We start from the raw sequence: 116,220 nt of genomic DNA on the forward strand, positions 1-116,220 counted from the left end.
ATTCCATTTGAGTATAAAGTCAAAATAGGGATTTGTGGTTTACATTACCACCCCAGCGATCCCTTCTTGTTTCGTGGCTTTTTTCAGCGATCCCTATTTCTTATCTTAAATTTTTAATATGTCTAGTAACAGTAAGTTTTCAGTTGTCTAAATACTTCTTTTTTATTTATTCTTACCACCTTTAAAAGATTGTATTGACAGTGACCCCTACAAGAAGGTCTTGGATGTCAAGGATATTTAACAGCTGAACAAACTTTTGGAACTGTACAACTACCTATTTGTTCAAAACAATCTCCTATTTTAAAAATGGCACAGCATTTAGGACAACACACATACTGCTCAATGTTTTCCTGCTCTAAATTTATGAACTTTCTGGCTTTGGCAATTGTGTCCGGAAAAAAAATGATTGCTTGTATGAAGTTACCTGAAGATGTAATAGTGGCAATATGATGTAGAATCAAATACAAACCCCGCAGCAACATTTCTGTTGCTATGTTTGAAATTTGGAACGTCACCTTCCACATGAAGAGAAATAATACCAATAGTAATACTGTTGTTTTATAGGTATTTAGGTGAACTTGTAAAGGTTCTTCATCTTGTAAAGGTCCATCTTCATCATCAGAATCGCTCCATATCTCTGGTCCAGAAGAAGCATTTGATAAATGGTCCTATATGCAATTCACACATTTAAACAATCATGCACTCATGCTCACAATAGCAGTTTACCATTACTTAGACCCTTTTGGTCGTGAATTTGGTGGATTTTGGAGGTGTCTAAGTTACTTAGACCCTTTTCATGTTTACTTAGACCCCTTCATGTTTACTTAGCCCCTTTTCATGTTTATTACGCGCACCCGGACTGGTAGCGTTGGCAACGCATCGCCACTACATAAAGGGTCTAAATAACTTAGACTTCAGACCACAGGGGTCTAAGTAATTTAGTAACCCCCAGGCCCTGTAGTAGCGCCTTCGCTTCGCTCAGGTGCCACGACACGGGCCATCGGGTTACTAAATTACTTAGACCCCTTGGTCTGAAGTCTAACTATTACATGGAGTTTTACTGACTTACTGAAAATTTTATATGGCATCACCAATATCAGATTTTATGCTAATGGAATATCAGCTCTTACAATTTAATAAACAGCATGAAAATTAATGACCCCATATGTACTTCTCATAATAATAGATCAATACAAAATCATAAACTGTATACCACCGTACGGCTCCAAATTTTCGTAGTTTAATTTTTTTTGATCCATTTTGGGTTCATCAAAATTTTCGTAAGATAAACTCATATTTTTTTGTGAAACACATGCACAGAATGATGGTTTCATCATACATAGACATGAGATGCAAAACACATGGAAGCACAATGCAGTGATGGCAACTACTGGAAGAGCCCTTGAGGCAAACCTTGACTTGTGTGTGAGACACTAAAGTCTGGTGGCGCCCACCCCTTCATATAAAGAGGAAGGATCTGGTCAGCATAACATTCAAAATTTGTAGCATGTTACAGAAAACACGTAACACCAATCAAACTGCACTATTAGCAATTAAAAATGTTTTATGACGTTTCTTTTGAAGATATTTCAAATTTATTTATTTATTTAATATACACACATAAATTTGCAACACAATTCAGCCAGACAGAGGGAGATAGATACTATAGAATTATGTAATTTTTGTGTCACAAAGTTTTGTGAAGATACGTTATGATTGAGGCTGCTTGTAATTGCCTGTTCTTAAAAGAACAAAAGATAAAAGTAGTAAAGGGTCATGTAGATGTGCACTACACTAGTGCTGCTACCTAATTGATATGAAAAGTATCTTTGGTTGTGTTAGTAGCTGTTTGTTGACTTATTTCAAGAACTTACTTAGTGTGGTTGCTAGACATGCCATTCTTGCTGCCATTATTGTGACATCATTGCTTAATAACATTCCATTGTTACAACTCTGTAATGCTAGAGTAACCAAATACTTCTTCTTTATGTAAAGGGGTGGGTGCTGCCATACTGTGTGAGAGGTTTCCATGCGCACACCAAGACGAACAGATGCTGGTGCGAGGTGAAATATTCCCTTGTACTCGTGAGCTCCTAAATGCTCACAATATTTTTGCTGTGAAGGTGACAAAGCTGGCAAACTCTTCATTTTGTCTTAAGCATTGCCTCGTACACAATACCAAATTATTCAGTGCTTATCAAATTTTTGTAGGATTGCTGTAGTTACGAAAGCTACAAAAAGTTTAAACTACAAAACTTTGAAGCCATATGGTATAGTATAATTTAATTTTAGTTTTGATTGTTTTGTCGTAATGAAAAGCATTGCACACATAAATGTACAGTCATAATAATGAGGATGTTGACAACAAATGTGCAGTACTATGTCTAGCTTTAGCAAAGCACAACTATAAAGTATGTTTGAAAAGGTACAGTAAGGAGAACTATTAGAATGTCTCTATCTTTTCAGACATGTGGGCCCAGGCCTGTACGCTACTGGCTTGATGGACACATGCAGATAATAGACTCATTCAACAAAGGTCACAAAGCAAAACTAAATACAAAAGAAAACAAATAAATAAATGCAACAAAAGCTTTATACCATGTAGCTATGCAGTAATTCAGTAGTCTAATCAAATATATATGTAATGAATGATATAACTTTATCCTTTGTTCGTTGTACCAAACTATTTGAGGACTTCAATGGCAACTGATTGTACAAGAACTCTGAAGACTCTTCATACTTTTCGTCTTCTTGGATCCATTGCTGAAATGAGAAAATTTATAGCTACACAGCATTGTTAACCAGTGTTCTCCAAATTATATAATTCAAATAATACGTAAGTGGGCCTTAATAAAATGTCTAAATAGCCTTTAAATTTTCATATTGTTAGAGGATTCATGATAAATGCTCCAAAGAGTCCAGTGTTACATTTTAGCTCTACACAAGTATAAACCAACCTCTAAGTAGACTTCATACAACTGTTTATGAATGTCTCCTTTTGTACGCCTCTTCCTACCTTCAAACAGCAGTGATACAGCAAGCTATGTATTACAAAAACATCATATGACCAGCACTCAAAGCACTTTTTAAATGGCACTATTACATAGGAATTATGCCTGCCCAATAGAGAAGCCTGCTATACATGCTTGTGTGACTAAATATTCTAACGTAAATAAATAATTCACAGTTACAATTACATTATTGGTGTTATGGTGCTTATATTGTATACTGTAGTGGGAAATTTTCAAAAGGTAAAATTTTCGAAAAATTCATGTGTTTTTGAAAATAGTTTTATTGCAAAAGCTAGCTATAGCTACAAGGTCCAATATTACACCTTAGAAGTGATAATCAAGGAAAGTATTAACAAAGTTGAAGTGTTTGATAGCTGTAGACCTCAGTATACATAGCTAGGCACTGGCTACTGGAGGGCAAACATGCATCACAAGTGTCCTGAACCGTAAGAGTAAATTGTTATGCTAGCCTGAGTGAAATATCTGGAAGAGCTAGCAAAGCCAACTATCATGGTTCAATCTACAGGCCATTTGAATTAAGACCTTGATGATTCAAGCTATGAAGGAGGAAGGGGTAGCTATCTAGATGCGATTCTACCAAAGCCAAATGGGTGTTTATCAATATTAATGCTTAACTGAATAATCAAAGCAACATATTCTCTTGTACGTGATCAACATAGCCATTTGTTAGCTTCCTCCAATTAACTAGTGCACGTGAACCCTTCTAGTAAATTATCTAATGTGTATGCATATGTGGGGTGGTAAAGAGGATCTGTTTCAAAAATATTTTGAATTTACAATCAAACACTCTCTTTCAAAACATTTCAAAAATTTCCTGCTATACAGTGCACTTACAGTAACTCCTCTCCTAGCAGCATGGGGTAATTCCCATGCCCAGTATGGTCTGTGAAACTCTTTCTCTATCATGTCTACTTCTTCACGACTAACTGCTACTTCAATCCTCTCCACAAATTTTTCATCAGTGTACTGGTCTGACACTATGTAGAATAAATTTTAGTCAAACAGTACAGTAATACAGTAGTACTGTTTCTAATATTATTCCATAAAAGTGATTTTCATTGTTTAAGATTTCTCTAGGATGATTTTTAAAGGCAATATTTTAGGCAGCACGCATCACTTTCAAAGTACCAATTATGAATCCAACAAAATGATGCTCGGATGCCTACAATATTACCTTTAAAAATTATCCTAAAGACATTTTATGTGACGAAAATCACCTTTACAGAATAATAGTGGTCCATCTAACATCAAATACAGCATTAAAAACAAGAAAATACTTACAGGGGGCCGGATATAGAATTTAAAAAAAAAACTGCCAACACTTGAATTTTTGTCCGCCAGCATGCCTGCCTGCAGTCATGCTGGCAGCTTCAAAGTACAGCCTGCCTGCAGTTGTACTTTGAAAGTGATGTGTGCCACCTAAATATTGCCTTCAAATTGTGTTAATAACTCCATACATTTTATTACATATGAGAAGTACACCAACTTCCCGAAGTGCTATTTTTCAGTACTACTGCCATGCTAGTAGGTTTTAGTAGTCTTACTTGTGTCATAATGCATTTTATATCATGTTGGAAGACAAATTTTACTGGTAACTCATGGTCAAAACTTTGTATGCCAATGTGCACGTGGATTTGACAAAATGTGTACAATGATTATATTTATTCCTTTATTTATTGCTTTATGTTGTAAACACACCAAAGGTCTGATGGTAACATGTACCAACAGCTGTTATGTACATTACATTACAATACTATACTTATTCATTCATTTATGTATACAGTTTCTATAGATTTGAGGTGGGTGGACGTGACTGATAGCATCTTTAACCAGGGCACAGATGGTGCAATGTGCAATTGTTATTATCATCAAAATTAGTTAGAAAATGATCCCAGAGAAATGTTTTCAGTTTTGATTTTAGTAGATAAAATGATAAGTCCAAATTTAGGATGGGCATGGCATTCCAGATAGTTGGTAATCTATGAAAATAAGAAAGTCTAGACACATTATTTAAATGGCGAGAGATAATCAGTTTGTTGCTGGTGCCAGATCTGGTGTTAGCGGAACTATAAAGTTGATGTAATTATGAATACTGAACTGTTTAGTTTGTGTTTTGATTGCTTAGATTGCAAATAATACTAGCTATTTCAAAAATTAAAAATTTCAAAAGGATGTAAGGGTTGATATAATATACATGTTACAAAAAGTAAGGAAACAAGCTAAAAAATGTTACCACTGAAATGAAGAATGATCCAGCAGTAAAAGTAAGGAAAAAAGATTAGACGACTACCTGCTAAAATGAGACACACTTTAATCCCTACCATTGGCTAGCATCTTGAAATGAGACCATCAAATTAACCATATATATTATACTCTTTTTGTTTTTCACATAGTATACATATCACTTGAAGCAACTATCTTTTACCTTCGTACGCAATAAGCACCTCTAAAAATAATTATCATCTTGTCTTTTATTAAGGCTTCAGCTACATCTCTAATGACCTAAATGTTGATGATTTTACAGTAATACATCGCTGGAGAGTCCACCATTATAAGAGTGGAAGCCTCTCTTTTAGAAGTCTGGATTCCATAGTGGATCTGCCCTCAAAGACATTATTAGTTAGCTACCTCACAATAAAGCTAAACTGGTAATTAAGACTATATAAAACGACTACCCAGCGTCAACAAATGATAGAGACAACTCCTTGGGTACTACACCCGTTCACCCTCATCTTACTCACATGTATTCACACTTTGTTAAAATCAGGTGTTTGAGTTGTGGCGCACGCAGCAAACTATTAAGCGCCGCAACTATTAATTATCTTTCGAGAAGAATAAAGAAGTGGCTGAATGATGAAAGCAAACAGCATGGTGCAGTGGACACAACATAATCGGAACAACAGATCCATGAATCCGCCGTCATTACCTTGACTGTCTGAAATTTCTGGAGCCGTACACCTAGCACTACCGGGTCTTACAGCAGTCAGGCTGGCAGACGAAATTTACGTGAATTTTGAAAATTTTAAAACTCACTGTACATCGAAACTTGACTTTTCACTTCATTTACCCAAGGTACAACATCATTACAACAGTATCAATGCATTCCAGGTGGTTTTTTCAGATAAAACTTATTGCAAGGCCGTTTTTCAATGTGCAAAAATCCATGAAACCACATGATTTCTTACCAACCCCTACTATACAGTACTATCGTACTGAATGATATACTAGTGTAAAAATAATTTTCAAAAATTAAAACATGGGAATAGGGATCGCTGAAAAAGTAAAGAAACAAGAGTCAAACAAGCCAGCATGTTAAACACACAGAGATCTCTATTTGGACTCAATGGATGCGGTATAGTTAGAGACTAAGGAAAATTATATAAATAGGGGCAGGTAAGTACTGAAAATAATCGTTTATTTGAGTCCAAATAGAGATCTCTGTATTTAACATGCTGGCTTGTTTGACTCTTGTTTCTTTACTTTTTTCAGCAATCTCTATTCCCATGTTTTAATTTTTGAAAATTATTTTTACACTAGTTTGTTTACTTTTTATAATCCATTTATGGATAGCTAACATGATAATAAGAGGTGCTGGTGGTGAGCTAGTGAAATGCAGAATACGGAATAATGGAATTGCGGAATAATGAAATAAGCAAAACTTATCTTTTGCAGATTGTACAAATGGTTACATGCTCTATAGCAATCATACTTTATTTACACCTTGCAACAGCTCTGCATGGCACGCCATGGTGATGGATAAACAGCAGCTGGGCGAGCATTAAATGGGACAAGCACACAACCAATCCAGAACAATTTACCTTTGCTAAACTTACTCATCTATACTCCTTAGTTGATATAGCTACAAAACGCCAATACCTAGTTCTATTCTTAGGTTAAACTAGCTTCCCTTCATGTGCATATACCAAAATTTATTAGAGTCATACTAGAATTCAGTAGGGAAGTCCGTGGTTGTGTGTCTTTAAATGGATTTCAAAGCTCTTCAGGTTTGAATCAAGAGTGTAGGTAAGTAAGTTTAGTGAAGGTAGATCATTCTAGGGTGATTGGTTGTGTGCTTGTCCCATTTAATGCTCGCCAGCTGCTGTTCTATCCATTGCCATGGTGTGCCATGCAGAGTTGTTACAAGGTAAATAAAGTATAATTACTATAGAGCATATAACTATTTGTACAATCTGCAAAAAATAAGTTTTGCTTATTTCGTTATTCCACAATTCCGTTATTCCATATTCCTCGTTTTACTAACTCCTGTGCTGATGGTGCTTGATATTACACAATACTAAACATGTATATCAAGTTAGTCATCATGTACAGTATATTAAGTAGTCAGTTAATATTATCAGAGTTAGCAAACATGTTTCCATACTACTGAATGTACTTTGTACTATACAGCTTTGACATGTATATCTAACTATAGGCAGTGATATGGCTTAAAATAGCAGATTTCAGTTCTTTAAAAAAGTACTTTTATCAAGTCCTTTTGACTTCATCTTTGCTGGTGGACCTAAACTTCTTCCAAATTAACTTCTACGACTTCTTTTGAGGTTGGAAAAGGCTTATAAGGTGGTGATTAGTTGAATGTTCTATTAGGATTTTGAAAAAACATAGGCGATCTCTATTATGAACCACTACTGTGGTTCATGATTGTAACTCAAACAAGCACATCAGGGGAAGGATCCTTAGTTTTATTAAACAGGTTTTGTAGCTACTGGTGTAGTCATTCAATAGATATTTGGTAGCACAATGCTGAATTTGTTCAATTGTCAGGATATCTTTCATCAGATATAGATTCCATACTTGAGTAAAATAGAGTAGTTGAGATCGAACCATTTTGATAGGAGGCCAAACGAAGCAGTGCACAGCCACCATTTTGCGCTAAAATAACAAACTCATCAATGGCATGTGCTTTTTGGGAATCCAATGAGTATTTGCCCTCTGCGACTTGTCTTTACTTCTCTCTTCAATCAGGTTGGTTCTTTATGCAATAAAACCATATTAAGGCATTCACTGATTGTGAATACCAATATTTTCCTTGAGTACCATATTTAGATACTACCAATTTATTCAAAGTGCTTATACTTGGAAGATTGCTACCTGTAACATCACGATTGGATCGCTACCTGTAACATCACGATTGGATCGAGACCATACCCATTAATGGACTAATAATGATCAAGCATGGAGCCTACTCATCTTAACAATCTATTTAAGTGATCACGATGGCCACACACCATTATTATTGGTCTAGCTGTGTTTATCAAGACACACGGTAGTGTGTCGTGCGGCCCAAGAAGCCAGCGTGCCACCCGTGAGTATATTAACAGAAAGAAAGAAAATGCAATTTTCACACCTATGTAGCTCTGTGATCCCTTATCCGATTGGAATCAAATTTGCTACAGACTTGTCGGCCAGCTAGGGGAGTCTACACACCAAATTTGAAGAAAATCGCTCCAGCCAATTCCGAGATACGAGTGAACAAAAGTTCGTTTTAATTTCTTCGTTTTCTTCTTCTTCTACTTCTTCATTTCGCACACTTCGCAAAATCCGCCATAAAACACGAATGCAAGCTCGGAGTGGGCTAAAATTTGGCACACTTAAAGGGCTCATTAAGGCGGATCTCCGTACCAACTTTGGTAGGAATCCGATGAACATTCACGGAGTTATGACCGATTATTTGCGTAAAATAAGGTCGAAGGTCTGTCATGCCTACATGGTAAACTCCTTTGAGGAATCAGTTGAAAATTGACATGTAGATGGAGCAACCATCGTAGGAGTGCCTTTTTGTGGTTTGAAAGGAATCGGGATAAAGACCATGGAGATATGACACAAAACCCAACCTGTGTCAAAATTACACGATCGATTTTTATGAATAAAAAAACTATTAGTTTTCGTGTCTACCAGGCAAACCGCTTAGAGCAACGAGCTGAAAATCAGTATGTAGCTGGAATAATCATCATAGAAAGTCCGCAGTAGTACAGAAGAATCGGATTACAAACCACTGAGTTATGATTCGAAAGACAACTACGTGTAACAAATGCGAGATCGAGATACTCTAATAGAACAGTCACCCTAATAAAGTATTCAGTTGCATTTATAATTTACTCAATTATATTACATTGCAAGTTATTCTGTAGGGAATTCAGCTACAAACAAGTCACCCTGTAGTCAGATCAGCCAGAAGAAGGTACCTAATAGAGAGTTCAGCTACAAAGAAACCATCATGTAGAGAGTTCAGCTCAAACAAATTGCCCTGTAGAGAGATCAGTTAGAAGAAGTTACCTTGTAGAGAGTTCAGTTACAAAGAAACAATCATGCTAAGAGTTCAGCTGCAAACAAATCACCCAGTAGAAAGTTCCGCTATGAACAGATCACACTGTAGAGAGTTCAGTTAGAAACAGGTCATCTTGTAGAGAGATCAGCTAGAAGAAGTCACATTGTAGAGAGTTCAGCTACAAAGAAACTACCATGTAGAGAGTTCAGCTGCAAACAAATCACCCTGTAGAGAACTCAGCTACTAACAAATATGCCCTGTGGAAAGATCAGCTAGAAGAAGTTACCTTGTAGGGAGTTCAGCTACGAACAGATCACCCTGTAGAGAGTTCAGCTACAAACAAATCACCCTGTAGAGAGTTCAGTTACAAAGAAATCACCATGTAGAGAGTTCAGCTACAAAAAAATCGATCACTCTGTAGAGAGTTCAGCTAGACGAAGTCACCTTGTAGAGAGTTCAGTTGCAATAAATCACCTTGTAGAGAATTCAGCTACAAACAAATCACCCTGTAGAAAGATCAGCTAGAAGAAGTTACCTTGTAGAGAGTTCAGCTACAAAGAAACTACCATGTAGAGAGTTCAGCTGCAAACACCTGTAGAGAGTTCAGCTAGAAACAAGTCACCCTGTAGAGAGATCAGCTAGAAACAAGTCACCCTGTAGAGAGTTCAGCTAGAAGAAGTCACATTGTAGAGAGTTCAGCTACAATGAAACTCCCATGTAGAGAGTTCAGCTGCAAACAAATCACCCTGTAGAGAACTCAGCTACAAACAAATATGCCCTGTAAAAATATCAGCTGGAAGAAGTTACCTTTTAGAGAGTTTAGCTACAAAGAAACCACCATGTAGAGAGTTCAGCTGCAAACAAATCACCTGTAGAGAGTTCAGCTAGAAACAAGTCACCCTGTAGAGAGATCAGCTAGAAACAAGTCACCCTGTAGAGAGTTCAGCTAGAAGAAGTCACATTGTAGAAAGTTCAGCTACAAAGAAACTACCATGTAGAGAGTTCAGCTGCAAACAAACCACCCTGTAGAAAGTTCAGCTATGACAGATCACCCTGTAGAGAGATCAGCTGGAAACAAGTCACCCTGTAGAGAGTTCAGCTAGAATAAGTTACCTTGTAGAGAGTTCAGTTACAAAGAAACCACCATGTAGAGAGTTCAGCTGCAAACAAATCACCCAGTAAAAAGTTCAGCTATGAACAGATCACCCTGTTGAGAGTTCAGCTACAAACAAGTCATCCTGTAGAGAGATCAATGCAGCTAGAAGAAGTTACCTTGTAGAGAGTTCAGCTACAAAGAAACCACCATGTAGAGAGTTCAGCTGCAAACACCTGTAGAGAGTTCAGCTAGAAACAAGTCACCCTGTAGAGAGATCAGCTAGAAACAAGTCACCCTGTAGAGAGTTCAGCTAGAAACAAGTCACCCTGTAGAGAGTTCAGCTAGAAGAAGTCACATTGTAGAGAGTTCAGCTACAATGAAACTCCCATGTAGAGAGTTCAGCTGCAAACAAATCACCCTGTATAGAACTCAGCTACAAACAAATATGCCCTGTAAAAATATCAGCTGGAAGAAGTTACATTGTAGAGAGTTCAGCTACAAAGAAACCACCATGTAGAGAGTTCAGCTGCAAACACCTGTAGAGAGTTCAGCTAGAAACAAGTCACCCTGTAGAGAGATCAGCTAGAAACAAGTCACCCTGTAGAGAGTTCAGCTAGAAGAAGTCACATTGTAGAGAGTTCAGCTACAAAGAAACTACCATGTAGAGAGTTCAGCTGCAAACAAATCACCCTGTAGAAAGTTCAGCTATGAACAGATCACCCTGTAGAAAGATCAGCTAGAAACAAGTCACCCTGTAGAGAGTTCAGCTAGAAGAAGTTACCTTGTAGAGAGTTCAGCTACAAAGAAACCACCATGTAGAGAGTTCAGCTGCAAACAAATCACCTGTAAAGAGTTCAGCTAGAAACAAGTCACCCTGTACAGAGATCAGCTAGAAACAAGTCACCCTGTAGAAAGTTCAGCTAGAAGAAGTCACATTGTAGAGAGTTCAGCTACAATGAAACTCCCATGTAGAGAGTTCAGCTGCAAACAAATCACTCTGTAGAGAACTCAGCTACAAACAAATATGCCCTGTAAAAATATCAGGGCATATTAGGCATCCTGTAGAGAGATCAATGCAGCTAGAAGAAGTTACCTTGTAGAGAGTTGAGTTACAAAGGAACCACCATGTAGAGAGTTCAGCTGCAAACAAATCACCCAGTAGAAAGTTCAGCTATGAACAGATCACCCTGTTGAGAGTTCAGTTAGAAACAAGTCATCCTGTAGAGAGATCACCTAGAAGTATCACCTTGTAGAGAGTTCAGCTACAAACAAATCACAATGTAGAGAGTTCAGCTACAAAGAAATCATCATGTAGAGAGTTCAGCTGCAAACAAATCACCCAGTAGAAAGTTCAGCTATGAACAGATCACCCTGTTGAGAGTTCAGTTAGAAACAAGTCATCCTGTAGAGAGATCACCTAGAAGTATCACCTTGTAGAGAGTTCAGCTACAAACAAATCACCTGTAGGGATTTCAGCTACAAACAAATCACCCTGTAGAGAGTTCAGCTACAAAGAAATCATCATGTAGAGAGTTCAGCTGCAAACAAATCATCCTGTAGAGAGTTCAGCTATGAAAAGATCACCCTGTAGAGAGTTCAGCTAGAAGAAGTCACCTTTTAGAGAGTTCAGCTACAAAGCAACCATGTAGAGAGTTCAGCTGCAAACAAATCACCCTGTTCAGCTATGAAAAGATCACCCTGTAGAGAGTTCAGCTAGAAGAAGTCACCTTTTAGAGAGTTCAACTACAAAGCAACCATGTAGAGAGTTCAGTTGCAAACAAATCACCCTGTAGAGAATTCAGCTACAAACAAATCTCCCTGTAGAGAGACCAGCTAGAAACAAGTCACCCTGTAGACAGATCAGCTAGAAGAAGTTACCTTGTAGAGAGTTCAGCTGCAAACAAATCACCCTGTAGAGAATTCAACTACAAACAGATAACCCTGCAGAGAGTTCAGCTACATTTCAAGTCACCCAGTAGAGAGATCAGCTGCAAATTATCCTGTGGGGATTAATTGACATGTAATAAATATATGCAAGAGTTCATAATATAATGAACTCTTGATATATGCATTATATATATAATTTGTACATTTACTGATAAAATCAGAATGAGTTAAAGTATTTATAAAATCTGCTTCATCTTTTTCTTTTTCCTGTGGTAAAGAAAAATATATAGGTTAAAAAGCCCCAAAACTGGCCATAGGCTGGCTTTGGGGTATACAAATACAAAAAGAAGTGAAATCTAATCAAAAACAGCCAAGCTGTAAAAAAAGGAGTGCGGTCTTTGAAAAGGCTATGGTGAAAAAGGATGTGAAATCCAAGGTGGCGGCCAAGAAATGGCTGTGATGGTAGGTTAATGGTAAAAATTTTAATAACGACAATTCAGGTGAATTTTGTGCCAATTGACCAAGCGGCACCAAATTCACCTGAATTGTCGTTATTAAAATTTTTACCATTAACCTACCATCACAGCCATTTCTTGGCCGCTACCTTGGATTTCACATCTTTTTTCACCATAGCCTTTTCAAGGGCCGCACTCCTTTTTTACAGCTTGGCTGTTTTTGATTAGATAATACTAGCATAGTTAAAATATGAAATAGTGACACACCCCTGGTAGTTGAAAAGCCGACTTGAGGTACTCTAATACAGCAGTCACCCTAACAGAACAGTCACACATGTATAATTGTGTACTGTGACAAAAAACAACAACAACCAAACAACTAGTATATTAAAAATTGTTGATTGAAGGGATCCAGGCAATAAAAGTAGTGAAACAATAGATGAATGATGATATTACAGCATAGCACAGTGAGAAAATCCCTACTTTGGCATTGAACAAATTAATTGTTGTAACATGCCTATGCAGAAATTTTCTGACAGGGCTATGCTGTAATATATACCATCATTCATCTCTTGTTTCAGTACTTTTTATTGTTTGGATCTATGCTTCATTTTTTAATAAATAATTACTAGTATAATATAGTAGCAAGCTAAATTACGCATTATGCAGAATAACTGTGTGGTAGAATAGAACTTGATATTTTCTATTGCAAAGACTTATAACTGTTTACCATCATAGCTTATATATAGCTACTAAGGACTTCGTTGAATGTGTGAAGTTACACCATATGAAGTATAGTGATAGACACAAACCATGGTATGTATCAAGCTTACAGTGTGGCGTGTTCAATCTTAACTACAGGCATGGTAATAAATTTTGGTCTACATTGTGTAATGTCCATTTGGTGATGCACCAATAAAAGATTTTCTTATATTGAAATACACATATGGCTGATACCGATAACCAATCCAATGGTTAAGAAAATTTCACATGTATTTTGTAAAATTGCTATTTTTAAAGTTTATCACGTTTCAATTGTTTATTGAACGCAATTAAATTGTGCACCTCACTTTTTAGCACATTTACAGTATATAGATTAACAACCTTTTCTAGATGTATATTCCTGACGAGCCAAATCAATCTTCAGGACAAATGCTTCAACAATGAATGCAATTGCCACTGTAAGCACAATCTATGAATCAGCAAACAACAACAAACAAACAATGAAATTTCTATACTGTGTAGTTCAGTAAAATAAAAACTGGTGTATATGTACACTGCTTAGGAACATAATATATTCATGTAGTGTAACACTCACATAGGTTGTAACATGAAACAGAATAAAAAATACACGGCTAGATTTGTTCCCTGTCCCTGCATGAAATCCTTCCATAATAATCCACCAATTGTTTATCACCATCAACTCAAACAATGTCACTAGTAAGAGAAAGATTTTAGCATTTGATATTGACACAGTTTCTTTATTGACACTTGATAGTAACAGCTAGGTGTATGTGCTGTAAGGCCATGCACAAGTTGAATTTGCACACAACTATTACAATTTGATTTTATTGCTAACCCAAACTTTTGTAGTTTTTAAGTTTAGCCTAGACTTATACAATACGGTTGTGGCCAAGAAACTACAATGATGTTGTTAATGCTAATTGATGTTAATAATGTGCAGCCTTTATTAAAATTAACACCATTGAAGCCATTTCCAGGTACCACCAATCCACCATTGTGTTCATGACTTTTCCACCCAGACTTTTGAAAGAATAACAACAAGAGTATATAATAGTAACCAAGAGTATTGAATGGGTGTATTATCCCATGATTAATGATTGTGTGAAGTAACACTGACATCTCAGTAATTGTTTGTTTATACTGCCATTAACCCTTTAAGGACCGCTGCCGTAATATTACGTCCAAAGTAGGTATTGCTCGAAAGACCAGCGCCGTAATATTACGTCCAAGGTTATTGGCAGTTAACAAAGAGCTATAACTCCGCAACAAATGAAGCTATTAGATCGAAACAGGGGCCATTGTATTCACCATTCATAGGTGATTCTTTTGATATATTAGGCCAACTTATCACGCAAAACTAAGCCTGTGTAAAATTCCTAACAAAGTACAAACATTTAATATTTACACAACAATAAAACTAACCTTGTAGAAATCGCTCCATAACTTTGGCTGTGTTCATCGTATTAACTTCAAATAAAGCTCAGAGTGCTCACTATTTAGAGGCGAATAATTTGATATACAAGATAACGTGATGCGGTTTTAAAAAACTATAATGGCGGACTGTTTTTATTGATTGTGTCACAAAGAAATCGATTGCGTGTAGGTGTTTGAAACTCACCTTAGTGCTTTTAAGACATTGGTTCTACACTTTGGTAAGTTAGATAATGTTGTTTATTATTGTCAGGCGAATCTTTTAGTATAATTTGTTATACAATTGAGCACTTGTAGGGGCTTTGTCAATGCTATAAACTTATTATATTTTTAAATAACACTAAATGCGCAATAATCATAAAATGAGTGGGCTTTCAGGGTAGACTATGCACACAATTTTTGGTCCTTAAAGGGTTAAAGGTTGCTGTATTTCGCCCAATTCAGCCACTAAACCAAGTGAGAACATGATAGTGTTAAAGGGAAATGGCTAATGTTAAAGTTCTGGCATTGCCAAGCAGATCTGCAACATGCTCATTTGTGCAACCATTGTTTTAGTGAGCTGGAATTATCTTGGGTCCTTACTACACTTTCCTTGCATAGTAACTGTTGGATACTTGGTTTAATACCATACCTGTTTCACTGCCCATACAAAAGTCTCAATAGTAGCAGTGAAATTTATCCCGTATTTCACTGACAGCAGTGAAAAAGTTGTAATTGCAATTTCATTGGCTAGAATTTATATTAACAATGTAGCGCCAATTAGTGTCGACGCTTGTTTAGTACATAGTGACAAATTGCGTACATGGCAACGCTAATGCACAGCATGCGTATATGCAGCGAGTATGGTATTAACTGGGAATAGCATGGGTAGCAGTGAAATTTGGGATAAATACCACTCTTGTTGTATTGGAAATGGTAAATTTCACTCGGCTTCGCCTCGTGAAATTTATCCCCATTTCCAATACAACACTCGTGATATTTATCCCAAATTTCACTGCTACCCATGCTATTACTAGTACGAATAGCATGAAAAACTGGCAAAGGGAATACCTGTTGCTACGTATGCATTTTCAAATAACCGTTTCGCATAAAAGAACAATTACCAAAATGTCCATGTTATTTTACACAATCATTAATCACGGGCTAATACACCATTCAACATTCTTGGTTTCTACTATGTACTCTTGATAACAAGCAATATCCTAGAATTACAACTTCCATCTTCAATAATCATCATTCTGTAAATAAGAAGAAACGTGGGTAAAAACAAACTGCAAAGCCAGTTGGCTTGAAAGTACAAAAAGAAATGAAATGTACACAAAAGCAGCCAATTGCAAGCTGTGAAACTAGTTGATGCTGTGTTAATTATAACACTGTCCCTTTATAGCTAAAAAGTAATTATTCAACCTTAGTGCTATGCTATTATTTAGCTAGATAATTAGTAAATATTGTAATTTGGTTCATTTCATAATTAATGAATTAATTTGTAATTCATGAATTATTTTGTAATTAAGTGATTATGTTGCTACTATGCATTGTCAAGGAAGCATAATTCAAACAATCCACAAATTATGCTGATGTATCTTCTCTAATGTTTATTGTCTATCATGTTTTCTTGTGCAAGTTGTTAACCCTTTAAGGACCGCTGCCGTAATATTATGTCCAAAGTAGGTATTGCTCGAAATACCAGTGCCGTAATATTACGTCCAAGATTATTGGCAGTAAACAAAGAGCTATAACTCCGCAACAAATGAAGCTATTAGATCGAAACAGGGGCCATTGTATTCGCCATTCATAGGCGATTCTTTTGACATATAAGGCCAACTTATCACACAGAACTAAGCCTGTGTAAAATTCCTAACAAAGTACAAACATTTAATATTTACACAACAATAAAACTAACCTTGTAGAAATCGCTCCATAACTTTGGCTGTGTTCATCGTATTAACTTCAAATAAAGCTCAGAGTGCTCACTATTTAGAGGCAAATAATTTGCTATACAAGATCACGTGATGCAGTTTTAAAAAACTATAATGGCGGACTGTTTTTATTGATTGTGTCACGAAGAAATCGATCGCATGTAGGTGTTTGAAACTCACCTTAGTGCTTTTAAGACATTGGTTCTACACTTTGGTAAGTTAGATAATGTTGTTTATTATTGTTAAGCGAGTCTTTTAATATAATTTGTTATACAATTGAGCACTTGTAGGGGCTTTGTCAATGCTATAAACTTATTGTATTTTTCAAAAACACTAAATGCTCAATAATCATAAAACGTGTGGGCTTTCAGGGTAGACTATGCACACAATTTTTGGTCCTTAAAGGGATAATAAGAGAAGACATTAGGCAGCCCTTCACTTCATTGCATAAGTATGGGGCATGCCCCCATTCACCTCGAGAAATTCTTGATTCCCATTAGCTTTCAAGGCTAGATACACTTTGTTTGGTTGTCATATAACCTATTGTGAAAGGCATTTACTGCATAATATCACAATCTACAGTAATTTAACTCTCACAAGTAACCTGCCATAGAGTAAGATCTTACATACAGTGTGTACATGGAAGGCTAATATTGGCCTTCATTACTCACATGCAGGCTGCTTTTAACACAAAACTTTTTTGCTCATGTGGGTGGAAGGACATACATATATATTTTTCCAAAACAGTCACAGTTCTAAAATAATATTTAGGGTAGAAAAGTTTTGCTGATTCTGAGATTTTGGAGGAGGTTAACATAGATGTCCATTTCAATACATTTTTGGATTGCTTGCAAATCCACGAAATATTTACATTGATCAATCTCACAAAGAAGTGGGCGTGGCCCACGAAATAATATCACCCAAAAACCAGCCTCAATTCTCCTGATGACGATGAAGCAGTATTGGTTAGGTCATAGATAACAGAGTACATAAAAGGGATAGGAAATGCAAGCGGTTTCGGTTTGATGTCCCTTACGCGTGACTTGAAAGGACAAGACAGTTTTGTGCTCAAGCATGGGAATTAGTGTTCTAAGCAGCGTAAATAGTATTTTAACAGATTACAGCAAGTATTGAGACCTTTGTGAGAGATTTTGGTGAGAGAATTTAAACCGTAGATTTGTAACAAAACGCATCGCATTAACCGTGATTGTTACACGCTGTCATACTTTGGCTCGTAGTACCTTCATGCCTTGTCCATACCGCAACTTTTAAAGCCGGTTCCACTTTTGAATCTTATGGTAAGCTAGACATGTCACAAACACAGTCTTCTGCAAGGTGGTTTAAACTTTTGGTAAAAATGGAAGATACTTAGTCGTTTCTTCGAGCAACAGTTCCTGTTTTGCTCTGGTATTCCCTCTGGTTCTCTCTGTTAAATGGTAAGGAATAGGCTTATCATAGTTAAAAGGATAGAACATATTTATGAAGAAATTAAAGTTATGTGGTTTAAAGTGCTTTTTGGGCCATTTTTTCACCTTCAATCTCCTGTAATTTTGCATATAATTTCCTTGAGGGTTGGTACCATCCTAGTTCTCTCGATTACTTACTTAAGTTCATTGTAGTGAAATTTCACATTCGTTGGTTACAAAACTCTGTTGTTACAACAATTCGTTTCTCTTGGATACAATCACAACAAGTGTAACGAGTATGTTCATGATGTAATACATGGAATTCCAACAGAAATGTGACATCCCGTTATTGCATTTCCTATCCCTTTTATGTACTCTATTATCTATGGTTTGGTAAAACTAAGTCCAAACAAGCTTTTCAGGTTGACCCGAAACGCTTTCAACAGGTTGCTACAGAATTTAAAAAAAAATTATTTAATGGAATTTTCTAGTGACTGACTGACTAACTGACTGATACCTTCAGACAAGCGTAACTTGACGGCTAAGGCTATGGGCTTGATTTTTCACTGTTCAATATCACTTTAATCCGACAGGTGCCTTTTGGCATACCACAGTACATACAATGCATTCTTCATGGATTTACCAGTGTCCTCCTTTGTGTCCCATTCATCTTTGTTTACAGCGAGAAGTGTTGATTCGGCGATAGCATGTGATGGCTTCCTTTTCGCGTAACGGAAATTGTATTTGTAATAGCGGCTATTTTAATAGCAGAGGTTCTTTTCAATGAGTTCTTGATTTGTACTGCTGTGTAACAGGTTGAACATAGCCGACAATGAAGTGTAATGGATACTTCACTTTTCAGGTGATAAATGATATAAAGGGGCTGTGCGGCACCATTTCTTTCAGAATGTGTGGATTGCAGAGGTGCTTTTCGAACAGTTCTTGAATCGAAATACTGCATAACAGGTTGAACATAGCCAACAACGAAGCATAATGGATACTTCACTTTTCAGATGATGATTGGGGCACGCGGTGCCATTTCAGATGTGGTATGCATGGGTTCATCAGTCATAGTAATTATTTACAAAAAAAAGTAACAAACAAGTACACAGAAAAATTTGGAATTTTCAACTAGAATAGGGACCATAGCACATCTCTGAAACAAGCTGGAGTGATGCACGATATTAAATCACAGTAAAACAATAAGAAGTGTTATATCCTAACTGTGCTCAAGATGCCATATTGGAAACACACAGTAGGGATATAACACTTCTTACTGTTTTACTGTGATTTAATATTGTGCACTACTCCAGGTTGTTTCAGAAATTTTAACGATGTGCTATGGTTCCTACTCTAGTTGAAAATTCCAAATTTCTGTGCATTAGTAATATTAAGCAAGAATTTTCATTTATCAAGACACACGGTAGTGTGTCGTGCGGCCCAAGAAGCCGGCGCGCAACCCCGTGAGTATATTGACAGGAAGAAAGAAAACGCAATTTTCGCACCTCCGTAGCTCTGTGCTGCCTTGATGAAACAAGACAAATTTTGCTGTGTACATTCCCTCCAACTTCAGTACTCCACATTCCAAATTTGAGCGAAATCGCTTCAGGCATTCCTGAGATATGCGACTTCAAAAATTGGCTTAGTTTCTTCGTTTTTTTTTTTCTTCTTATTTTTCTTCCTCTTTTCGCACACTTACAAAAACTGCTATAAAACGCGAACGCGTTATCCGATTGCCTTGAAATTTGGCACACAGAAGGGGGGTATAAAGGCGCATCTCTGTACCAACTTTGGCTGGAATACCATAAACAGGCAAAGAGTTATGAGCGATTATGCACGAAAAATAACACCAATATGTTGTCACGCCTACAGGGTAAACCGCGTATGGGAAGAAGCTGAAAATCGGTGGGTGAATAGGTTAACTATTGAACCTCAAACCTTTTGTGGTTTGAAAGAAATCGAGCTAAAAACCAGGAAGATACAGCGAAAAATCAACAGTGTGTAACAATTACACAATCGAGATTAATTTTTATTATTGTTATTATTATTATTATTATGCTTGCCACGCCTACCAGATAAACCACTTGGGGTAATGCTTTGAAAATCGCTGTACAGATGGAGTTATCATCTTAGAAAGGCTCTTCAATGGTGTAGAAGAATCAGACTTAAAGCCACGGAGTTATAACACGAAATTCAACTTGGTGTAGCAAGTGCGAGATCGAGATACTCTAATAGAGCAGTCATCCTAATAGAGCAGTCACCCTGAACAGAATTCAAGAGATCAGTTAGAAATAAGTAACCTGTATAGAGATCAGCTACAAACAAATCACCCTGTAGAGAGTTCAGCTACAAACAATTCACCCTGTTCAGACATCAGTTAGAAGAAGTTTTCTTGTAGAGAGTTCAGTTACAAACAAATCACCCTGTTGAAAGATCAGCTAGAAGATGTCAGATTATAGATAGTTCAGTTACAAAGAAACCACCATGTAGAGAATTCAGCTACAAACTAGTGACCCTGTAGATACATCAGCTAGAAGAAGTTACCTTGTAGAGAGTTCAGCTACAAAGAAACCATTCTGTAAAGTGCTCAGCTGCAAACAAATCACCTATACAGAATTCAGCTACAAAAAAATCACCCTGTAGAGAGATCAGCTAGAAGAAGTTATCTTGTAGATAGTTCAGTTACAAACAAATCATCCTGTAGAGAGATCAGCTAGAAGAAGTTACCTTGTAGATAGTTCAGCTACAAACAATTCACCCTGTACAGAGCTCAGTTAAAAGAGGTTTCCTTGTAGAGAGTTCAGCTACAGACAAATCACCCTGTAGAGAGATCAGTTAGAAGAAGTTACCTTGTAGATCGTTCAGCTACAAACAATTCACCCTGTAAAGAGATCAGCTAGAAGAAGTTACCTTGTAGAGAGTTCAGCTACAAAGAAACCATCATGTAGAGAATTCAGCCGCAAACAAATCATGTATAGAGAGTTCAGCTACAAACAAATCTCCCTGTAGAGAGATCAGCTAGAAGAAGTTTCCTTGTAGAGAGTTCTGCTACAAACAAATCACCCTGTAGAAAGATCAGCTAGAAGAAATCACCTTGTAGAGAGTTCAGCTTCAAAGAAACAATCATGTGAGAGTTCAGGTACAAACAAATTGTCCTGTAGAGAGATCAGCTAAAAGAAGTTACCTTGTAGAGAGTTCAGCTACAAAGAAACCATCATGTACATAGTTCAGGTACAAACAAATCACCCTGTAGAAAGATCAGCTATAGAAGAAATCACCTTGTAGAGAGTTCAGCTACAAAGAAACTATCATGTAGAGAGTTCAACTACAAACAAATCACCCTGTAGAAAGATCAGCTATAGAAGAAATCACCTTGTAGAGAGTTCAGTTACAAAGAAACCATCATGTAGAGAGTTCAGCTACAAACAAATCGGACTGTAGAGAGATCAGCTAGAAGAAATTACCTTGTAGAGAGTTCAGCTACAAAGAAATAAACCATGTAGAGAGTTCAGCTGCAAACAAATCACCTGTAGAGAGTTCAGCTAGAAACAAGTCACCCTGTAGAGAGATCAGCTAGAAACAAGTCACCTTGTAGAGAGTTCAGCTAGAAGAAGTCACATTGTAGAACTACAAAGAAACTACCATGTAGAGTTCAGCTGCAAACAAATCACCCTGTAGAGAACTCAGCTACAAACAAATCGCCCTGTAGAAAGATTAGCTAGAAGATGTTACCTTATAGGGAGTTCAGCTATGAACAGATCACCCTGTAGAGAGTTCAGCTACAAACAAATCACCCTGTAGAGAGTTCAGCTACAAACAAATCACCCTGTAGAGAGTTCAGTTACAAAGAAACCACCATGTAGAGAGTTCAGCTGCAAAAAAAATCAATCACTCTGTTGAGAGTTCAGCTAGAAGAAGTCACCTTGTAGAGAGTTAAGCTGCAAATAAATCACCCTGTAGAGAGTTCAGCTATGAAAAGATCACCATGTAGAGAGTTCAGCTAGAAGAGGTCACATTGTAGAGAGTTCAGCTACAATGAAACTCCCATGTATAGAGTTCAGCTGCAAACAAATCACCCTGTAGAGAACTCAGCTACAAACAAATATGCAGTGTAAAAAGATCAGCTAGAAGAAGTTACCTTGTAGAGAGTTCAGCTACAACAAAACCACCATGTAGAGAGTTCAGCTACAAACAAATCACCTGTAGAGAGTTCAGCTAGAAACAAGTCACCCTGTAGAGAGATCAGCTAGAAACAAGTCACCTTGTTGAGAGTTCAGCTAGAAGAAGTCACGTTGTAGAGAGTTCAGCTACAAAGAAACCACCATTTAGAGAGTTCAGCTGCAAACAAATCACCCAGTAGAAAGTTCAGCTATGAACAGATCACCCTGTTGAGAGTTCAGTTAGAAACAAGGAATCCTGTAGAGAGATCACCTAGAAGTATCGCCTTGTAGAGAGTTCAGCTACAAACAAATCACCTGTAGACAGTTCAGCTACAAACAAATCACCCTGTAGAGAGATCAGCTAGAAGAAGTCACCTTGTAGAGAGTTCAGCTATAAAGAAACCACCATGTAGAGAATTCAGCTGCAAACAAACACCCTGTAGAGAATTCAGCTACAAACAAATTGCCCTGTAGAAAGATCAGCTAGAAGAAGTTACCTTGTAGGGATTTCAGCTACAAACAAATCACCCTGTAGAGAGTTCAGCTACAAAGAAACCATTCTGTAAAGAGCTCAGCTGCAAACAAATCACTTGTACAGAATTCAGCTACAAACAAATCACCCTGTAGAGAGATCAGATAGAAGAAATTACCTTGTAGATAGTTCAGCTACAAACAAATCACCCTGTAGAAAGATCAGTTAGAAGAAGTTACCTTGGAGAAAGTTCAGCTACAAAGAAACCATTTTGTAAAGAGCTCAGCTGCAAACAAATCACCTGTACAGAATTCAACTACGAACAAATCACCCTGTAGAGAGATCAGCTATAAGAAGCTACCTTGTAGATAGTTCAGCTACAAACAAATCTCCCTGTAGAGAGATCAGCTAGAAGAAATTACCTTGTAGAGAGTTCAGCTACAAAGAAACCACCATTTAGAGAGTTCAGCTGCAAAGAAATCACCATGTAGAAAATTCTGCCAGAAACAAATTGCCCTGTAGAAAGATCAGTTAGAAGAAGTTACCTTTTAGAGAGTTCAGCTACAAAGAAACCATTCTGTAAAGAGCTCAGCTGCAAACAAATCACCTATACAGAATTCAGCTACAAACACATCACCCTGTAGAGAGATCAGCTAGAAGAAGTTACCTTGTAGATCGTTCAGCTACAAACAATTCACCCTGTAGAGAGAGCAATTAGAAGAAGTCACCTTGTAGAGTGTTCAGTTACAAAGAAACCACCATGGAGATTTCTGTAATCAATATAATATTATGTGACCGGAATTGCGAAAAGGGGTCTTCCACACACATCCAATTCCGTAAACGTTGGAGACCATAACTCAGTGTTCAAGTAACATATTAACCTGAAAATTTCACCATGTATTCAGCTATAGTGGTGCTCACCACTGTCCAAAATTCAAGGCAATAGCTCTTTCCAATCTGAAGTTATCAATTGTCAAAGTTGGCAAATTGGATGTGTGTGGAAGACCCCTTTTTGCAAATCCGGTCACATATGTATTATACAGTATATATAATTTGTACATTTACTGATAAAATATTTAAAGTACATCTACTTCATCTTTTCTTCTTCCTGTAGTAAAGAAAAAAACATAGGTTAAAAAGTCCCAAAGCTGGCCATAGGCCGGCTTTGGGGTATACAAATACAAAAAGATATGAAATCTAATCCAAAACAGCCAAGCTGTAAAAAAAGTGTGCGGCCCAACAAGCCGGCACGTAACACCCGTGAGTGTACTGACAGGAAGAAAGAAAACGCAATTTTCACACCTCCGTAGCTCTGTGCTGCCTTGATGAAACAAGACGATTTTTTGCTGTGGACACTTCCGCCACCTTCAGCACTCCACATTCCAAATTTGAGCGAAATCGCTTCAAGCGTTCCCGAGATATGCGATTTCAAAAATTGGCTTAGTTTCTTGGTTTTTTTTCTTCTTATTTTTCTTCCTCTTTTCGCACACTTACAAAAACTGCTATAAAGCACGAACAATATATCCGATTGCCTTGAAATTTGGCACACAGAAGGGGGGTATAAAGGCGGATCTCTGTACCAACTTTGGCTAGGATACGATACACAGGAAAAGAGTTATGATCGATTATTCACAAAATATAACACCAATATGTTGTCACACCTACAGGGTAAACCGCGTATGGGAAGAAGCTGAAAATCGGTGGGTGAATAGGTTAACTATTGAACCTCAAACCTTTTGTGGTTTGAGAGAAATCGAGCTAAAAACCAGGAAGATACAATGAAAAAACCAACAGTGTGTAACAATTACGCAATCGAGATTAGCTAATACAAAACGACTACTTGCCACGCCTACCAGATAAACCGCTACGGCGAATGCTTTGAAAATCGCTGTATAGAAGGAGTAATCATCTTAGAAAGGCTCTTCAATGGTGTAGAAGAATCAGACTTAAGAAGAATCAGACTTAAAGCCACGGAGTTATAGCACGAAATCCAACTTGGTGCAGCAAGTGTGAGATCGAGATACTCTAATAGAGCAGTCATCCTAATAGAGCAGTCACCCTGAAAAGAATTCAAGAGATCAGCTAAAAACAAGTAACCTGTATAGAGATCAGCTAGAAACAAGTCACCCTGCAGAGAGATCAGCTACAAACAATTCACCCTGTAGAGAGATCAGCTAGAAAAATTTACCTTGTAGGGACTTCATGCAACTATGGAAAGGGATAGTTCATGATCAGCTAGAAGAAATCACCTTTTTTTATTTTTATTTTTTTATTAATGCTTCACAGCACAAGTGCTGAAGGTCTGTAGGACACCTGGTCCTACAGCCTGCTCAAAGACTTTAGCTACAGAAGGTGTGTTTGAAAAGTTGGATAAAGGAGAAAAAATCCATGACTGTGGACCTAGGTAGCCTCGAACCTGCAGCCATCCGATTTATGCTCAAACGCTTACAGGGGTCTACCAGGTGGTCAGGATGTTTTCTCCTTGTTATTTTCATGTAATTATATCTATAGGAATTTTAGAGAGTAACTCATTATCTCTAAGTACCCCAAGTAGAACCAAATGGACACTAGTTTATTTACCTTGTAGAGTTCAGCTACAAAGAAACTACCATGTAGAGAGTTTAGCTGCAAACAAATCACCTGTAGAGAGTTCAACTACAAACAAACTGCTCTGTAGAGAGATCAATAAAAAAAGTTACCTTGTAGAGAGTTCAGCTACAAAGAAACCATCATGTAGAGAGTTTAGCTGCAAACAAATCACCTGTAGAGAGTTCAGCTACAAACAAATCTGCCTGTAGAGAGATCAGCCAGAAGAAATTTCCTTGTAGAGAGCTCAGCTACAAACAAATCACCCTGTAGAGAGATCAGCTAGAAGAAGTCACCTTGCAGAGAGTTCAGTTACAAAGAAACCATCATGTAGAAAGTTCAGCTACAAACTAGTGACCTTGTAGAGACATCAGCTAAAAGAAGTTACCTTATAGAGAGTTCAGCTACAGAGAAACTATCATGTAGAGAGTTCAGCTACAAGCAAATCTCCCTGTAGAGAGATCAGCTAGATGAAGTTTCCTTGTAGAGAGTTCAGCTACAAACAAATCACCCTCTAGAAAGATCAGCTAGAAGAAATTACCTTGTAGAGAGTTCAGCTACAAAGAAACCATCATGTAGAGAGTTCAGCTGCAAACAAAACACTTGTAGAGAGTTCAGCTACAAACAAATCTCTCTGTAGAGAGATCAGCTAGAAGAAGTTTCCTTGTAGAGAGTTCAGCTACAAACAAATCACCCTCTAGAAAGATCAGCTAGAAGATGTCACCTTGTAGATAGTTCAGTTACAAAGAAACCACCATGTAGAGAATTCAGCTACAAACTAGTGACCTTGTAGAGACATCAGCTAAAAGAAATTACCTTGTAGAGAGTTCAGCTACAAAGAACCATCATGTAGAAAGTTCAGCTGCAAAGAAATCACCTGTAGACAGTTTAGCTATAAACAATTCACCCTGTAGAGAGGGCAGCAAGAGGAAGTCACCTTGTAGAGTGTTCAGTTACAAAGAAAGCACCATGGAGAGTTCTGTAATAAATATCCCATCCAAAAACAGCTTATAGCTGTAAAAAAAAGTGCGAGTCCAAGTAAAGCAGAGTTAACTGTGACAAAAAGTAATGATATCATAATGCGGCCATGTGCGAGGTGTGCAAGTTGTAAAATTAATAGTAGCTAATCAGATAATACAATGTTATTGTTAAAGTGTTAATGAGAACTATGTGATGCTGCTAGTTTTTAAGTGTGTGAGCATCTTCATAAATGCCACATAAATTTAATTCTCAATAAAGCAATGTGTATAGATTCTCTGATAGTAATAAATAGTTTGAGTTTGGCCGCCTTTCCTGTATACAGCAATGCTACGAACAAAGGAAAGGTGGCCAAACTCAAACTATTTATTACTATCAGAGAATCTATACACATTGCTTTATTGAGAATTAAATTTATGTGGCATTTATGAAGATGCTCACACACTTTAAAACTAGCAGCATCACATAGTTCTCATTAACACTTTAACAATAACATTGTATTATCTGATTAGCTAATATTAATTTTACAACTTGCACACCTCGCACATGGCCGCATAATGATATCATTACTTTTTGTCGCAGTTAACTCTGCTTTACTTGGACGCGCACTTTTTTTACAGCTATAAGCTGTTTTTGGATGGGATTTCAATACTTTTTGTTAGAATAACCAATGCACTGTTGATAACAGTAGGTGAGTTTCCATGGTTTTGACAGAAACCCCAGATTACAGTGACAGAATATTAAAATATAACTGTAATTTTAGTGGCCAGGGCCGCCCACATTGGGGATAACTGGGGTATTTTGCCTCCTACCACAGCCCGAAAGGGGCCACTTGAATACCTGTTTAAAGAAAGATCGATATACTCTAATAGAGCAGTCAGGATCTAGACCCTTCCTTGCCCCTGGGCCCCTCTTTAACTCTTTTCCTTGGGCCCTCTAATTTCTCTGGACGGTCCTGTTAGTGGCATGCAACTGCAGTCAACTAACACCCATTATAACTAGTAAACCCTTAACAACACTTTGCCTTTCATCTTGTACTGCATTGAAACGATCAAGATACTCTATTAGAGCAGTCACAAAACAGCTGTAACACAGCAATCAATATTTAGCATAGTTACAACTTCTGCTTAGCATCGGATTGTATAGTTTAAATTACTAGCTACTTACAGACTTTACAATATAAAAGTATGGCACTTGTAGAAATATGACTGTTCTATTAGAGTATCTTGATCTACTTCAAGCATTGACTAATTCAAGTGAAGAAGCTACACCCCTGCCAAGAGATCTTGTGAAATGAAATGAGAATAGTAAAGAAAAGGCAAGTATGTACAGAGACAATAGAGGGGCGCGTAATTATGTCCCGTTGTAAATAAACGCCTTTAAAATTTATATTACTACTAAATAAATGCACCAGAATAGGCTTGTGTGGCTGTTGTCTCCAAGGTTGTCTCATTACTTGTCTTTTCGTGTTGAAGGGATTTAGTCGCAATTGGTGAGTTTAACTATACATGTATTTGTGTTGTAAAACTTAATTGTAAAAAGGCGATTAGCACATATCATGATAAACATGTATTTGTCACAGTAGAGTCTCTCACGACATCACGATTATTATGAGACATTGGACCAGGGTAAAAAATTTACTGCTATATTTAGAGGTTGTAGCGTTTGTATATCTTAGTATCTTAATAAATAATCCCCCGTGATCACTAATCACTAATAGTACAGTGAAAACTGGTCATTATTCAGGCCATAGGGACAAAATTTTCTGACCTTGCCTTTTAAAGAGGTGGCTGCATTATGCGGCCTTAAAAAAAGGTAAGAAGCATGCTGTTCTAACTGGCTATAGAGATGGATTTAGTGTATGACAGCGTATGAAACAGTGAGTGCTGGCAGCAAGGGGGCAGCCAATCTGTTAGAGCACCAAAAGCACTGCTTCAGACATAGGCAGTTGACTGTTAGCCCCAAGTGTTAAAAGTTTCACTATTGGTCCTTATAAGCTCCTGATGAAGAAAGTGATGAAGTCATTATCCATAGGATATATTTTTCAGAATATCCATTTCAGTTCTACAATATAGTAGCCAAGCATAAGATGAACACAACACAGCATTCCAGTAGTTTAGTGGTGACCACAACACTGCCTGAGTTAAACTGTGGTGAGATTTGAGACTACCAGAAGCCCTGGAATGTCTTCAACACATGAAATACCAAATATCTAATGCCTGGCTTTCATCCACAGTGGACCTGTCTTGGTGGCCACTTGTACAGAAGGGAAACAGCTGCCACACAGTCTTGAGAGCGAAACAGCTAGTTGCCACACCCCTTAATTATCAATTTGTAAAATCTTTAGCAAAATTGTGTGTGCGAGCAAGTGCGATGTGGCAGTGCCGTGTATATGGTTGCTGCCTAGCAGTGACACATCACGAGTATTGAAGTCACAATGTGTTACTGTATCATCCATCTAAATACAATCTCTGAATGTGTCATTTTGTGTAGAGAGCAATCTTCCACAAGAAGTGACCTGCAGGTTTCAGTGTATATTGTTAACCATTAATATTGTTCACAATATTGTGAACTATATATGTACAGTGAAACCTCACTTAGTGGCCACCTCTTTAATAAGACCACCTCATTATATTGGCCACCTCTAGTAGGTCCCAAATATAGCTAAGCATTACTTATGACCTCATTAATAAGGCCACCTTGTTATTCAGGCCAAATTTTTTGGTCCCACAGCCTGCCATATTGATGAGGTTTCATTGTACTTATGTGAATTTTTATTTTTCGTAACTTTTCTTCACGTTTACTGATGGGTACTATGAAGCATTGGTGACTGGTACGTGTATAATGTGGTGACTTGAAATGCTAAAACAGTACGTAGCATGTCTTGTATGTACATGTAATGTGTTGTAATGTGTCCACACATCCACACATCTTAGAAATAAATATAATTGTATTCTCTATAAATAATCAGTTCCATTGTGCCACTGGGTCATAAGTTGGTTGAGTATGGATCATCCAGGGCACTTGAGTCACATTTTGTCCTGGCCAAGTGGATCTTATCCACTGACAGAATATACAGGATCAGATCACGTGTATAAATTACGGTGGAACTTGTTTATTGCCACCTTCACTCATTCAGCAGGCAACAGTGTATAAATTCTCAATTGGAATTGGCTTTTCAAGAGTGGTTGTCTTTCTATACTAGTGGCCATTAAGACAGGTTGTACTGATAGAGTGTACATACTAGAGATGCAACAATATCCTCCACTTATTGTCGTTTGATAGTGATGCAATGGAGACTATGTATTATTGCATTTTAAATACTATATTATTATATTGCAACTCTAGCACGTATTTATAACAGGAATGTTTGTTAACTGTTTAGACATACTGGAGCCACACCCACTCATCTGGATTCTACAAATGGAGTCATACCAACTTGTTGTCATCATACTTACTCATTACTCCCATTGTGTTTGGATGAATATACATGCTGTCATGTGAGACTTGCTACCATGGCGGGCCACTGGAAAACATTTGCATAGCAGTTATATTACAGTCATTATTGTACAATTCTTACATTATTGTTGTGAAAAGTGTTTGGTATTCATGTGTCTCCTCTGTATGTTGTAATTACATGTGTAATTTTGTGTGGGGGTGCTATAAAATGCAATAATGCATGGTGACAATTGTGTTAGGCGATTTTGCACACTTCCTTTTAAGCTAGCTACATGTGCTAATTACTCACAGCTTGTGTCAACAACTGGTAACCGCAATTGTACTCTTGTGTCATTCTTTAAGCCGAGCCCTTAGAGGACAAATTATGTGGGGGCAACTAATTTCAAATCGAAGGATGGTATGCAACACCATAGATTATATCTATGGACTATAATCTATGGCAGCACACTTCTTGGTGGCTATATGTACTGATTAACTACATAGAGCGCCAGTTCATCAATACCCAGTGACCACAGTTGTGCTCTGCGTCATTCTTTAAATTCCGAGTAAAATTCTTAGAGAGCAAATGACATGGGGGCGACTAAATTCAAATTTCAAACTAGCCATTCTCGAAAACAAATGTTTCAATCTGAACGAAACTTTTAGAACAGTTTAAAGACACATTGCCCTACATGCCGAGCGAGTATTGCGGAAAACAACAATCTGGGATTTGTATTTGGCCTCTAGGTCGACTGAGTACCGAGCTGAGGACGACTGAAACTTCATTTGGTGCTGAAATCACGACTGTAGGGTAATCATGTATGGTGAAATCGATGATGTGAATCTTGAGGTGATTGAGTGAATACTGAAGCGATAACAGGGCGATCAATGTTCGGAATGCACAAAGGAATGCAAGGCATACACCTGCGGTTGCGTCTAACCGCATGTGATAAAAAAAATAAAAATGAAACTTCCCCTTTGATGTCGGCAACCTCGATCACGAAACAATTGGCATGGATTTGCTTCACTGCTTGTGTAGTAGTTACTAGTGACACGATGAGTTCAACTCCAGAGCTTCAGAGGGATAGCGTAAGTGACGGGTGGATTACAGGAAGGCCAAATTTGACAACGTTCGTTCTTGTAAAATCCTCACGTAGTGGTCGCGTCATTTATTGTCTGCGGTGCGCGTTTCTGCTTTACTGGCCGCGCGACTCACTACCGTGAGTCTTGATATGTATTATATATATAATTTGTACATTTACTGATAAAATCAGATATTTAAAGTACATCTGCTTCATCTTTTCTTCTTCCTGTGGTAAAGAAAAAAAAGACAGGTTTAAAAAGTCCCAAAGCCGGCCTATGGTATACAGGGGCGTAGCCAGAACCCGGGCCACCCGGGCCCAGCCCCGGGCATCAATAATTCGAGATACTCTAATAGAGCAGTCAGATCGAGATATTTTAATAAATCATTCACAGTATTCAGACTAAAAATCACATCAAATCTTACAGCCCTGGAGCTCTCCGGTTGTTACTTTGCACACTAATACTTCTCTGCACTATTCTTGAGGGTCGCATTGCATTAATACTGAACTATTGCAAATCATTGAGATCTACTGCATCATGTGATAAGTAGTGCACGTGATTCATGGTGGAAATAGCAAACTCGATAGCGAAGGACTGCCGATTGATTGAGGCAGACATACTACAAGGCAGAAGCTACGATAAACTCAACTGGTCGTGTTATACATGTGTCAGGTGAGCACAAACTGTGAACAGTTGATGTATATTTATCTGATGAATGGTTTGTTTGTCACATGTTGCGGGCACGTGATGTCTTGAATATATTGGAGTACAAGCCAAGTCTACTGACCATCAACAGGAGGACCGACCAAGAATCGTGTATACCTGGAAGAAAGTGTTGCCAACTAAGGGACTTGAGTGTGGAGGGTCCCCGTGATAGAAAAATTGAAGTTGGCTGTCTGGAAGTGAAGATTTAAGTTAGTATTAGCTAGCTACAATAGGTTTCTAGTTTCTATAAGCTGCATAAACAGCAGTGTGTAGGTTTTAGCTAGCTAGATGCACAAACAGCACCTGCCTAAGGGCACATTTTGTGTATGCATCATTTTTGTTCAGACGCGGTCTAGGGGAAGCACCTAGGTCTTCTACCCAAACATTCCACTTGAAATCTGACACCAAGAAAATCCTGGATACCCCCATAGAGATATTGTCAGTAGGTAGAAACTTTTCGGTCTTTAGGTTACAGCTAGGTCCTGGCATCACCAAAAGTCTGGCTATGCCCCTGATGGTATACAAATACAAAAAGAAATGAAATCTAATCCAAAACAGCCAAGCTGTAAAAAAACAGTGCGGCCTCAAAAAGGCTATGGTGAAAAAGATGTGAAATCCAAGGTGGCGGCCTAGAAATGGCTGTGATGGTAGGTTAATGGTAAAAATTTTAATAACGGCAATTTAGGTGATTTTTTTGCCAAGACCAAGCGGCACAAAAATTCACCTGAATTGTCGTTATTGAAATTTTTGCCATTAACCTACCATCACAGCCATTTCTTGGCCACCACCTTGGATTTCACATCTTTTTTCACCATAGCCTTTTTGAGGGCCACACTGTTTTTTTACAGCTTGGCTGTTTTGGATTAGAACATATCTATTATGTCATCACTTAGTATTGTATAAATATGTTGATTTGTCATTAAAATTTACCTTGAGAGAAAAGTTTAACGTAAGAAGCAGTTCATTCTTCGTTGCTTATCTTCTCCGCGACACAGCTTATTGGTGCAGTGAGCAGGGTATATCGCATTTCAGGCTACTGAGCGAAGATGTCTGAGCCAATTCGTAAGCTACTTGGACCCGCGAAGATTCGATTACAAGGATACTTGGAGGGTGTGGAGAAGTTTCTTGTATCGCCTATTAATGAAGAAGACGTGGAAGACGAGTAGGCGACTATAGAGGAGTATGTAAAACGTATTAATAATAATGTTACTATTCTAGAAAGATGTGATCACGAGTGGAGCATACTACTGAGCAAATTGAAAGCAGAGGAAAAGGTCACGGAGGAAAAGGAGCATGCACGAGTAGCAGAAGGTACAGAAGGGTACATTGAAACATTAATAATGCTGGTGAGAATATAGCTCGTTTTAAAGGAAGATCAAAACGCGTAAAGCGTAAATTCGAGCTGAGCCAGCAAACCATAATGCTTAACCCACCTGTCCTAAACCCTTCTCCGTTTGACCAGTCTAATGCCCACTCTAATCTCTCAAGTCAAAGTGTTTTAGATGGCAGCCTAAGTCAAGGCAATAGTGTTAGGGTAAATTTACCTAAAATACAGCTGCCTTGTTTTAATGGGAACATTCAGCAATGGACTGAATTTTGGGAAATGTTTACTACATCTGTGGATCAACAAAATTAGTCCAAGGTGTCAAAGTTTACTTATCTTAAGGGTGTTTTAAGAGGTGCTGGAGCAGCAGCCATTTCTGGTATAGCAATTTCAAATAATAATTGTGATTTAGCAATCACTCTGTTAAAGGAAAGGCTTGGAAGAGTGGATGTTATCATTGAATCCTTGTATATTAAGCTGCAAGGTCTTCCAAGGTCGGTTGATAAATTTACAGAAATCCATAAAACACAAGAGCAAATAGAAAAGATATTGAGGCAGTTAGAACTACAAGGGGAGGTTGTTAACAATTAAATAATGTTAATCCAACTAGCTTTGTCAAAATTTCCACTTGAAGTGGTTATCAAGTTTCAAGAATCTAAGCAACCCACTGAAAGGTGGAACATGGAGAATCTGAGAAAGGCAATTTACAGTACATAAGAGTACAAGAAAATATTTTTTGTTATACTTATAACACCAAGGGTCAGCTCCAAGTACAAGGTGACAACAATAAAGGTTGGGGTATAGGGCAAAGGTCTGTTTATTGTACCACTAACAAGGAGAAAGGTTATCAATCTCAGACCACCCCAGCAGAAGTGTTTGCTATGTTCAGTGGCAAAGGGAATAGCCAGAGAGTAATGCGACCTTGTATATTTTGTGATGGTGACCATTATAATGATCAGTGTGATAGGTACTCCACACATGTGGCTAGGAAAATGAAAAGAAGAATTGTTTTATCTGCCTGAAACCTGGTCATGTTTTGAAGAGCTGTCCTAATCTCCGTGAGCGATGTTGTGACCATTGCGGAAAAATAGTTTATTATAACTGCTGTTTATGTCCAGAAAAGTTCTCTGGTGATGATACTAATAATGATTCCTTTTGTGTCACACATTCTGATAATGTTACTAGTATAGGAGATGCTACCTTGACAGCTGCTGGCAAGGTGCCATTGCAGTCTACAAGTGCCACACAGTGTGTGGTCAGTCAGATACTCAGTTTACTCAAGCTTTGCTAGCGGCTGGTGAACAAGTATTGCTACAAACTGCAATTGTTCCAGTACAGAGCTCTGACAGAAGGATTTTTATTAATGCTAGAGTGTTATTAGACAGTGCTAGTCAAAGAACCTTTATGACTGTCAAACTGGTGCAAAAACTTAAGCTGTAGTGTGAGCATGAGGAACATCTATCTGTGTCCACATTTGGTGCTGAGAAAACAAGAGAGGTAGATACATATGTTGTAAACTTTGAAGTATAGACAAAGGATGGTTCATATTGTCACTTTCAGCCAATGTGCTGAAACAAATTACAGGTAGTCTACAAAGAAGTCCACTGTCTCAGAGAGATCTGGAGTTTTTAAAATTGATACCTAGTAACCAGTTAGCTGATAATATCCCTATTGAAGCAGAGTTATCAACAGTGGACATTCTGATTGGATCTGATTTTTTTCTGGGGCATTGTTGGCAGCAATAAGATGAATTTTCCCTCTGGTGTGTTCATGTTGTCATTCAAATTTGGATATATTGTCACAGGCAAATGTAGCAATAGTAATAATTATTGTTCTACACAAAACAATAGTGGTTATCATACCTTATTTGTGTCTGCTGGTGTTAAGCAAGATTTGTGTTGTTTGACGGATACCACAAGTTTTGTGAAAGTATTAAGTTTAATAAAAGGCGATACTATATTTCCTGGCCATGGAAGTAAAACGTGTGAAGTCACTTGTGAATCGTTTTCAACTTGATCCTGAGTTATTACAGAAATACATTGTTATATTACGCCATCAGTTAGAGAAAGGAATGATTGAAAGAGTTGATAATTCTACCTTGACTAACACAAGGAAATATTACCTACCTCACCATCCTGTGTTGACCCCTTCGAAGGCTACAACAAAGGTCCGTATAGTTTATGATGGTTCAGCAAAAATGTAGAGTGCTTCAAGTAGTTTGAATGACTGTCTACACCGTGGTCCTATAATCTTACCTGATTTGGTTGGACTTCTGATGAGATTTAGGCTTCCGTGGGTTGTTAATTTAGCAGACATAGAGAAAGCCTTTCTTCAAATTGCTATTCAAGATGATGAACGTGATGTTACCAGGTTTTTGTGGTTGAAAATGTGAATAAGCCTATTGTGAATGATGATAACATAGAAGTGTATCATTTCTGTAGAGTGCCGTTAGGACTGACTTGCAGTCCTTTTTTTATTGGGTGCCATATTGAAATACCATCTTCAAACGGAAGGGACACCGCTAGCCCTGAATATCATGGATAATATATATGTGGACAATGTCTTGCTTTGGGCCAAGTCTAGTAAACAAGATTTTGAAATTTATCAAGAGGCAAAAGCTATGTTCTGAAGAGCCTCAATGAACCTTTGTGAGTGGTACTCAAACTCGCTTGAATTCTTGAGACTACTTCCGGCTGACAAAGTATCCCTAGTTGAAGATGACAATGTTAAAGTGTTTGGATTGTCATGGGACAGAACTAAAGATGTGATTAACATTGCTGGTATGGATAAGGTACCAACTGATAATATTGTAACAAAAAGAAGTGTATTAAATATTGTAGCAAAATTTTTGACCCACTTGGTCTCATTACTCCGGTTACTTATATGGGAAAGTGATTTTACAGGGACTGTGGAAGATAGATAAACTGTCTTGGGATTGTCCTCTGCCTGAGAATTTTGCCTGAGAATTTTGTTTAAAAAATGGAAGTTAATTTGTGAAATGTTTTTAAATATTCCCTGTTTATATGTTCCACGTTTTGTGGGAATAAAGGATGGAAGAACCCATTAGTTGTTAGTGTTTTGTGATGCATCACTTGTGTGTTATGCTACAGCAGTTTATCTGAGAATCACTGATGGTAGTATTGTTTGTACAAATCTAGTGTTTTCGAAAACGCGACTAGTTCCTACTGGGAAGGGAAAATCTAGACAGTTTTAAAAAGCTTACAATACCTCGTTTAGAGTTGATGGCAGTTTTAATAGGAGTCAGAGCTGCTAATTTTGTACAACATGAGCTGAAAATTACCATATCTGAAAAAATACTGTGGACTGACTCACAGTGCGTGTTGCACTGGCTGAAGACTACAAAGCCATTATCAGTTTTTGTTGAGAATCATATAAAAGAAATAAAGATGAGCAGAGAATTTAAATTTCGATACGTCTAAATCCTGCTGATTTGGCTACTCGAGGTCTGTCAGTTATAGAGTTTAATCGTTGTTCATTGTGGTGGCATGGTCCGTCATGGTTAGAGAGTAATCGTATCATCTGACCAGTCTGGAATCTGCCTGAGATAACTCCAGAAAACTTGGAAGAAATCAGAAAATCTACTTCTTCAACTGAAGTTACTATTGTGGCTGGAGTTGATGGGAAATGTGATAGAGATATGTTTCTCTTTGGAATGGACAAGCTGGAATGGACAAGCCACATTATTCATCTCTGTGGAAATTGTTACGAGTTTCAGTTTACATTCTCAGATTTATTAAGATAAAGGTGTGGAACAAGTTACGAGAAGAAACTAGAAGAAAACATCAGAGGTTTCATTTATTGTCCACCGTATTCAGAGAGTTAGTGGATGCTGATCATATTACATTTCGTGAAATTAAGTTAGTATCACTTTTGTGGATTTACACTCTTCAACATTATCATTTTAAGGCAGTTTTTATTGCTATTAAACAGAAAAGATGCCACTGTTTACAGATACAGCTTGGTTTGCAATAGGATGAGTTTGAGATTTTACGATGCCATGGGAGGTATGCTTATGCTGATATCAATGAAGAAACAAAATGTTCAAAGTTGTTACCTCGTGGAAGTTGTTTTACAAGATTGTTAATTTTGAAGTACATGGACGTCTAGTTCATGGAGGAGTATCTCATACTCTTAATCAACTAAGACAGGAGTACTGGATCCCTCATGGAAGGGTAGGAGTTAAACGTATATTGTATCAAAGTGTGGTTTGTAGACATCATCATGGTGCATCCTTTCGTCTGCCTGACATGCCACCCTGGCCGAAGGAAAGGGTTTCAGTATCTGAACCCTTTAATTATGTTGGCTTGGATTATCTCGGTCCTTTACAGGTTAAAGAAGGCAATACAGTACAGAAAATGTGGATTTGTTTATTTACTTGCTTAGCAGTGTGAGCAGTTCATCTAAAATTGGTAAAAGGGTTATCAGCACAGCTTTTTCTTGACTGTTTACGGCGGTTCATTGCTAGGAGAGGCAAACCAACTACTATCATATCTGACAATGCTCCACAATTCCGTTTAGTAAAGACAGCGTTAGATTTACAATGGAGAAATGTACACAAAGATGAGGCAGTTTAGAGTTTCTTTTCACATGAAGCCATAGTGGAAGTTTACTACCGCACTGGTGCCGTGGCAAGGCGGATTTTATGAACGTCTAGTGGGGGTGGTGAAAAGAGCTTTACGGAAAGGGATGGATCGACAGGTATTATACTGGGACAAGCTGATGACACTGCATGCTCTCAGAGATGGAGGCTATTGTTAACACTCGTCTGCTGACCTATATTTGTGAAGATATTGAGTCAAGGTTCGTTCTTACCCCTTCACATTTCCTAGTGGGTAATTACAACAATGCTATTCCCTTTGGCATCGAGGATAGTTTTGAAGATACTGATTATGTTCCCAATTTGGATTCGACATAAAAGTTATTGCAGTACTGGAAAAAGAACTAAAAACAACTTCAACTGTTGTGGAATGAATGGTCCAAAGGCTATTTACTCAGTTTAAGAGAAATCTTACCACTAGTACATAAGGGTCCACAATCACAAGTACGTAGACAAACAGAAGTTAGTGAAATTGTAATTTTAAGAGATAATGGATTACCATGCAGGGCATGGAAATTAGCTAAGGTAGTGGAACTGATAAAAGGCAAGGATTCTCAGATTTGTTCAGTGAAGATAGAGTTGTTTATTAAAACAATATTGGAAAGAGCAGTAAACTATTTATATCCTCTAGAAATCAAGGAAGTGATTGTAAATGAGGATGAACCAGCAAAATCCAGTACCTCAAGTACCTCAACACATGAAGGAGTCAAGAAATTAAGTACAAGAAAGGCTGCCACAGAGACACTTAGCAGAAGAACTAACCAATTACAAGATGATCCTGTCTATATTTCCTTTTCCTTCCTCCGGAGAGTCAGGAACTGAACTGATTATTATACTTTAATCTAATTATGTAATCTTACATCATGTAACATTACGTATTATATCTATTATGTCATTACTTAGTATTGTATACATATGTTGATTTGTCATTAAAATTTACCTTGAGAGAAAAGTTTAATGTAAGAAGCGGTTCATTCTTCGCCGCTCACCTTCGCCGCTCATCTTCTCCGCGACAGATCCACGATGACAGTGGCTCAGTGGTTAAGGATTCGGGAGTTCAGAATGGGGGTCCCTGGTTCAAACTCTGGTTAAGTTTTTATTTCAACATTTTATGCACTTTTTATGCTCTAGAGTATCTTGACTTTGTGATGCTTGGTTTTTGCTTCGTAACTATGTAGCCAGTACTTAAAACCTTCAAAAGGCACTGCTAAAATGGCTAGTCTATTAGCTGAATACCCTGTAGCCATGACAAAGTTCTACCTTTTCTGCATGAATAAATGTCCTTATCACATTTAATCTCTAATTCAGTCATGGTTATAGACTGAAGTATACGTCCATTAATATATCTGCAGGCATATACAACTCTCATTTGACTTTTTAGCTATTCCCTGTTTCACTACTTTTTCTTTAATCCCTAATTCAACTTAAAATTTCTAATATTAATTTATACATCTGTGCATCTTATTTGTACAAAGCCCACATAAGTGTTTATTATGGATTGTTTTCACTACTGTGCAGATGACCAAGCACCACCTGATTGGATCTGCAAAACCCAGCACAATTGAGAATTCCTGTTTATTGAATATTTATAATCTACTTAGCCTAGTGTATGTTCTGGCAAAGTTTCAGTCTCCCTATACTTGTTATACAAATCAATCTTTCTGTTGTTGCTACATTTTAGGGCTGTAACTACAAAAGTTATTGGCACATGAGACCAAATTGCTGGTGCTTACTATCTGTAACTTATGAATAGAATTACATACAGAGTTGACATTTGCACCACCATGTTCATTTTGAATAGGGGAATCAATTACTGGGCCATAGAAAAACAGATAAAAATGAAACTTCAGCTGTGCACATCTCACAAATGGCAGGAGAGAATTCAGTCTAATTAACTGTGTGGACTACTCTACATGGTGGACAGCTATAATGAAATAATTGGTGTGCTATAGATCCTTGATGAAATTAAGTTTTATGTATTGTGCCATACTGCAATTTATACTTACTAGATTGTCTGCCAAATATGTGTTCAATTCCTACTTTAAACGTAGAAATCCAACTTTCAGAGGGAAAACCCTTAGATACCTGCCTCCCTACACCTCTGGTAGATAGTACTCTGAACAAATTGTAACAGGCTAAGTTCAGAAGCTATTGGTTATTAACCTACTCACATACCACTTAAACAATTATTTTGAACCCCCTTAAATCAAGTGTTCCAAATGTCAAGGCAATCACTTGGAGATTGTATCAGTGTTTATGGGTTTTATGAACGCAGAAAAGGACAAATCTTAGAGAGTTTGTATTTGTATTTTGTAAAGAGAATTCCAGGGACAATTTTGCTCAAATTTGGCATGTATATATATTACTAAAAATTGTGACTATTTCCACTGTAAAAGTAGTCTTGCTCAGACCATCCAACCAATATATGGTATATATACAGTCCATTAAGTTCGTGTCAGGAATATATTTTTATACATATATATATATATTGGCTTACCATAACTTTGGGATATGCTGTCAAAGTTGTTCAAATAGAATACATTACTTCCATTACCAGTGTAATAATTTTGAATATAAGCTGTGTCACTGCAATGGATATACATACATATAAAATGCAAACAAACTAGCACACATACAAGTGTATTAGTGTGTATATATACATATATATCACATACTGCACTGACTCAAAATGTTAACGAGATATATGCACTGCTACCAGTGCGTATATCTCGTTAAGGCAGTGCATATATCTCATTACACACTGACTTAACAAGATATATGCACTGCATATATCTTGTTAACTTGAGACATTGCACACCCAGAGGAGGGTGGAAACGTCACACGTGAGCCGTATCTTTTAATAGTAAAACTTAAGTAAAGAGTTTCAACGACAAAAAATAGTACCAATTGAGAGATTATTCAATACACAATGCATACATATGGTGATCCCTGTCGATCCCCATCTTCTATTGCATGTATAAATGAACTAAAGATAAGTGAGATCACGTGGGTCATGATGCATGGCGGCACAAGATTGCGCGAGATCTGTGGAGGCTGGGAGAAGTCCAAATCTGGAAGTTTCTTCTAGGTTGAAGTGTCCCCAAAGTTCTCCGATTTTGTGTACTCCCTAGAGAAGACAAACGTGTTCCTCTCCGAGAACTCGCTTGCCACTAGGTCTCATGCGTGCCCCAAATAGTAGTGCTGTTCAGCAAGTCAGCATCCGTCAGCCCGTCTTGTTCCACGACTGCGTCTTTGGTATAGTTTATTGTTTATTTAATATTATCATTTAGTAATGCTTGTTTGTCGGACATGTCGGAAGTTTGGTTGATGCATTCCAGAACAAATGGTCTGAAGAGGAGTTGAAAGCAATAACAGAATTTGTGCTATTCCACACACCAGGGGACAAGTGGCCATCTCACAAACAGTCTGACGTTTGGGAAAAAGCTAGTAAATTTATACAGCAAAGAGTAGGATCAAATGCTGTCTCCCGAAGTGGTGTGTGTTTTAATCTGTGTGTATGATTTTATACTTGTTCACTGTTGTTTTATTTTAGCAAATGCTTGTATAGTAAAGTTACCAGGTCGCTAGCTAAGAGGTAACATTGCATTGCCAATTTTATTACCAATTATTAAAGCCATTTGTAGGCATAAGACACCTAAGGAAGTAGAAGCTTGGTATAACAAGCATGAAATCCCTCCTCGTGATCAAGTCAGTGGTACAGCTACTACTGTATCAACAGAATCCTCTACTATGTAAGATGATACATTAACTACACCTATATTTGTGGAAATGCTCAATCAATTGCCTGCAGTTTCTCAATTGCCGGTACTGTCAGAGCTTTTCTCGGATTGTGTATCCACCTTGTTTAAGTTTGCAGTTCCTAAGGATTTTTTTGTGCCTTGCAGCAAGTGCTATGAACCAATTATCAATTGGTGGAAGGACAAATGTTTTATATAATCTTGCCAAAGGAATGGGAACGTTGAGACCTGAGTTGAAAAATTCTAGATTTCCAATCAATCGGATGCCTATGGGGCTTGTTGAATATGCAGCACAGTTCTTTGCTTTTGACAATCTACAGCAAGTAAAAAAGGAAGTGTGTCAATTCAATATTTTAATGTCCCCTATATAGGTGTCTTGTCCAATGGATTATCGTCTTTGGTTACAGACTATGTATTGCAACTTTGGAGAAAAATGGATGAAATTACATCGTGGGCCAATGTGGTGCTTTGCTGATTCAATGCAGCATGTTGAAGGTGCTTCTAGTACAACAGGACAACATCAGAAGACCATGGAAGTAAGTTACGTGTATTTATTCTTGTTAATGTGAATGGTTTCCACATATGCAGGCTTTGGTCAATATACCAGCAATTTCTGAAAGATCCATTAGAACTGATTTATCCAAGTGCAAAACTCATTAGATTCTCAAATACAGGTGAACAGTGCTTGCTTACAGGATGTGCTGTACACCATCCTACCATATGTACTGTAGGTGAGTGTTCTTGATGAAGCAGCTGCACATAATCCTGGGGCATGGTGGTGGCTAAAGGCTGACGGGTGTGATGTCAACAAAGGTTTGAAAGAGTCAGCTAAATTGGAGTGTAGTGGTGATGTGGATTTGTCAGATGGATCCCTTCAAGAACAGTATGACAGCTACAAACAGCGTCTTGAAAGGGTAGGAACAGTTGGTTTACACAAGGAAAGCATGGCACAGGATTTAACCCATGTTGTGAAAGAAATTAGCTAAGATTTAGAGTTCCTGCAATCAGGTGAGTGTGAGCAACACAAGTTACACAACATTTATGTTTATATTTTATTTTTGTAGAAATAGTCAAATTCAACAATGAATATTCAGAAAAGCTTCAATCGCATACACAAAAAGAGAAGAATTTAATCATTTTGGCCAGGAAGGTTAAAGAACTAACTGAGTTGAATGAAACTGGAAGGAAACTGTACAGAAACATTAATTGTTTGGCTAATAAAGTTATTGAAGATGTGCAGACACAAGAAAACATACCATCCCAGCTCACTGCAGTTCGTAAGGAGTTGTTTGCTTTTATTAAGGGAGTAACACGTCACCAGCAGACTCCAGCCACCCGTGTACTAGTTTTCATGATTAGTAGTGAAGACCGGATGAAGAAGTCTTATGCCCTCCTTGTTCAGTGTGTCCCATAAAAAGATTTGACCGATGCAAAAATTCGCCAGCTAGCCAATAACATCATTAGTGAAATGGTTAAGCAGAAAATGAATGTTGCAGGTACATAGAATGAAGTAGACGTAATAGGTATATGTAAAATTTTCAGGACTTACCACTGATGGGGAGTGGAACTCACTTCGCAGTAAAGGAAAACACCAGACTCACATCTGTCTTCCAAATTCGTGCTGATGCAAGAGCAAAATTTTCTCATGTTGGAATTAACAAGATGATTAACATGATTACTCTTACTCGTACATACATAACTAACTTTTATGTGTTTTATGCTGCAAACATAGATAGTGAAGACAGAAGTGTTGCTGCATATTTGCCAAACCCTGCCATCAACACTGAATTACTTAAGGAGATACAGCAGTGGTATGATCAAGGAGCTACAGTTGATGATGTAATTGACAGACTTAGGCTGAAGACTGTGCCTCCTGGATATGTGACCCACAGCTGGATAGAAGGTGCGGTAGTTAGAATTAACTGTATCTCGAATATGGTGTATTCTATCTCTAGGAAAAGATGAAACCAGACTTGAAAAGCTCCGCTCTATTATGGCACAGCTAGAATATCAATATAAAATAAACATCTATGAGCTCCAGGGTGTTCCTTTTAGACAGCATTTGTATGTTCATCCTGTGACACAAGTTGGATTTTGTGAGCGGGAAGATGAGGGCAATCTTTTGAAGGTATGTTTGGTGTGTTTTAAATGTCTAGCCTAACATACAATATTTGATTTCTTTAGCAAATTGGAAATAGTCTTAGACAAGGTGGACCACCAAAAATTCATTTGGAGAGGTTTGAAGAGGCACTGCACCACCCAACATCAGGGCTCACTTACCCTGCACTCTCTGGTATCCATAAGCAAAGTGTTGAGGATGTTGAACATTTGTTTGGACAACCACTGATAGACTGGATGGTGGATAAAGGGTATTGAAATGAGGCAGAGTACCTCCAACACATACATAACTGGAGACGTGCTTGTGATGAGAAGGACTTGACTGATGATCAAAGAAGCCAGTTTAATACAGAGCTGTTAAACTATATACTAGATGATCTAATGCCATGGTATAATAGATGATGGATTGAGAGATTTTAGTTTACTAGAAGTTAACCGGTATGTTAGTTAATTGTACGTACAGCTGGGTAACTATTGTTCAAATAAAATCCATTACTCAATGCAATATACAACCATAGGAGCATTGGAGGAGTCAGGGGTTTCACAAGGGAAACCTTGATAGCACTTGTTGCTGACATTGAATCGAGAGAGTGGAGGAGGAAGTTTAATCAGGACCACAACATTGCAGCCGAACATCCTCGAGCCAGCACCACAGATGATGTGGAATATTTTTTCAGTGTCCTGCGTGACACTGTAGGAGCAGATTTTACTTTGAAGGAGGTGTGTATATGATTTAACTATCATTGGTTATCATATGCCTCAAATAGATACACTATGGCTGGAGGAAAGTGACAGAGGAATTTAAGAAGCGAATGGACCCTGAATTGCCATTCTACTACCACAACTCCAAACATAGTCGTTTCTATGAAGGGCTGATGACAGATTTTAGTGTCAAGCCAAACAAGACTAGGTGCAAAAAATTTCCTAGGTACAGGCTGCTGGGATCAAACAACAGAATTTCATTTTCTGTACGAGGTGACTCCTCTATTCGAGCAAAGTTTCACAATGTACCCATTGACCTCCCACCCCCACCTGGTTCATGCAACCCTTGTTCACTTGACCATTGTTATGCTTCATCTCACACATTACCATGATTCATTACAACTTTAAAATAATTAATAATTGTCAAAAGGTATTATAATTAGCAACTAGACAGTGGAGAACATTTGATGACCATTTACCTCTCCTTGCAATACGTATTCCATCATACCAGCCTGGTTTACTGAAAAGTGCAGAGTAATTGATATAGTCAAATAACACACTGATTATTTCCCTCCGGAGATTGCTTCATGAAGCTCATCTAACACTTCCGTTACTGCATATCCAATCCTTTTCCAAGCCGAGTCAACAATCTGGCAGATAAAAGCAATTGTCTTGGAATCAACTGGATTGTCTGGCTCAGGATAAAACTTAACTGGTACCCTTTTTCCATCATCAAGCTTTTTGCTTGCTTCAGACAGTACATCTTGATACCGCCTTTCCTTGTGTACACCTATACACTTGAAAATCACTGCATGTATGATAGCTGGAATGGAATCATCATCAGACTCTGAGGATGTGATATCATCAGGAGAATTGAGAGGGGATGGTGAATTGCTCATTGAATGATGTTGACTGTCAGGTGTCGAAGCCCTGGAATCTTCCAACCAAACCCATCTCCATAATACAAAAACCTGGTTTCCTTCATACAGATTGTAACCATCTATATCAACAGATCTGCTGAATTCACTGCCCTATATAACATCAAACTCCATAGAATAGCTCTGATGTTTATATCAATGCAATACAAATAAAGTGTAGAATAATAAATCACAATATTTATTGAGTAGCTCTAACACTAATGAACCTCAATCATAAAAGCACTGTTGTAATTATTGGAGATGTATAATGAGGCAGGAAGAGGGTGGTCCAATGCCTCACAGTGATGAGCAAAGCCATCAAACATCATCAGTTCTTCGTCACTTTCATACTGAAGTTTCACCTCAGTTAACCTTTACGGGAAAATTTGGAACGATGTATTCCACTGTGTCACCCTTAGCTAGAGCCGTTATTGTCGTTAAACCTCAACATCATCGAAACACTCGTGCACCACACTTTCCACCATTTTGATACAATCATATGAAAAGTATTTAAAATATGCAATTAAAGCTTATTAATTTTGCAAGCGCTTATATCGCTTCCACCCTCCTCTGTTGCACACCTAATAGGATTGCACACTATATCCAGAAATGTGATTTGATTTAATACTGTTATCCTATTCTCTTATATAGGGAATTAAGCAAGCTGTGATTGTGGGATTGAATTCTGCCAAACAACCTGTGATTGTGGGATTCAATTTTAATACATCAACAGTAGTTTGTTTTTTACTTTTGTAAATGTAGCAATTAAAGTAACATAATTAATATATTAACAAAAATAAAACTAAACTACTGTTTGATGTATTAAAATCGAATCCCACAATCACAGTTTGTTTGGTAAAATTCATTACAGCTTACTTGGTTCCCTATATAAGAGAAGGGTATAGCAACTAAATATTTTGTTTATTAGGTGGGTCTACATGCTAAAGTAGAACATATTTGTTATACCACGGGCACTCGCGTTTTGCCTGTATATATGCACTTGCACTCGGGCCTGCGGCCATTGTGCTTGTGTGTATATATCAGGTAAAGCACTTGTGCCCGTCGTGTAACTAATACATAAACGATTGAGGGAAGTTTAGTGACGGATTTCTATCTTGCTATGCCTAAAAACCCAGGACGTAAAACAACCCGTCAAAAGGCTTGTAATAAAGAAAAACATTACCCAAGCAGCTAGTGAGTCCTAGAATCCGTTTTATTCTATGTCATGCTTGCAATTGCACTACAACAACGAAATTTCCCAACTAAAAGAACAAGTAGCCACACTATCCTCAAAAATCCTTGGAGGAGACAGCAATCAACAGTCTACCCAAACCTCAACATCTGGTTCTGGCAGCAACACAATTACTCAATCCTCAAGTACAGCCCTGCCTAATAATGTAACCAACTCATCTCATAAAATGGCCAGCACTGAGTCTACCTCAGCAAGAGAATTCAACTCCAAAGTCACTAAAAAGTATGAATGTGATCATACAGACTTAAATATAGCCACTGCCATCCTAGCTAACTGAAGTAGATAACTCCGTGCAGCCTTTTTCTATCAGAGACACTGTGAGGCTGAGGAAACGCAATCCCACAGGTCGTCCTAGACTGGTCTTGGTTACACTTAACAGGTCCTCAGATGTGGCATCTTTGCTTTCCAAAAAGGCTCAAGTGAAATCACCTTTTGTTATAAAACCCAACCTTTCACGTGAAGCCAGAACTATTGAATCTCATTTACTCAAAGCTTGATGGTCTCTGCTTCAAGCTAAGACTCCAAAATCTGACATTAAGATCCGAGGCGATATACTGTATGTGAAGGGAAGGCCATTTGGCCAAGCTGATACTACAGGCTTCACACCTAGCTCAGGTGTATCCAATGCTGCTACCATGGATACTACCACTAAAACTTCCTCTTCTTGACTCCCTTCTGGTGTACAAGTCTGTGTGCAGAACTGTAGGAACTTGAAAAAAATTTTATATGTGACCGGATCTGCGAAAAAGGGACATAATCACACAAGCCTAAATTTACAGTATAAAGCATTGAATACATTGGGTGAAATACTTGCGTATCATTGAAAAAATTCCATAATTTTTTAACCCCTCTTTCGTAGTGAAGGAAGGGACTAACAATAAATACCTGGATATCATCTTATTCGCCTACTCAAGAGGAGTTGGAAAATCTTTGTTTCGTTGCAGTAGACTGAAGGATATGGGTGTTAAGAGTGTATACATCACATTGAAGCGATTGCACGCGATCGATTTTTCTTCACAAATTTTGCGTTTGTATGCAGTGAAGAAGGGCGAGTAAAGGAAAAACCTATCCAGTAATTGATTCCCCTGTTCATGGTGAACACGATGGTGACATTTTAGCACCGTACCTCAATCCATTGGTAAGTTACCGCGGTTTTTGTAAGTTCCTGTAATTTACTTTCCCTATACTTGCTGCACATATCAATTTTTCTGTTGTTGCTACTTTGTAAAGCTGTAACTCCCATAGTTATTGGCAAATGAAGTTGAAACTTTGCCAGTGGGTACACTTGGCTCAGTAGATTATAAATATTAATAAACAGGAATTTGAAAAATGCGATTATGTCCTGTTTTCGCAGATCTGGTCACATATATGCCTCAAATTTCATAATAATTGGCCTGTCTGAAACATGGCTATAAAATGCTGTGCTTGATTCTGAAATTTTGCCACATGGGTATACAATTTATAGAACATATAGAGGTTCCCGTGGTGGTAGGGTGATGATTGCTGTTAGTCATGAGTTTCCAAATGAACAGCTTCCAAGCCCTCCTAATTTGGAGGTTGTTACTGTTTCTACACCATTGGTACCAGCTATAATCTGTTGTATGGTGTATGTACCTCCCAATGCCAGAGTGGAATATCATACTGAACTTATTAACTATTTACAGTCCTTACCCAGTCATTAATAATATTTGGTGACTTAATATGCCTGATATCGATTGGTCCACTCTTGCTGGAAGCTCAACAAGTTCTAACAATTTTTGTTAGTTCATATTCTAATCTAACCTTGAACAACTAGTCACTTCTCCAACTCATAAACATGGTAATGTCCTTGATTTAATTTTGACTGATAGTGCCGATAACATAGTTGACTTAACTGTTCACCCTCTGGAGTACCAGTGCATTTTATCTGACCATCACTTGATTACCTTTGCCATCTGCTGCAAGAATATCACACCAAGGGCTGTGATTAGGGAGACATTCAATTATGCCAAAGTTGGCCTTAATGAATACCTATTGAATTGTAACTTTGGTGTAATTTACAACTTAACAGATGTAGAAGAAATCTGGAGCATACTAAAGAATCACGTCCCGTCCGGTATGAACCTTTTCATTCCTAAAGTGAAAATAAGAGTGCGTCAATTTCCTGCATGGTTCACCGCTCACCTATGTCATCTTAATAAGTGTTTATGGAAACACTTCAGCGTAAATACACTGAACAACCTACTACTAACAATTTTGAAAAGTTAGCCAGAGCCCAGTGCTCTTTCCAAGATGCAAGCAAGGCGACTAAGTCCAATTATGAGTGAAACCTTGTCCAAAACTTTGCAGAACATATAAATATATAAAACATTTTACTAAATCTCGTACTCTACCTCCACAGTTACATTTCAGTTCTAATGTAGCCAACACCGATCATCATAAAGCCAAGCTTTTCAATCAGTACTTTTTCTCTGTTTTTACTAGAGTACTTCCCTAGAACCAAATCCTGATGAACTAACAGTTCCAGCCAACTCCCTCGATGCAATAAATTTTACAGAGTCTAATGTGTGTAATGCTTTCGTTAATCTTAATCCACACAAAGCAACTGGAATTGACTACATTGCTCCTATATAGCATCTTGAAAAATTGTGCAACCTCTCCTGTGGCACCACTGTTTCACCTATTTACCACCAACTTAAACACCAGTGTAATTCTAACTGAAATGGAAGTCACATTAGATCATTCCAATTTACAAACCTGGTGACAAAACGTCCGTCAAAAATTACCGACCTATTTCCTTGTTATGCAATGTTTCAAAAGTATTAGAAGACTTGATATACATTAAGATGATTGGTACTGTGGCCAAGTGCATTACCCCTTGTCAATTTGGTTTCCAGAGTAACTTGTCAACCCTACACAATTACTTTTATATCACCACCAGTTGATAACTTCAAAGGATGAAGTGGACGTTGTTCACATAGACTTTCGAAAGGATTTTGACAGTGTGCTGCACAATCAACTATTGGTGAAACTCTGGAACATTGGGATCACTGGCACTCTTTGGAAGTAGTTTAAATCATACTTATACAATAGGTAAAATACATTTCTATCAACAACTGTTTGTCTAATTACTTACCCGTATTGTCAGGTGTACCTCAGGGGAGTATTCTTGGCCCCTTACTTTTTCTAATTTACATTAATTCTGACATTTTAAGGTATAAGAACCATTACCTCCCAGTCTGTCTCACATATACATCACTTGCTGTGGTATGGTGAATGACTGATCAACACTGCCACATATGTCTTAAACCAGTCCATATATAAGCCTTTTCCATAATGACATCATGCTAAATTCTATTCGGGGTACTCTTGCATTTTTGAGTACTGTTTCCTATGATGTGAATGTTTATGATTCAATATTACTTGGTCTAGATTAATAAACTTATATCGAGGTGCAACGATCAGGTACGGCAATATTTCCACTCTACTTAGAAAACTAGCTAAAAATTTTGTAAATAGCAATAGCAAATTCCGTTTATAGCATTATAACATTATAGTCATACCTGCCAGATTTACCGTAATAGCTTCTTTCTGGATTACTATCATCATTTATCGCCCATAGGATCCAATACTCGAAAATATTAGAGTACCACCAGTTGATAACTTCAAAGGATGAAGTGGACGTTGTTCACATAGACTTTCGAAAGGATTTTGACAGTGTGCTGCACAATCAACTATTGGTGAAACTCTGGAACATTGGGATCACTGGCACTCTTTGGAAGTGGTTTAAATCGTACTTATACAATAGGGTAAAATGCATTTCTATCAACAACTGTTTGTCTAATTGCTTACCCGTATTGTCAGGTGTACCTCAGGGGAGTATTCTTGGCCCCTTACTTTTTCTAATTTACATTAATGACCTTTCCTCTGTTATTTATTCATCCAATATGTTTGTCTTTGCTTATGATACAAAGTGCTTTATGAAAATCAAGTCTGAGCTGGACATTCAAAGGTTTCAAGAAGATGTGTCATCAGTTTCTCATTGGAGTAGTAACAATAACCTAGCCTTCAGTGTTCCAAAATTTATTACTTTATGTTACCACAACAAATTTCATTCATTGTATACTATCAATGGTAATGCCATTCCTTGCTCCGATAGTTTTAAAGATCTTGGTATCTTTTTCTCTGATAGTTTATCATGGAGATTACACCATCAAAACATTACTTCTAAAGCTTATAAATCTTTTGCATTACTTCGCCGCATATTTAAAGACAGTTACTGTTTGGAGACTATATGGAAATAATCTGTATGTTTCAATGATTAGATCTACTTTAATGTATTGTTCTTGCTTGTGGAAGCCGTAATTACTTTCTGATATTGAGCTGTTAGAAAGAGTGCAATGGTAGGCAACCAAATGTATTCTTAATGACTACACCAGTAGCTACAAAGAAAGGCTTTTGAGACTGAAACTTCTTCCACTCATATATATTTACGATCTAGCTGACATCTTGTCTTTCATAATGTAATTTATTGCAACGCAATAAATTGAAGTTAACATGCCTTGGTGTGGGAGTAGAATGGATACAGTGCAAATCTATGTACCATACCATAGTAAATGAAGCCAGCATCCTTTAGTGATAAACTAGCCTTTCAAGTAAAGTAATTAAATTCAGCAACACAGAATCCTTGAGTTGACTGTAAGGTCCATTAGAGAGGAATTGTATATTAGCAGTGCTAGCACCACAAACTGAAATCAACACTTGTTTCAGGTAAAAGTTGAACCAATCTTGTAGGATACATGAAACGTAATTACATCATAATGATTCATTGTAATAAACTGGTTTGACAGGTTTGAGATCACGAGATCATGCCATTGTGCATGGCGTGTTGGTGGACAGAAAAACTTTTGTCCTTGGTTTCACAGGAGAGTCGCTACTACTCAGGGTCGATTTGGAGCAGAGTTGGTGAAGTCTAGCGGAGGCGGCATGGCAATAAACTTGGATCAAACGGACATTGTGGATGCTCGGCAGCGTGAAGGATGAGCAGGCAGAGCCTTCTACCGATTCCATGAATGTTGAATAGGATTTTCTCAGTTAGGCGATGGCTACCGTTGATGATTCCCAGTGAGTTTGTTCCATTATAAAACTTTTATACAATTGCCACGTGCTGTTGCAGTTATGAAGTGCTAAACTATCATCAGTATTGCGTGATCGAAAACGAGCTGGCATCTAGTTTGACACAACATATTGTTGTGGCTGAGCATTTTCAGTGTTTTCAGCAAGTTTAGCGTTATTGTAAGGTAATGCAGAGTTGTCTTAGCTCTGCTTGAAAAATAAAGCCTTTCGTTGGCTGCCCATGCATATAATTAGCGTTTATCAAGTAAAAGCCTCTCATATGCGTACAATTGTACCTATTGGTATTTATCTACACTGGTCAGCAAATTTAGCTTTATTGTAGCGTAGTGCAGAGTTGTCCTTCCTCTACTCAAAAACAAGGCCGTTCTTCACCGCCCACACATTTAACGACCAAAAGCCTCCCATATGTACATATTGGTATTTATCTACACTAGTTGTAGATGTGCAGTTCAGCATATCATTCAAAGTAAATTTGAAGATATAGACTATCGTTATCTTCTACAAACCTACAGCCAGGCTTATCTACAGCCAGGCATACAGCTATGTTCATCATGGTCTGAACCTTTCTTAACTTTCCACATGGTAGGCAAGCACCTGTATCAGTCCACTAGCACATTTTTGTTGATATCTCATTTCTGTCATCTCACGGTTTGGTGACCAATGTTATGGCTGACCAACACTAATGCATGGACTGTTGCTACCTCATTGTAGGGCTGGTTACTGAGGGTTAGGGATGGTGTTATCGGGAACTTTAATACTAAACAGTGGCTTTGATGAATACCGCAAGCTAGGCAGCTTGTATTTGCTTTGTGGCTTATTCAGCATGATATTTGCATGCGTGTTAATTATTGCATGTGTGTTATTGCATGCGTGTGATTGCATGCGTGTTATTGCATGCGTGATATTGCATGCGTGTTATTGCATGCGTGTTATGTGCATGCGTATTATTGCATAAGTGTTATTTGCATGCGTGTTATTTGCATGCGTGTTATTGCATGCGTGTTATTTGCATGCGTGCTATTGCATGTTTGTTATTTGCATGCGTGTTATTTGCATGCGTGCTATTGCATGCATGTTATTTGCATGAGTGTTATTGTATGCGTGTTATTTGCATGCGTGCTATTGCATGCATGATATTGCGTGCGTGTTATTTGCATGCATGTTATTTGCATGCATGTTATTGCATGCATGTTATTGCATGCGCGTTATTTGCATGCGTGTTATTGCATGCGTGTTATTTGCATGCGTGTTATTTGCATGCGTGTTATTTGCATGCGTGTTATTTGCATGCGTGTTATTTGCATGCGTGTTATTTGCATGCGTGTTATTGCATGCGTGTTATTGCATGCGGGATATTGCATGCGTGTTATTTGCATGCGTGTTATTGCATGAGTGTTATTACGTGTGGGATATTGCATGGATGTTATTGCATGCGTGTTATTTGCATGTGTGCTATTGCATGCATGTTATTTGCATGCGTGTTATTGCATGCTGTTATTGCATGCGTGATATTGTATGCATGTTATTGTATGCGTGTTAATTGCATGCGTGATATTGCATGAATATTATAATCACAAGCTATTATGGCTGCTGCTTGCCTCTTCGCTTATACGTACGCTATTACTGTTGTTATTACATGTTTAGCTTTATCTGTGATAGCAAGTATTTGGTGTTTTACAGGATACGAAAAAAAAACTTGATAGCTTGTGCATTCAATTTCCTTATGTGTAACCGCTATGCCATCCAATGCCCTCAGTTCCCAACTTTTGTACATCATAGTACACGTTCTTCACACATTCTTCATACATTTCAGCATACAGCCTGCGTGATCACAGGACATCGTGTACTAGTCTTAAGTATTATTAAATATTTCAATATGCAATTACAACCAGAAAACCTGTTGTCTCTCTGCCATGAGTGCTAACAGGTACACCGGCCTGTTGTCAGTCCTGTTTGGCCCTGTGACTGATGAAGGCTGATTATACCCTACACCAGCTGTACTAAGGGATACCTATGGACCATCAGGATATGATTTTAGGCTCCCTGTCATTCCTGCTAGCATTAGTGTCTCACTACACTCATTCCCTGATATTTATCAAGCTTAAGGGATACTTTTGATGGAACAACTAAATTGCATTAGGGTAAACGAATGAATATCCCTCAGTCATTTATCCTCAATAACGTATGAGAGATGTTTGCAAGAGCATCGTTATTCCTCCTTCTAATGCAGATAAACCATGCATTCACGAGGGATGGTTTAGTTGATTCATGTTTCAGCAGTATAGTACTATTACACTGGGAAAACAGTTATTAATTGCACATACACAGTAAATATTTGTTAATTGTACATACACTTACTTGCATCACTATGTGGACTCCACAATACGGTTACGCAAGTCAATTACATAGTGCTTTGGATTATCTGTGTTGAATTTTCTCACTTTCACTAAACACACAACTGATTGATGCTATCTTTGCATATGTGATTCACTCATACTTCTTCTCTGAATACTTATCAGCATAATACACCAAATCAATACCCGCAGATTTCGCTCATTAAATTATGTGTAATTTTTTTTCTTCTGTGAGCTATGCTACATGTTCGTTCTTATAACTTCTTCCGGTACTGTTATTGTAAGCGTATCATTACATGCATGACATTGCAGGTGTGTTGCTGCATGCGTGTTGCAGCAGCTGTGTCACTGCATGCATATTATTGCATGTGTGCTGTCGTGCTGTGTTGGCATGCATGTTGCTGCATTTGCATTGGCATGTGTGATGTTCTACTTTTAGCCCTTTATTATCAAATGGCTAATATATTGCCACAACAAGTTCCTTTTATAAACGGAGCCATAACTCCTTTTTCCTAGGGGCTACGAAGCTGAAATTGCTACCAAACTGCTCAGAAGGACTGGGCGCTTCTAATGAAGTTTACCGTTCGGCGATAGGTAGAAGCATGGGTATGTTATGGCACTTGACAATATAAAATAGCGTATACAAAACAATAATACCTGTTTAAAACTCCATGTTCGCCTTCTCCCTGCTATTAGGAGGCTTTGGTTAGAATTACTCCATTCCCCACCTGATAAGGATTCTAAAAATAAATAGTGTGATGTCATCGCGTTGATTAGTAAGATGGCGACGCCCATCTTTCAATGCCATGGCGATACGGAGAAGATACGCTTTCTTCGCTTCATAGCGCGTGAGTTGTGTGTGTGATCTGTAAGTATTCTAGCTGTGTTGGTAGAAGAGAGAGATGGCTATCAAACACTATATAGCTTCATGGGTTAATTAATGGGTGGGGTCCACTCGTATCGCACACAGTTCACACAAGCCATAAAAGTTTTCACACTTGCGGTTTTGTAAAAAAAACTTCGGTAATAAAGGGTTAGCAGTATGAGTATGATCTGTTCACTTCCATACATACAAGGCTATGAATTACATCATTAGGACGTCAACATTTGATCCTGCTTACAGGGATCTCCAGCTGTTTTCTTGTGTTTTGCTACATCCTACCAGGCAACGTAATCCCATTGTACTTCGCCAATTGTTGCAATAGCAATACATTTACTGCAGTTTATTCCCACATATAAAAATATATTATTTCCAGCTACCTATATGCTGCATGCGTGTGGTCAGCAACCGTGTTTCTGGGCTAGACGGATGACTTGACTTTTTGCTCTTTGTGTTGCCGATTTGCTTTTGTTATTTGTGGCCTTCGCAATACACTTTTTGGCACGATATGTGTTTGAACTAAGAGCTACTTTTCATTTCAGATAAATCAAATTCTGCTGCAACAAGCATCATTACTTATGACTGTTACATATTCCTAATGCGCATAATTTCACCTTGCATGTTTTATAGATATTTGCCCATTGGATATATGCATTATTTCCCTTTATGTGTGTGCATTACCAGCTAATATGGTAGAGTGTTGCTATAACAGGGTGATAGGGAACTGAGGAAGTTTGGGGAGAAATTGGGTGTATGGAGTGCTAATTATCTGTGCATGGCCAAACCAAACCAATTACGCTAAATTTAACTTATAAGATTATTCATTGGTTGCTGCTATCACGTTGTGTTGCTATGCGTATATGGTGCGTTGCTGCAATCTTGTACTAATTGGAACACATCTTTGCTTCGTGGTCAACTGTAAATCCAGTTATGCCATACCCACAATGCTTGTTTGCGTGGCTTGTGCAAAAGTTATTACACCCTACTCCAACAATTTCCTCAGTTGCCCTTTCCCCAAAGTACTTGTGTATAGATATCTGTATGAATGTTATTTGTGTTCTGTGCTGTTATGTATATTTAATGCAATGGTGTAATGTTATGTGGTAGATATTTGCATGAGTGTTTTGTTTGTTTGTTTGGTGTTGTTGCGTACACTTTATGGCTTTGTGGAAAATGTTATTGTGGTTAGAGCTAGGAAAAGTAGGCAATAGAGCTAGGTGCAGTGGATGGGTGGTGTGTATAGCTAGGAAAACATTATATAGTTGTGTCTATCTTGTATGCACACATACTAAATACATGGTAAGTGGTGATTGCACCCTGGGGGTATGCACTGCTCAAATATGTCGAGTGCACACTGCCCTGGGGTGTTTCCACACCAATCAGCATGTTAAAAGTCAGTAAAATTTCCATCTGAATAGTTCAACATAATAAACTTTGTAGAATTTGTCTCTGAACCCACAAGATCAGCGGGATATAAACTCAGGCACATGACAGCATCTAAAATCAGTGTACTGAATTCCTATTTTTACTCTATACCCAGATTGTGGAACAGTTTACCACCAATTTACCTATCCCAAACCTTCCAAACTATCAAATTTAAACTCAAAAATTATTTATGGAATCACTTTGTTAATAATTTTGACCTATGTACTTTTACTTCCGTTGCCCCTACTCCAAATGTTAAAACCTATGTAGCTCTGTGATCCCTAATCCGATTGTAACCAAATTTGCTACAGAAGTGACAGCCAGGTAGGGTAGTCTACAGACAACATTTGAAGAAAATTGCTCCAGCTACAAGCAAACAAAATTTCATTTTAATTCCTTCATTTTTTCTTCATCTTCATTTTGCACACTTCGCAAAATCCACCATAAGACACAAATGCGTGTTCCAATTGGGCTGAAATTTGGCACACGTTAAGGGCTCATTAGGGTGGATCTCAGTACGAACCTTGGTAGGAATCCGATGAATATTCACGGAGTTATGACCGATTATTTGTGTAAAATAAGGTCGAAGGTCAGTCACGCCTACACGGTAAATCCCTTAGAGGAATGAGTTGAAAGTTGATGTGTGGATGGAGTAACCATTGTAGGAGTGCCTTTTTGTGGTTTGAAAGGAATCGAGATAAAGACCATGGAGATATGACACAAAACCCAACCTGTGTCAAATATATGCGATCGTTTTTTATGAATTAAAAGAAAAATTATTAGTTTTCACGTCCACTAGGCAAACCAAGAGCAATGAGTTGAAAATCAGCATGTAGCTGGAATAATCATCATAGAAAGTACTTGCAGTAGTATAGAAGAAACGGATTACAAACCACTAAGTTATGATTCGAAAGCCAACTACATGTAGCAAATGCGAGATCGAGATACTCTAATAGAACAGTCATCCTAATAGAGCATTCAGCTACGTTTATAATTTACTCCATTATAGAATTATATTACATTGCAAGTTATTCTGTAGGTCAAACAGTTAATCTGATAGACAATTCAGCTGCAGACAAGTCACCCTGTAGAGAGTTCACCTAGAAACAAGTCATCCTGTAGAGAGATCAGCTAGAAGAAGTCACCTTGTAGAGAGTTCAGCTACAAAGAAACCATCATGTAGAGAGTTCAGTTGCAAACAAATCACCCTGTAGAGAGTTCAGCTACGAACAGATCACCCTGTAGAGAGTACAGTTACAAACAAATCACCCTTTAGAAACATCAACTAGAAGAAGACATCTTGTAGAGAGAGTTCAACTACACAGAAACTACCATGTAGAGAGTTCAGCTGCAAACAAATCACTCTGTAGAGAGTTCAGCTACGAACAGATCACCCTGTAGAGAGATCAGCTAGAAGACTCCTTGTAGAGAGAGTTCAGCTACAAAGAAATTACTATGTACAGAGTTCAGCTACGAACAGATCATCCTTAGAGAGTTCACCTACAAACAAGTCATCCTGTGGAGATCAGCTAGAAGGATCATCCTGTAGAGAGTTCAGCTACAAAAACAAATCACCCTCTAGAGACAAAGTAATCCTGTAGAGAGATCAGCTAGAAAGATCACCTTGTAGAGAGTTCAGCTACAAAAACAAATCACCCTTTAGAGACAAAGTAATCATATAGAGAGATCAGTAAGAAAGAAATCACCTTGTAAAGAGTTCAGCTACAAACCAAATCACCCTGTAGAAAGTCAATTACAAACAGATAGCCCTGCAGAGAGTTCAGCTAGAAACAAGTCACCCTGTAGAGGGAATCCTGTAGAGAGTTCATCTACAAGCAAATCACTCTGTAAAGAGTTCAGCTACATATCAAGTCACCCAGTAGAGAGATAAGCTGCAAACAAGTTATCCATAGGGAATAATTGACATGTAATAAATGTATGAATTATGTGTACATTTACTGATAAAATCTGAATTAGTTAAAGTATTTAAAATCTCTTTCATCTTTTTCTTCTTCCTGTGGTAAAGAAAAAAAGATAGGTTAAAAAAGCCCTAAAGCCGGCCTATCATTGGGGTATACAAATACAAAAAGAAGTTAAATCTACTCCAAAACAGCCAAGCTGTAAAAAAAGACTACGGCTCTCAGAAAGGCTATGGTGAAAAAAGGTATGAAATCCAAGGTGACAGCCAAGAAATGGTTGTGATGGTAGGTTAATGGTAAAAATTTTAATAACGACAATTCAAGTGAATTTGCATTGCCTCCTCCACTAGGATTTGGCACCAAATTCACCTGAATTGTCATTATTAAATTTTTTACCATTAACCTACCATCACAGCCATTTCTTGGCCGCCACCTTGGATTTCATATCTTTTTTCACCATAGCCTTTCTGAGGGCTGCACTCTTTTTTACAGTTTGGCTGTTTTGAATTAGATATATATATATATATATATATATATAGCTAATTGTAATTTGTAGGTAATTAATTATGGCTATCAGTGCAAGACACTGGTAGACCTTCAGGTCTGTAATTTAATAGTTATGCTTTTAAGTTTAATTTTGTAAAAAATATATATATGTAGTAGTTGTAACATGGGTACAAGTAATTTGCCTGAAATATACGCACAAGCATGAGGGCGCAGCCCGAGTGCAAGTGCGTATATTTCAGGCAAATTACAAGTGCCCATGTTACAACTAATGTATGTGACCGTCTCAGCAAAAACCCGATTTGTTTGCACAAGCATGCGTATCGAGAAAAACGAAATTTAAAAATACGCCCATGCTACAAAAAAATATGCAAGTTTTTATCGGGCAAAGAAGCAAGACTCAAATCAATTAAAACTATATACCATCTTATTCGCCTGCTCATGGAGAGTTCGAAAACTTTTGTTTCGTTTTTGTAGCTTCAATGGTATATATGTCACATGCGTTTGTTTACGATGCGGTAAACATAAACAAGATTGTCATCGTTTCTTCTACAAACCGCTTTCATATCCATATGCACAAGTGTCTACTGGGCTAACACTATACTGTGGCTGATGTGCTGATCCATGGTGAACATTTTAAGCCAAATTGCAACCTTGTAGACTAATCCAAATGGAAGTTATGACTGCGAATGTAAGCTCCTGTAGTTTATTTTCAGTATAGTCGCTGTACAAATCGATTATCTTACTCTTCCTACTGGCTAGCAATATAATTTCAAAACTACACACCACAGAAGGCTGAAACTTTGGTGATCATTCCATGGTCATTGCTAATAATGCTGAGTGAATACAAAAAATTTAATTGTGCGATCAAGTCGGACTTTTGCTGAGACGGTCACATATTCCACTTGGGTGATTCTCCTGTAAGCGTGGAGAAACTGCTGGAATGCTTTGTGAGTGTATTTATATGGGACCATGTGAATTTCGATTGTGGATAATGTCGTAAGAGCAATGACAAGGTGCTGCTGAGAGGCCCAACATAAGTGTATCAACACAAGCATGCAGATCGCTTCGATTGTGGATATGCAATTAAACACGGAAACCCAAATGTGAGCTGAACAGCTAATAATGAAACTTAAGTAATACTATAAAGTACTTACTATACTAGCCATGAATAAACTAAAGCAGTGAATATGTTTATAGTGCTATAATGGTCTAGTCAATTAAGTGCCACGCCCAGTCACTACGTGCGTGTAACATCGCGCCAGGTGTCAAAACAGCAATATAAAGACAATTCAACTGCACTAAACTACTTACCTTACTAACCATGAATAAACTAAAATAGTGAGTAATATTGTTAACACTAATGGCCAAATCAGTTTAGCGCTACTCCTAGCTACTCCTGGTAACGTGTAACTCCATACACTACCAATACTACGGGTGAAATTCAAACATGGCATCTGGTGTTACTATGTATATAACTGGTTACATCATTCTCACGCACAACAGGGATGCATTGAATGGGCTTCTACTCCATTGTCTAGTGTGAAGGTAGTAAAGTTGCTTTGATAGGAAGATCGTCGAGTCAAAGGTAAAGCTTGGAATAGTCAGCGGAGTAATTTTGCGTGATTATCAACTGTAGAAAGACTGTCCTGCTAAGCCTGAGCTACTATTCCTCAGTCGTGCCACCATAGCCACTGAACTTCGTTTCCATAGCTTCACTTCATTGCAGCGGAAACGTGATGTATTAGAGCATGCACCTCCACATAATATCCTAATTAGAAAGTTTTAAAAGCTACTAATTATAGTACACGGCAGCCATGCTTGAATTTCGTTCTTTATGGAGTTACATGCTCCCTTGTCCATAGGATTCATTGCGCTCCTGTGTATATATATAAATTACTTTTGTACTACTATTAGGAGGTGAGGTCAGTGTCTAATGCAAAGTATTTGGGAGTTATTCTGGATGAGCATTTAACATTTAATGGACATAGTAAGAAAACTGTTAATAAAGCTAACCAAGTTAAAGGTTTTTTACAAAGAAGCATTAGTTCTTGCCCAGCTAGAGTGAAAAAGCCTGTTACAAATCTATGGTAAGATCAGTTGTGGAATACTCTAGTGTTGTGTGGTCACTGTTTACGAATACAAACATTGAATCGGTGCAGCATAGAGCTGCAAGATTTGTGACCGGCAATTATGGCTTTATATCTAGTGTCACAGGGATGTTGAACTCACTTGGATGGACGTCTTTGGAATGTAGGTGAAAACTCTCACAGGTTATCATGCTTTTAAAATTTTGCATAATGAAATTTCCATTCCCAGTCACCACCTTCCTATGTCAATAACTACATGTACAAGAGGGCACTCTCAAAGATTCAGACAGGTGTCAGCTCACTTAAACGTGTATTCTCAGTCATTTTTCCTGCCACTATTAATATGGAACAGCCTCCCAGCTACTACAATTGAAGCAAGCAATATAGATTACTTTAAGAAAAGGATTGTAGACTTTTTTGTATTAACCCAGCTATAGACTAAAATGTTGTATGCTTTCTGCTTATGTATGTTTTCTTGTGTGTATCTGTGCTTTATACTCCATAATGGAGTTCTACACAGTATCAATAATAAAATAAATAAATAAAATAAACACATGTCTACAGTTGTACAATGTTGTACAGCAATATACTGTACATATGCTTGTGCAAGCCCACACCATTAGCCCATTAACAGAAGTACACCACTGTGAATGATGTATTACTGCCAAAATGCATCGATACTGCACCTAAACGTTTCTGGCTCATTTTACAAACACAATTTTCTCACTGCTTATAAAACATTTGTGTCATTAATTTTCAATGGCCATTTATGCTACCCAATATTTTGATGATAAATTGATATTTTAAAAGTATGTACATACACATACATGCATACATACATACTACATACATACATACATACATACATACATACATACATGCACATACATGTAATAGTTGTAAAATGGGAATGAGGGCATACATATCAGGCAAAGCTAGGCACCGGCCTATTATGCCCAAAATTTTGCCTATTATGCTTTTGAGCATTGCTCAAAAATTAAGCCTATTATGCTCAAAATTATGCTTTCAAATCAAGATTGTGCTCTAGAACTAACTGTTTTATTAGAGTATATCAGCCTTTCCTGACTGCTGTATTAGAGTAAGTGACTGCTCTATTAGAGTATCTCGATCTTATTTCTGCAAAGTGTGAATAACCAACAAAGAAACGGTTTAATAAGTTATATTACGTGTTTTTAAACATGGAATGCACTAATAATATTATTAGCAGGGAATATTTGCTTTCTTTCAGGCGCGCGTATTGGCGCATTTTAATTAATTTTCAAATATCGTCCCTATTATGCTGGCATTATGCTTGATGCTTTTGGTCACCTTTTATGCTTTAAATTATGCCGGCATAATCGGCCGGTGCCTAGGCAAAGCCCGAATGCCCTGTGTTACAGCTAATATGTATAGTAACACTTATCAGGCTGATAGCCCATACAGGGCAATCAATCACCCAGGCCAATATGAATGCAGCCACTGGATGTATTATATATGCATACCTAAAATTTTTGATTGTGGGTCAGCAGCTAGTACGTTCTGGTTACATTAGGTTATGGTGTATAGACATATCCTAAAGATATCATGGAGAATTTTGGTTACGAGAGTTTTTATCAGTGCTATTGAATCATTTATGGAAAAGTACAAAGTTCACTAAAGGCTAGATAGGTAAGCTTGCTTGTAGAGTGATTACTCCATCAAGAGTGGTAGCTTCGTGATGTGAGTATGTCCATGCGGAAATGATTGGTGAATAATATATAGCACTAGTTTTCACTTTAACCCAAAGTTTTGCAACTCATAGGATGGTAAGGATAACAAAACGCTCTCTTGTGTGAGTGGTTTTCATGGCAAAATCCAAGTCGTGCATCCTAATCATGTGAGTATTAATAATTTATCCCTTTAAGGACCAAGAATTGTGTGCATAGTCTACCCTGAAAGCCCACACGTTTTATGATTATTGCACATTTAGTGTTTTTTAAAAATATAATAAGTTTATAGCATTGACAAAGCCCCTACAAGTGCTCAATTGTATAACAAATCATACTAAAACACTCGCCTGACAATAATAAACAACATTATCTAACTTACCAAAGTGTAGAACCAATGTCTTAAAAGCACTAAGGTGAGTTTCAAACACCTACACGTGATCGATTTCTTCGTGACACAATCAATAAAAACAGTCCGCCATTTTATTTTTTAAAACCGCATCACGTGATATTGTATATCAAATTATTTGCCTCTAAATAGTGAGCACTCTGAGCTTCATTTGAAGTTAATACGATGAACACAGCCAAAGTAATGGAGCGATTTCTACAAGGTTAGTTTTATTGTGTAAATATTAAATGTTTGTACTTTGTTAGGAATTTTACACAGGCTTAGTTTTGCGTGATAAGTCGGCCTTATATATCAAAAGAACCGCCTATGAATGGCGAATACAATGGCCCCTGTTTCAATCTAATAGCTTCATTTGTTGCGGAGTTATAGCTCTTTGTTTACTGCCAGTAATCTTGGACGTAATATTACGGCGCTGGTCTTTCAAGCAATACCTACTTTGGATGTAATATTACGGCAGCGGTACTTAAAGGGTTAATCGATCCCCACAATTGATTTTGGCCTCAACATCTATATAAACACTGCTAGTTGTAGTTCTGCCACATTTTGTATGTAACCCGGCTAGCTGGGCTGCATACGAAATATAGCCCAGGTGGCTCCTTTGATCTGAGGTGTGAAAGTGTTACATACAAACATACATACATACATACACGCACGCACGCACGTACACACACATACATACATACGTGCCTGTATATACATACATACATATACATACATGCATACGTACATGCACATCAAAAGAGACTAACTTGCAGCAGCCTTGGTATACTTTTCCTCTGAATACTTCCATTCCAATAATGGCATAAAAATAGTACACCAATATTAGCAGTATAACAATACTGACAATGCGAGGCATTAGGATTGCCAGTGTGTTGAAGATGGCTCGTAGTCTTTTGTTAAATCGAATTAGTCTATAGTATAATCATTGTAGTTAAGTGTGCATAATACCACTCAATGCATTTTATTCTCTGTATATATAACAATAGCATGTGTGTACAAACATTGATTTATACATAAATTATGCACCTTAGGAATCTTAGTGGAATTACAAAGATCAATTTCTCAACACCAATTTCAAATAATTGAGTTATAAAACTAATCATGATCACTGTGAAGTCAAAACTGCAACAATAACACAACAACTATTTAATAATCCTGCTTGTCACATTCCAAAATTAAGTGCACTGTTGAGCATGTGCTGTGAGCATAAGCAGTGGGTGGGGGGTTTAGTCCCCCCTCAGAATAAGATTGCTGAAATTCTTCTTGGAGTAGGGGTGAAAACTGTGAGAAAAGATCAATATTATACTCTAATAGAATGTTTAAATATCCTAATAGAGCAGTCAAGCACTTCTCTATCTATGGTTCCAGCTATAGAGTACACCTTGGACAGACCTGTGGAATAGCCATACAAATATACACAACGTGTTAATATGTGTGTAAACTGTGTGAATAAAATGGTATTTTATCTAGTGAAAATGACCAAACTGTCTGATAGACCATGTACTTGTCATGTACTGATGAGAAAACATTATCATCATTACATATTACTTACTTATTCCAGTAAGATCTGAAGTAGTGCACAGGACCCAAGGCAATTAGTTTCAACACTGTCTCTGCTAAATAAACTATACAATACAAAGAAATTCACCAAAGAAACCTCCAAGTATGATCTATCACTTACTGCCTATGTAGACAAAATTGATATCAAGCTCATGATGAGATTCTTCAAATCTGTGAGCTGGTGCTGCCGGAATAACACAAAAGGCCATGCATAAATGTGCAATCATAAATATGTACATGGCAGGGATATGGAATACATACTGCCAGTAAACATTGATACATGACTACTTCACATACTGTCAATATTTGAAGTAGATACAAAGAACAAAATCATGTTGCTAAGAATAACAAAGTCTGTAAAAACATATATGTATATATTATTTCAATGCACCTGTTTGAATACTTACTCATAAAAACTTTAAAGTAGATACTATTTACAACTTTTGTCAGAATTCTCATCTTTGAAGAGATAGGGTCAGGCAGGATTAAGTACCAGCGAACCTTCTCACCATAACCTGTCACCTATATACATATATATATATACACTAAAGTTATGCTAAACAAAGTGTTAATTGAACACACCCTACTCCAACTTAATCTTTGAACATCATAAAACGAGTAGAACTCATCAATTCTTTAAAGATAAACACGTGCAGTAATACAAGTTAAGTATATACATGTACAATAAAGCACCTCAAAGACTGGTCATCACCAGGCATCCTCTCAATCTTCAACATTGCTTTGTATGTGCAGATACTACGCAACTTTGCTACAGACACATTTTTGAAATACTTTGCTAAGTATATGAAATATGAGCTGCATGTTACTAGAAAATTGGTTAGATATTGTTAGACACGAAAATGATTAAAATAGTTACCTAATTGTATAATTTACATTACATACTGGCTAAGAGAGTCTTTTTATCTTGAACACCACCACCAGTAATAGAGGACACCATCTAAAACTTTACAAACAAAGAGCCAGAACTTCAATAAGACAGAACTTTTTCGGCCATCGGATAATTGATCAGTGGAATGACTTACCTAGTTTTGTTATCACAGCACCCACAATTAACTCTTTTAAATCTAGATTAGACAATTATTGGTCTGTAATAGGATTGTGAAAGGCCTCAGGCCTAATGTGTATACATTGTTTTATCCATAAATAAATAAACTGTAGTGCATAGATTAGGCGTGATGGCTATGACTGGCCTTCTGAAATTGTACAAGACATCCAGGAAATAAATGTCCATTAAAAAGCGCAGAATATTTATGGCTCACTCAGTGAAAACCCAACTGCAATTTTCTCAAACTGCGTTATGATCTTCATGGTGAGTGACCTGCTTCATTTCTGTACTACAAAGCAAATGTGAGATGTATGTGTTGTGGTGAAACGTAACTTTATCGTCTCCCTTTCTAAGCTTGAACAGCCTTCTGTTTGGTAGTATGAGTGAATATAGGCCTATTGGAATGCCTTGACGAATTATCAAACGGTACAGTCGTTCCGTTTAAGTAGGAATCCCGGTGAAACTTTTGCGCTCTGCCCAAATTCCGCCTTTAAAAATCATCCTAGAGATATCTTACAAGACGAAAATCAGGAATAGTACTAGTCCATGTACCGTATAGCTGGTAATTTTCGAAAGGTTTTTATTTTTGGATATTTAGAAGAGACCCTTCTCTTCGAAAATAAATTCCCATGTGCAGTTATTCTTCAAAAATAAATTTCCACAAGTGAAACAAGAAAGCAACGATCCAACTTCTCAGTGGTGATTCGCTTGTGTATTCCTCGAGTTTTAGCTCAATATTACTGATGATAAAGGGTAAACTGCATCATTACTGTGCCAATAACCAGAAAACAGGTGATCCAGAATGGGAATTGATGCCGTCTCTGCATCTGCTCTAGAATCAGTATGGTAGATAGCTAGCTATGATCGGGCACGATTAAGCCAGTGAATTTACTCCACTTGAGACTCCCTCAGTCTTCTCTCCAGTGCACAGGGATGGGGATTATTCCATCACTAAGTAAGCTTTGGCAAACATTCACCCATCTTTCATATTTTGTGACACGAATTTCCGTTTATTTGAAATCCACCCGGACTTCGAAATATGCACTCTTCGAAATTAAAATCCTTCGAAATTCAGATGTGCAAAATTTTCTGTTTCGAAAATAACCTGCTATATGGTAATACATAAAACAGCATTAAATTCAACAAAACACTTACAAGTGGCTGGATACAGAATTTTAAAAAAATCACCAATATTTGAATTTTATACTGACTGCCTGACTGCCCTTCTGACCACAGTCGCAAGCCTAGAAGCCAAACAAAACAGTGCACGGCCACCATTTTACGCCACAATAACAAACTCACCAGTGGGATGTGGTGCCTTTTGGGGTTCCGATGAGTGTGTGCCCTATGTGCCTTGTCTTTTCTTTTTTCTTCAATCAGGTTGCTTGTCTTCTTCATCCAACGAAACCATATCGAGGCATTAATTTTCCGTATCAACACTTTCTTTAAGCAGCATAATAGACGCCACAAGATTACTTAAGGTGCTTAGACTACACCATGCTACTGTACGGAGGTACTGGTACTAGACAGCTTTCACGATAGGTCACAAGTATCACACCCATTCTTCATTCTACATATTGTCGATCTATCGATTAAAACCACTGATGACACACCCCTTTTACGCTAGCTGTATTTCAGTGACCATAAACCTTCAAGTTGGAATGCTGATTCGAGTAATTGATCAAAACCACACCCTTTTTAGGGCAAGCACACATATTTGCAGGCTGACTCAAGATACTCTAATACAGCAGTCATCCTAATAGAACAGTCACATGTTTATACTGTATGCTTTAGCAAAAAACTAGTATATTTAAAATTATAAATTTAAAAATAAAGTAGGGATCCAAGCAATAAAAGTAGTAAAGCAAGAGATGAATGATGCTAGCTACTACAGCATAGCTCGGTGGGAAATCCCTACTTCGGCACTGAACACAAAATAATTGTTATACCATGCCAAAGTAGGGATTTCACACCAAGCTATCCTGTAATAGCTACCATCATTCATCTCTTGCTTCACAGCTTTACAGTGGCCTGCACTGAAGGTCTGACAGCAACATGTTTGGATTACTCTAATGTAACAAACAAGAACTAGAGTCCATTGTGTGCTAGTGACATATGATTGATTAAATTAATAAACTCTTGTAATTTATTTTCCATATAGGCATTGCACAAATCATTTTGCTCTTCTTGCTGTGTATTGTTAAAATTCCAAAAGTACTCTCCTGAATGTTTAATAGCCCATTGGCCATTGGTTTATCCCTCTAGACAACAATAATGCATACCTTATTAATTTGTGACTGGATCTTCGAAAACCCAACATAATGGTGCAAGCCTAAATTTTCAGTATAAGCCATTGATTGCAATGGGTAAAATATTTGCGTAATCGGAAAAAAAATCGTAAAATGTTTAAACGCTTTGTTCTTTGTGAAGAAAGGGTCTAATGGTAAAACCCTGGATATCATCTTATTCGCATACTCAAGAGGAGTTTAAAAATCTTTGTTTACCTGCAGTAGGCTAAAGGATATGTAAGTTATGGTAGTTTGTTTACGTCACGTCGAAACGATTGTACGCGATCGATTTTTCTTCCCTGATTCCGTCTCTGTATGTAGTGAAGAATGGTAATAGAAGATAAAACTTACCCAGTAATGGACTCCCCTATTCATGGCGAACACAATGGTGCAAGTTGCAACTCTGTACTGCATTGCGGTCGTAAGTTACAGCCATTTTTGTAAACGCATGTAATTTATTTTCCCAATACTTGCTGTAAAAATTGATCTTTCTGTTGCTGCTACTTTGTAGGGCTGTAACTCCAAAAGTTGTTGGCATACAAGGCTAAAACTTGGCCAGAGCATACACTTGGCTAAGTAGATTATAAAGATTCAATAATAAAGAATTTGAAAAACGTGCCATTATGTCGGGTTTTTGCAGATCCGGTCACATTTTATTATTGGTTATAATCGCAGGATTGATTGTAATAATTGTGACCAGATTTGTGAAAAGGGGTCTTCCACACACATCCAATTCTATGAACTTGGAAGACCATAACTTTGTGTTCAAGAAAGATACAAATTTGAACTTTTCTACATCCATTAATCTATGTTATTGCCCACTACTGTCCGACGTTCTAGGCAATAACTTATTCCAATTTGAAGTTATGAATTGCCAAAGTTCGTAAATTGGATGTATGTGGAAGACCCCTTTTCGCAAATCCGGTCACAATTATGTATTTATGTACATACTGAGGTTACGGGATACTGCAAACCCACATGTATACTATAAATCATTTTTCGTGATTTCAGGTTTTGATCAAGACACACGGTAGTGTGTAGTGCAGCCCAAGAAGCCGGCGCGCCACACCATAACCCTTTAAGGACCAAAAATTGTGTGCATAGTCTACCCTGAAAGCCCACACGTTTTATGATTATTGCACATTTAGTGTTTTAAAAAAATAGAATAAGTTTATAGCATTGACAAAGCCCCTACAAGTGCTCAATTGTATAACAAATTATACTAAAAGACTTGCCTGACAATAATAAACAACATTATCTAACTTACCAAAGCGTAGAACCAATGTCTTAAAAGCACTAAGGTGAGTTTCAAACACCTACACGCGATCGATTTCTTCGTGACACAATCAATAAAAACAGTCCGCCATTTTAGTTTTTTAAAACCGCATCACGTGATCTTGTATATCAAATTATTCGCCTCTAAATAGTGAGCACTCTGAGCTTCATTTGAAGTTAATACGATGAACACAGCCAAAGTTATGGAGTGATTTCTACAAGGTTAGTTTTATTGTTGTGCAAATATTAAATGTTTGTACTTTGTTAGGAATTTTACACAGGCTTAGTTTTGTGTGATAAGTTGGCCTAATATATCAAAAGAATCGCCTATGAATGGCGAATACAGTGGCCCCTGTTTCGATCTAATAGCTTCATTTGTTGTGGAGTTATAGCTCTTGTTTACTGCCAATAATCTTGGACGTAATATTACGGCGCTGGTCTTTCGAGCAATACCTACTTTGGACATAATATTACGGCAGCGGTCCTTAAAGGGTTAACAGGAAGAACGTAGATGCAGTTTTCACACCTATGTAGCTCTGTGATCCCTAATCCAATTGGAACCACTTTTGTGACAGAAGTGCTGGCCAGTAAGGGGAGTCTACATATCACATTTGAAGGAAATTGCTCCAGACATTTCCGAGATATGAGCGAACAAAATGTCAGTTTAATTTCTTCGTTTTTTCTTCATTTCGCACACTTCGCAAAATCTGCTATAAAATACATGCGTGTTCGGATCGGGCTGCAATTTGGCACACTTAAACGGCTCATTACGGCGGATCTAAGTACCAACTATGGAAGGAATTGGATGAACATCCACAGAGTTATGACCAATTATTTGCGTAAAATAAGGTCGAAGGTACTCATGTCTACAGGGTAAACCACTTGGAGGATTGAGTTGAAACTTCATATGTAGATGGAGTAACCATTGTAGGAGTAACCATTGTAGGAGTAACCATTGTAGGAGTAACCATTGTAGGAGTGCCTTTTTGTGGATTGAAAGGAATCGAGATAAAGACCATGGAGATATGACACAAAACCCAACTTGTGTCAAAATTATGCAATCGATTTTTATGAATAAAACTATTAGTTTTCACGTCTACCAGGCAAACCGCTTATAGCAACAAGCTGAAAATCAGTATGTAGCTGGAATAATCATTATAGAAAGTCCTTGCAGTAGTACAGAAGAATCGGACTACAAACCACTGAGTTATGATTCGAAAGGCAACTACGTGTAGCAATACAAGATCGAGATACTCTAATAGAACAGTCACCCTAATAGAGCATTCAGCTGCGTTTATAACTTACTCCATTGTAGAATTATATTACATTGAAAGTTATTCTGTAGGGAATTCAGTTACAAACAGTTAATCTGATAGACAATTCAGCTACAGGCAAGGAATCCTGTAGAGAGATCACCTAGAAACAAGTCACCTTGTAGAGAGATCAGCTAGAAGAAGTCACCTTGTAGAGAGTTCAGCTACAAAAAACCACCCTATAGAGAGTTCAGCTACAAACAAATCATCCTGTAGAGAGTTCAGCTAGAAGAAGTCACCTTGTAGAGAGAGAGTTCAGCTACAAAGAAATTACCATGTAGAGAGTTCAGTTGCAAACAAATCACTCTGTACAGAGTTCAGTTATGAATGGATCACCCTGTAGAGAGTTCAGTTAGAAATAAGTCATCCTGTAGAGAGATCAGCTAGAAGGATTACCTTGTAGAGAGTTCAGCTACAAACAAATCACCTGTAGACAGTTCAGCTACAAACAAATCACCTTGTATAGAGATCAGCTAGAAGAAGTCACCTTGTAGAGAGTTCAGCTACAAAGAAACCACCATGTAGAGAGTTCAGCTAGAAACAAGTCACCCTGTAGAGAGAGATCAGCTAGAAACAAGTCACCCTGTAGAAAGTTCTGCTAGAAGAAGTCACATTGTAGGGAGTTCAGCTACAAAGAAACTACCATGTAGAGAGTTCAGCTGCAAACAAATCACCCTGTAGAGAATCCAGCTACAAACAAATTGCCCTGTAAAAATATCAGCTAGAAGAAGTTACCTTGTAGAGAGTTCAGCTACAAACAGATAACTAGAGGTGTGCGATGAAAAGCTTAGACTTATCTCAATATTTCCTTTTGAACTTACCTCGATTATCTAACATATCTAGATAATTGAAACAAGTATTTATTTTATTAAAAATGTAACCAGTGAAGTAAGCAAATTACAATTTGAAGTGTAAATTTTTTTTAAATGTTAGTTTTGACACTGTGCCCAGTGGTGGGAGAGCTGGAGGTGTCTACACCATCGGATATTCTTTGGTATACAAGTAATTTACGGTAGTTTACTATTATCTAGATAAATAAACTTATTATCCTTATTTCGATAAGTCTTATGATATCTAGATAATCGGATATCTAGATAATTGCACACCTCTACAGATAACTCTGCAGAGATATCAGCTAGAAACAAGTTATCCTGTAGAGAGAATCCTGTAGAGAGTTCATCTACAAGCAAATCACCCTGTAGAGAGTTCAGCTACATTTCCAGTCACCCAGTAGAGAGATCAGCTGCAAACAAGTTATCCGTAGGGAGTAATTGACATGTAATAAATGTATGTATTATATATATAATTTGTATATTTAATGATAAAATCTGGATTAGTTAAAGTATTTAAAATCTGCTTCATTATTTTCTTCTTGCTGTGGTAAAAAAAGGTTAAAAATCCCTAAAGCTGGCCATGGGTTGGCTTTGGGGTATACAAATACAAAAAGAAGTGAAATCTAATCCAAAACAGACAAGCCAAGCTGTAAAAAAGAGTGCACCCTCAGAAAGGCTGTGGTGAAAAAAAAGATATGAAATTCAAGGTAGCGGCCAAGAAATGGTTGTTAATGGTAAAAATTTAATAATGACAATTCAGGTGAATTTTGTGCCAAGACCAAGTGGCACCAAATTCACCTGAATTGTCGTTATTAAAATTTTACCATTAACCTACCATCACAGCCATTTCTTGGCTGCCACCTTGGATTTCATAATTATCTTTTTTCACCATAGCCTTTCTGAGGGCTGCACTCTTTTATACAGCTTGGTTGTTTTGGATTAGATTTTTCTTACTCCATTGTTACCAAACGTTTACGCATTCTTACCTTCTCATTAATTAACATGGAACTCAAATGTTGTCTGAGTTGTTCCTCATGCCAATTAGTGAACACTATGGACCAAAAATCAGACCAATGATGAACCATGAGAATTACTTACTAACAATTCTAAGGTTTGAAGAACATCACTCGTGAGGGACTAACAAGAGGATTTGTGAATAATGTTTCTAGTAGCTGAAATATGACAACAAAACGGCCTAAAATAAGACACTGTGCATGTGGTCACAAAATTAAGTTTTAAATTCATATCACAAACACAAGACACATTATTTCTTACAAATGGCTCCATCAGGACCTAGACAAGAAGCCAAACTAGTAGTTTGTTTATACAAAATGTTAACAATTTGTTTGATAGCTCTGATTTTTGGTTAAGGAAAATATCTCTTAGTGAGCAAAACTACGCATTGGTGTACAAGTGCAGTTGCTAATTATAAGTGTGTTATTTTTATGTTATCCTGTACTGTTACATGTGTTTTTTTGGACCTTGTACTGGTCCAGTCAACACGCTACTATGTGTTCTCCCAACAATTTTAGCCTATTACCAACTGACACACAACACAATAACACCAAGCCCGCTTAAATTATGAAATTAATTTGACAGTCGCCGTAATCGTAAGATCTGCTTTTTAGCACCATAAAATATGTTGTAGCTGGGAACGGTTACAATAGTAATTTCGATGAAGAAACTTTCTACTGCCAGCAAGAATATTGGTCTACTAAGACAATTTTCAGAGAATGAGCTGATGGAGTAGTTTCAGAAGTACAAAATCTGTTGTGATGCCAATGATTGGTATGATACCATAAAGGCAAAAAAGATACCAATTTATTGGAAGGCAAAGCACTTGCAGTTTAGTTAGAACTGAGTAAAGAAGAGAAGGTAATTATGCAACCAGATGAAGAACTGGAGTTCAGTATTATGTCCACTTCTTTGTTGTCTAACACTCCCTGTATGACAGCTCTGGGTTGGACAGCTGTAGCCATGGCACCAGCTAACTTGGTGGAGTGTCCTAGATGCCCCTACCCCCTTTGGATACTTTCCCCAATGACAACCTCAAACCATATGTCCAAGCTGCCAGTGTTGGGAGTAACGCGCTACTTATGTAACGCGTTACGTAATATTATTACTTTTGTGGTAACAAAGTAATATAACGAAATACGCTATAAAAACAGGTAATATAACTCAAGTTACTTTACTTGCAAATGTAACGCGTTACTTAAGTAACATAGTTACAGTAACGAGTCTAATATTACGTAATATTATTACTACAAGTAACGAAGTTACTAATCTTGTTAGTAACCCACTGAGTAACGCCTAGCCACAACGAAGTAATGAAGCCTACTAAATGAGGCTTATTCACCAGCTACTTACTTATATCAAGACTTGCACATTGTCCAACAACGTATTCGTGTCACGTGATAAGGTGGTAGTTTCACACGTGACAGCTTAAGGCTATGGACACAAAGTAATATAATATGTAATATTATTACAGTTACTTTATTTTATGGGTAATATGTAACTTAACTAAATAGTTCAGCTGCAAGTAATATGTAACTAGTTACTTTTAAAAGTAACTTGCCCAACACTGCAAACTGCTCACACAACTAGCTAAGGTGCGGTTCATTTGGACGTACCCTGGTTGCTGGCATCTATAGTGCACACATTGCATAATTCATGCAAAAACACTGAATTTTTCTATGTTTAGGTGTTAGAACCAATAGTCTAAAAATTCTACCTTGGCTCAAACAAAAATAGACCACAGCCCTCAATAGTGAATAGCATTAGAGTCATTTATAGATTTGAGGTTCGTTTTGTCTTGTTATAGGGAGTTTTTTTAAAATAGTTGTTCCAATACTGAATAAAGACAGGATTAGAATAGGTAGTATTGGAACACTATTTTTGCTGTGACAACACTGAAAGATTGTTTTGTGCACATAACAGACAATGCTGCAACCTGCTCTGTTAGACTTGACACCTGGTCGCTAATTTCTTGCACCTCGCTTGACTGCAATTGTTGCCCAATGTGGCATGGAAACCCACTCACAACTCAATGTGGAAGTAGAGGATTACACATCATGGCATCTGTGACAGGCATAGCTATCTTGTTTAGATCATGTAAGAGACTCCCCAGGATTTAACTTCCATGCATGAAAATCATCAAGACACAAATGGCACTGGCAACATTCAAGAAACTAAATTTCACTGAGTGAATAAAGTGTTGCAGTGGGTTTCTCCACAGAAGCAAACATGACTGAATCATCCATTAGATTGGAGTCAGCGGCAGGTGACAACATCATGGTCAATACATCATTTATATACAAGTATGTAATGACAATTGAAAGGTCACATAGAATAGTGTTACCCATCAGACCCTGGAACAAAGCATTTGCAGAATTGAAGCAACCCCAAACCAGAAAGCAATTTTAGCTTGCATGTACTGGCAACTGCCAATATCCACTCCGGCTGAAAAAATCACAGATCCTGAAAGCTGATTTTGTACTTCACCTGGGAGAGCAAGTGGGTATACACCCTTAACAATTCTTCTAATGAGTTCACGATAATTCACACTGATCCTGATGTCACCTGTTTCATGCAAACAAACACTGCAGGTGTTAGTTTTGGGTTGGAACTATCTTCAGTAACACCCTCCTTAAGTCCTTTTCTACATCCTGACAATAGTTGGCAGTAGGCCCCGGCCAATTATGCTGGCATAATTTAGCATAACAGGTGACTAAAAGCATCAAGCATAATGCCAGCATAATAGGGACGATATTTGAAATTTCAATTAAAATGATACGCGTGCCTGAAAGAATGCAAATAATCACTGCCAATAGTATTATTAGTGCATTTTCACATTTAAAAACACATAATAGAACTTATTAAACCGTTTCTTTGTTGGTTATTCACACATTGCAGAAATATAAGATCAAAATACTCTAATAGAGCAGTCACTTACTCTAATACAGCAGTCAGAAAACATTAATATACTCTAATAAAACAGTCAATTCTAGAGCATAATCTTGATTTTGAAAGCATAACTTTGAGCATAATAGGCTTAATTTTTGAGCAATGCTCAAAAACATAATAGGTAAAATTTTGGACATAGTAGGCCGGGGCCTGGTTAGCATATATTCTGCAAGGAGGTATTTTAGCTGGGTACACAATTGCCAAGCATCCTCTCTGAATCACACTATTACTATTATTTTGGAAGTTGACAGTGTCCTATTGGTGTATGCTGCCTACAGCCCCAATACCAGTAGCAATGGTATCTGTTAAAAGTGTAAATTGGTCAGCAAATAAGCGAAAGCTTGGATAAGTAAGAATAGGGTATTCTGTTAATTTATTAGTAACAGCTGATTGGCATACTTCTTTCCAGGTGAACACAACATCCTTGTGTATACAATGGTGCTGCAATGTCAGCAAAATGATGAATAATATAATTATCTCCAGTGATACGAGTAACTCACTGGAATTTGTGGGAGTGGTCCATTCACAAACAGCAGATTTTTTTGTTGTTGCATATTATACCCTTTTCAGAATATACATGTCCCAGATATCTTATTTGATACACTTTCCAGGGAGAAATGATGTGCAAGTCTTGCAAGCAAGATTCTTACATGGAAAATGTCCCTTTTCTTGCAAGTTGCTCGCATGTATTACAAGTACGGTACTGCCCAAACGCAACGTCGCACTTGCTCGCACATGCAACTTGCTTGAGATTTTAAAAATGGCTAATTAAGGGGCATGACAACCGTTTCGCCTGCAATTGTTGTAAACAAAAAATTGCCACATTGTCTCGTGAGTGAAACAGTTGCCACACCCCTTAATTAGTGATTTTTAAAATCTTGAGCAAAGTTGCGTGTGTGAGCGAGTGCGATGTTGCCCTTGGGCAGTACCGTATCTTGCAAGTCATTTCTCCCTTGGTATTGTCTAAAAATATACTACCAGCTCAGATGTAAAGTTCAGTTAGTAACAGACCATGCCTCACTACAGTGTTCTCCAGTCAGTGAATGGAAGGCTTACTCGTCCAGTGGACACTAGCTGCCCAACAATATGACTTCATCATTAATCATTGCAAGGATAGCAATGCTGACACCTTATCTAGTGAAGGTGAAGGTGTTTGCCAATTTTGGCAGCATCCTACACTCAGATCAGGGTCGTAATTTTGAGAGTTGTACTTTGTGACAGACCCTTAAAACTTTGAGAGTACAAAAATTTCAAACTACCGCATATAATCCACAAGGAGACAGTATGGTTGAACATTATAACTACTCTCTTGTATGTGTGTGATCATATATAATACTTAGTACAACTATCTGATTTTGTGGAAACACATAGAACAGAGGCAGCACATAAACAAAAGTTGTGTTATGATCAGTACAATATATCTTGTCCTACATTTAAATCTTGTTATGTGTATTCTTTATAGCTAACATCGCCCACAGCCAGCAAGCTGGTGGGAGAGAGAGTGGGAAGAACACACCGTAAATGAACCAGTAAATGAACCAACAACATACATTATGTCTGATGGGGAACAAACAAAACTGTTCACATTATTATTATTATATTGTGTAATGGACGAGACGTCAATAACGAGTATAAAGTACATGATTTGTAGCTAAACTTAGGTAAGATTTAAAAGTGTTAATATTGTCAGTTTCTACAACATGATCAGATATTCCACAATCTAATAGCCCTGGGAAATATATAGGAATCAATTCTGGAGGGTAAGTGTAAATATTTCTTACAACTACAGTTAGGAGTGATTTGAAGGATGTGATCATAAGGGATGTCTACGTGATGATTGATAATTTTGTAAAACATTACTAGAGTTAGTTTGTCTCTTCTCTTTTCCATTGTTTGCCAGGGAAGTTTGTGTAGCATGGTTGTAACACTTGAATGTCACAAATATCTCCAAATACAAATCTAGCAGCATTCCTTTGTAACATCTCTACTTGCTGTGTGCTAGCTTTTTTGTGAGGGGACTAAATTACTGCCGCATACTCATACCGTAGAGTCAGATTGTTAAGCGCATGTATCTATTAAGCACATGTATCTATTAAGCGCATATTATTTGTTAATCACATGCACATTTCTTGTAATTAACTATAGATGATAAGTGCACATAGCAAAACGCGATGATAAAGCCACACACAGCAAGAAACGGCAAGAAAAGCTGAAAGTATCCTCAAACATTTACGTTTCCCTTGAGGTCTCTCTTCGCTATGTATACGCAAATCAGCCATCTGGATAGTGATTATCTTGTTCATCACGAAGAATTTTACCCAGAAATGGAGTCAAATATCCTTACATACTGGCGTGGTGACTGGCACAAATTAGTAACTACTCTATTACAATGTAGTGATTCCGTCTTACACTCACCATAATTATTTATTAGGCGTATGCGCCTAACAGATAGTATGATTTTTACAAAAAGTTTTCTCCGAAAATTATAAGCTCATGCGCTTAACAACCTGACTTTACGGTATGTCAGATAGTATTTGGCTTTCACACCTCATGTGCACTGTCCAAAGTTTCTGCAAAAGAAACCCAAAGCTGAATTTGCTCGACCAACAGTTTCTGAGATATGCTTAGCCTAAGACATGAGATAATTAACCTATTTTGCAAATTCCACTTTCTTAATGTTCTGTTAGGTTGATAGTGATGCACATGAGGGAGAAGGTTTGTTAGTAACTATTAGTTGTTCACGCTTGGTAAGATTGAAGGGAAGTTGTCAAATGGTTGACCATTGAGCTAGTTCGTTAAGGTCATCTTGCAGGGTTTGATGGTAGTTTGAATGATGTATACTTCTGTGGATTAAAACATCCTCAGCATAGAGCTTTACTACAGAGTCAATATTACTAGGTAAGTTGTTAATGAATAGCAGAAATAAAAGGGGGCCCAATGCAGATCCTTGTGGTATACCTGAAAGTACTAGAGATGTGGAACTAAACTTGTTATCTACCACTACTTGTTGAAATCTACACTGAGGAAGTCTTTTATCCATTGTAAATAAGGCCTCAGATTCCATAATAGTCCAGCTTATAAAGTATCCGTGCATGAGGCACTTTGTCAAAGGCCTTGGAGAAGCTCAGAAAAAGAATGTCAACTTGGTCTCCAGAATTGAGGTGTGTAACTATGTCATGTATAGTTGTAATGAGCTGTGTCAACAGACAGTGACCTCCAATTCAACCTGCTCTAAAGGCTAACAACATCCCAGCACCAGAAAGTGTCAACCACTGGTTGCCCCCATCCATTATAATTATGGATATGGGAAAATCACCAGCAGAGTCTCATTATCCTACTTGCTATTGTAGACCACCATGCAGATCACTTTAACTAAAGAGTGAGCTTAGAATAGGAGAGGCAAATATGCATGTTTTAACTGTTTTGGTATGCACTAAAACAAAGCTCAAATCAATAGAGCTGTACCGATACCACATTTTGTATCCAATACCGATATCCGACATTTATTGTCTATTTCTGATACAGGTTCTCTCATGAACCGATATGATATACACAGCAAATAATTCACACAGTCAAACCAATATGCATTACATCATAAAGTAGCATGATCACTGTGGCTGTGTTAAATTACTACAATTCATATGCTTTTCAACACTGTAATCCTTTTATTTGTTGGTATTAATGACTGTTCACAAAAGGTTTTATCCAAACTTGTCTGTTTTTTTAGTACTGAACAAAAAAAATCAACCACCAAACAACCAAAAAGTGGTATAAAAACCGTAAGAAGGAGAAAAAAGAATTTCACCAACCTGCGATTTGAACACAGGCCAACCAATGCTAAGTAAGGAGTGCTACGCTAAGGACTCAACCATTTGACAACTAAATCACTTTAGCAAATAATGTACTTTTCATGGTACTTATACTACTTTTAATAGTGTATAAATACATAAGAATTTTCAACTAGAGTTGGGACCATAGCACATCGATAAAAAGTACTGAAACAAGCTGGAGTAGTGCACGATATTAAATCACAGTAAAACAATAAGAAGTGTTATACCCCTACCAGGGGTGGATCCAGACTTATAGAAATGGGGGGTCAAAAATGAACTGAGGCACTACATTGTCTCTGGTTTGATAAGGTGAGACCAAAAAAAAAAAAAAAAGGTCACAGCCAGCTGACAATAGCTGCCCACCTCACCAACCATGCATTTATAGCTGATAAAGTACATAAAAATCCTTAAATAGCTCACTACACACTGTTCTAATACTGTGACTGCTTTATTAGAGTGACTGCTCTATTAGAGTATCTCGATCTTTGTATACTAAAAAATTTTTGGAGGGGGGTCAAGAGCCCCCTTTGACCCTCTCCTGTATCCACCCCTGCCTACTGTGTATAATACTTCTTATTGTTTTACTGTGATTTAATATCGTACACTACTCCAGCTTTTTCAGTACTTTTTATGGATGTGCTATGGTCATTACTCTAGTTGATAATTCCAAATTTTTCTGTGTACTTGTTTGTTAACTTTTTTGTAAATAATTATTACGACTGGTGAACCCACGCATACCTTGAAAGAAATGGTGCTGTGTGCCCCAGCTATATCAAATATCGTCTGAAAAGTGAAGTATCCATTATGCTTCGTTTTCAGCTATGTTCAACCCATTACACAGCATATTGGATCAAGAACTGTTCGAAAAGCACCTCTGCACAATCCATGCATACCAAAAGAAAGAAATGTTGCCGTGTGCCCCAGTTATATCATTTATCATCTGAAAAGTGAAGTATCCATTATGCTTAGTTGTAAGCTATGTTCAAACCGTTACACAACAGTACAAATCAAGAATTGTTTGAAAAGCACCCCTATAACCAAAATAACCACTATGAAAAAATACGGACGATTCTGTTACGAAGGAGGCCATCATGTGCTACCGCCAAATCAATACTTTTCGCTGCCAGCAAAGATGAATGGGATACAAAGGAGGACACTGGTATGTCCATGAAGAATGCATTGTATGGACTGTGGTATGCCAAAAGGCACCTCTCGGGCTGAAGCGACGTTGAACAGTGAATAAATCAAGCCTGTAGCCTTAGCCATTATTGAGCTACATTTGTCAGAAGGCATCAGTCAATTAGGCAGTCAGTAGAAAATTCCATTAAATAAATAATTTTTAAAATTCCGTAGCAACTTGTTGAAAGGTTTCGGAACAATCTGAAGTATCCATTACTGCCTCACTGTCATCAGGGAAAATTGAGGCTGATTTTTGGGTGATGTTATTTCGTGGGACACGCCTACTCCTTTGTGGTCCCTACTATACAGTACTATCGTACTGTATGATACAACTTGATATAATATCGGTATCGGTACAGCCCTACAAATCAATGAAACCTATACACTATCAGATTCGCCTTTCCATGGTGGCATCGTTCAAATGACTTGGTGATTTGTGTTGATTGGTGACTAATTATAAGTGCAGTGGGCACGTGCATACACTGGAGCTACAGAGTAAAAGAACAGTGTACTCAAGAAAAGTATGGCACAATGCGCTAAGAAACTAGTACAAAGAGAAAGACACAGCCAACTAACCTGGAAAGCCATAGATATCAACATCGCGCGTGATGTCTTAATACGAGATTTCATCATGGTCACCATTCTTGAAGGCATGATAGTGAAAGTAACATGTCTAGATGGGGTTTTAGCCATAGAGGTTCAATGTGGACCACTCGATCAAACTAAGAAGGTATTAAATCTGGGCAATCAACAGCGGTCAGATTTACAAGAGGACACAAAGATATGTGGGCTATTTTACGGGCTCATTTTTCATTTGGTATAACGAAGTTCGATACTCTCCCTACCATTATAAGCTCTTGCAACAATGAAATGGTCAAGGCAAACTTTGTTTCTACCACATAGTAAATAAGCACCCATAACTCATATGCCTTATGCTGTACAAGCACAAAACAAAGATTGCTAACTCCATAGGACTTTAATTACGGGCTCATTTTTCACAAGGTATAGTGTAGTTCGATACTCTCCCTACACCATTATAAACTCTTGATTGTTGGAATGGCCTTCTTCTTTGTCCACACAGAGATGTACAGCAAAACACTATACTTTGATCGATTTGTGAGTTCATGGTCAACAGACTGAGCCAAATCCCATTTTCAAGCTTTTTGGGTTGTGAGTTATGATCAATTAAATAAGAACCTGGTGTTTTTCGCTGTATTCTTGCTGTACAAATTTATTCCTGCTTCAACTGTCTAGCACTATAACTCCATGACTATCCAGCACAAAAGGCTGAAACTTTGGCTGTCTACTCCTTTGTTACTACAGATAACAGAGATTCCATAAAATGAAATTTGAGGAATGTGTGAAAATGACTCAGTCAGCTACACTTAGGTATGCAAAACTATTACATCAGTCTTTTGGCACCAGTGTGTCACATTAATTTTATATGTATAAAATATTTGGATGCTAACAAACTTTCCCTCACACAATATATCATACATTAACCAGTGCTAAGATATCCAGATAAATGATAGATACACATTAATATTGATACTCACAAATGAAAGGAGAGTAGCACTGCATTAGTTTCAAATAACTCTGAAGTGGCAATACCTATGAAAAATAGCAATTACAGTACAGTACAAAACAAAATTTAAAAAAAACACTAATTGTATCATAGCACAACTTCTACCCACATTTTCACACAAACACACAGAGAGGCGCAGGCGAACACACACACACACACAATACACATGCACAGACACTGCACACTGATATGCACACTCTTGCATACTTGCATGTATTAGTGCAATGCACAGTTATTGCATACCCTGTGTTTTGTTCCCTTAACTGCCAACACTTGAAAAGCATGACGAAGAGCACTTCTAAATGGTAAAGATATCTTAACATACACACACACACACACACACGTACACATGAACACACACACATGTACACATGAACACACACACACACACACATGCACACATGCATACAGACACACGAGTACATTCATACAATACATATATAATAACTTGCACAAACAGACATACCTTCTATGCAAGTACAATGATCTAAATTTCTTTTTCTGAATATTCTGGAAGGTGCTGTAGACAACAGCCAACAACACATTAGTGATGATGTATAATGTGATGATTAAGAATATAATGAAGAACAATGGAGCTAATGGCTTCCTATTGTATGACTCCATCATGACATCAGGAAAGCTATGTAGGATAGATAATACATAGCTACAATATGGCATTCAAAGGCAGAGAACAGTACTCTAAAGTGGGGAATTATGAAAGTGACTGTCATTAAATTTTAGGGAGTACTAAAATTATGCTATGATTGAGAGTATTTTCAGTACATTTGAATAATGTATTCTATATGTAAATGACTAGCATACAAGTACAGGGTGATATAGATACATCAGTACATGAAAGCCTGCAATACACTTGATTCTGTATAGATACATTCTTTGATGCAGTCATTGCACTGCAGAACCAAAAGTATTATGCTGAATAAGTAGTTAGGTAACTGCCCCATCAGATTAATTCGGTTTCATGCACTCCTGATATTCACTTCAGGTGGTATTGCATTGTCATGTAATCTGTAACTCTAATCCTAATACCGGATAAACAGAAATTTTGATAAATAGAGTATTTGGCATTTGCTTATTGATTTACATATGGTGATAGTTTAATTTGTGCATCTAGTAAAGTGGAGTTCCATTTTCATGGTATTATTATTATTATTATTATTATTATTATTATATATTATAATGTGCAGAACCTCAAAAAGAGTGTGTGGCACAACATTACAAGTGGGTGAGTTGTGGGAAAGGGTGGTGTGACATATTACAAAACAGTTCGTACATACAGTCATGTTATTATAAGTGTTCTTTTGAAGTGATCTAGAGTTGGAGAGTTAATGGTTTGCTGGCTAAGGCTGTTCCACAATCTGATGGCTGACGGGAAAAAGGAATATAAGTGAGTGTTAATTCTTGAGTAAGGGAGCTGATAGCAGAGTCGATGATGGCGAGTGTGGGAGGTATAAGGGATAAGAAATTGGTTGCAAGGCATATTTATCAAGTTATTAGATATCTTATACATCATTGTAGCTTTTATGCATGCTCTTCTATTTTGTAGACTTTTCCATCCAAGGTTGTTAATAAGGTTAGTTACACTAACAGACCAAGAGTAACTGTTCGTAACAAATCTACTTGCACGCCTTTGAATCTTTTCCAACATTAGGATATCTTTTTGAGTATGGGGATCCCAAACTGTGCACGAATATTCTAGAATTGGTATAACTAAGGATTTGTAACAGGATTCCTTGATGTGGGATGGACAGGATTTTAAATTTCTATGCAAAAATCCCAAGACAGAGCTTGCCTTTTTGGAAATATTGGAGATGTGCTCTGACCAGTTCAGTCTCTCATTAATGGTAATTCCTAGGTATTTAACTGATGAAGCTTGTTTTATAGCTGTACCATCCATTCTATAGGTTATGGTTAATGGTGAACGTTTGTTTGTGATGCAAAGAAATTCGCACTTGTTAAAGTTAAACAGAAGTTGCCAATCCTTGGACCATTTGACCAGTCTGTTGATGTCATCCTGGAGAAGGTTTTGATCATCTCTGGTTTCGATTTTGCGATATAATAAGATATCATCAGCATATAGTTTGATTTTGGAGGCTATATTTAGGGGAATATCGTTTACAAAGCATAAAAAAAGGAGGGGGGCTAAAACAGTTCCTTGGGGTACACCAGATGTTACTATGGAAGAATTGCTACTTGTGCCATCTATTGTTACTTTTTGACTTCTATTATAAAGATAGTGCTTGATCCATGACAAGAGGGGGCCTCTGATCCCATAATGTGATAGTTTATTGCATAGTCTGGAGTGTGGTACTCTATCAAAAGCTTTTGAAAAGTCCAGAAAAATGCAGTCCATTTGTGCATTATCATTGAGGCAGGTAGCATGTGCATGTGGCTTTCTAAAGATATATAAATGCTCAACTTGTTGTAGTGTACTGTAGAGACTCCTTCATATGAAAGGGAGGACAGAGATTTATTCAACCCATAGCCAGCACAGCAGCCATCCAAAAAGGAAACGTAGTGATTGGGAGCATTCTCCATGCAAGATCTCTACTGAATATATCTTCACTTCCTTGAGAAGGCGTTAACCTAGTTTCATGCCCAGGCCTCTTTGTTCCCATTTTGTATTTTTTTGACATTACAGACAACTGCAGACTATTGTTTGATAAACTGCAGGCTGAGGTTTAGTATATTGATAGTAATAAAATATGTGAAAGCTGTGCCTCCCATACAGGTAAAGTACTACTATAGCTAGATATCTGACTATAAACTGTTTCGCCACTATCTATCTTAATTTGTAGTTATCAGATTTGACAAAGCTCCACTTGGACATACTTTTGTTAATCTTCATATTTGATGAGCTTGCTAGATGCACACATGCACTTTGCTTCTTGACTTGACCATGACTTCTCATACATGCCAAATTGGTTAAAATATTAGAAACATGAATAATAGAGATAGCAAAATTTTAATTTGGCAATTTTGCAAACGTTCATCAAATCACCAATTTTAATTCCACGATAAAATTTCTTCTCATATGGTAAATCGACAAAAAGTACGTTGGCTATTGGGTAACTACAGTATAGACTTATTTTCAGAGCACAGGACACAATGAAAAGGCACTGCTCCTCCATTCTACAAAACAGGGGAAATTGATCTCATTTTTTTCCTGCTATTTATGCCATTATATGTAGCAACATATTTTAAATATTGGTCTTTAATATTAAAAGTTACTACTACTTACAATTCAGATTTTATATATGAGTCATGCAGTTCACCAGTTGGTCAAAATCTGTAGAAGTAAATTTTATGATATATCTTCCAGGCACTACATTAATTCCTTAGTGGTGCACAGTACTAATAAATACATATGATACAGTACATTTCCCAGTGTGTGTGTGTGTATACATACTTGGCAGTTGTTGCTGCTATGTATAGGCTTATGAAGGATTCTCGCAATGAACTGAATTGCTGTGGGAACAATACATTTAATATTAATACTAGTGATGTGTAAAGTAACCAAACATGCCAGATTTTCAATGAATTACATATATGGGGGATCACTAATATAGTAGTCATAATATTGAGGTGTAATGTATTTTGCGGACTGGGCTCACACACTGGACTCACGCACCGAACTGGAAACAGCTTTTAAACAATAATCTAGGCATTATCCATCCCTTGTAACACTGGAGACACTACTATTGAGCTACAACTGCTGGTACTGCTCTTCCTTACCAGTCAACAAACTAGCGCGTGCACTAAGTAATTAGAATACACTTACGATACACGAGTACTAGCAGTGATAAAGCTTGTTAGAGGCCATTGTTGTAGTGTAGATGTTTCCTTTATTACTTTAGCACTAGTGCTAGGGTTGAAGAGATGAGCCAGTAATAATTCTTAGCAGGGTGGCACCATAGATAATACACCAGTCAATATACCCACTAGATTGGAAACTGCGCCATGCACCCCATAGACTTTGAACTAGAACCAGTGTCCATAAGCTGGTTTTGCGCCTCAACAAATTTAATCCCATTACAGCTGAACTGTGGCATTAACAACTTTATTTTGTAATGGGAAAGACTTGTGTTGTCATTTGATAATTGTTTGGGTAAGTTTGACCACTTCACATCACTTCAGGTTAGAAGTCTTACAAAGACAGATTACCTGCTTTGGGGGAAGCACATTCTTGGCTAAACTAAGTGTTGTAGGTAGAAAAAGAAAGTATCACAAAGTTAACTATGCTAGCCTCAGCTAAATACAGTAGGAGCCATTAAAAAGTTTACACTCTGTTTGGTTTTAAAAACAGTTAAAACAATAGTCAAAATTAATATTGTCACAAAAATGTATTTTAACAAAATGGTCAGTATTGTTATAACTTTGTTAACAATGGTGTTAACTCTCACAATTGTTAAAACAATAATTTAACAAATCTTATCATTAAAACAATAGTTATAACAATTTGTATTGTTAAAACAATCATTTTAACAAATCAAATTGTTAAAACAATAGTGTTAGCAATTTGTGTCTGTACTTTTATCAAATGGTACGGTAGTACCATTTAAGTAGGGATTGTAGTGAAACTTTCGAGCGCTGCTTAAACTTTCGCCTTCAAAAATCATCCTAGAAACATTTTATGCGATGAAAATCACCTTTACGGAATATTACTAGTCCATATAATACATACCACAGCATTAAATATAACAAAACACTTACAGGTGGCTGGATATAGAATTTTTTTTTAAATCACCAAAACTCGAATTTTAGTCTCACTGACTGCCTCACTGACCACAGTCGCAAGGCTAGAGGCCAAACGAAGCAGCGTATGGTCACCATTTTACGTCACAATAACAAACTCACCAGTTGGATGTGCCTTTTGGGGTTCCGATGAGTGTAGGTCCTCTGCGCCTTGTCTTTTCTTTTATCTTCAATCAGGCTGCTTGTCTTCTTCTTCATCCAACGAAACCATATCGAGGTGTTAATTTTCCGTATCAACGCTTTCTTTCAGCAGCATATTTAGACACCATAGAATTATTTCAGAGCTGGATTCAGAAGCGCTTCAGTCTGGTGTTACTATGAGAGGTACACTTGCTAGATATCTGCAACTTCACGATTGCGATCCGGTTCACAATAGGTTTACAGCCACGCTAACTAGGGACCTGCTAATTATGCTGGTATGATTATGAGCATAATAGGTGCCTGAAAGCATTGAGCATAATGCTAGCATAATAGGAAGAATATTTGAGCCATACTACAAACCCTTGATGGTCAAAATACATGTCACAGAAAAAGATCGATATACTCTAATAGAACAGTCAAGAACTCTAATAGAACAATCAGGCAGCTGACTGTTCTATTAGAGTAAGTACTTATACCAATTTTCTGTCACATGCATAATTATTTTGAAGAGCAAAGATGTTCTTTAGCCACTTAATATGTGCCCATAACTGCAAATTTTTTAGCAAAACATAAGAAATGAAGCATAAAGCTTGAGCATAATTTGAGCATACAAAATAGGTAAAATTTTTGAGCAGTGCAGCATAGCATAATAGGTAAAATTTTGAGCATAATAGGCGGGTCCCTAAATAAAGATTTATAATAGCGAAAGAGTACTGAGGCCCGACCTCTAAACAATCTAGCTAGCTATTTACTTAACAATCTAGCTAGCTATTTACTTAACAACAAATAAGATCACTTCAGGTCTAGCTAGCTGCACACCCCTTGGCTGACTCGAGATATACTCTAATGCAACAGTAACTCTAATACAACAGTCACTCTAACACAACAGTCATGTATGATAGAACAGTTACATTGTTATGGTAGACATAGTTATTTTTATAAGAGAAAGAAGCAAGCACAATATAAAATTAGTATTATTGTTCTAAAGAAGACAGGTACAACAACAGCAAGGTCGACGGCTGGAGGCACACAGGGATACTTGTATCTAGAACGTGATCCCCTGATACACATGACTGAAGAGTGCAGCATGGAGAACTCCAAACTACAGTGAAGCCCGCCCATCACCACAGAATATGGGGAACTCCACTTCTCATTGAGCAAATGGGCAAGATGTTTATAAGTGATGGTATCTGCGCATGCCTTTCCCATACCTACAGATGTGGAAAATACAAGTGGACTAATACAAGTTACATTGTAGCTAACTGAGCTACAACAAAAAAAACTATACAAAATAGTATTTTAAAAATTGTTAATTTAAAAGTGAAGTAGGGATTGATGCAAAAAAGTAGTGAAACAAGAAATGAATGATGGTGTTACAGCATGGCTCAGTAGGAAAGTCCCTACTTTGGCACACTAGCTATTATTATTTTGTTCAATGCCAAAGTAGGGACTTCCCACTGAGCTATGCTGTAACACCATCATTCATCTCTTGTTTCACTACTTTTTTGCATCAATCCCTACTTCACTTTTAAATTAACAATTTTAAAATACTAGTAAACAATTTAAATGGTTTAGCCATTGTTAAAACCAGAGTGTAAGCTTTTTAATGGCCCCTACTGTAATACGCCTTCCCATAACTTCTTTGGCAGGTTTTTTGAGATACTACATTTTGACAAAACGGGAAGCGCATTTACTCTGTGATTCTAAACAGTATCGCTACACACTTTATACTACAAAGTCATCAAATAATACTCTGTAGACTGGTCTGGGTGTGAATGGCGTAGCATACAGGGTTTTGGTGCTTTCCTTGAATGTGTCCAAGCCATCACATCTTGCATTCAGTTTTGCTTCTACCGTTCGGACAATAAAGAACCAATTTGCCTCGAAACTCGCTTTTGGCTTCCAAAATGTCTTGAGAAAGAACCATTTACCAGCGGTGAGTCTTGTTTCACTCAGAGAAATTTGTCTTGTTATTGAAGGAATTGCAAAACCAGCCAGTAACCAGTGGCGCTAACTAGTTTCCAATCCAGGGGGTACATTATCTATGGTGGCACCGCCTAGGGTGGTGATGGGGCTATACAAATAAACTGGCTCATCACTACAGCCCTAATACTAGTGCTAAGTACTGAAGCAGCAAAGCAAAACATCTATGCTACAACAATAGCCTCTATATCATGCTTTATCACTGCTAGTACTCGTGTATTGTAAGTGTATACATGCATGCACTAGTTTGTTTACTTATTATTTATTTATACTGCTTTATGGCAAATATTCCAAGGGTTTGCAAGCAACTGGTGCTTGCAGCCCAAAACACAAATATAGTAACTATTAATTTACAATTGTTGACTTGTAAGGAAGAGCAGACCAGCAGTTGTAGCTCAATAGTTGTGTCTCCAGTGTTGCAAGAAATGGATAATGCCTGGATTATTGTTTAAAAGCTGTTTCCAGCTCAGTATGTGAGTCCAGTCCAGCAAATACATTACACCTAATATTTGCCAAATCATTAACCAAAGGTATTACACAACTGCATCATTGTTTTATCTTTCACACAATGTTATGTCACTTACAAAGTTTGTTGGTGAAGTGGTAGCAAAAAGGTAATACCCTAAAGACAAAACTCAATAAAGAGTCACATCATTGCTACAAAACGTACCAGAAATTGCAAAAAGAGCAATGAAGAAGAATAAAAGGCATAGAACATCAATAATAGGTCCCAAACACTGGAATATTTGCCGCAATATCCTACAGTAAAAGTAAGAGGTTTAACATGTGAAAATACTGTTGTTCTAGATGTACGATTCCATATACCTCATATAAAAAGAAACACAATCTCTGATTAACACCAGCTCTTATCATTTACTTAATAGTAGTGATCAGTTTATGGTCAGCATTTCCATTAAAGTATGGAGTAAAACATCCTTATATATGAAACCCATCTAAACCAGTCACCTTTTAGGCCAAAATTTTTGGCCAGTAAGCAGGTGGCTGATTTAGATCGCTGGATTATTTTCTATCAAGTGGCCACAAGACAATGTTGAATAAGTAAACATACAGATGTACAGGTGTGCTCATCACAGGCTAGCCATGAATTCACACCTGATTTTCTAAAATTGGTTTGTGTCTATGTGATTATGTGGCCACACCTCCATTAATTTCAAGCTGTGTACTAGAGGACTACATTCTATAGACTATATAATTGTTGTGTGTAATGGGAAATAATCACTGTCTCTGGGGCAATACAAAACATGGTAATTACACACCTGCAACATCATGGGCTTTTAACTGGATCAGATAACTCAATAGAGGGAGATGTAATGAGCTTGTTTCTACTAGTTAATGTATGATGTCACAAGCAGCTGGGAAGGTACAACAATGACCTGTGGTCTAAATAAGTTTGACATCAAAACACAGGGTTCTACAGAAGTATGTAACCCTCTGGCCTTGTGGTAGTGCCTTTGCTTTTCTCAGGTGCCACAACACTATGCTTTGAAGTCTAACTATTATATAGAGAGATATGCACACATACATACATACACAAGCATATTGCATCCAAATATATGTACCAGAATTAGTACCTTCTCACACCAGGTAATATATTAGAGTCCAACACAAATATTGGACGTAGTGCTCTGGTCACATGTATGTGAGCTTCACCCCTTCCCAGAACAACCAGTGCCTCCACCAACATTACAGCCCACACAATGCACTATAAAAACACACACACCATACTATATAATACTGTATATGTTTCAGTGCAAACATGAAGCAAATATAGCAGCAGAGCTTGGTGGGAGGAAATTCTTCCAAATCTGCAGTGATAGGATTTTGATGGGGAAACGTTTTACAAATTTGCAAGTAGTTATGTGCTGGATGAATGATTTGGCAAATACACTGCTCATTTGTTAAAATTAATGTACCAAACTTTCCTGCTATAGAGTACATGTTTAATACCAAACAAATTTACTACATGACTAATTATAACAAATGTTACCACAGAGTCTGGTTGTTAGGTGCAATTTCTTAACATACTTCTCAAAATAACATAATTATGCTTATTAAAAACCTTGTCATGAGTGTTTTATAGATTGATTTTCTTGGGGGGGGGGGAGATTAATTTGTATACCGATGTTTGGAGTCCAGTTCCTGTGTAAATCCAGAATCAGTTTCATACAGCAGAAAACTGTTTTACTTGGTAAGCACGGTGACATTCATGTTTTTATTAGCCATGTACCATGTAAATTTCAAGCTTGCCGAACCTCTAACATTTCTTCTGTTGCATAGCTAACCTTTGTGTTGGAGCTTCATATTCGTCTGCACGTACCTATCGACCATGATTAAGAACAAGAAACAACTATGTGCTTAATATACACGTGCACTTAACAACCAGGTTCTATGGTAATTACATAACTTTCAAGCTCTACCTCATGAACAAAAAATGTCTAAGGTTTAGTTTTAGATAGAACCCACATGCATAGCAAAGCCTTCACAATGATAATACCTACTGTACTATCGCACATAAATATATTAACATATGATTCATTGGTACCTTAAAAGTTGTCCGATAATGCTTCACAACAAACTTTGGCTTAATCCACAATAGTTTCAATACTACATCACTACTCAGAAATAGCAAAAACAGCAGCTCCAGGAAGGGAGCAACCTACATACATGAAAGCAAATAATAGAGCCAGTTACATACATATATGTACCACCTTTACATCTCACTTCAAAGGAAAGAGAAGGTATACAAATGCCATAAAGCACTGCTATCAGCACTCAAGAATGCATTAAAGAGAAACAGAAGTAGTATTACAAAAATACATTTGTAATGCAGTAGGACAACAGTTTATGGCCTTCTTCTTTGTCTACACGGACGCGCACAGGAAAAAACTATACCTTGGTTGATTTGCTAATTTATGGTGAACAGACTGAGCCAAACCCTGTCTTCATAGCTTGATTTAATCGTCGAGTTATGATTGATTATATGAGTACCTGCTGCTTTTGTCTGTTTCATAGCTGTACAAATCAAATTTATTCCTGTTCCAACTATCTAGCGCTATAACTCTAAGACAAACCATCACAAAGGACTGAAACTATGGCTGTCTGCTCCTTTTGTTACTACAGATAACAGAAAAGCAAATGTACAAAATAACCAGTTCGCTCAGCTAGTTGCATAATATGATTTTAGCACTAGGTTTTTCATTGGTATGCAAAGTGCTATGAATACTATGTAGTAAATTAATGCATTTGTTAAATTTCCAAATGGCTCAGGGCATGCAGTGCCTATATGCTATTTGAGGAAGGTGAAGTTGAAATATCAACATGTAATGAGCATAATTACACACTATCACAGCAATTTAAAGAGTTTACGTGACTACAGACAAAAAATGATGTCATCTTCCGGTATCCGGACTATATAAACTGCCACGTGTCTCCTCTAACTCGGCTCTTTGTAGACTTTAAGCTGCAACTCTACTGGAAGTATGATCCAGTACATCAGTTATACCTATTATGTAGAACAATTGCACATAGCATTACCTATAAGTGTATGGGAAGTGAGTGGGAAATGTTGATATTTCAACTTCACCTTCCTCATGTAATTCCTAATAGCATGCAGGCACTGCGTGCCCTGAGCCATTCGGAGATTACATTTCGGAAGGCTCCATCTCAATATTAACATGTAAGTTTGAAGCTTGGACAGATGACAAAACTGCTGCCCCAAAATATGATTTGTCAACTGATTCTTTGGTTTGACGACAGTAAAACTTTTGTAACATTGTTGCTGACAATCAATCTGCTACATTCAAGATGTCTGCTGTTGTTACCCCAGCAGCTGCAGCTGTGAAGCTTGAAACTCCCCTGACTGAATGAGCTTTAAATACGTTAGTATCAATACCTGCTTCTGCCAAGCATGTTTTTAGCCATCTGGCTATAGTACTGCTAGTGACTGTGTCATGCTTCCCAATCCAAGATAAGAACAACAAGGATTTCTTATTCTCTGATGACCACATTCTAAACTCCTTTGTTCTGGCCTCATATGCTTGCAGTGTTGTCACTGGGAAAATTGTCTGATCTTCTGGATATCTAGGATAAAAGAAGTCTGCCAGAGGCTTTGATAGCCTACTCTGCTTAGACAAGTGTTGGTGACACCTGCCTCCGTGAAGGAGCAAACACAAATGTCCAATTTACTTAAGTCTACAGACCTAGCTGTTCTAGTCAAGGCCAACAGCATAACTGTAAGCAGGCGGAGTGACAATGTGTCATTCTTACCCAATCCTTTCAAATAGCTTAGTACCACAACTACTTCCCAGAAGGTTGAATATTTTGCGACAGGAGGTCTCTCATTAAACGCACCTCTAAGCATCCTAGTAATCAAAGTAGCCATCAACCTTTGAATGTAGTGCTGAAATTGCTGATCTGTAGGAATTCAATGATCGGTAGCGATATCTGTCTTAGTTAGAAAGTTTACTATGTCTTCTACAGGTCCCACAGTGGGATCTCTATTCCTCTATGAACACCAGCAAGACCATTCAAAACAAGGAGTTGTAGTTTGACTGTGTTTTGGGTCTCCATGATGCGAGGAGAAGGGCTGAAGCCTCTGATCTCGTGGTGCAAAGGACTTCCAGATATGGGCCATGCCACTAACTCCAGAACTCCTTGGCTCATTATGAACACCTGACACGTTGGGAGTATCACTAGATCCTCCTTTGCTGGTAAAATTCTGGGGTAATCCTCTAGCATTCCCAGAATCGTCGCGTACCATGGTTGTGATGCCCACAAGGGGGTGATTATCACCACCCTTGCCATCTGTCTCTTTATCTGGCTCAGGCAATGTGCTATCAAGCACCACAGGGGGTTGGTGAATCCCCTCGTCTGAGCCCAATCTTGGTTGAAAGTATCTGTTGTAACCGCTTCTGAATCTGGCCTCCAACTGTAGAAGTTTGGTAGTTGCTTCATCAGTCAGGAAGTCTATCTGCAGGTAGCCCATCTGCTGTTGCATTTGATTGAAGATCTGGAGATTTAGCATCCAGTCGCAGCGATCTTTTGTTGATTGCAACTCCCAATCTGCTGATATATTGTCCTTCCCTGGCAGATGTTCTTCCACCAGAAAGACGTCCCTCTGAATGCACCAGTCCGATATCTTCAGTGCAAACTGACAAAGTATCTGGGAGTGTGTTCCCCCTAATTTGTTGATGTATGTCACTGCTCTGGCATTGTCCAACTTCATCTGAATTGTGACCCCACTGCTGTGCTTGGAAAAGCACTGTACTGCTAGAAACGAGCTAGTAGTTTTATATGGTGAGTGGCCTCCTCTGGGGACCATTTCCCACCTGTCTGGTGGTGGCCTTGTCGGGCTCCCCACCCCATGTTGGAGGCATCTGATTCTATGGTCACGGATGACACCCGGGGCAGGAGGGGAGACTGTGGTTGGACATTCCTATCCAGAGCACACCACCACTTCAGATCATTTTGGGCCTCCATGTTTAAGATCAGGGTGGCACTGAATTTCATTGCCATGCCCTCAGCCTCCATGGAGTGATTCACCCAAGACACCAAGTTGGTTGAAAACTGCAGTGCTCTGTAGTAAAGGGAAGCTTGCCATACAGCTCGTGTCAATGCTGAGGCCTCCCCAACAAACCTTGTTATGTCCCTCACCGTAACACTCTAATGGTGAAGGAGGTGTTGAGCTAGCTGCTTTATTTTCCTCAACTTCTTGGCGGTGAAGATCAGCTGTAGTCTGACTGTGTCTACCTGAAAACCCAAAAACTCCAGTTTCTGGTCTGGAGTCAGTATTGACTTCTTCTGATTCACAACCAGCCCCAGAGCCTCGAACAGCTGGCAAATCAGTGGAGTCAGTTGAACCAGCCCCTCTTTCGACTGGTGTAGCAGTAGAATATCATCCAGGTATATGACTACACAAATACCCATGTGTTAGAGTGCTCCCACCACTGGTTTCATTACTTTGGAGAAAACCCGTGGGGCTGATGTCAACCCAAATGGGAGGCACTGAAACTGGTAGGTTTTGAGTTTCCATTGGAACTGAAGGTGTTGGTGCTCTGCCTGGATTGGTATTTGAAGGGAAGCATCCTTCAGATCCAACTTTATCATCCAATCCTCTGGTTGGATGAGGTTGGGAAGGATATTTAGTTCCTCCATTTTGAAATGTTCATGTTTCACAAACATGTTGAGTGCCTTCAGGTTTATCACCGGCCTCTGTCCACCCTCCTTCTTTGTTACCAGGAAGATCTGTGACACAAAGCCTTCCTGGGAAGAGGTGGTCTCTACTACCACACCCTTGGCCAATAATTCTCTGATCTCCTTGGAGATCATTTCCTTTTGCTCTATAGAGCAGTTAATTGTTGGCATGAGCCTCAGTTGCCATGGTGCTTGAACCAGTTCTAGTTGGTATCCCCTTATGGCTTGCAGGACCCATTGGTCTTGCGTTACTTTCTCCCAGTTTGTTATGAACTGGGCCAACCTTCCAGCTAACATGGGGCTGGTGATGGTTTAGTCCATATGACTCATTAACACCACAAGGTGATGCTTTAGAGAAGCCACCTGTGCTGACAATGTGGTAGGGTTTACAATTGTATTTAAAATTGTAACACATGGTGTTCACTTAATCAAAGGTCCTAATCAAGACCTTCCTTGTGTGGTCTTTGTTCCTGCTTCCTTCTTTGGCTTACTTGCAGGACCATAGTATTTTGGTTGCCACCATGCCGGTCTCAGCTGTTTCATTGAGGGTGGTTTTTCTGAAAACCCTTATGTTTCCCTTTGTCTCCCAGGGGGTTCACAACTTTCTTCAGAGCAGCCGCTGCTTCTATCCTTGCCTTGGCCTTTTCTCTAAAGTCCTCTCTGAACAAAGGGGCTGAGATCCTTTAAAATCCTCATCTTTCATCAGTGTCTGCAGCTGGGGATTCAGATGTTGCATAATACCTTTTCTCCTATGGGAAGAGTGATGTTGGGCAGCATCTCCTAGCAATTGAATGGCCAACTGTGTCATGGGGATGGCTTCCTTGAGGGTGAACGATTGTTCTCCAAGAGAGCTGTAAGTGGAGCAACAGCCTCCATATACCTCTCTTGAGTTCAGAAGGCCAACTTGTCGTCCTTAATGGCAGTATTGGGGAGGGTCACTGCCACTACCGGAGATATCTTGGGACAGGTAGTCCACTTACAATCAGGCTCGCCATCTTAGCTGATCTGGGCCTTCTTTCCTTTATAGTCCAGTTGGGAGTCAAAGGTGGCCTCCAAGAAGGCCTCGCCTCCCTCAGAAAGTGGAAATCAGGTGGTATGGAAGCCATCACTTCCGACTTCCTCGATGTTTTCCTCATCCGAGAGATCACCATCGCAATCTTGTGGGCCACCATCATGACCACCGTTTCCCTCACTGCCACCATCGCCGCGGCGTTTCTGGGGGTAGGTTCTTCCACTATCCTTTGCCTTCGGTACATTGACGTCCTCTGCTATGGTATTAACTTTGGCGAATAGTTCCTGTAGTAGTTTCTCAGTAGAGTTGTTGTCAGGGTTTGACATTGTTCGATGAGTATAGAGTAGAAACAAATTGCTGTCACAGCAAATAAAAGGGCAAGTTAACGGAGACACATGGCAGTTTATATAGTCCGGATACTGGAAGATGACATCATTTTTTTTTGTCTGTAGTCACGTGAACTCTTTGAATCGCTGTGATAGTGCGTAATTATGCTCACTACATGTTGATATTGAGATGGAGCCTTCTGAAATGCAATCTATTCTGTGTGCCACTAACCTTACCAGTAAACATGCTAATATACCATAAAACACATTAGCATGGGTATTTCACAACTAATAAAGCTAACAGTGTATGCTTGACTACATAAAGTAGATCAAAATTATCACATGAGTAATTATTTTATAGTACAAGTACCTTACCCAAACTGGCACGTCCAGGAATGTAGGCTTCTCCAAAAAGGCTAACAGCATTAACAACACAGACACTACAAACTCAGCAATATAATAGACTGGATTATGTAGAACCATGTATGCCCAGTAACTAGTAACAGATGATGGGTGATGATAGAGTTTTTCATTTTCTTCTCCTTCCTGTAGGTATATGGCTGCTTCCTGTTTTAATAAAGAATATTACATAATTATGCAATCATACTTAAATCTAGAATATTTTGTGCCTTGTGAAGCAAGTCATATCAAACAGTCCCACATTTCTTTACCTGAAATTTGCTGCACACGCCATCCAATTTTCTAGCAGAACGAGACTCTTGTTGAAATCGTATTGTTCCAACTGATCTGCTATCTAATAACTCTGTATGAAAACAAAATAGAAGTTGGTTCAAGATACTCTATTGTTAAATGTTTAGTTGAATGCAACAATACATGACTGTTTTATTAGTGTAATCAAGCAATACATATTATGTGTGTGTGACTGGATTTAGCAAAATCAACCATATGGGTGCAAAAGTCAGTAGTGAGATAACACCAGCATGAAGTTGCTGATAGGCTAGCAATTTCCATATCAAACTCGCCTTCAACTTGTTGGGTCTACTTTTGGTGGACTGTTCTCTGGTGGCTTGTATAACCACACCAGACATCTGTACAGGTCTGTGAACAACAGGGAAGTACTTTGGGGGGGTTCATACACTCTGGACAGACGATCAGGGGGCTGAATGTGTGATGTATGTCTGTTTTGTGAGATTTCAGTCTATTTCCTGCATCTGACAGGCTGTTTTGTGGTCTAGTGCCTTCAGTTACCATTCTTGTCCATTTTGTAGTCTATCTCTTGCCTGCCCCACCACCCCCACCTCTTTTTGAGGACTCGTGATACAGCAATACTGGTGAAAAACCTATCTAAAATGGTGGAAAACTCTACAGGGATTATCTTGGCCACAAGCTGCTCTTAAAGGTTGTGAATGGCTCCATCTTTGCTGAAAACTCCAAATGTGTAGCTGCCAAGACTGGTGAGTAACATAGCTTTAAATTAATAAAATACATTTTTTTTCTCTGAATCAGCAATGCACTCATAAGGGTGATTTTCTAAAATCCAGTCACATATGTGACCCAATCTGCAAAAAGGGGTTTTATAGCCTTTTCAATTGCATGTACTTGGCAATCTGTAACTTGACCTATGAATACGGTATTACTCTGAAATTTAGTCCTTTTTAATACCCCTAATGTAGCACTATGGTTTGGTGTAATATGAAGGTGATAGGTTGAAAACATGAGGAGTTATGATTAGTCAAACTTGACAATTTGGAAAGGCTATAAGAGCCCTTTTCACAGACCGGGTCACATATATTGTTAGCAGTGGAAGCTGAGACCATACTCCAGCAAAGGAGACCAATGGGTCAAATACACCTCAGTATAGAGACAATCTTGTCAGATTAAGCCAGTCCAGCATTTTTACAAGTTATTTAATTTTTATCAATATTTTAGCACCTTTACCACCCCCTTTACTGTGATGAATGGAACTCTACTAGTCAGTTTGTACTTGTGTATGCTTTCAAATTTAAATCAACATTACAGTAATCAGATAACTGTTGATTTACAGAAAACCTCAAGGCCACTTACATAGTATATACTTTTATGTGACTATTCCTGGGAAAACTGGTCGTATCGCCTATTGAGTAATGCTGGTTTTAGCATTTAGTGTGTTGTAGCTCACCAATAGCTGAAGCTACATTTACCAAACTTTCACACACTTTACACCAATTACTTACCTCCATTGTACAAGTAGCTAACAGCTAAGTTTGCTGCTATTATTTTTTGATAGCTTTTAACTTGACATTGACTGTATCAGGTGAGCTCCAACAGGAGTGGTAGGCAGGGGGTGAAGGGGAGGTAATGATATTGTTTACAAATCAAAGAGAAACATATAGGGATGAATTAGGTTAAATTATGGGACATTCAGATATTAAAACTGAAAGGAAAATTACAGTACACATCTTTATTCAAACCATGAAGCTGTACAGCCGCTTGGCCAGAGCTCCATTAAGGCTTCAGACTGCTCATACAGCTTGCCTCTGAGCTTGAGAAAAGCATGTAGCAAGCAAAAGCAGACCTCTCAAGCCTGGCTGATATGACAGTGAAATTCAACAATGTATTAGTGTAGATTTGTATCGTGTTGAAAAATCAAACCCACTTTCATGGGTGATAAACCGATTTACCCTGGTCCAGTCACAACTATGTCACAATTGGGACGGTGCAATACAAGTGTGTTAATTATAATGTAATACATCTTGTGTTGCAGTTATCTGGGCAGGTGTACTATTGTCAGAGTCAATGTTCATCACCAGTAATTGTCACAAACAGTTTTTCCACATAAAGTCCATCCTTGGTTATAAGGACCTGTTATGTAAGCACCTCAATTACCTGAGAGTATTTTATTATCTGCATGTATGTTTTAGCATGATGTTTACCAAAAGGGTGTAATCTGATGTATTGAACTTAATGTAACCAGAAGGTATACCAGACATTACATTGGCAATGTTCTCTACAAGCACGATGTGTCTTGCATCTTGTAAAAGATGTCTTCCTTACAATATCAGCATACTGGCAGTGTATCCAGCAAAATGAAGAGTGGCTGTTCACTTAGAGTTCACTCTGTGTGTTCAATTAGAATAGTTGCCCAGAGTTCAAGCAAAGATGTCTCTACTCAGAGAACTGTAAGTTGAAACTGTATTATAATATTACTTCATTGCAGAGTAAACAGGTAATGGAAATTAGGGCTTCTCACACGACCCCCTCTTGTACGGTAGATGTGCATTTAATTTGAGTGAATAAATGAAATCCACCATTAATTTTGTGAACTGTAGGCAGCGACATGTACAATCTTCCTCGTCTTTCTTTGTCTTGCTTGCAGTGCTGTATGCGTTTTGTTTGCAGTAAGCAGTAGGAGGTGTGTTTCATTCAAAATGTTTCCAGAATTCTCCATACTGGTTGGTGTGATTGTTGGATGATATCATATACACCAGATTGTATGATCCATTCTCTGATGTTATAATGAAAAAGTGCAAGGTTGCTCCGATTTTTCCATTATGTTATTAGGTAGATAGATAATGATGTCATACATGCAACATGTGTATAGCGGCCGGAATGCCATAAATGTATATGTACCACTCTGCGTGGGCAGTTCAAAGGCACCGCCAGTGCTATAATTTGTATATTGCACTGCTGCAGACCGCAGCGAGTGCATTATAACTTATAACGTACTGGTTGCGGTTTTGTAGACCACAACGAGTGCATTATAAGTTATAATGCACCGACCGCAGTGCAATATACAGACATTGCACTGGCTGCGGTTTTGTGCAGCATAGCACAAGTGCCAGTGGCCAAGACCACTACGACACCTCACCTAATAGGTGGAAAGACACTTCACAGATCACTCGAATTCTTTTATAACCTGACATGTAAAGGTCGATTGTGGGCCATAACGTCACCAATACGTATAATGTTTACAAGCAGCCAATGGCAATCGAAAAAGCCAACGCAGGTGGCCACAACTCTAGTCTACATTTATATAAACGTACTTATACACCTTACTAGTCTGGTGCCATCTTAGCCCAGATTAAACTGTAGTCCACTTCGACATTGACTCAATAAAAAAAATATATTCTAAATAATACTAACCTTTACGTTCGATTGTGGTAACCAGTTTTGTCATGCCACCAGATTCGAGTTTAGCCAGTGTGAATAGTAAGAATTAGACTAGTATCGTTTAATAGTTAGGTTTTGTTTACTTAAACCGTCTATTTAGCTGCTTTTTTTCGCTCAAGAGAATCACTATGGCGATTAGTCTGGTGCTTAGTCTATATGGCACGCTGGCATGCTGAGCACTACATGATGAGAGTCGAACAGCGAATGCAGGTTAGTGATATGACCCATAGCGTACTAGCTTTCAATATCTCAGGTGGCTGCAGTACTGCAGGGGAAACGTCATCGCAACGTCATCGCAACGTCATCGCAACGTCATCGCAACGTCCGGCTAGGTTACCCACAATCGATGTTAGAAACCTGGCCTTATAAGTGTTACAGCTGTCTTGTGAGACTCTCCCCACCTATTAGGTGAGTGGTACATAACAGTTATACAACGTGCACTCGTGCTCTGCCTGTATAAACACACTTGCCTTCGGGCCTGATGGCCCTCAGGCTCGTGCGTTAATATCAGGCAGAGCACTCGTGGCCGTTGTATAACTATATAATATATACCATAGCTTAAAATGGAGATTCATAACAGAGTAGTTCCCAAAGCATAATCAAAATAATAAAGGCAAAGAGGGAGGGTGGTAACACATTATGGTGCTCCAGTGGGTTTCAGGCAGATTTGTAGCTTCCTACATCAGAGCTTATGATGATGTCTGGGCACCGGAAAATCCTGTCAAATGGCATAAAATATAGATATCTGACCGTAATGCAAATTGTCCAGAACAGTATCCCATCAAAGCACAGGGAGGGAGCTTAAAGGCTGGCATGACTGTTGATTCTATCTATTTGATTATTTACAACAGGGCAGTATACACAAATCAACGAATACAATTACAATCATACAGTATGGTAGTGCTGTATATTAGGGATCCTGGAGAGTTGGGTTTTTTTGGCCAAAAAAATCACCCAAAATCCAACTTCACAATACCATCCTGGCACCTTGGCAATATTGGTTAGGTATAACCAAGCCCAAAAGTACCTTCAGTATGATCCTAGAGGCTTCTGTGTTCCAATAAAAATTATTGTTACAAAATTTAAAAAAAATTATTCTATGGAATTTTCTACTGACTAACTGCCTGCCTACCTGATGCCTTCAGGCAAGCATAACTCAAAAACGGCTAAGGCTATGGGCTTGATTTTTTCACTGTTTGACGTCGCTTCATCCAGAGACGTGCCTTTTGGCATACCATAGTACTTATAATGCACACATCATGGATTACCTTTATCCTCCTTTTGTGTCCCATTTCTTTTGCTACCAGCCCAAGGTATTGATTCACGGTAGCGCAATGCATGCATGGCTTCCCTACACTATACATTTGGAAATCATCCATATTTTCCGTGGTGACTGGATTGATTGCAGAGGCGATTCTAATACTGTTCTTCATTTGTAATGCTGTATAATAGGCTGTGCATAGCAGAAAGCGAAGCGTAAAGGCTGCTGCACTTTTGAGGCAGTAATTGATAGTTGAGGCACACGAAACATTGTATTTTCATCATGTGGTGACTGGATTGATCGCAGAGGCACTTCTTCTACTCTTTTTCATTTGTAGTGCTATGCAATGGGTTGAACATAGCTGAAAGCGAAGTCTAATGGGCATTGCACTTTCGAAGCAGTATTCGGGGGCACGCATTCAGACGGACACATTAATCTTGGCACCATCCTTTCTTTTGATGCGGTATGCGTGGGTTCACTAATCATAATACTGCTACAAAAAAAAGTAAACAAACAAGTGTACGGAAAAATTAGGAATTTTACGTTTGATTAGGGATCATAGAAAGTAGGGAAACAAGGGAGGTTGCCTACACCTGCAGATATCCTAGTGAACATTTAATTCCTAATTCAGTCTTGGTCTTGGGTATACACTGAGTTAGGGATTAAATGTTCACTAGTATATCAGCAGGTGTAGGCGACCTCCCTTGTTTCCCTACTTTTTTTCCCTGTGATCCCTAATAGGACTTAAAATTCGTAAATTTTCCTTACACTGTAAATTATAGCAATAATTATGATCCTGAAGGTCTACCAGTGTCTTACTCTGGTAGCCATTTATAATTAATTGCCTACTAATTACATTAATTATTTTATCTAACTAACACTACTATTTACAAGGAGTATATAAAGGACACAAGTTATACAATTAAATAGTTTGTAGGAGCAGGAATCTTCATACATTTGGAGCAAGGGCAGAGGTAGTGAAAAGCACATAATATTATTTACTATCAAAATTATTGATAAAATCATTCCAAACGTAATCGTTGAGTTTAAATTTAATGGTTTTAGATAGATTGATAAGCTATTCTACAATCATGAGTTCATCACATTGTTTGTAGATACTGTCTTATTCCAGCTAGAGCTGACCTAGTGGGGCCAGCATAACTGAAGATGTTGAGCCTTTCAGTCAATTAGCACATATTTATCGAATCACGTATTGTGGTTGTTGGTGGTATTAAGTATTCAAGTCATCGAATTACATTTAGTAGATGCTGGTAGTATCGCTATTAACTATATTTTTTGGCAGGTGGTCAGGTTGTTTAATCACGTGATCAGGTGCACGTGATCCCCTCTCAACGCAGGTCGGTGACAAGCACGTAGCTGCTATTGCGTTTTCGAGCCTTTGTTGTAATCTGTATGGCTCGATGTAGGATTTTTGGCCCCTGCAGCTAACTCGAGCCTATCTGGACGAGAGTTCCATAGCCCAAAGAAAGCCCATAATGGGGTAGCAGGGGGTTCTAAGTGGCTAGTTGGAGTAGCTTAAACCTTGTCAAAAATGATCATCTTGTTTGAGCTTGGTTTTCCTATCGCCCAGATGAGGTCTTGTCGCCTTTGATAGGCACTGTTAAGCGTTAGCGCCATAGGGTTAGCACGTGTGTCTGCCTATTCATGGCTACCTGGCCACCCGGCTCTGTAAACCGTGCCAGCAGCGCAGTTTAGGAGCTGCAAATTGCTATTGGTTGTTGATACTGGCCGGTATAGAAAGGAATATATTTCAAAACGTTAAGTGAGTGATGTTGTATCAGTGCCATGCCCTGGTCTGGCGAGCAATCCGCTGTCAGTGGACTACCCCAGCTTCATCGATACTTAGCTGCGCGACACTACAGCCTTTGTTTGATTGAAGTTTTATGGTCATAGTTATGACTTATACTAAGACTGCTTGCTATAGGTGTGTCACCAGCGTGGTGCAAAGTTGGCAGTATCAATAGCCGTAGCTATAGCTTGTTATTAATCTATAATGTACGTGTATATGCAAGTGCGTTTTAGTGGCTGCATGGCCTGTTGGATTTTAGCACTGTAGTCATGTGATGACCTAGCTGATGTGCAGTTGCGCTCTGTCCCCAGTTTGCAGTGCAGTCATAGTGAGTAATATTGGCTCACCTATTTGTGCACTCTTGACACAATCATAATTGACGTGTTCCCCGTATCCGGAGAATTGAGGCACAGCCCAGTCTGATGTGTCTATGTGTCACTAATCTGATACTGCTTAGAGCAATCTCACATCTCTATTTATAGTGTAAGTATGTGTGTTAACCATGCCTGGTGTGATTTCAATAAACTAGTGCATGATACCGCTGGCATGTGGTAATGATCAAATACCTTAGTACAACTTTGTCTTGTTGCCTGAGGTAGTGCTACTAGATCTGGACTCACTCGGTTGCTTTGTTCGGTGGTCGCCATAGCTGTTATAGTGTGCTGCTTATCTGTCACATCCTGACTAGCTGGATGTAGAATAGTCTAGTCTGTTTTTTGTTTGTTTGTTTTTCTTTTTTTTGATTGCTAGGAGTTCTAGTCAAGGTGTTCCCAGCAAGTGAGCTGTACTAGTCGCAGCTGGTCATCTTGATTATTGGTTATTGATTTAGCTGATATGTGTGTACTGTACATGTGCTACTGAACATCGCTGCCACATCTAGCTACAGCAAATAATATAGTCTGGTGCTAACGCTCAAGTTGATGACTGACTACACTGTGCTGGTCACTTAGCAGGTATAGTCATATGCTCTCGGTGTAGCTGAAGCGTGCTTAAACTGTGGCCACAGCTGCTGCAAGTCCTGCCATTTAGTGGTAGTGATTAGCTGATGTGACACTGTACCATGCTACAAATGTAGCCATCCTGTCATTCAGTTAAGTGCAGTAACTGATATGCTACTGTATCGGCAACTGAGTAGCCATTTTGTTTACTGCCATCGATGTTGTCATGTATAGCTGATACATATCTGTAGTGAACTGTGCTATACCACTGTATAACTGTCAAATATACTGCAAATGACACTGTCAGGTGCTATCGTTATAGCTGATGCAGGAACTAGGCCTTTATGATCAGTGTGGGTGAAGAGGAGTCTTTAGAGCACATGGTTGGACATGCTAAGTATGTAAGATTTTGCAGAGACCAAAGCCCAACCTCATGCGATTGCTATGGCCACTGTACTGCATTACTGACATAGTTGTCTCACCCACTGTGACTGATACTGAGTGATAGTGATGCAGTCAGGTGAGAAAGCTCATAGCTGCCCTGTGCTGTTACTATCTGTAAGATCTGTTGATGGTGCAGGTACAAATAACGCAACTAATGTGTAGCCGCAATCGTGATGTGGTCAGGATTATCTATCCTGGCATGGCTGTTACGTCTGCAGCTAATGCGTCAGGTGTTTTCAGTATACAGTTGAAATTCCTGACACTTCTGCTGTACATTATTCGTAGCAATCTATCTGATGTGTGGATGTAGGATCATGACAAAGCCAGATGTCGCATCTACTACAATTGATGCAGTCAGATGTAACAATATACCTGATATATGTGATTGCATAGTGCTACTGATGTAGCTGTCGTGTCCACTGAAGCTGCAATTGATGTAGTGAGCATGTGTGGTTACACTGGTGATATTTCTGCTACCTCCATTGTAATTGATATAGTCTGATGCTAACAGTATAGACTGTACAGTGCTACTGGTGTAGCTGTCCTGATCATGATGCAGTCAGGTGATGATATAGCTGATATGTAGCTGCCCTGCTGAAGTTTCTACCACCTCCGCTGTGACATGTTCCTGTGTAACAATATAGCTGATGTGTGGCTGTTGCTGCAGTGCATGGTAATAATGTATAGCAGTACTATGGCTGTCCCATTTTCGTTTTTTTTTTGTTTTTTTTTTTTACCATTGATGTAGTCAGAAGCTAGCAATATAATGACTGTACAGTGTTGTTGACGTAGCAACTACAGCTGATGCATGCAGTATAGCTGTCGTGTAAATGTGTGATGACAAGAGGTCACGTTCACTGTGATTGATAGTCAGGTAGCTGATGTATGCATGATTGTACTGTGATACCACATAGTTATCACATTAATTTTACTAGAATTGATGTTGCATCATTCATGTTTGAGAGCTACCAATGTAGCCCATGTTTGAGTACTATGGATGTAGCCCACGTTTACTGATGTAGCTCATGGTTGAGTGCTATCGACATAGCTCACGTTTGAGTGTTACTGGCGTAGCTCATGTGTGATTGCTACTGACATCACTCATGTTTGAGAGCTGCCAACTTACCTCATCTGAGTGCTACTGACATAGCTCATGTATGGCTGCAACTAATGTAGTTCATGTCTGGTGCAGCTCGTGTTTGAGTGCTACCAGCTTACCTCATTTGAGTGCTACAGACTTACATAGCTCATGTCTGGGAGCTCCTGTCTGGGTACTATCAATATAGCTCATGTCTGAGTGTTACCAATGTAGTTTCTGTTTGAGCATCAGTGATGTAGCTCATGTAAGCATGTTTGAGTACTACCAACATGGCTCATGATCATGTCCACATAATGCTAATGATATAGCTCATGTTTGAGTGTTACTGACATAGCCCATGTTTGAGTGTTACATGGACGTAGATCATGTTTGAGTGCTACCAACACAGCTCATGTCTGAGTGCTACTGATGTAGCTCATGTTACCAGCTTACCTCTTTTGAGTGCTATGTACCAAGTAGCTCATGTACGAGTGCTACTAATATAGCTCATGTTTGAGTATTACCAAACATAGCTTATGTCTGAAATTGAGTGCTACTGATGTTCGTAGCTCATGTTTGCATGCTACTGATGTAGCTCATGTTTGAGTACTGCTGATGTAGCTCATGTTTGTGTTTGAGTGCTACCAACATAGCTCATGTCTGAGTTTAGTAGCCCGTGTTACCGACTTGTATAATTACCTCTTTTGAGTGCTACTGACATAGCTCCTGTCTGAGTGCTATTGATATAGCTAATGTTTGAGTATTACTGACTGCTCGTGTTTATGTGCTACCAAGACAGCTCATGTCTGATACTGAGTGCTACTGATGTTTGTAGCTCATGTTTGCTTGCTACTGACATAGTTCGTGTTTGAATGCTACCAGCGTACCTCTTTTGAGTGCTACTGATGTAGCTCATAATTGAGTGCTACTCACTCTTGAGTGTTTGCAATGTAGCTCATGTTTTGAGTGCTACTGATGTAGTTCATGCTTGAGTGCTCCCGATATGTTTATGGTGGAGTTCTACTGTTGTAACTCATGTTTGAGTGCTACCGACATAGCTCATGTGTGAAAGCTTTTAACTTACCACATTAATTATGGGTGCTACCGATGTAGCTCGTGTATGGGTGCTACCGATGTAGCTCATGTCTGGGCACTACCAATGTAGCTCATGCCTGAGTGCTACTGACGTATAGTAGTTCGTGTTTACGTGCTACCGACATAGCTCGTATTGTGAGATGTAGACTCATGTTTGAGTACCAACTTACCTCATTTGGGTGCTAGCAACATAGCTCATTTCTGGGTGTTATAGCTGCTCATGTCTGGCTACTAGTGATGTAGCTCATGTCTGAGTGCAACTGACAGCTCATTTTGGGTGTTACCGACATATTGAGTGCTACCGATGTAACTCAGATTTGGGTACTACCAATGTAGCTCATGATCATGTTTGAGAACTGCTGACATGGCTCGTTTGAGTGCTATACCGTCTTAACTCATGTTTCGGTGCTCCTGACATAGCTTATGTGTGAGTGCTACCAATGTAGCTCATGTTTGAGTGCTACCGGCGTAGCTTATGCTGTGTGAGTGCTACCGACATGGCTCATGTTGTGAGATGTAGCTCCTGTTTGAGTACCAACTTGAGTGCTACCAACATAGCTCATGTCTGGCTACAGCTACTGATGTAGCTCATGTCTGGGTGCTACTGACAGCTCATGTCTGGGTGTTACTGACATATTGAGTGCTATCGATGTCACTCAGGTTATTACCGACGTACCTCATGTTTGAGTGCTATCAATGTAGATCATATGTGACTGCTACCAATGTATTTTTCTACAGTTGTGACTCATGTTTGAGTGCTACCGACATAGCTCATGTGTAAATGCTTTTAACTTACCACATTTGAGTGCTACCGATGTAGCTCATGTATGGGTGCTACCGACGTAGCTCCTGTCTGGGTATTACCAATGTAGCTTATGTCTGAGTGTTACTGATGTATAGTAGTTCAGTTTGAGTGCTACTGACATAGCACATGTTTAAGTGCTACTGACATAGCTCATACTGTGAGATGTAGCTCATGTTTCAGTACCAACTTACCTCATTAGAGTGCTACCAACATAGCTCATCTCTGGGTGCCATACGTGTCTGGCTACTAGTGATGTAGTTCATGTCTGGGTGTTACTGACATATTGAGTGCTGCTGATGTAACTCAGGTTTGGGTACTACCGATGTAGCTCATGTTTGACTGCTACTGACATAGCTCATGTTTGCAACATAGCTAGTGTTTGACTGAGTGCTACCAATGTAGCTCATGTTTGAGTGCTACCGTTGTAGTTCATGTGTGAGTGCTACCAACATGGCTCACATTGTGAGATGTAGCTGATGTTTGAGTACCAACTTACCTCATTTGAGTGCTACCGACATAGTTCATGTCTGAGTGCTACTGACAGATCGTGTCTGGGTGTTAATAACAAATTGGATGCTACTGACAGCTCAAGTCTAGGTGTTAATGACATATTGAGTGCTACTGATGTAGCTCAGGTTTGAGTACTACTGATGTAGCTCATGTTCGAGTACTATTGACATAGCTCATGTGAGAGTCCTACCGATGTAGCTCATGTGTGAGTGCTGCCAATGTAGCTGATGTTTGAGTGCTACTACCAATTAGTGTAGCTGATGTTTGAGTGCTACCAACGTAGCTGATGTGAGTGCTACTGACGTAGCTGATGTTTGAGTGCTACCGACGTAGCTGATGTTTGAGTGCTACTGAAGTAGCTGATGTTTGAGTGCTACCGACGTAGCTGATGTTTGAGTGCTACTGACGTAGCTGGTGTTTGAGTGCTACCGACGCAGCTGATGTTTGAGTGCTACTGACGTAGCTGATGTTTGAGTGCTACCGACGTAGCTGATGTTTGAGTGTTACCGATGTAGCTGATGCGAGTGCTACTGAACGACGTAGCTGATGTTTGAGTGCTACCGACGTAGCTGATGTTTGAGTGTTACCGATGTAGCTGATGCGAGTGCTACCAACGTAGCTGATGTGAGTGCTACCGACGTAGCTGATGTTTGAGTGCTACCGACGTAGCTGATGTTTGAGTGCTACTGATGTGAGTGCTACTGAAGTAGCTGATGTTTGAGTGCTACTGATGTGAGTGCTACTGAAGTAGCTGATGTGAGTGCTACCGACGTAGCTGATGTGAGTGCTACCGACGTAGCTGATGTGAGTGCTACCGACGTAGCTGATGTGAGTGCTACCGACGTAGCTGATGTGAGTGCTACCGACGTAGCTGATGTGAGTGCTACCGACGTAGCTGATGTGAGTGCTACCGACGTAGCTGATGTGAGTGCTACCGACGTAGCTGATGTGAGTGCTACCGACGTGGCTGATGTGAGTGCTACCGACGTGGCTGATGTGAGTGCTACCGACGTGGCTGATGTGAGTGCTACCGACGTAGCTGATGTGAGTGCTACCGAAGTAGCTGATGTGACTGCTACTGACGTAGCTGATGTTTGAGTGCTACTGATGTAGCTGCCAATCCACCTGTCCCCAACTGAACCAGGCCTAGCTATCATTCCCCTTTTCCCTCCCTCCTAGGGGCTATACTTTAAAATGTGGGATCCAACCAGCTTAATTTGCGGTCAACCAATCCATAAATTCCTTTCAAAAGAAAATTCCAGCAACCTTATCCTAAAAAGGCCAGGTACCCTCTACGCCTACCTCCAGGATGTACTATATTTCACTCCCTTCCTGTGTGAAGGGAGGAGAATGAGTATAAAATCGATGACTGGTTAGTGGGGACTTCCGGTGGTAGGTGATAACTCACTCGGCGAGACGATACTGGAGCATTTACCGATACAATCAGTTGTGATCTGTGTGTGCCACCGCGGCTAGAGCACTATTGATCAAACTAGTGCCGGAAACTTTCTTGAGAATCTTCCTGGTCACATTCTGACGGCTATCACTGTGGTTCGCGGGGTAAAAGTAGAAGTTGATACCCTATTATTCATCACGATATCATTCCGTTTGAGGTAGAGATGAAATATCATTGCTCTCCGTCTCGCACTTTTACGCACGACGAGTTGAAGTTCGATCACACGAGCCAACAAATGGCGCCTTCTGCATCACGTGCGTAACTGGCTGGAGGCATGCGTGATTCTTTTAGTGCTAACCACAGTTAAGCTATTAACTTCCATTAATAACTGTCACTTGGTTGCTAGGAGATAGTATACATTGTTACAACCCAAAGGAGTGACCACAAATTTACCATTACCAACCCTCTGGTGTATAATACTGTAACCACATGATTATAAAACAGCTGCATCAAGAAATGTGAAACAATAACAATATAAGGTCGTTCTGCAATATGTGGCCAAATCTTCCACGTCCAGTCAATTTAGGCAAGAGCAACTGTCGATTTGTCAGGACATTGTAGCAGAACAACAGAAATAATCATAAGCTCTGCTATATGGTAGTCATGGTAGTTTAAACAGAAATTCTGTAGTCTAGTGAATCACCACTGAACCCAGATCAAAACTTCACCTTTATAAGTGTAGATTAAAGAAATCCAACCAAGAATGACAGGACAGTGCCAGAAAACAGTCAAGAGAACTATTATGTAGGTGTGTATGATACCTGAAGGCAAGGCAAATAATAAAGTACCATGTATGCCATATGCATCCCATGGGTCACTAAAAATTAAACCTTCTCAGTACGCACTGCTCTCTTCCAGCTAACAAATTAAAACGTCTAGTGCTTTTGATCACATTTTATGCCATGGGGATACCATGACAACCTCCTCTGGATGCTTTTTCTCTGTATAAAGACTTGCTTGAACAGTACTAACTTATGAAGGTTAGGTTTAATGTTTAGTCTTGAGAGTATAGAGTCAGTAGGTCGGCATACAATATTAACAGGAATCAGGACAAAATGAGTACAAAAATAACAAATGCAATCAAGGAGCATGTGCATGGTCTCAATGAAATAGCAACTTGTTTACAGCTATAGTGTTTTTGAGCTAGGTTTTGAGCAGATATTTGCAGGTATCATTGGAAGAATGTGAGACTTGTGAATTCATAGATATTTAAGCTACTTAAGAGAAAAATAATGTGGTTCAGTCAGGCTTTTGAAATGACTAGTTAAGTCGATGTGCCCTTACAATTAACCTAGCTAGCTGCTGTATAAGTGAAAATAAGTGCCATTATACGTAAGTGATTGGATAGGTTACATCATTGCAAGTATATGTTTAAGCCAAGTGCAGCTGCTACCACCTGCTATAAAGCTATACTAGGAGGCATACATTATGTTATGCACAGTGGTAAGAACATGTCAATTGATTTGTAATAAATTAAAGAAGCACACAATTTAAAAATCAATTAGGTAAAGTTGTCATGGAAGTGACCTTTAAATTTGTGGTCACCCGCGATGGACATTTCAGCACGAGACTACTGTAGGCCGTTCCCAGTAAAATCAGTGATTTTAGGATCTAGCTATGATTTAGTAGTCACATAATCTATCATGCTACAACCTGGTCCGATAACTTAACCGGACGGCGAGCTCGGCACAGAATCGAACTTCCCTCTACACAACTGAGTCACTTTCGGCATAATTTAACCTATGCTTTCTGTTATAATTACAACATGATACGCTAAAATCTCAACTAAGTGTAATAGTAACTATGGCTTACCTGTCCGGGCGTTTGGTAGAGAAGGGAAAAATTGCACTTGTTTATCAGTGGATTCCACCAATTCATATTCACGCAACAGTGGCTCACTCAATATATTCTCTACCCCACTGACCGTCTGGATTGTGTTAAGAGATAAGGCTGGTTGCTGATCCTTTATTATTTCTTCATCCATATCTCACTCCTCCTTCAACGACGGCTGGGTACGGTGGCTGATCTTGAACGTGTTTGTGGCAGTCACGCGACTATAATATGGGCGGGGCTCACAGTTGTTTTGTTTAACATGGAGGAACCCCAAACGCGGCAACAGCGAGATGATCTAACCTTTCGGTCTAGATGCGTAGCCAGGATTTTCTTGAAGGGGGTTCGGTTTGAAATTTTACTTATGGGCGACTTTGATTTTCCTAGTATTGTGTGGTCATGGTCTACTAAACCCTAATCCAACTTATGGCAGTGAACTTAATAATGCATTTCTTGAGACCATGAATGATGCTAGTTTAGAGCAGTATATACATAATAATTATTAATTTTGTTTATGGATGTACAGGCATAAGCCTTTATCCTTAAAATACAAATACAAATACAAATAAATATATATACGTCACTGAATCCACCCGCCAGAACAACATATTAGACTTGGTCTTATCTAACAATAACAATATTCACAATTTAAATGTAGTTCCGGGAATCTCTGATCATGATGCTATTCAGTTTCAACTCTCAATAACACATAAATCAACCATACACAAGCCTCTACACAAGGTAGCACTATACCATAAATGTGATCTAGTTAATATTAAAAGGGACCAATGGGATTTTGCGAACTATTTCCCACAAAGTGACTCAACCTCTAAATCTGTTGATACAATGTGGTTAGAATTTAAAGACGCTATTCATGAATGCATAGACAAACATGTACCACATAGAACAGTTTGATCCAACAAGAGTCTAACTTGGATTAGCCATGAGATTAAAAAGGATATGAAAACTAGAAAACTTCTATATAATGCTGCTAAGAGGAATAATAGACAAGATGACTGGGATACTTATAAAACAATGAAGATTTAATTAATGTGAAGTTAAAGATGCCCACAATAATTACTATGGAAGACTATTTGACAACTCCTTTGGTGGGAACAAAAGACAATTCTGGAAGTATATAAAAGTGAAAAGAAAAGACACTAATGCAATCTCCACCTTCATGATTGATGGGTCTCCCCACAGATACCTTAAGGAAGACCAAAGCACTCAACAAACATTTTTACCTATGAAGATGTCGACAATATTCCAACAATGGCGACATTCTGATAATGGAAATTCATTTCCCATCATGTTTGATATCACATTCTCCTTAAATGGAATACAGCAAACGCTCTGCAATCTTCAAGTAAATAAAGCAAGTGGTCCTGATCGTATTCCTCCCTATATTCTTAAAAACTGTGCTGAAGAAATCTCTCCAGTGCTAAAAGTGATATTCACCAAATCATTCACCTTTACCTAAAGACTGGCTTACAACTAACATATGTCCAGTTCACAAAAAAGGAAGACATGATGATGCTTCTAACGCTAGGCCCATCTCTCTGACATCTATTTGCTCCAAAGTCCTTGAGCACATCATAATCACAACATCATGAATCACTTAAACAGCAACACAAAGAATCTACATGGGTTCTGAGCAAATCATTCCTGTGTCACCAGTTACTAACACTAACAGAAGACATATCATATGCCCTCAATCACCGGAAGCAAATGGCTTCTCGACTTTGCTAAAGTTTTCGATACTGTTCCCCATCAACAACTCCTTACCAAACTTCATTTTTATGGAATTTATAATGACACTTATAACTGGATTAAGGCATGGTTGTCCAACTGCACTCAGCAAGTCCTTCTTGATGGTATAACATCTAGTTCAGTAGCTGTAACATCTGGTGTCCCTCAGGGCACAGTCCTTTATCCTCTTATGTTCCTGTTGCACATAAATGACATCACCACCAACATAAAGTTGCCTTTACAAATATTTGCAGATGACTGTTTGTACAGAGTTATTAACTCTCCAGAAGACACCATCATATCTCCAACAAGACCTCAATCAAATCTCAGATTGGGTCAAAATATGGCAGCTTAGACTAAATGTTACAAAATGTGCACTAATTCGATGTAGCAGATTCCTAACACCAATAGTTCACCACTATACACTTAATAATTCTCTTCTAAAAGAAACTGACCAGCATCTCTACCTGGGGATCACGTTGAATAAGACATTGTCATGGTCGTCGCACATATCAAACATAGCTAAGAAACCATCTAATGCTTTAAATTTTATAAGCGTAATCTGAGTGATTGTTCAATAGAAATAAAAACACAAGCATATCTTACCATGGTAAGACCCCCAAATGGAGTTTGCCTCAGTTGTTTGGGACCCGTTATAATGTTGATGTAAACAAATTGGAAAAAATCCAGCATAGAGCAGCCAGGTGGGTCATCAGTGATTACAACATAACTAGCTCCATGACACAAATATTAAATCAACTCTCTTGGCCTACCCAACGGACACAACGAAAGTTATCTAGACTGCAACTGCTCCACAAAATTCTCCATCAAGACATATCCCTATCAATTCTCCCATATTATCAATCTGTAGAGACAAACAAGACACTATCCTCCCTTGCATTTTATCCTGCCCACACCATCAACAAAATCTTATCAACAAACATTTTACTCAAGATCAATCAAAGAATGGAATGAACTGCCTGTATTTATTATAGAGATGACAAATTATGATGAGTTTACAACTAACTTGATATCACACTTTACAAACAATCAACACCACACTTGTTAGTATATTATTGTACCTAAGACTGTGACTCCCTTTTTTTCCTGGGCACACCAGCTGTGCTAACTGCCCAGTGATCATAAATAAATAAATAAAGTCTTTAGGGGAAGGCCTGGGTGCCTTGCTCTAGAACACACTTAAACGAAAATGATGCATACACAAAATGTGCCCTTAGGCAGTAACATTAAAATTAAAGGTGCTGTTTGTGCATCTAGCTAGCTAAATCCTACACACTGCTGTTTATCCAGCTTATAAACCTGTAGCTAATACTAACAATCTTCACTTCCAGACAACATACTGCCGACAGCCAGCTTAAATTTCTCTAGCACACGGAAGCCCTACACAATCGAAGTCCCTTAGTTGGTACTACTTTCTTCCAGGTATACATTACTCTTGGCCAGTCCTCCTGTTGATGGTCAGTAACTTCAGACTCATTATTATTAATACTTTACAATACTTTCTTTGTCACCTTAGTTCTTCTCTTAGAGCCTTATTTACCTTTCGTTTCTTCAGAGTAAGATTGGGTGATACATAAACCTTTTTCCATCCTGTACCTTTTCTCAACTCAGTGGCTACTTCGAGATAGATATGGTCAGTAAGACAACAGTAGAACACTATACTGCCTCCCATACCCATACCTTCAGTGGTTGCGGACACTAGGGAAGCCTGCTCAACTTCTCCAACATCCTGATGGTCACCATAACAATTCTCTTTTCTTCTGCAATTCATGGCATCGGGGATTGTTGTGGTGGTGGTGCATTTGGGTAGAATACCTTTTATATTAAAAAGGGACTTTGGTGCTGCCCCTAAAATCACCCGGTATGAATGTCTGCATCTTGATGGTTGACCATTTACACTGCTCACTATCCAATGTGGCTAATAGTACTTGAGATCTGTAATGAGTAACCTACAGGGTTCCCAAACCTTAAGAATATGACCCAAATACATTAACTCAGATTCTAATATTGTACACAATTTTTGAGGTCTTGAGAAAGAGATTTCTCTGGCACATTACAAAGTATGATAATTACTCCATCCATATATTATTCTTCAATGACTTTGCAGTAGTATAATATCCTTCAAAGTTTTAGGGAGTATCCACAACATCCATTTGCTTTGACTGTAATGATTAACTTTTCAACAGATCAAGCCTTTCTACACTGGTTGTCCATCATATCCTTTAGGGGATTTGACAATTCCTTGCACAATAGTGTATATTGGAAAATTCAGTGCTTGCTTGAATTGAACCAGCAGCATTTCTAGTAGGACGTTTAATAAGCTCATCAATTAAACACCTGTGTCACAAGGTTAGCAGACCTCAGTAAATACTATTCATCCCTCCAATTGCATCCCAAGATCTCATCAGAGATGTCATAACACTTAGAATACCACGGGAAGTAACATTCACACTGTATTCCACTTGCAAGAATCTCCACATTAGTTGAGTGGCTAGGCCGTAAGGCCGGACTACTGAGGGAAATACACAAATGAAAGACTCTCATAAAACTTTTTTGAAATTTTCACCTTGGATTTAGGCATTTCACTCATTCTAAATACTGCTCAGCTATAGTCATACAATAATCAACACCCAGGTATTAGCTATAGTGATCTAATAGCAGTTTGTAAAATGTTGGCTAGCGATGTATAGCTAGACTAAAACATAACAGAAGCTTTCCAACATACTCAAACAGTGACAAAAAAAAATTAACTTAACCTTGAGACCAGGGGGAAGGACACATAGTGGTTGAAGTAAGTACAAAGTTTTGTGCTGTAAATTACCATGATTGATGGCTTGCATGACATAATCCCATTAAAGAGGAAAACTGTAGGGATTCTGATTAACTAGTGGGGTCTGGGGCAAACTCCATCAGGTGAAAATTTTGAAATGTACGTGTGCCACAATTGAATCTGGAAGCAATTTTAGAAAAATGATTGAGATTTGGAAGAAAATAGCAAGCTGAA

At 38.3% G+C, this 116,220-nt stretch overlaps 1 protein-coding gene and 1 long non-coding RNA gene across 3 annotated transcripts; one reads left to right on the forward strand and one right to left on the reverse strand.

The window, feature by feature from the left end:
- Nucleotides 1-2,505: 2,505 nt before the first annotated feature.
- On the reverse strand, nucleotides 2,506-111,688 carry LOC136242644 (two pore calcium channel protein 1-like). The gene is made up of 25 exons (XM_066034089.1): nucleotides 111,429-111,688; nucleotides 96,781-96,872; nucleotides 96,485-96,676; nucleotides 91,122-91,235; nucleotides 90,151-90,281; nucleotides 89,229-89,317; nucleotides 89,143-89,180; nucleotides 85,089-85,147; nucleotides 82,128-82,301; nucleotides 81,905-81,959; nucleotides 81,633-81,687; nucleotides 65,023-65,098; nucleotides 64,912-64,963; nucleotides 64,737-64,851; nucleotides 64,627-64,683; nucleotides 64,451-64,513; nucleotides 64,322-64,394; nucleotides 63,796-63,891; nucleotides 63,519-63,680; nucleotides 40,118-40,206; nucleotides 14,075-14,193; nucleotides 13,861-13,948; nucleotides 3,867-4,009; nucleotides 2,958-3,041; nucleotides 2,506-2,763 (listed from the first exon to the last, which is right to left on the reverse strand). The coding sequence occupies exons 1-25, from the start codon at nucleotides 111,598-111,600 to the stop codon at nucleotides 2,626-2,628; spliced, it is 2,526 nt and encodes an 841-aa protein (XP_065890161.1). The 5' UTR covers nucleotides 111,601-111,688; the 3' UTR covers nucleotides 2,506-2,625.
- LOC136242645 (uncharacterized) lies at nucleotides 82,864-84,046 on the forward strand. Of its 2 annotated transcripts, XR_010694598.1 has the most exons (4): nucleotides 82,864-82,904; nucleotides 82,987-83,066; nucleotides 83,226-83,523; nucleotides 83,584-84,046. It is a non-coding gene; the product is annotated as an uncharacterized lncRNA (long non-coding RNA). The 2 variants fall into 2 exon arrangements; XR_010694597.1 differs by lacking the exon at nucleotides 82,864-82,904 and having other exon boundaries at nucleotides 82,933-83,066.
- Nucleotides 111,689-116,220: the final 4,532 nt, after the last annotated feature.

The sequence above is a fragment of the Dysidea avara genome, chromosome 13 (genome assembly GCF_963678975.1).
Source record: "Dysidea avara chromosome 13, odDysAvar1.4, whole genome shotgun sequence".
Lineage (NCBI taxonomy): Eukaryota > Metazoa > Porifera > Demospongiae > Dictyoceratida > Dysideidae > Dysidea > Dysidea avara.

Bases quoted from the DNA above. Each gene is read 5' to 3' on its own strand.
- LOC136242644 (XM_066034089.1), bottom strand. From the start codon at position 111,600: ATGGATGAAGAAATAATAAAGGATCAGCAACCAGCCTTATCTCTTAAC. The intron at 64,964-65,022 runs GTGCTTTATTGT...TTATCTTTAAAG, and splicing joins GGTGATGACCAGTCTTTGAG to AATTGATGAGTTCTACTCGT. The intron at 64,852-64,911 runs GTGTGTTCAATT...ATATGTATATAG, and splicing joins AAAGATTAAGTTGGAGTAGG to GTGACAGGTTATGGTGAGAA.